This window comes from Carcharhinus amblyrhynchos, chromosome 13, assembly GCF_965287045.1.
Source record: "Carcharhinus amblyrhynchos chromosome 13, sCarAmb.v2.hapA, whole genome shotgun sequence".
Lineage (NCBI taxonomy): Eukaryota > Metazoa > Chordata > Chondrichthyes > Carcharhiniformes > Carcharhinidae > Carcharhinus > Carcharhinus amblyrhynchos.
The window spans coordinates 50,217,023-50,361,201 of record NC_137336.1 but is presented as its reverse complement, the minus strand read 5'-3'; the positions used below and the strand labels follow the sequence as shown (position 1 = coordinate 50,361,201).

Below are 144,179 nucleotides of genomic sequence, written 5' to 3'. Positions count from 1 at the left end.
TGTGTTTCCTCCGGGTGCTCCAGTTTCCTCCCACAGTCAAAAGATGTGCTGGTTAGGTGCTTTGGCCATGCTAAATTGCCTCAGGATCTGTAGGTTAGAGGGATTAGTGGGGTAAAAATGTGGGATTATGGGCATAAGGCCTAGGTGGGATTGATGTTGGGCTGAATGGCCTCCTTCTGCACTGTAGGGTTTCTATGAAACAGGTTGATATCAAGTTGTAAATCATTTCACTGTAAGCCAACAGCAGATGATAAGATTGGAAGAGATTCCCAGTTAACCAAAGTAATGGAAAGAAAATTGCAACCTCCACCATCATTATTCATAGCTCTGGAGTACAACGTGCACGTAAAAGTGTATATTGCTACAGTCACATGAACTTCTTGAGGGTCCAGTTTCTGGATGGCTGGTCTCATTCCAACTGGAATGGATTTAGGTCCTGCCTTGATGCCTTACAGTAAGAAGTCTCACAACACCAGGTTAAAGTCAAACAGGTTTATTTGGTAGTACAAATCCCAAGCTTTCAGAGCGCTGCCCCTTTATCAGGTGAGTGGGAGTTCTGTTCACAAACAGGGCATATAAAGACACAAACTCAATTTATAAAATAATGGTTGGAATGTGAGTCTTTACAGGTAATCAAGTCTGAAAGGTACAGACAATGTGGGTAGAGAGAGGGTTAAGCACAGGTTAACTCTCTCCACTCACATCATCTGTAACTTTAAGACTTGAATACCTGTAAAGACTCACATTCCAACCATTATTTTGTATTTTGAGTGTGTGTCTTTATATGCCCTGTTTATGAACCGAACTCCCACTCACCTGATGAAGGGGCAGTGCTCTGAAAGCTAGTGGCTTGTGCTACCAAATAAACCTGTTGGACTTTAAGCTGGTGTTGTGAGACTTCTTATTGTGTTTACCCCAGTCCAACGCCGGCATCTCCACATCATTGATGCCTTACCCCATAGTGGAGGTTGTGGCACTATGTGCCAGACCTGCCTTTATGCACAGAACGGAAGGAAAAGTTTTAATGAACAATGCTACCCATTCTTAAAATTAACTTCTAATTACCCATCTTTATTTAAATTTAGTCACTGTGTCAGGCCACATAGATCTCAGACTGACTTTTTACATATTCAGCAAATCACACAATGCAAGAAAGTTGGAAAACAGCTGAACAAAATCATTGAAGCTCACTCTGTTTACAAGTAGACAAACAAAATGCAAACAACTTGATTGTCTCCATATGCCTGGATGTTTAACACAGTCTTACAGATAATATTGTCACAATACCCTTTGAGACTAATAACTTTCAAAAAGAGATGAATTTTCCAGCAACTGACAAAAAGAACTGAAGGGCAAGATTTTATATTTTAAGACTCCTAATGTAACAAACTAAAATCCATCTGGCTTAAACAATACTAAATAGGCAACTACTGCATTGAACTAAAGAATAGATAATTTTGCATTAGCTAACAGAACTGAAATATGTCTTTTATTTAGTGCCCCATTATGGTCAGATATGTATTATTATGGGAACAGTTCCACAATTGACCCAACTCGCCAGTAGCTTCACTACTTCTTGCTACACCAAACCAAAACTTCCAGTGTCCTTTGAAAATCATTCCACTCCCCGTTCAAGGTTTCCAAATTCGATTCTCATCAGCAAGCCACACTTTGATGGCACTCCATTCCTTAAAATTACAACTGTCCTGACTGCTTTGTTCTCTTCTTTTTGAACAGAAACCAAACTCTCACAATCATCCTGCTTTTGCACAGCAGTAACTCCTTTACATAGTGTGAAAGATATAAAAACTGCCATGCCCATCTCAGTGGGTTTCTGTCTGAATTTCTCCGCATGGCAACTCAATCACATGGGCATGTCCTTTGGCTAAGATGTTTATCTAGAGTTCTCTGTTTGAGTTAAAGATACATGCCAAAAGTGTACCTTTACACGCTGTAAGGGTTCAGCAGTCATGACAATATGGAAATAGCGCTGTCTTTAAAAAGAGACAAAGGCATCGTCAACAGTCAAACCCTGTAAATTGAATCATCAATGCAGCCAGCAAGTGGTATGTCTGTTTGCACTTGTTATTTCTTTTACACTTGTTATTTCTCCCTTCCCTCCCCCCACTTCAAATCTTAGAATGACCTTGATTTGCACATACAAATCTATTCTCATGGCTTAACTAAATATGCTTTTTGCTGCTGATCAAATTGTGCTTTTCTTTGTACGCTTAATGTTTCCTTCATTCCATCCTTTCCTACAATGGATTCACAAATGTATTTTGTGTGTATATCATTCTAACTGGATTGTTCCATGGATAGCAGACATACACTGCAGATGGATCAAGATGGCAGCCTTCTATGCTGTAAATGACTGACCTCCTGTGCCAGAGGTGGCTCCCTGTAGAAACCCATCTGGGATGGGTCTCCATCAGCACAAAGACAAGGAGGTTAATTCTGGTGGCAAAACACAAATCCATTGCAATCTTCAAATGCAAACGTGATGAGTGTTTGAGAGGCAGGTTTGCCACCCAATTAGAGCAGCAGACATTGGAACATAAGAACATAAGAAATAGGAGCAGGAGTAGGCCATCTAGCCCCTCGAGCCTGCCCCGCCATTCAATAAGATCATGGCTGATCTGTCGTGGCTCAGTTCCACATTCCCGCCCTCTCCCCATAACCCTTAATCCCCTTGCCTATCAAAAACCCATCAACCCGCGTCTTAAAAATATTTAGCGAGGCAGCCTCCACCACTTCAACGGGCAGAGAATTCCAGAGATTCACCACCCTTTGAGTGAAGAAGTTCCTCCTCAACTCTGTTCTAAACCGCCCCCCCTTTATCTTGAGGCTGTGCCCTCTAGTCCTACTGTCCTTTCTGAGCGGGAAGAGCCTCTCCACGTCTATCCTATCCATCCCATTCATCATCTTATATGTCTCAATGAGATCTCCCCTCATTCTTCTAAACTCTATTGGAGGGTGGGGGGGTGCAGGGAAGTCAAGTTTGAGAGCAGGTTGATTTAAAGGGTGAAAGGCAGTAATCACTGAGGCTGCCATTGGTGAAAATTATGGTACTTGAGACAGAGGACTTGAAAGCCCCCATATTAGGCCCCTAACCATAACCCTAAGCACCACCATACCCTGGTTTTCTGATGAGTCCCTTCAGGCATTGCAAGAGGTGCCAACAACCCACAGGAGCATTCTGTTCCCTGCCAGCAATCACAGGAAGCAGAACAAGACAGCATCAAATGAATTTGCCAATGAGGTCAGCAGCAGAAGTGTTGTGCAAAGGACGTGGGCACAGTGCTGGAAACTTTTCAACAACTTCACCAGTTCTAGTATGTTGAGTAATGAGAAAAACACAGAAGATATGGCTCCCTTTCAGCAGTCTCCAGAGTGTCAAGGAGAGGAACATCTTTGACAATAATAGAGCCAATCACCATGGGGCAGGTTTCATGGAGGAAACTCTCTGACCCACTGACACGGGGCAGAACCTAACTGTTGCTGATCAGAACGCTGGAATGCAATGTGATGTTGTCAGACAGCGAAAGACTATAAATGGAAAGGTTAGCTCTGTGCTAATGGCATCATTCTTAACCTTGCAGACACAACAGGGGATGAATGCTGCTGAGATGGAAAGGGTGTGCTCGGAAAGACAGACGCAGCTCACAGTTCTCACTCATTTCAAGGGGCAGACACTGAAAATGTGCAGAGTGCCTCTATACAGGGATGGGGGGGCGGGGGGGAGGTGTGGTGCTGGGGGGTCTGGGGGCGGAGGAGAGTCCAGGGCTCCACCACAGACACCACAGATGTCTTTTCAATGTCTCCAGGTTGAGGAGATGCATGTAGATGTTCCCTTTATGACCAGCTGTCATTTCAGAAGCTGTCCAAGCCCAGTGTAAACTGCCTAGACATCTGGTGTGTTCACTAATCCTCTCATATCACCCTTAGGTTCAAATGTGGAAGTCCAACAGTTGCCTGATGGGCAACAAATCTCTGAGGACGCTGAGAAGGAAGACACCTAGGAAACTGCGTTGCCACATCTCACCAGCGTTCACCCCACCAATGGTGATGCTCACACACTGATAGGTCTGCAGGCATCAGATGCACATCAGCTCAGATTAGGGGTTCAGCAGGGTCAGATTCTGCTGTGGTGAATCTGCCCTGGGGGACAGCTTCAGGAATGCTGAAGGGTGGAGATGCTGAGCTTAATTTGTCACAAATTACTTCATCGAGAAGCGAAGTGAAATGCATGTCCACATGCTGCAGTTACCCAAGGTGTAGCAGAGAGGAGGAAGGGGAGTGGAATCATGTCATGGGGGAGTCCATTCACCGTATGTGCTGCATAATGACTCAATGCTTTGAGCGGGTGAATTCATCCATTAGTCAATCTCATGGAGAGGCAGGTGCAAAAAATTCTGAGTGGACGCAAGAATGGGACGCTGACATTCTGGAGACTCATGGCAGATTTAGCAGGATAGGCACATCAATGCACAAATGCCACAGCGAGGTAACCAAGAAGGTAGATGAGGGCAGTGCAGTTGATGTCTACATGAACTTCAGCTAGGCTTTTGACAAGGTACCGCATGATAGGTTATTGCATAAGATTAAATCTCATGGGCTCCAGAATGAGGTAGCTAAATCGATACAAAATTGGCTTGGTGACAGAAGCCAGAGGGTGGTTGTAGAGGCTTGTTTTTCAAACAGGAGACCTGTGACCAGCGATGTGCCTCAGGGATCGGTGCTACGTCCACTGTTATTTGTCATTTACATTAAATATTTGGATGAGGATATAGGAGGCATGGTTAGTAAGTTTGCAGATGACTCCAAGATTGGTGGCATAGTGGACTTAAAAAGGTTACCTCGGATTGCAATGGAATATTGATCAATTGGGCTAGTGGGCTGACAAATAGCAGATAGAATTTAATTTAGATAAATGCAAGGTGATGCATTTTGGTAGATTGAACCAGGGCAGAATTTACTCAGTTAATGGTATGGTGTTGGAGAGAGTTATAGAACAAAGAGATCGAAGGGTACATGTTCATAGCTCCTTGCAAGTGGAGTCACAGGTGGACAGAATGGTGAAAAAGTATGCTTGGTTTCATTGATCAGAACATTGAATACAGGAGTTGGGATGTCTTGTTAAATTTGTGTAAGACTGGTAAGGCCACACTTGGAATATTGTGTACAGTTCTGGTCACCCTATTATAGAAAGGATATTATTAAACTAGAAAGAGAGCAGAAGAGATTTACTAGGATGCTACTGGGACTTGATGGTTTGAGTTATAAGGAGAGGCTGGATCAACTGGAACTTTTCTCTCTGGTGCATAGAAGGCTGAAAGGTAATCTTATAGAGGTTTATAAAATAACGAAGGGCATAGATGAGCTAAATTGTCAATCTCTTTTCCTGAAAGTAGGGGAGTCTACAACTAGACGGTATAGGTTTAAAGTGAGAGGGGAGAGATACAAAAGGGTCCAGAGGAGCAACTTCTTTACACAGAGGGTGGTGAGTGTCGAGAACAAGCTGCCAGAGGTAATTGTAGAGGGGGGTAAAATTTTGTCTTTTAAAAAACATTTAGACAGTTCCATGGGTAAGATGGGTATAGAGGGATATGGGCCAAATACTAGCAATTGGGAGTAGGGTTTACAGGTTTAAAAAAAAAGGGCAGCACGGACAAGTTGGGCCAAAGGGCATGTTTCCAGGCTGTAAACCTCTATGATTCTATGACTCCAGGTATGGAGGCCCAGTTGTGATCAACTGGACTGAGGTGGTGAGAAGTGCTGCTGAGGGCGGCATAGTCTTTAGGTATCAAAGTCATCATCATCTGTCTCTGTGACCCCTCTGACAGGTGAGGCGTCCAAAGGACCAAGTCCTGTGACAGAGGTGGCTCCTTATCAGAGACCAGCAGCTCCACAGAATCCCAGTACCACAGGGGAGGTAGTGGCTGCTGCCTGAGCAGTTGGCGAAACACAACATCAGTCTTTAAAATGCGTAGGCTGCCTTAAAAGGCACTACTGCCACTAGATTGCCCATCCTGAACATCCCTAATTGTGGAGCTGCCAATATACTGGTGCTGTTAACCCCTGCAGCATTCAAAACCAACCGATTGCCTCTTTAGATTAACAGCATCAAGCTGACCCAGTGTGAAACACACCTGATGGCTAGTATCATAAGGACTTGCTCACTGTGTTCAGGACTGCAAAGAGGACAGGACTGGAGGACTGGAAGGACAGGAAGACCGCCCACAGTCCTTCCCCCTACCCAGGATGGAGATAGGTGGGTGACGGGGTCCTCATCTGTGCCCCTCCTCTAAATATTATAATTCAAGAATATTTATAGCAATGTGCATCTCCTCTCAATCTGCATGCATGCCTAGAAAAGCTCCTGTACCAAACAATGTTATATTTATATAGCAGATAACAAAGACCTCCTTCTGAAAGCAGAGGTGAAGTTGGAGCATTTCACATTGTGTCCGCTTGATGCTGTTAATCTGTAGAAAGAGGCAGTTGGCTGGGTTTTGACCCTGGAAGCTGCACTAGTCGCGACTTTAAAATTAAGGGCATCGGGGGGTGGGTAACTCAGCAGCAATGTAACAATCTGAAGGCAGCTTAAACTCTTAAAGACTGATAATTGTGCACCACCAACTGCCCAGTGGACAAGCAGTCTCAACATCATGGTACACAGTGTGGAAGAATTCATTTCCAACCGATGTTGAGTCATGAAAGCAACATAATCAACCACAAACTGTGCGATTCTCTCCACGTCCACTTGTGACAGGGCCCACTCTGGCCAGGTCCAATGGATTTTAACATCTCATCCAGTTTGCAAAGCATGAAAGAAAGCATGCACTGGGTTTTCCAAACCTCACATTATTTCTAACTTTGTGCGGTGGGAGTGCTGAGGCACAGCCCCTTGTAAGGTACAGTAGCACCGTGGGACATGGATGCACAGTAATCTTCCTTCTCAGGATGCCAGCCCTTCAGCCAGTATCCATGTTGGTGCCAGATTGTTTTGATCACTGAGGTGCTACATCAATTGGCTTCATCAATCAAGGGATTGAGTTTAGGAGTCGGGAGATAATGCTGCAGTTTTATAAGACCCTAGTCAGACCCCACTTGGAGTACTGTGCACAGTTCTGGTCGCCTCATTACAAGAAAGATGTGGAAGCTATTGAAAGGGTGCAGAGGAGATTTACAAGGATGTTGCCTGGACTGGGTGGCATGCCTTATGAGGATAGGTTGAGGGAGCTTGGTCTTTTCTCCCTGGAGAGACGAAGGATGAGAGGTGACCTGATAGAGGTTTATAAAATGTTGAGAGGTATAGATAGGGTGGATTCTTGGAGGCTATTTCCCAGGGCTGAAATGGTCGCTACGAGAGGACACAGGTTTAAGGTGCTGGGGAGTAGGTACAGAGGAGATGTCAGGAGTAAGTTTTTCACTCACAGCGTGGTGGGTGAATGGAATCAGCTGCCTTCGGTGGTGTTGGAGGCAAACTCGCTGGGGAGTTTTTAAGAGACTTCTGGATGAGTATATGGGATTTAATAGGATTAAGGGTTATAGGTAGACCTAGTAGGTAGGGATATGATCGGCGCAACATGTGGGCCGAAGGGCCTGTTTGTGCTGTAGTTTTCTATGTTCTATGTTCTACATTGTGCAGCCAGCCCTCCAAGGCCAGAACTTTTGAGATCATCAACTACAACCATTCCGAAAGCCCTGAATGGATGAGCAGTATCACTCCACAATTTTAGCAAAGACAGTAGTATCTCATAAGAGTACAGGCTTAGGTATAAAGCACTTAACATGGACAGTGAGAATTTGTAAAAGGGCGATTCTTAGCTTTGATCTGTTTTTTTCTTCCAAGTGAAAGATAAACAGTTTGGAAACAGTCTCAGTGTGTACAAAAATAAGACCAATATACTGCGGATACTGGAGATCTGAAATCAAAAACAGAAAATGCTAGAAAATCTCAGCAGAACTGGCAACATTTGAGGAGGGAAAAAGAGTTAATGTTTTGAGTCCAATATGACTCTTCTTCCAAACTGTTGTGCATGGTGTGTACTGTTTGTTTTGGTGGTTGGCCATGCCTAGTGTTCCAATAACAATACCCAGGCCGATAGTTGAAGGTGGGGGCATATGTGTGGTGGCTGGGAAATTGGGAAGTGGCTGGTTGATGGTTGGTGGCATGATCGATGTGGAGGCTGGGAAGGGTTGGTGAGGTATGATTGAACAAAAGAGTTCTTTGATGCTTTGCTGCCATACAGCTTTGGAAGCTGACAGGACTGATGGCATTTGCTCTTCTCAGCATCTTGCTGTTCTTTCAGCTCCTCCTGCTCCATTTTTTCCTCTCCAGGTGGCTCTAAGAGATGCCACTTTGCAGAATGAAGTTGTGGTGCATGTGGGGAAAGTGGCAGGTGTCTTGGATGGCTACAGGTTGCCCGAGTCAACATGATGACTGGCAAAGATTGCACCACCAAGTTCAGAAGCTTGGACTGGGAAAATGAGCAGCATTTAGTTGAACTTCTCCCCTTGCACTCCTGTATCTTGGATCAAGAATAGGAAAATCCACATCTGAACATAGAACATAGAACATAGAACATTACAGCGCAGAACAGGCCCTTCGGCCCACGATGTTGCGCCGACCAGTTAAAAAGCAATGACCCACTAACCTAAACCAATCCCTTTTCATCCATAAACCTATCCACGGATCTCTTAAACGCCCCCAAGCTAGGCGCATTTACAACTGCAGCAGGCAGGGCATTCCAATCCCTCACCACCCTCTGGGTAAAGAACCTACCCCTGACATCCGTCCTATAACTACCACCCCTTAATTTAAAGCCATGCCCCCTCGTGCTAGCTTTCTCCATCCGAGGAAAAAGGCTATCACTGTCCACCCTATCTAAACCTCTAATCATCTTATATGTTTCAATAAGGTCCCCTCGTAGCCGCCTTCTTTCTAACGAAAACAACCTCAAATCCCTCAGTCTCTCCTCATAGGACCTCCCCTCCATACCAGGCAACATCCTGGTAAACCTCCTCTGCACCCTCTCCAAAGCCTCCACATCCTTCCTATAATGTGGGGACCAGAACTGCACACAATACTCCAAGTGATCTGAAGTTAAATACTTTGTAAATCTGTCACATGGTAACCAGTGGATCTGCTGAGAATTGCTATATAATGGATAGAGCACAAGGATCCATCGGCAGTCTTTAAAGATAATGTTATCTGGTGCAAATTTTAAAGAGAAAGTCCTAAACTGAATAAAAAGTTCAGGACATCAGGAGCAAAGTGATTAACTCAGTGATGAAAGTATAAGCAAATTGTTTAAAGTGTTAAGTCAGCAGGACCCTGGGTCACAGGTGCATTCTTTTATCTGAAGTTTATGATTCAGTTGAAGATAAACTACATGTCGCAGCTGTGCAGAGAGACAGAGAAAAAGAAGAGCTTTCACTGGCTGTCTTACTCAAATTGGAGCCTGGTAATAAATCTCAGTTTCTGTGTCCTGAAATGGGCAATACGAAGTGGCCATCCAGTGACAGAAATGTTCCTTCAGCAAAATGCAGGAAATTGTACATCAGGTTGCAGTGCCCCTGAAGGGTTTTCAGAGATTCTTACCTAGTCCTCCACCCATGCCCTCCCACCCCCGCCTTCCCTCACTGTAAGTGCTGATAGATTATCCCCTTTGTAATATTGATGCCAAACTGTTTCAGTTGTGTATCAGTACAAAAGTGGCAGCATAAATCAGGAGATAATGTCCGGGATGGATTTGCACTCTGAAATGTAACACCTGAAGTAGGGTTAATGACCTGTTGGAGATCCCCGGGATCTTTACAAACTCAACATTCAGTATTTTTTTAACATTGGTAGAAAGTGGGTGCTGCAGCAATTTCTCTCAAACTTTCAAAAAGACTCGGAGAGCATTTGCCAGCCGGGCATCACCTTGTTCAACTACTTGCAGTAAATCAGAACTGCTGTGTGACTTCAGCCTTGCTCTTGTGGGTTTGCATTTTATATACATTTGCATCACCACTTTGGCCCGCATCCTCGTCAGACCTTGTACATATCACAGACAGCTACACGTTTAGTCTCAAATCTGCCCTCAACTCAGCCAGCACATCTTCTTGTTAGCTGCTGCAGAGTAAAAATAGCAAAGGGAACTGGTGATAAGGAACAATTGCTGTTGTTAAGAAGTGACGGACTGTGGTGAATAGAGGAGTTGTGCATTTATCTACATGAAAAAGGATAAAGATACTAAAAAAAACTACTGTCAGTAAGTTCTTGGTTTTTCTGTAAGATAAATACCAGGCTTTGATCACAATTTACAAACAATAGGTTTGAGTTACAAAATTGAAATTCTCATAGTGTCAGCTTAACTCAGTTGGTAGCATTCCCACCTCATTCAAAATATTGTGGATTCAAAGTCCTCACTCCAGTAAATAACCTAGGCATACACTTTCTCAACTTTCATTTATACAATGTTTTCATTATCAAAAAGCTTCCAAAAGTTGGTTCACATAAGGTGACCAGGCAACAATCAATACTGAATCAAAGCAAGCAATGTTAGAAGGGAAAACAAAAAGCAATGAGCTTTAAAGATAGTCCTAACTACATGCTTTCAGTTTTCAATCCACTATTCAAACTAACATACCTCCCCCACCAATTCCCTCAAACAACATAAACTTTACAACAAAAACAGGAAATGCTGGAAAATCTCAGCTGGTCTTTCAGCATCTGTGGGGAGAGAATAGAGCCAACGTTTCGAGTCTAGGTGCCCCTTGAAGGGTCTATTCTGTATTCTCTATTCTCTCTCTACAGATGCTGTCAGGCTTGCTGAGATTTTCCAGCATTTTCTGTTTTTGATTCAGATTCCAGCATCTGCAGTATTTTACTTTTATCAACATAAAATTTACTTTTTCCAATTTTCACCCATCAAAGTGCCATTCCCAGCTTTTGCCCTCTATCCAACTTAATGGCCCAACATCTCTTCCTTCATTTCCTTCCATTCCCTCTCCCTGCATCCCTCACCCAGTTGCTGGGCACCCTTGCTAATGATAGAGTCACACAGTCATAGAGTTTTACAGCATGGAAACAGGCCCTTTGACCCAACTTGTCCATGCCACCCTTACATTTTTTAAAACCCCTAAGCTAATCCCAATTAGGGCAGCACGGTAGCACAGTGGTTAGCACTGCTGCTTCACAGCTCCAGGGTCCTGGATTTGATTCCTGGCCCGGGTCACTGTCTGTGTGGAGTTTGCACATTCTCCTCGTGTCTGCTTGGGTTTCCTCCGGGTACTCCGGTTTCCTCGCAAAGATGTGCGGGTTAGGTTGATTGGCCATGCTAAGAAATTGCCCCTTAGTGTCTACGGATGTGTAGGTCAGAGGGATTAGTGGGTATAATATGTAAGAATATGGGGGTACGGTCTGGGTGGGATTGTGTTTGGTGCAGACTTGATGGGCCAAAGGGCCTCTTTCTGGCACTGTAGGGTTCTATGAATTGTCCACATTTGGCCCATATCCCTCTATTCCCATCATACCCATGTACCTATCTAAATGCTTTTTAAAAGATAAAATTGTACCCACCTCCACTACTATACACTCTGAAAGACTTGGGTACTATATGAATGCAAGTCTGTCTTTCCATTGGAACAATTCATCACATAAGAGTGGTAAAACAACCCAATTAACATGACAATCAACATTCTAATACTAGGGACAGTTAGGTTTCACAATGGAATTCAATACATGAGCTAAAAAGAAACCTCAGATTAACAGCAGACACACAATTCACAACCCAGAATCTCTAACATCTCATTTTTCAATTTGAGGAAAGAAGCAGGGCTGCCTTGTGCCTCACATTTAGCAAAATAATGTTAATTACATAATTTTTAAATCACAAATGATGTCAGAAAATATTGTCCTTAAAGCAAACTTACTGTTTGAGTGGCTTGCCACTGTTCATAGTTACGGTGTGATTTCACCATCATAGCAGAACTTGTGTGGTTCATATGGTGAACGTATAGAGTTTGCATGTCTGCCAATATTCACAAAATTCTTAAGTTGTTAATGGAAGTATGTCAACTGCTGCAACACGAAGCATCAAAATCTAAAAAAATAAATAAAGGCTTCACTTATTAGGAATATGTGAATTTCAGTGAAAGTTTACTGGCAGCTTGGGCCTTTTGACACAACAGGTAGCACTGAGCAACCTCCAGCTGCTTTCTCCTCCACATTTTCTAAGTGTTCCTGAGACAAGGCACTCATTTTCTTAGCCTCTTCCTTTCATCTTCACTTCAATGCGACATGTTGATGGAGTGGAGTGACAGGAGTCAAGTTTACATTGATCTTCAGGTGTCTCCTGTTTTACTGATCCAGTGGTCAGGGTTACGTTATGTATTGAGAGGTCAATGGTCACCATGGGAATAAAGCTGCAAGTGCACAAATCAAGGAGGAGGCGAGTTCAGAATCAACTCCTGCAAAAATCCCTTCAATTCATTTGCTGTGTGCAAAGTCTGCACATTATGAAACCTGCTCTGATTTTTTTTCGATATTGCTTTTAGTTTGGGAGAAGAGAAAAGGATTTTACATAAGAAATTTTAACCCACGTATATAAATTTCAATATATAAAGAAATGTGCCACCACCAGACCATTTGATATTCCAATTTGAATAATGCTTTTTTAAAAGCCTATTGATTATACTGTGCAACATTTGTATAGTAGTCTGTCCATAATGCCTCTGAAATCAAACCCAACTTGTTTGTAAGAAATGACAGTGGTCTGTTTTATTACCATTAGAATCAAAAAAAATTGAATAATATGATATCAAATAATAAGAGTCTAGCTTACAGTCAATCTCCTCTTTTCTCATTTTGCAAAACAGATTTTATTTATGAAGATTAAGGATCATCAATCATTATCAAATGATGAACTAGAATTCTAAAATAGTGACTGTGTGATAACAACAGAATACCTCTCTCTCACCAAGTCCCCTTAGAAGAAACACTTTTATTAAGGAGATTGTCAATATGTTTATCACAACGGCAATGGGGAGATAATTTGATTCCGGAACTTCTGTTTTCTGGTAACTTCAATAAAAATTTCAATTATAAAGGATGTATGACCTCGGTTTCTGGAATCCCTCAGGAAACCAACTATTTCCTGGATTCTAACAAAAGTGACTATAACTAGTCACCCATCTCTTCAGTGGTAACAGATGAACACAGATGAGCAGGTGCAGTTGCGTATACAGACTTTTCCCAGAGGCTAATGCGATGAAAGGAGGAACCACTTTTAAATTGATCAGCTTTGAAGGTTAAAACTATAGAAACATCTTTAAACAAAATGCTACTGCACTACCATAGAATCCCCACAGTGCAGAAGGCGGCTAGTCAGCCCATCGAGTCTTCCTCTACTTTCTGAAACAGGATAACTCCATACCTTTACCATTAATCCACCTAATCTACACATCCCTGGACACCAAGGGGTAATTTACTATGGCCAATCCACCTAATACACACGTCTTTTGACTATGGGAAGAAACCGGAGCATCCAGAGGAAACCCACACAGACATAGGGAGAACCTGCAAACTCCACACAGATAGTTACCCAAGGACAGAATTAAACCGAGTTCTCTGGCACTGTGAGAGAGCTGTGCTAACCACTATGCCTCTGTGCTGCCCCTGTATGGAGTATATCATGCTTATTTGTGAAAACAGTATTTATATCAACTGTTTTTCATCCAGCTTTGATGTCTCAGTTAAAGGAGACCTGATATGGCAAACCTTCTCTATTTGCTGCTGATATGACCCGATCCAGCATTTAAATTAATGTTTCCACGTCATTATTCAGCAGCGAGGGGAGGCTATTTTACAAGCTCTTTGAAAGAGCCAAGTAATTAGTCCAACTCCCCACACTTTCTCCAGAGCCCTGGCCTGTGTAGCTATCTTCAACCATATTGAATGATTTCCTTTTTCAAAATAATCAAAGTAACACATCTTCACACTTCACTTTTTAGAGTTTTACAGAAGGCGAGGATTAGAAGGGAAGGGTGGACACAGAAGGACATGCAGAAATTGGAGGATGGAAAAAAATCCAGATATGTCTTCTGAGGGAGATGACAGAGGGAGAGTGAATTAATTGAAAGGAGAGAGTTTGCCCCAGTTATAACGGAATATATTTAACTTTATCAATTTGTCCTTATCTATTTTCATTGTTGTTTTTAGGAAATTGCTTAACTACTAAATGCATCTGACTTTGAGGACCATTTAACATAATTAACAAATCTGATGAATGAGTTAATGAATTAAATTAAAGAACTGAAATGGTTACGGTTGTTAAAGCAGCCAAGTAAAATATTGCACTGATAAATTCACACTGCTGGATCACACAAGGGACACCATCAGTCAACAGCTTTACAAAAAGTAATGTGACCCTCAAACACCTGCTAATAGTGAAAAACTGCCAGGATTACAGAGCCAGGACAGTATGAAACTGTAATATTCAGACAATTATTCCTTTGCTTCAAGATGGGTGGGGACAAAATGAAAAAAAGCTTCCGTTACAAAGGGCCTTATTGGAAAATGGCAATTACTGAAAAAAAATGCTGCAAACTGCAGTAAAGCAAATTAATTGGTAAAAGCTCTATATTGTAAACATATAAAATATTCACTGGAATAACTAAAATAGATGTTGACATTTAATGGTTTGATACTAAGCTACATAACACAACCACTACAATCCAGTTGCATTTTCAAGGTAGTCTGACAGTATCCAATATGCATTCCTACTCCAGCTAGGATGAACTATACTTTTTAATAGGTTTTGCCATAACTCTGAACTTTTGTATGCTATATTCTATTTAAAAAGCTCAGGATCCCACAGGTTTTATTAACTGCCTTATTAACTAACCTGTTCTGTCACCTTCAATAATTCAAACATAAACACAATAAGGGCGCTCTGTTCTTGCAACCCCTTTAACATTGTACCATTTAAGTTGCAACATCACTAGAGTGGCATGGTGGTTAGCACTGCTACCTCATAATGCCATGGACACTGGTTCGAATCCCAGCTTGGGACTCTGTCTGTGTGGAGTTCACATGTTCTCTCGGCATCTGTGTGTTTTTCCTCTGAGTGCTCAGGTTTCCTCCCACAATCTGAAAGACGTGCTGATTAGGTGCAATGGCCATGCTAAGGTCTCCCTCAGTGTACCCGAACAGGTGCTGGAGTGTGGCAACTAGGGGATTTTCACAGTAACTTCACTGCAGTGTTAATGCAAGCCTATTTGTGACACTAATAAATAAACTTAAAAAACTCTTCATTCTTCCTACAAAAATGAATCCACCTCAATCTTTTCTGCATTGAATTTCATCTGCCATGAACCCATCTATTTAATTCGCCTGTCTCTGCCATCTTGCAGCGTATTGCTAACTTTCTCACAGCTTACTGTGCTTGCAAGTTTCGTGCTATCTGCAGATTTTCAAATTACGAAAGTCCAAGTCATTAACGTGTGTCAAAATCAGCAGTGGTCCCAATACCAAACCCTGGGAAATACTATTGAAAATGACCATTTATCACAACTCTCCATTTTCTATCCCTGAGCCCATGCTGATCCTGTCCATTTATCCCATGAACTTCAATGTTACTGACAAGTCAATTTATCAAGTGTCTTTTGCAAGTCTTTACGCACATCAGCTACCCCATCCTCAACCACCCTTGCTGTCTTCTTATCAAAAACTCAAACAAAATTTGCCCTCAACAAATGCATATTGGGTCCCCTTTTTAGTCCCTGCTTGTTCAAATTGTTTTTCTCCAGGGTTATTGTCTCAAAACCTTCCTCTGTTACTGACATTAAACTGACTGGCCTACAATTGCCAGATTTATTCTTCTTCCCTTTTTGAAAAGGGTGCAATGTTTGCATCCTCCAGTTCTCTGTAGAGGATTGAAAGCAATCTGTACCTTTGCTTACCTCGGCAAACTAGGATGCACACATCCAGATTGAGTGACTTATCCACTTTAAGTACTGCTAGGCTTCCTCTTCATCTATTTTTGTCTCATCCAATAACCCTACAACACCCTCCTTTACAATAACTCTTCTTTCATAGAATCCAATATAATGCAAAAGGAAGCCATTAGGCCCATTGAGTCTACACTGACTCTCCAAAAGAGCATCTTATCCTCCTCCCACTCTATCTCCGCAATCCTGTGTATTTACCATTGCTAATCTACCTAACATGCACATCTTTGGACTGTGGGAGGAAATTGGAGCACACAGAGGAAATCCACATCGACCACAGGGTGAACATGCAAACTCCACACAGAGAGTCACTCAAGGCCAGAACTGAACCCAGGTCTCTGGCGCTGTGAGGTAGCAATGCCTCTATTTCTTGGTAAACAGCATTGCAAATAACACATTTAGTATCTCAACCATGCCTTCTGCCTCCACCAGTAGATTTCCACTTGATCCCTAATTGGTCTCACCATTCAGCTAACAATTATTTTACTGTTAATATGCCTACCAAAGACCTTTGGGTTCCCTATGTTAGCTACTAATCTAATTTCACACTATTTACCTTCTTATTTCACTTTTCCTTTGTACTTTCTGTATTCAGTTTAGTTCTCTTCTAATGCGCCTTCTCCACCATCCAGTTAGATTGTACTGTCCTTTCTTGATTCCATTTTCCCAATTGAGAATCACCTCCAATGGCTTCTCTCTCCATTCCCTCAACATCCCCCAAGGATCTAATCTTGGTTCCTTCTATTTATCACCCACATGCTAATATCATCAGAAAACACATCAGGAACAACATCTACGCTGATCACACTCACCTCCATCTCCGTGTTCCTCCATTGTCTCTGACTTGTTGTATGATTGGACAAACAAAATTTCCTCTGATTAAATTTTGGGAAAACTGAAGCTATTCTCTGTACACCTTCACCACCCGCCCCCCCCCCCCCCCCCCACCCCGTCCATTACAAACTCTGACATGATGAAAAACTTTTTCATGCAGAGAGTGGTTAGGATCTGGAATACACTCCCTGAGAGTGTGGTGGAGGCAGGCAAAATTAAATCTTTTCAAAGCGAATTGACTAAGCATCTGAAGAGAAAAAGAAAGAGGACTGGGGGAATGGATGAGGGAGTGGGACTGGCTTAGTTGTTTTTGTAGAGCGCTGGCATGGATATGATGGGTCAAATGGTCACCTTGGTTGCTGTAATTTTATTTTCTAACTATACTTCAAAATACTTCATTAGTTGTGAAGTAGGGGATTTTCTGATGTCATAAAAGGGACTTTGGAGATGAAAATTATTTTATTTCTTCTAGCAACCGATTTGAGTAGTCACATTGGCTGATATGGGAGCATTTACCAGTCACCACCTTTAGTGGGTACATTAGTGCAGAAACTAGGGAGCAATTAAACTAATAAATATCCTGGTTATGTGAATAGTTCCGAACGTGTCACTTGTCCTTTGATAAAAATTCTGTAGTACTGCAGGTCAAGGAATTGTGTGATATTAATTCAATGCAATCCTTCATATAGCTGGCATTCAATCTTGGTTGTGCTATCAGTAGGAAATGTTAAAGTAGAGGGACATCCACAGAGAAACTTATTAATAAGACAATGAATGGATCAGTAAAGAACAAGAGAGCAGATTATTTGCTAGCATCTCAGTCAAGAAATAGTGTTTGGAGATCTCAAGGTAAGTAAATGAAAACATATTCTTTTGATAAATTAAATGCTCAGATTATAAAATCTCCCTTGGGGGCAGTACAGTAAGCCAACACTGGGGGCAATTCTCCCCCCAAAAAATTTAAAGTGTTGAATTTGTGTGAAAACTGGAGTAAATCACGCTGTTTTGATTTCAATAAGAATTCAGAAAAGAAACTCCCAGACTATGCTAAGCTGAGTGCGCTGGCGTAAATCCCACTGAAAAGCTGGTGGCAGGGTGTATCCCACAGTAGAGGCTGGCAGCATAGCGCTGAATGGGCCACTGTGCGTGCGCTGATCTGCCAGTACCAAGACCAGCGTCTGCGCAGTGGCCCCTATCTGTCGGCCTCCCGAATGCTGGCCAGCCCCATGACCCCCGCAACGCCAGCTCTCTCAAGCCCCCATAACCTAATTGCTGTCCCCCCCCTCCAAGCATGTCTGGGCCCAGCACTGACTCCCGCACCCCACTTCCTCCCCCCATCTCCAGCCTGCTCTGATCACTACACCTCCAGCCACCCTCCCCCCACCTCCCCCAGTGCAGCCCCGACCCCCATCCCGGCAGGCCGAACCATCCTCCTCCCTGGGGCATTCCCCATCCCATCATCCAACCCACTAGGGGGCCTCGTTTGCCCCCCCTCCCTCCTTCACTCCAGTGGGGTTGGGCCACCAGCTCCCTGCAAATGGGGAGCTACTGTAAACCCCACCGGAGCAAAATACTCCTCGTGGCAGGGGAGTGGTTAGCGGGCCTGGAGATTTCAGTCCCAGGCCCACTAATTGTATTTAAATTACATTTAAATCATTGTTTGCATACCTAATGCAGCTGCACACCTACTTCCAGCTCGGAGGTGATGGCTGGGAAACACGCGCAGGGCCAGGTGTCCAGCGTAGATCGCACTACTCCAGCCCTGCTGAAATCTCCCAACCCGCTGCACTAAAAAGTCAACACAGCGGGATGGGAGAATCGCACTCCGCGCCGCCCCCCGCCGCCGGCCTTCATGTCTTCATAAATTGAAGTGTATGGGTCCGCAGTGTAATATAAGAGAGGGCATGTTAAGGTCGTACATGAGTGGTTTCAAAATGTTTATATGCTCTTGAACCTTTAAACAACACCTTCTAATGCCATAACTTTGAACTAATTTGTGTGACTGACTGTCTCACATTACTGTTAGCAAAAAAGCAAAGATCAAATCCTGTACTTCTCAGAGCCCGACCCCAAATCATGTTCTGAAGGATTTATGAAGAAATGTTCTTTAGAAACATTGCAGAGAGTTTGGAGTATTGTGTCTATGGAGCTCCAGTATCCTTCATTTCTAAACTAAGTTTCAAAATGTGTATGTTTTCAGCAATTCAGTTGTGTTCATTTTGTCATGTGTAATACACAAACCATTTAATGCTGTGCGGGTCTCAACTGTAGCATTTTCTACTAACCCCAATATTAATCTCAAGTTTTATGTTGCACAACCACATTATTTATGATGCTGGATTTTTGTCATCAGGCCAGTTTACGGAGTTGAACGTTTACAATAGAACTCAACAGGATCACCTGCTGGTTGAATGTGATCACTGCTCTTCATTTCCTATTCTCAAAGGTTTTGCTGAACTCATTACGAATGAGTGGAATACAAGTGTTTCCCTAGTTTGATGTCACTCTCCTAACTGCTTCCTCTCCAGTCCTGGGTGGCATTGTTGTCAGTGGAGGCTTTGATGGGCTGAATGGCCTCTCCTGCACTGTGGAGATTCTATGTTTTTTTTCAGATATTCAGGGCGAAATTTTACCAGCACGTCCACACGAGGTTTGTACAATCCCACCCGACGCCAATGGAGAATATTGTTCTCCAAGCCTTATCCACCCTGGAATCGGGGCGGGAGCTCCAGTAAAATTCCCACCTTTATGTCGGACAGAGGAAATTTAAGCCCTGCGCCACCTAGTTCTTTTCAAAATCTTTCTTTAATGGAGATGATCAATGTTTGAAAGGAATTTGGGTGGCAACTCAACAAATAATTGATTTGATTTGATTTATTATTGTCACATGTATTAACATAAATGGAAAGTATTGTTTCTTGCGCACTATATAGACAAAGCATACAGTTTATAGAGAAACAAGAGAGTATAGAATGTAGTGGTACAGTCATATCAAGGGTGTAGAGAAAGATCAACTTAATGCAAGGTAGGTCCATACAAAAGTCTGACAGCAGCAGAAAGTAGTTGCTACAGGTCAAAGTTAAACAGCTAACACTTGGAGTTATCTTCTGCAATCTCACTCTGGGTCATTTCTCATATTTTATTTTAGCACTTTTCAAAACATACCTAATTCCCTTTGAATTATGTTTTACAGAAATACCAGACCACAATGTGCCATTATCGACACATAAAGGTTAAACTCCTTTTATGACCAAAAACATTAATAGCTGCCTATGTTTAAGTTTTCAATGTTCTAATAATTTTTTTTCATTCTTCCAGTTATAATCCTAATTATATAACTTTGATTTTATTTTTATTTTATTTGAGGAAATAATCTCAGAAATCACCTTCTCAAAAACTTATGGAACTTTGGAAACCTCAATATCATCTTAATACTATCAGTTTCAGAGCAAACACCCAAATCTTTCAAGCATTTTTCACTATTATAGTTTACCATCCCAAATGGACTTCTAATGAATCTTCTAATGAATCTTTATTTCATCCCTTCCTCATGGTTCCAATATCATCCCTATAATGGAATGTCTGGAAGTGCTTACAAAACTACAACTATACCGACCCAACATGTACAAAGTTCAACACAGTTCCCTTGCTTTTGTATTTAGTCTCCAGATAAAACTCAGATCAATGTTGTTTACTATCTGCACTTCTAGATGTCTTAACAGAATGGGGGAGTAAAGGGTATGTTTTCTTGCACTGAAAACAGGAAGCGAGTTTCCAAAAAGAGCTTGAAGCGTTGTTCAATGGAGAGAAGATCAGGCATGTTGAATAAAAATTACTTGCCAAGTCATTTGCAGGCTTGTTTCATACTGTGTTATAAACCAACTTCATCCCCTCAAGGTCTATCTCATAGATAACCATCCCACCTCATTTTGCATGGTTACCAATGGTTGGATAGGTTACACAATCCTTTCAATCAAATCCATTAATATGGATTGGAAATAACTGAGGCATCGATCCTTGTGGTGTTCCACTAATAACAGGCATCAGCCTGAAACTGATCCAATTATTCCTACTGTGTTTTCTGTCCTGTTGTGCATTGAAGATGTGATACACAGGACAGCCTTTGGTTAAAACTAAAGGGAGCTTTATGAATGGGAGATAAAGGGGGGCGGTTTAGAACGGAGTTGAGGAGGAACTTCTTCACTCAAAGGGTGGTGAATCTCTGGAATTCTCTGCCCGTTGAAGTGGTGGAGGCTGCCTCGCTAAATATTTTTAAGACGTGGGTTGATGGGTTTTTGATAAGAGAGGAGATTAAGGGTTATGGGGAGAGGGTGGGAAAGTGGAACTGAGCCACGACAGATCAGCCATGATCTTATTGAATGGCGGGGCAGGCTCGAAGGGCTAGATGGCCTACTCCTGCTCCTATTTCTTATGTTCTTATGTTCTTATGTGTGTAAATCTTTCATGTCTGCTTCATCTCTCTGTTTCCTGCACTAGGTCTATTACATAATTTCCGTGGAGATGTTAATATAGCAGCGCTCCAGTGAGCCAATAGAAACAAAAACATGTCCTTTAACTAATTTTCTATCCATGCAAAGACATTACCAAAGCCCCATGGTTGTGCATATAATCTTCTGTGTGACAACTTATTGAATACCTTTCGAAAATCTAAATACACTATCCTACACTGGTTTCCTTTTGTCTACTTGTATCTTCAAGCAAAATTGCCAAACATGATATCACTTTCATAAAGTCAATTTGATTCAGTCCAATCATATCATTCTCCAAGTGCCCCACTAATTATGGATTGAAGCATTTTCCTGATCAGGGATGTCAAGTTGTAGCTCTCTAATTCCTTCCTCCCTGCTCCTTGAACAGCAATGTTACACATGCTACCTTCTAGTTTGCAGGAACTATTCCAGAATCTAGGAAACTTTGGAAGATCGTAACCAATGCACCCTCTTTTTGAACTCAAGGATGTGGGGGATCAACAGCTTCTCCTTTAATTGAATATAAAAGTAGGGAGGTCTTGCTGCGGCTGTATACGGCACTGGTGAGGCCGCAGCTGGAGTACTGTGTGCAGTTTTGGTCGCCGCACTTACGCAAGGATATTTTGGCCTTGGAGGGAGTGCAGAGGAGGTTTACTAGGCTGATGCCGGAGTTGAGGGGGTTGAGCTATGAGGAGAGGCTGAATAAACTAGGCTTGTACTCGTTAGAGTTTAGAAGAATGAGGGGAGATCTCATTGAGACGTATAAGATGATGAATGGGATGGATAGGATAGAGGTGGAGAGACTCTTCCCGCTCAGAAAGGACAGTAGGACTAGGGGGCACAGCCTCAAGATAAAGGGGGTGCGGTTTAGAACGGAGTTGAGGAAGAACTTCTTCACTCAAAGGGTGGTGAATCTCTGGAATTCTCTGCCCGTTGAAGTGGTGGAGGCTGCCTCGCTAAATATTTTTAAGACGCGGGTTGATGGGTTTTTGATAAGCGAGGGGATTAAGGGTTATGGGGAGAGGGCGGGAATGTGGAACTGAGCCACGACGGATCAGCCATGATCTTATTGAATGGCGGGGCAGGCTCGAAGGGCTAGATGGCCTACTCCTGCTCCTATTTCTTATGTTCTTATGTTCTTATTTCACCTGTATTTATTTTTAAAAGATATTACTTTAAGTCTTTCCCACTATTTCCGGTGAATTTTGTGTGTTTTCTATTAGAACATAAAATCATAATAGGAGCACAAATAAGGCACTTGGTCTCTCGAACCAGCCTTGCCATTCAGTAAGATCATGGCTGAGCTATCTACATTCCTTTGTAGACTCCCCATCCTCCCCTCAGCACAGGATATCTTTCTATCATCAGCAAAGTTGACCACAATACACTCAGTTCCTTCATTCAAGTCATTAATATAGATTGCACTGTTAAGGTCCCAGCACAGACGCCTATGGTACCCGACTAGTTACATTTACCAACCCAGCTATCCCCACTTGCTGTTTTCTGTTCGTTAACCAATCTTCTATCCATGCTAATCCATGCTCTTGAGCTCTTATCTTCTGTAATAACCTTTGATCTGGCACCTTTTAAAAATCCTTTTGGAAATCCAAATACATTACAATAGACCAGAAGACCATAAGATATAGGAGCAGAATTAGGCCACTTGGTCCTTCGATCTGCTCCGCCATTCAATCATGGCTGATATTCTTTTCATCCCCATTCTCCTGCCTTTTCCCCATCACCCCGATCTCCTTATTAATCAAGAATCTATCTTTCTCTGTCCTAAAGACACTCACGACGTGGCCTCCAATGCCTTCTGCGCAAAAAATTCCACAGATTCACCACTCTCTGGCTGCAGAAATTCCTCCTCATCTTTGTTTTAAAGGATTGTCCCTTTAGCCTGAGGTTGTGCTCTCTGGTTCTAGTTTTCCTACTGGTGGAAACATCCTCCCCACATCCACTCTATCCAGGCCTCACAGTATCCTGAAAGTTTCAATAAGATCCCTCCCTCATCCTTCTAAATTCCAACGAGTACAGACCCAAAGCCCTCAACCATTCTTCATACGACTAGCTCCTCATTCCAGGGATCATTCTTGTGAACCTCCTCTGCATCCTTTTCAAGGCCAACAAATCCTTCCTTAGATACAGGGCCCAAAACTGCTCACAATACTCCAAATGGGGTCTGACTAGAGCCTCATTCAGCCACAGAAGTACATCCTTGCTCTTGTATTCTAGCCCTCTCAACATGAATGCTAACATTGCATTTGCCTTCCTAACTGCCGACTGAACCTGGATGTTAGCCTAACAGAATCTTGAACAAGGACTCCCAAGTCCCTTTGTGTTTGATTTTCTAAGTATTTCCCCAATTTGAAAATAGTCTTTGCCACCAGTCCTTATTCCAAAGTCACTTTTCCACACTGTATTCCATCTACCACTTCTTTGCCCACTCTCCTAACCTGTCCAAGTCCTTCTGCAGTCACCCTGCTTCCTCAATACTACCTGTCCCTCTACATGTCTTTGTATCATCTGCAAGCTTAGCAATAGTGCCTTCAGTTCCTCCTTCCAAATCATTACTGTATATTGTGAAAAGTTGTGGTCCCAGTACTGACCCCTGAAGCAAGTACTAGTTACCAGCTCCCACCCTGAAAAAAATCTCTTTATCCCCACTCTCTGCCTTCTGCCAGTCAGCCAATCCTCTATCCATGCCAGGAACTAACTCCATGGGCTCTTAACTTATTTAACAGTCTCCCAAGTAGCATCTTGTCAAAGGCCTTCTGGAAATCTAAATAAATCATGTCCACTGGTCCTCCTTTATCTAACTTCCTTGTTATCTCCTCAAAAAACTCTAACAGATTTGTCAGACATGACCTCCCCTTGATGAAGCCACGCTGACTCAGTCCTATTTTATCATGCACTTCCAAGTAGTCCGAGATCTCATCTTTAATAATGGACTCTAATATCTTGCCAATGACCGAAGTCAGGCTAACTGTCCTATAATTTCCAATCTGCTGCCTCCCTGCCTCCCTCCCTTCTTAAACAGTGATGTTACATTAGCTACTTTCCAGTCCTCTGGGGCCCTCCCTGTCCAGTAAGAAGTCTCACAACACCAGGTTAAAGTCCAACAGGTTTATTTGGTAGCACAAGCCAAATAAACCTGTTGCACTTTAACCTGTTGTGAGACTCCTTACTGTGCTTACCCCAGTCCAACGCCAGCATCTGCACATCTTGGAGATCCTCTCTGCCTCCAGTGATTCCTGAAAGATTACGACCAATGCGCCACAGTTTCCTCAGCTATCTCTTTTGGAATGCAAGGGCATAGTCCATCTGGTCCAGGTGATTTATCCACCTTCAGACCTTTCAGTTTCCCCAGAATCTTCTCTTTAGTGATGACCACTGCACTCTTCTGTGCCCCCTGATTCTTCTGGAGCTCTGGCATGCCACTGGTGTCTTCCACTGTAAAAATTGATGCAAAATAACTATTCAGTTCCTCTGCCATTTCTTTGTTTCCTATTATTACTTCTCCAGTCTCATTTTCCAGTGGTCCAACGTCTATCTCTTACCTTTTACATATTGAAAACAAGCTCTTCCTACCTTCCTTTATATTACTAGCTAGTTTATATTCATATTTCATCTTTTCTCCTCTTACTGCTTTTTTTGTTGTCCTCTGCTCACTTTTAAAGGCTTCCCAATCCTCTGGCCTCCCACTTTGTATTCTTTTTCTTTTATGCTGTCAGCAAAGGATGCTCATCCTCTCCTTAACACGTTTCCTTCTCCTTGGGATGAATTTCTGTTGTGCCTCCTGAATAACTCTCAAAAACTCCTACCATTGCTATTCCACTGTCCTCCCTGCTAGACTCCCTTTCCAATCAATTCCGGCCAGCTCCTCCCTCATGTCTTTGTAGTTACCTTTATTTAATTGTAATACCATTATATCTAATTCCAGCTTCTCCCTCTCAAACTGCAGGATAAATTCTATCATATTGTGGTCACTACTCCCTAAGGGTTCCTTCACCTTAAGTTTCCTAGTCAAGTCTGCTTCATTACACATCACCAAATCCAGAATTGCCTGTTCCCTCATAGGCTCTGTCACAAGCTGCTCCAAAAAAACCATTCCTTAAGACATTCCACAAATTCCTTTTCTTGGGATCTACTGCTACCTGATTTTCTCAGTCCACCTGCATACTAAAATCCCCCATCATTATTGTAATATTGCTATTGCCTTTTTTATATGCCTTTTCTATTTCATGATTCATTTTCTGCCCCACATCCTAACTACTGCAAGAGACCCTGAACGTAACTCCCATCAGGGCCTTGTTTTTTCCTTTGCGATTCCTCAATTCTACTCACAGAGATTCTATGCCTTCCAATCCTATATTGTTTCTTGCTATCAATTTAATTTCATTCCTTACTAACAATGCAACCCCACCCCCTTTGCCCATCTATCTGTCCTTTCAATAGAACACATACCATCTATGGGTTTCCCTCTATCCACTCTGCTTGTCATATCCTTAAAGAACATAGAACATAGAACATTACAGCGCAGAACAGGCCCTTCGGCCCACGATGTTGCGCCAACCAGTTAAAAAGCAATGACCCTCTAACCTAAACCAAACCCTTTCCATCCATAAACCTATCCACAAATCTCTTAAACGCCCCCAAACTAGGTGCATTTACAACTGCAGCAGACAGGGCATTCCAATCCCTCACCACCCTCTGGGTAAAGAACCTATCCCTGACATCCGTCCTATAACTACCACCCCTTAATTTAAAGCTATGCCCCCTCGTGCTAGCTTTCTCCATCCGAGGAAAAAGGCTATCACTGTCCACCCTACCTAAACCTCTAATCATCTTATATGTTTATATATCTTATATGTTTCAATAAGGTCCCCTCTTAGCCGCCTTCTTTCTAACAAAAACAACCTCAAGTCCCTCAGTCTCTCCTCATAGGACCTCCCCTCCATACCAGGCAACATCCTGGTAAACCTCCTCTGCACCCTCTCCAAAGCCTCCACATCCTTCCTATAATGTGGGGACCAGAACTGCACACAATACTCCAAGTGCGGACACACCAGAGTTTTGTACAGTTTCAACATGACACTGCAACTCCTAAATTCAATCCCCCTACCAATAAACGCCAAGACACCGTATGCCTTCCTAACAACCCTATCTACTTGATTCCCAACTTTCAGGGATCTATGTACACATACACCTAGATCCCTCTGTTCATCCACACTATTCAGAGTCCTACCGTTAGCCCTATACTCTACACATCTGTTATTCCTGCCAAAGTGAATTCCCTCACACCTTTCCGCATTAAACTCCATCCGCCACCTCTCGGCCCAGCTCTGCAACTTGTCCAAGTCTCCCTGTAAACTAAGACACCCTTCCTCACTATCTACCACACCTCCGACTTTGGTGTCATCAGCAAATTTACTAATCCACCCAACTATACCCTCATCCAGATCATTTATAAAAATTACAAACAGCAGTGGCCCCAAAACAGATCCCTGAGGCACACCACTCGTAACTGAACTCCATGACGAATACTTACCATCAACCACCACCCTCTGTCTCCTAACCGCCAGCCAATTCCTGATCCAATTACCTAAATCACCCTCAATCCCATACATCTGCATTTTCTGCAGAAGCCTTCCATGGTGAACCTTATCAAACGCCTTACTAAAGTCCATATATACCACGTCAACTGCCTTACCCCCATCCACCTCTTTGGTCACTTTCTCAAAAAACTCAATAAGGTTAGTAAGGCACGACCTACCCTCCACAAAACCATGCTATCTCCAATCAATTCATTACTCTCCAAATAACTATAAATCCTATCCCTAATAATTTTTTCTAAAACCTTACCCACAACAGAAGTAAGACTCACCAGTCTATAATTCCCGGGGAAGTCTCTGTTCCCCTTCTTGAACAATGGGACAACATTCGCTATCCTCCAATCTTCTGGCACTATACCTGTGACCAACGACGAGCTGAAGATCAGAGCCAGAGGCTCTGCAATCTCCTCCCTTGCCTCCCAGAGAATCCTAGGATAAATCCCATCCGGCCCAGGGGACTTATCTATTTTCAAACCCTCAAGAATATCTAGCACATCCTCCTTATCAACTGCAATACTGTCCAGTTTACAACCCTGTAACCCAGTGTTCTCCACAGCTACATTTATGTCCCCCTGCGTGAACAATGCTAGCAAATTTGAGAAGACCTACATAAAAGGCAGGATTTTCAGCATTTGCCAAGGTCAGGAACAAAGCCAAAACATAAGAACATAAGAAATAGGAGCAGGAGTAGGCCACCTAGCCCTTTGAGCCTGCCCCGCCATTCAATAAAATCATGGCTGATCTGAAGTGGCTCAGTTCCACTTTCCCGCTTTTTCCCCATAACCCTTAATTCCCTTGCCTACCAAAAACCTATCTACCCGTGTCTTAAATATTTTCAGCGAGGTAGCCTCCACCACTTCAACGGGCAGAGAATTCCAGAGATTCACCACCCTTTGAGTGAAGAAGTTCCTCCTCAACTCCGTTCTAAACTGCTCCCCCCCTTATCTTGAGGCTGTGCCCTCTAGTCCTGCTGTCCTTTCTGAGTGGGAAGAATCTCTCTACCTCTACCCTATCCATCCCCTTCATTATCTTATACGTCTCTATAAGATCCCCCCTCATCCTTCTAAACTCCAACGAGTACAAACCCAGTCTATTCAGCCTCTCTTCATAGTCCAATCCCCTCATCTCCGGTATCAGCCTAGTGAACCTCCTCTGCACTCCTTCCAAGGCCAAAATATCCTTGTGCAAGTGCGGCGACCAAAACTGCACACAGTACTCCAGCTGCGGCCTCACCAGTGCCCTGTACAGTTGCAGCAAGACCTCCCTGCTTTTATATTCTATCCCCCTCGTTATAAAGACCAGCATCCCATTCGCCTTCTTGATCACCTGCTGCACCTGCAGACTGGGTTTTTGCGACTCATGCACAAGGACCCCCAGGTCCCTCTGCACTGTAGCATGCTGCAGCTTTTCACCCTTTAAATAGTAATCCCTCCTACTATTATTCCTGCCGAAGTGGATAACCTCACGCTTGCTAACATTGTACTCCATCTGCCAGGTCCTCGCCCACTCATTCAGCCTATCTAGATCCCTCTGCAGACTTTCCACACCCTCCGCACAATTTGCTTTTCCACTCATCTTTGTGTCATCAGTAAATTTCGACACCCTACACTCAGCCCCCTCCTCCAGATTATCTACATAAATGGTGAATAGTTGAGGCCCCAGCACCGATCCCTGCAGCACTCCACTAGTCACCAACCGCCAATCAGAATAGCACCCATTGAAACCAACTCTCTGCCTCCTATTAGACAGCCAATCCTCTATCCACGCTAACACCTTACCCCCAACTCCATGCCCCCTAACCTTCTGAAGCAACCTTTTGTGCGGCACCTTATCAAACACCTTCTGAAAATCGAGAAACACCACATCCACCGGTTCCCCTCTGTCTATCGCACTAGTCACATCCTCATAGAATTCCAATAAATTTGTCAGACACGACTTCCCCTTAACGAATCTGTGCTGCATCTGCTCTATCAAACAATTCTTCTCAAGGTGCCTCGCTATTTCTTCTTTGATGATGGATTCAAGCATTTTTCCCACAACATATGTTAAACTAACCAGCCTATAATTACCTGCCTTTTGCCTGCTACCCTTTTTAAACAGTGGTGTAACATTAACTGTTTTCCAATCTTCTGGCACTTCCCCGGAATCCAGCGAGGTTTGGAAAATAATCACTAAGGTATCTATTATCACCTCTGTCATCAGAACCCTGGGATGCATTCCATCCGGTCCTGGCGACTGTTCCACCATCAGTTCCACTAGTCGATCAAGCACTACCTCTAGTGACAGTAATCGCATTCAGGCCCTCAACTCCTACCATCCTTCTATCTTTAATACCCGGCAAACTATTCGCGTCCTCCTCCGTGAAGTCCGAGGCAAAAAACTTATTTAAGGCCTCAGCCATTTCCTCATTCCCCACCACTAAATCCCCCCTCTCATCCTCTAAGGGTCCAACATTCACTCTAGCCAGCCTCTTCTTTATATATTTATAAAAACTCTTACAATCCTTTTTTATATTTAATGCTAGTTTAGCTTCATAGTCTATCCTTCCTTGCTTTATCATCTTAGTCAATCTTTATTGATTTTTAAACCTCTCCCAATCTTCGACTCGCCCACTACTTTTAGCCACTCTAAATGCATCAGCTTTTAATTTAATACTCTCCTTTATTTCCTTCGATAACCTTGGCTGATTATCCCTTCTCCTACATTCCTTCTTTACCATTGGAATATATTTCTGCTGAGCACTGAAAAAGATCTCCTTAAAGATCCTCCACTGTTCCTCTGCAGTCCTACCGACCAATCTGCGCCCCCAATCTACATTTGCCAATTCCTCTCTCATCCTATCGTACTCCCCTCTGTTCAAGCAGAGGACACAGGTCCGGGACCCTACTTTCTCATCCTCCATCTGCATCAAAAACTCAGCCATACAATGATCGCTCGTCCCAAGAGGATCCCTCACAAGAAGATCCCTAATTCTACCTGCCTCGTTACATAACACCAGATCTAAGATAGCTCGCTCCCTCGTCAGTTCCATCACACACTGTTCAAGGAAACTATCCCGGCAGCATTCCAAGAACGCTTCCTCAAGCCCACCATGTCCGACATGGGTCAACCAATCAATATGTAGATTGAAATCCCCCATAATTATCGCCATTCCATTTCTGCACGCATCATTTATTTGCTTGTTTATAGCCCGCCCCGCCTCCAAGTTATTATTTGGGGGCCTATAGACCACACCCACCAGCACCTTCCTCCCTTTACTGTTCCTTATCTCCACCCACAACGATTCCACGTTCTGCTCTTTGGAGCCTATATCTTCCCTTACTACCGCCCTGATATTATCCTTAATCAGCAGAGCTACCCCTCCCCCCTTTTCTTCCCATCTATCCTTCCTAAACACTTGATACCCCTGAACATTTAGCTCCCAGTCCCTGTCACCCTGCAACCACGTTTCCGTAAAGGCCACCAGATCATATCCATTTGTGCCGATCTGCGCCACCAGCTCATTCACTTTGTTCTGAATGCTTCGTGCATTCAGGTAAAGTGTCTTTATCTGGACCCTATTTGAAGGAACGCTACCAACCTTTCTCATGCCCCCTACTCCCTTTATTATTGGGACATCCTTATCCTTTTCCCGTACCTGTACCCTCTCTTTTACTTTAGACATTGTAATTTCTCCTACCCCTGCACCCTCCCCACCCCCCACAATTAGTTTAAAGCCCTATCTACAGTCCTAGTTATACGATTCGCCAGGACTCTGGTCCCAGCACGGTTCAGACCAAGACCATCCCATCTGAACAAATCCCACCTGCCCCAATACTGGTGCCAATGCCCCATAAATTCAAACCCATTCCTTCCACACCAATCCCTGAGCCACCCATTCATCTCTTTAATCCTATTTACCCTACGCCCAACTGCACACGGTTCAGGTAGTAATCCAGAGATAACCACCTTGTCGGTTCTGCTTTTTAAAAAATAAAGTCACCAGCTATTTTAGGGAAAGCAGTGCAGGGCTGTCCTGCCATATGCAACAAGTAACCAACTAGATTGATTAAGTGTCTCATTATGGGCATTGACTGGAGGCAGACTAGCATTTCCACAGGACTTCCAGTTTTCCAATGCCACAAAGGGCAATTCAAGTGACTGGAGGCAGAACTCCAGCAGCAGTCCAGGGGGTCAGTAGTCTGGGATGGCCTACATGTTCTAGGCTAGTCTAATCTTTTCCCATCTGTCTGGTTGGGGGTACAGCCAAAGGTAGAATGCCACCTCCCCCTCCCCCCCAAAAAACACCTGCCCAAAGATTCAAGCAACAACCACACCCCCACAACTTTTTCTGGTTTTACTTTAACCTCTTGATTAAAATTGGTGGGTGGGCACTCCTGTAATGAAATATCTCCCAAGGTACTTACCCACAACTGCAGCCTGCTGCTCCTCTGAAGTTGGAAGGCTTCTGATTGGGTCTCCAGTTGAGAACCTGTCTACCATCCTTATTGAGATAGGGAACCTAACACCATGCCAATTATGAGGGCACCTCCATGAAAATCCCAATTTAGTGATTCTCCCTCTATGGGCAAGTCTGGGACTTGGTAAATTCAGTCCTATCAGTTTAATATCCTTGCCATTTCCTTATTCTCCAACAGAATTTCTCTTGTTTCAGCCTCTATGGGACCCACAATTCATTACGTTCTTCCTTATTATATACTTATAGAAGCACTTTCAATGTTTTGATATTTATTAGTTTTTCAAGTTATATGAATGAGAAGTTTTGAGAATTTTTCTAATTGAGGCATGGCACTGAAGAATCCTGAGTAATTGGTGTTCAGCAGAAATAGCAGCAATGAGCTACAACATGCAGTGCAGGTTACCCAGTTATCAGTGTGTGCAGCAAATGTGGATTGAAAAAATGGGGAAAGGCCCTTGTGTGGTGAAGAGGGGGGTGAAATTCACTCAGGATCAAGAGTTTATATCCAGATTACATTTTGCTTCATGCATTAGTTGCTTTTGTTGGTTATTCTTGAAAGGAAGCCATTTGAAATCTATGTGGAAAGGGCAGGGGGAGTAGGACTAAATAGATAACTCTCAAAAAGTTGGTACAGGCATAAAGAGCCACATGGCTTTCTTCTGTGCTGTCATCATTTCTATAATTCGAAGAATGAGCATCATGGAAAATGATTTTCTCATTCACACAATAGAGGGCAGTCTTGAGGTTGGATTCAGGCCAATTGATAGAACACAGCAGAGTAAACTTTGCTGCTCTGGAAGTGATCAATGTCAGTTCTGGGAGTGCAAAGTGGAACAAGAGTTCCTATCATTCCGAGGCATCATTATCCCACATAAGCACACCAAACTCACTAAAATATGTTCATTAACATTAAGACTTTTAAAAAAATATAAACTTGGCTTCAGTGCAATAGCAACAATTTGGAGCATCTGAGGATGTTTAAAGTTGCATTAACTTCATGCTGAAACTAAACAGGTCGGCTATAACTTGGAAGCAATACAACAACTACATTGCAAATGAGCGCTTAATTGCATCAGCTTAAGAACAGGATCATTAATTAACAAGGCAACAGAAAAACTATAACCTCAAAGTGTTCTATTTAAAATATGACCTTTCTTTAGGAACATTATTCAATAATCTTAACTATGCAATGCTGTTGAAAATGCCAGTAGATAGTGTTATATATTTGCCTTCTTGTAATTGTTCAGGCTCAAAAATGGACTGCTGATAAGACTAATGCTGGTTATCATAGAGGAAATACAGGGGCACATGCCAATTTATCATCAATGATGGCATTTTTGTCAGATGTATTTCTGTTTCGTGGAGAGTGAACTCCTTGATTCAAATTATTTTTCCAGCAAACGAATTCCAGTGACTTAAACTTGAAAATATGCCAAATCCCACAACTCCTGCCTAAAAGATCAAAAATATTTCCATCTGCTACACCATCATTTACTGCGCTGTTCTTCTGAATTGTATGATCGTCTGTACTGCAAGGCCAAATAATTGGGAAGACAAAGTGGCTTTTGGACACCTAGATTAAGTTCATTTTCGAATGACCAACATGTTAGGCTGTTTGCTGTGTATATTAAATCAAAAATATTTTAAATCACATTTAATCTGATTTTAAATATCAACACTTTCTGAAGAGATTTATTCTCACGTACAGGCATCAGCATTCCATCACAAAGAATCACCACTGAAAGTTTACATTAGTTGTGGATCCATGTGAATCTAGATTTTTTTTGGCAAAATGACACAAACAGCAAGAGACTGACCACTGTACAATAGTTCTTTAAAATTGGGTTACCCTGAGGTATTTAGTGGATTAGCCTGATTATAAATCTGCATTTTTATGATCAACCCATTTTCAACTGGAATCATGCTGTATGAACAAAACTACATCATGTTACCGCTAATGTAAATTTAAAGATAATCTAGTAATTATACCACTAGGTCATTAATCCAGAAACTCAGCTAATGTTCTGGGGACCCGAGTTCGAATCCCGCCACAGCAGATGGTGGAATTCAAATTCAATAAAAAAAATCTGGAATTAAGAATCTACTGATGACCATGAAACCATTGTCGATTGTTGGAAAAACCCATCTAGTCTCCATGTGACCCCAGCGCCACAGAAATGTGGTTGAATTCCAACTGCCCTCCAAGGGCAACTAGGAATAGGCAACAAATGCTGGCTGGCCAGCGACATGCATGTCCCACAAATGAATAAAAGAAACTGCCAAAGATTTTACATTTGATGATATTCAAATACGCATGTGGAAACACAAACAATAAAAATCTTAAAAGTAGTGCAATTCTGAATGCAATTTGTACCCGGATCACTGATGCAACTCAGTGTAAATTCTTTAAAATTCAGTACCACACAGATTACATTGCACTTGTACAATTGTTATTATTTTTGGTCTGGCTTTGGCTACAGATAAACATGTTGGTGTCAGCGAGGAATGTCATAGTCTCATGACAAAACCTACATGTTGAAGTTAAGTCCTTCTGCTCACTAGACATTTACCAGTGGAGCTTATTTCTGTGACACTTCCAAACCACCTTGCTTTCTGGTTAACTTCACTGAAGTCTTGCTGTATTGAGATGGTTAAATTTCCCTTTCAATTGAAATCACACTTGAAGATATAAAGCAGACTGACACAGTGACAAACATGATGATCTAAAACTGTTGACAGCCATTAAACAAATGTTGCATTCAAAGCATATGGTCAGCAAAATAAATGGATTCTAAAACCAAGTTTTAGGGTATGAAAGACAATCTTCCCAACATCTGATTACAATGCTCCAAATTTGGCCTAACAATGAATAGCATTAATATCAATATTAAAATGATTAAGAATGAAAAGACTCTATACAATGGTGTACAACACTAACAGCAAAGGAATTATTGTACACGAATGATCTCTTGCCACTACTGAGCTGGCTATATTTTCATTAGTGATTTTACACCACAGGTTTTGATGTTGTAACAATTTTATTCACAAAATCCAAGTTATTTAAAAAAAATTCAAACTTAACATTGGCCAGAATTCTACCACTATTCATGCTGGCAGGATTTTCCCATCCCACTGTCATGAATGGAGACTTGGCTGGCTGCCAAATTCTCTGACTTCACTGCAGTGGGAGTGTGGCATGAATGGCAGTTAAGATTGCACCCCACATTTCCGCACTTGGGCATCATCCCAAATATAACAGGTAAACAAGGCTGAAGATAACTTTCCCTGGATCCTTGATTCCAATAATAAAACTCAATCAGATCAGTAACTATTTTGTTCATCTTTGTTATCTTGTTTTTGCTAAAAGTTGGTAGAAAACAAAACCAACTGGCCAATATTTATGTCAAAATGCCCCCTTTGTTTTTTGCATGTGACCAGCTAGAGGCACAGTAGATTTGAACTCAGTGCACATTTATAATTTCACCACTACAACTTAATAACTAATCTCAGCCATGTTTAGAAGGGCTGGGGAAAGGATTGCAGTTTCTGCAGTACCACTTCCAGTTTCAGTCTTTGCTCACTTCAATAACGAACTTAAGGTCAAATTTTACAAATGAACACCAACTATTGCAGCAGAGCCAGTTCAATCAGGTTCTCCTCCACAACAAAGCCACCAGGTACATTACAGAGCAAAATACTTTCATGGAGAAAGGAACAGTTGCTTAGCTGAATTAAAGTGCTGCTGGTATACAGCTATTAATGGGTCCATTTAAATTAAATTAGTCAACTAAGATATCATGGTAACAAGGAGAAAGAACTTATTGGTGCAGATATGTATCTCTACCAGAGGTACCTCTATCAGTGTTGCATCAATCTATAATTCTACATATCACAACTACTATTAGCAGGAAATAGATTGTGTTCACAAATCTTCGGTTAGCAAGGAGAAATTCAGATCAGTTAAAGGCCATAATCCTGAACCAGACTGTCTCATCCACTTAAACCACTGCCACATAATTTACTTTATTCAGGGTACATTGTTCCGTCAAACGAGGGGGAGAAGTTGGACTGTGCCACATCGCAAATCAATTCTCATGTTTCCGTTTGATTGATCTTAAAAGGCAAACAACTGAGTCCTATTGATGCCTTTAAAGATCCAACTTTAAATAAGAAAAAAAACAATTGAAATAAAAGGGCATAAATGTGGCATAAAATGCACAGAAGCTATTTCCTGAATAAGAGGTCAAAGCAAAGATAGTCAAACTGAATTCCCTTCACTAACAGAAGATTAGACAATAATAGATTACACTTTTTCTCAAAGCTTTATTTTGACAATTTGTAATATAAATGCTTTACTCTGATAATTTGTAGTTTATTCCCTAGGCAGGACTCTTCATATGTACAAGTTAAATAAAATTAATAATGTAGTCCACATATTAGTATTTAAATATTTTCTAATGGATCTATTTCATATTTGTACACATGCAAACTTTCTAATAATTGTAATAACAGGCACAGATACATGAAACATGAACAGGGATTGCAAAAACAGATTCATTGCTGTTCCACAATGCAGGTAAGTAATTGGTCCCATTTGAGCAAATTTGAAGATATTTGCTTGCACTGATAACAAAATTTTCGAAAATCCAATCAAATTCAGTTGGCTTGACAATACATAATATGGAACAGATATCATTAATAAAAATGTTGTATCTCATAAATTTTAGCTTTTCTAAGATAACTCTTAAGCAGATGTTCCCGCTTCTCGATAATAGCATACAGCTAAAGGGGGAAAAAAACACAAACAATATTAAGATGGAAACAGTGATGCTTAGCACTGGAGATCATTTAACTTCCCAATTGAATTCCAATTAGAACATAGGAACATGGACCCAGATCTCCATGTTTTTCCATTCCAATTCACATGCAAATATAACAGTTGAATTGGTTTTATGTCTTTGATAATTTGAAAGTATTCCCAATTTCAATTCTTACTTGATGTATGCCACTTATTCCAGCTTTATAAAAAAGGAAACAGGCGTTTCTTTAAAATATATACTACAGTTGCCAAAAATAGAGCCAATGCTAGAAAAATAAGTAGCTTGTCAGTCAACTCTCTGCGATTGTACTTTGTGATCAGTTTGCGCCCCAGCTGAATGGTGCCAGTCATGTTTTTAAATTCTTCATTTGTCTCCTGAACAGTCCTTGAAGATGTTGCTTTAAGTAAAAAGGAAAAATAAAGATTTACATTAGAACAGTACAATGCAAGTCAAACAGCAAGATTATTTATTTTAAAAATAGCATCAAAAACTGAGGCGAGTTGTAAAATACCAAAGCAAGTTCAAAGTGAAAACCATAGCCAGTAGAGTGGTGGGAACCTGAATTGATTATATCTTCCATTACATTTGATAACTAACCAAAGAACATTCACTTATCACTGAAGAACAGAAAATAATCACTAAAAAAACAATGATTGCACCAACTATATACATTGATAATATAGTTTTTGATTTGCCCTTGTCAGAAGGCCTCACTAGACTATAAGAGCCGAGAATGGTAGAATCTGTGTTTATAGCTTTCAATGCAAAACTGCAATTAACTAAAAAATTTCCAGTTTTATTAATGCAACTGTCTTGTTCAACAAAATAGCAGTTATTAATCAGGGAAGAACTGAGAGATAAAAATAATTGAAATATTACATCCTGGATCTTTACATTTGATAATACCATCCCAACAGTTACTACCTTATCACCTTCTATCTGATATCTCTATGTGGGACCTTGTGCACCAATGGACTGCCACATTTTCCTAAATGAGGACACTACAAACTAATTCAGTGGCTGTCAAGCACTTCAGGATGTTCCTATAAAGTGAAAGGTGCTATATAAATCCAAGTTTTTGCTTTCAATTTTTTTTGCATTAAGTACTTTCAGAAGTGGTGCGTCTTTTGCTGCAAAATATCAAGATAAACTGAGTAAGATGTGGGAATCAAACATCGAACCGTTGTCATCGTATGCAATCTTTTTGGAATATATCACATGGTACCATGGAGACACTGACTTCTGTGGTATCAAACAAGAGGTCAGGCCAAAAACTACCAGATAAATGTACTGTGCATAAAACAGATAGTAAAACAGTTTCGATACAAACAGCATATTTACAGTAATTGCAAAATTTTGCCAGTGCCTTCAGAACACCAAAAACAAGGTGCATATGCTGCACTAACCAACACGAAAGAGACCCTCAAGAGATGGATACTTATTTGTCACTTGCTATCTTTAACTGACTTGTACCCTTGCTGGCGTCATGTTTACTGAAGACAGTCAACATAGGCTCAACTATCATTAGCTCCAGGCTACAGATTTATCTATCAAGAAGACTGGGTGGCACAGTGGTTAGTATTGCTGCCTCACAGCGCCAAGATCCCAGGTTCGATTCCCGGCTTGGGACACTGTGGCGAGTTTGCACTCTCTCCCGTGTCTGCATCAATTTCCTCCGGGTGCTCCGGTTTTCTCCCACCGTCCAAGGGTGTGTGGGTTAGGTTGATTGGCTAAGCTAAATTGCCCCTTGGTGTGCTGGGATAAATGGGTTAGAGGGATTAGTGGGATAACTGTGTTAGGCTGTAGGGATAGGGCCTGTGGTCAGTGCAGACTCAATGGGCCAAATGGCCTACTTCTGCACTGTAGGGATTCCAGGACTGCAAGGAATCATGGATCTTGCAAAGAAAAGACTAATTTTCACCTCAGATAAAAAATAAAAGTAAGATTCATTTATTAGTCACAAGAAGGCTTACATTAACATTGCAATGAAGTTACCGTGAAAATCCCCTAGTCGCCACACTCCGGTGCCTGTTTGGGAACACTGAGGCAGAATTTACCATGGCCAAGCTGAAATCTTTGGACTGTGGGAGGAATCCAGAGCACCCAGAGGAAACACACGCAGATATAGGGGGAATATGCAAACTCCACACAGTGACCCAAGCCAGAAATCGAACACACGTCCTTGGTGCTGTGAGGCAGCAGTGCTAACCACTTGTACCACCCCAGATTAGCTAATTTCCAGCTAATTAATTAACCCAAGTATTTAGCTATACCAATCAACCTCAGTTGAAATAAATGGTTTGGCCTCTTTTTGAGAAATATTTTGCTGTCTTTCAATATTTAACTTGAATTTAACTTCAACCACAAGAGATGGCACTTGGGCAAAACAGGTCTAAGGTTCTGAATTGGTATCTGCACACTTAGTTATCTTTAGTCCCACAGAAACAAAGTACAGACACATAGCAACAAATCTTTAGTCCCACAGAAACAAAGTACAGACACAGACACAAATGTTATTGTCTACTATACATCGGTATAGTAGACAGTAACGTATATTCTCTACATCTTGAACGAAGTGTACTTAAATTTTAACCCTGCATGTACTTGGACAAGCAAAAATGAAATAAATAATCAGACAGCAATTGTTCGTGTCATAGAATAATTCAAAATGGAGGAGAGATATATATGCATGACTTCAACCTTACCTAGTGTCTGCACCGACTCTTCACTCTGCTGCACCTGTTGTGACATCATCCGACTGATACTCATCAAACTCTCTGTAATGCTGCTTGCAGTCTGTACCAAGCCTTCCTTTGTCATCTTTCTGAAACCCAAGAGAACTTATTCCATTTCAGCAGCAGTATTTTTTTTCTGTCGGTCTTGCTTCATTGTTTGTTCTCATTTCAATGAGAAACGCAATAGCATCCTGGACAGTTTGATCACAGTTTCTAACAGGAATATATAAACTGTGATAGAAAATACAGCAACACTCACAAGACACCCTGTTACAGAGCTTGTTTTAGAGAACATCCAAACGTATGCACAGAATGTAAAAGTAATGACAATGTATTTATTTTTGTTCAAAATGCACTAGGAGTTTTTCTTCAGCTATCACTTTTCAGCACTGTTTTGAGTTTCAGGCAGAACAACAACTGCAAAGGAGGAGGGAGGGTCTACTTCAAGATCTTTTCCCCCCAGTATTCATTGACAGCTATCAATATATAATTTTTGATGTTATTCCTATGCCTTTTGAGTGTATGGTGTCGAAATTTGCTGATGACACCAAGATTGGTGGAACGGCAAATTGCGCGGAGGGTGTGGAGAGTCTGCAGAAGGATCTAGATAGGCTGGGCGAATGGGCCAGGAACTGGCAAATGGAATTTAATGTTGGCAAGTGCGAGGTGGTCCACTTTGGTAGGAATAATGGTAGGAAGGACTATTACTTATATGGCGAAAAATTGCAGCAGGCGACGGTGCAGAGGGACCTCGGGGTCCTTGTGCATGAGTCGCAAAAACCCAGCCTGCAGGTGCAGCAGGTGGTCAGGAAGGCTAATGGGATGCTGCCCTTCATAGCGAGGGGGATTGAATATAAAAGTAGGGAGGTCTTGCTGCGGCTGTATAGGGCATTGGTGAGGCTGCAGCTGGAGTACTGTGTGCAGTTTTGGTCGCCGCACTTACGCAAGGATATTTTGGCCTTGGAGGGAGTGCAGAGGAGGTTTACTAGGCTGATACTGGAGTTGAGTGGGTTGAGCTATGAGGAGAGGCTGAATAAACTAGGCTTGTACTCGTTAGAGTTTAGAAGAATGAGGGGAGATCTCATTGAGACATATAAGATGATGAATGGGATGGATAGGGTAGAGGTGGAGAGACTCTTCCCGCTCAGAAAGGACAGTAGGACTAGGGGGCACAGCCTCAAGATAAAGGGGGGCGGTTTAGAACGGAGTTGAGGAAGAACTTCTTCACTCAAAGGGTGGTGAATCTCTGGAATTCTCTGCCCGTTGAAGTGGTGGAGGCTGCCTCGCTAAATATTTTTAAGACGCGGGTTGACGGGTTTTTGATAAGCGAGGGGATTAAGGGTTATGGGGAGAGGGCGGGAATGTGGAACTGAGCCATGACAGATCAGCCATGATCTTATTGAATGGCGGGGCAGGCTCGAAGGGCTAGATGGCCTACTCCTGCTCCTATTTCTTATGTTCTTTTTGTTTGAAAGGTACTAGGCTGATACCGGAGTTGAGGGGGTTGAACTATGAGGAGAGGCTGAATAAACCAGGCTTGTACTCATTAGAATTTAGAAGAATGAGGGGAGATCTCATTGAGACATATAAGATGATGAATGGGATGGATAGGATAGAGGTGGAGAGGCTCTTCCCACTCAGAAAGGACAGTAGGACTAGAGGGCACAGCCTCAAGATAAAGGAGGGGCGGTTTAGAACGGAGTTGAGGAGGAACTTCTTCACTCAAAGGGTGGTGAATCTCTGGAATTCTCTGCCCGTTGAAGTGGTGGAGGCTACCTCGCTAAATATTTTTAAGATGCGGGTTGATAGGTTTTTGATAGGCAAGGGGATTAAGGGTTATGGGGAGAGGGCGGGAATGTGGAACTGAGACGCGACAGATCAGCCATGATCCTATTGAATGGCGGGGCAGGCTCGAGGGGCTAGATGGTCTACTCCTGCTCCTATTTCTTATGTTCTTATGAAAAGCTAACAAAGCAGTTGTACGTTCATTTTTCATAAAGACTGAACATGATTATATTCAAAAAGACTTACTGAAAGATATTCCTGCTTCATTGCAGTTATATACACGCATAAATATAGTTCAGATCATAAGGTTCAGATCATACAATTTTACTCTAACTATATCACAATTGAATTTCTGGGGTGGTGGGGGATAAAGAGAAATGAGCACACAATGGCACAGTTAAGTAAGACATCAAGAATTAAAATTTGTAGAACAAAACATGAAGGCTCCTATACTGCTGGTGTCAAAGACGGGTCATGTTAAAAGTTCAATTATTTAGGACTTTCTGTTCTGGAAATTTAACTGCTCTAAATCCTTCTCCAAAACCACACAGAATATATAATAGGTGCCTTCAATTCATGCAGTGTGAGTTATACCAGGGAAGAGAGATGCCACAAATCACATTTGTATTCATCCATCTAATCATTCGAACAGTGCTGCAGAGAGGGATTTCTGGATAACTTATGTACTCTGAGGAAATAATTGTGACATTCTAGAGGTTTAGTTAAGTTTTATACAAAATCCTACCCCCGAATTATCATCTGTCAAGATATCCCAAAACACAGATTAATAATTTCTTTCACAAACAAATACAATGCACTCTGAAAATGAATAATAATACTGCAAAACTATATATATGTGTTTAAAAAATATAATTAAGGTACCGTTGTCGAATTGAAGAATCTCCACTTTGTAGCAATTCATCTTTTTCATAATTGTCGATGGCAAGCTTGCAGGCCAGGTTTGCTTTTCGCCAAGCTGTTTGGTTGCTTTAAAGAAGCATGGAATAACATGAGCAAGCTAAAAAATAATTAACCAATCTTTTCATGAATCATCTGCACCTTCCTCCCAAAGCAATGTTTCTAGCTTGTTTATGACTTGCCATACAAGCTGGCTGCAAGTTGTAAACAGAATATATCGTCTACAGAGTGTAAACACTGGGAACTTGGTGAAAGTGGGTAATCTTTTGCAGAGAGGGAAGGCGGTGCTGTTTTTTGCCTTCAGTGCCTGAAGCCGTTTTTGAAAGCTTGGGGCAATAAGTATTTTAATTTTTTTGTCCAGTGTTATAGTACAAGGTACTGTGCAGAAAGGAACGAAAACTTGTAACAAGCAAAAATGTAGATACACATGATTGAAGTAACCTGATTGTGTGCATATTGTGGGGCAACCTTGTGTATATATAAAGAAAATACAGACAAGTGGTGTCACCAAGTAGACTGACATTAAACAACCAAACTATCATCAGTTCTGCGTATGTGAACCGGATCAATTCAATTCCTTGGAAAGTAAGCCCATAAAAGTCATTTTTTTAAAAATATATTTTTTATAACTGTTTTGCACAGAAACAGATATACACAAAACAATTTGGAATTTAAATTTTGTTATATTTGCCACAGAGACCAATAACTTGAGATTTGAACATTCAGTTACCAACTGAAAGAATGACATGACATAATTTCACATTAAAGTTTTTACTGTAACAAATGACTAAAAATACAATTGATTAGACACTATATTCTTTTCGTAGGCAACCTGTACTATATTGCACTCTGCATAGAGTTACAGTCCTTATAGCAAGCAGTTACTCTCAGCTCTCTTCAAAGCTACTCTCAACTTCCAGTGCATTCCTGGGTCGCCAAGTAGTAACTTTAAGTGACGCCTGAAGCATTTTCCTCAGTTTTCAACAAGTATTTCAAATCCACCACCAGTAATAAAGCTTGTTCTGATGATTCTTCTTCCCCTGGCGTTGCCAAAACAAGTCTGGAATCCTTAAAAGGTTGTGGCGCTTTGACTAGAAAACACCTCCCTTCCACATCAACCTGTGGGAGCTTGCAAAAGCAAGCAGCCTTGCTCTCAGCTGACCACATAGGACTGGTCTGTAGGGAAGCCTGTAACTTGATCTGAAAAATGGTTTCTGCTGCCTTTTTCCCCAGGACAACGTGAAACACATTAGGTGAAAATGCTAATGAGCTACTCCTGAAAGATTAATTTAAATCAACAGATTACAATCCAACTGTTTACAACCTATACTTTCTTCACCTTTCTCGGATTTTGGGAGACTCTGAGTCTACCCATTGTAAAGTCAGACTACAGCCGTTGTCTCCAAGCCTTAATACCATGCACTTCTTTCCACTAAAAGAATCAAAGACTGCCTCTGATCTCTGACAAGCATACAAACTGATTTACTGTCAGGCATACTTCAAAACAGGTCACATGACCTCCTTCATTTATTCTAAATGTAAAGATGCTGTCCCATAATGAGGAATAAAGAAACATTTAAAAGGAATTTTGAGGAAATTTTTAAAATCTGACAATGGGTTAGATAAGCCATAAACACTTCCATCCCTTGGAAATAGAGTAAGAAAAGTGCAATTTCCAGCTGGTGATGCTGAATCATGAGATCTTGTGTAGGTTCTGGATATCAATAGGTGCCCCAATGATAGCGGGTACGAAAAACTTATGCATCTTCCTCACCACACCTTAAACCTTGTTGACTGGAAGCAAATCTTGGCAAAAGGAGAGCAAACTTCATGAGCTCAATGGCCTCCTCCTAAAGTTTATCATCTGTTTTTACCTAGTTACTGTCGCTTGTTGTTGCTTACTTGCTTAAATCTATTTGTGACACACTTCGTTATTAGTATACATAAATATTTAAAAATTAGTATGGAAGTATTATTCAAAAACAAGTAGGAAAGTATGGGATAAGAAACTCACAAGATGCAAACGATAGTATTGAATAATATAACAGCAAGGTGCAAAAGAACTGGCTAAAGGAAGGCAGAGGAGCATAGCAACTCAGAAGATATCCAACTTTACACTGATCATCATCTGCTTTGGACCTGAAGAGATGTCCATCTTAACCTGCTGATTTTTTGAAGCAATTTATTTCAGAATTTAATAACAAAAATGATTCATTGTGGAACCAATCCAGCATTCTTTCTGCGCTACAACTTTGTAAAAATTGTTAATGAGCATTTCATAAATTGTACAGCAATTGATGGGTTCTACTAAAGTTTCATGTATAGAATTATATGCAAGATTTTTTGATCATTCTAAACAATAGCTTCTCGATTTTCTTTATAAGATATCATCCACAGACGAGCAGAAATCAACCCAGTCTTTGCTGCTCATCCACTCCTCCATCAAAAGCAGTATGCAGAGCCATTTCACAACTGGCAATATCAATGCTTTATATGTGACAGAATTAATGTCAATTACAATAGGTACAACCATTCTTTTTGTTGATATGATTCAGAATTAAATTATCAGCACATGGGGCTCAATTTCACTTAACATTCATCTAGTTTAAGTCAGCATTTCTCATTTTGTTTCTCAAATAGTAATTAAAGACAGGAAAGAACTGACAAAAATCAAAGTATAAATTCATAGTTCACCGAGCACAATTAGACCATTTTCAAATCACTGGGCTTTTAATCCTTACTATGGACCTTTTCAACTTCCAAATACCTTTAATGACAAAACAGCACCAAGCACTTTGAAATCAAACTATGTCCAGAATTAAAAACTTAATTACAAACATTTTAAGAATTAATTTAATACAGAAAGTACACAAGAATCAGATGGGGATGCAGTTTTCATACAGATCTTGCTACAGAGAAAATTTGCCAGAACTTGTTGCTTGTGATTCAAGTCATATATTAATATTTTAACCTGTTTTCAACAGAAGCAACATCCTAAAGGCAATTAATACTTAAAAAGAATGCACAATAGGGCAAAAAAATGCACTGAAAGCTATGACATTCTAACAAGCTGGAGCATGAAGACACTGCAGCAAGGCTTGCACAAAATAAGCTGTGACTGTGACAGAGTGGAAGGAGCATAGACATATTAGCTGCACATTCACTGAGTGGAGAAATTTAAAAAAAGTGAATTTTATTAACATCCCCAAATTTGGATACTGTAATCTAATGCAAACCTTTAGCTATCATTTGTCAAATTTCACTTTTTAAAATCTTGTATTACAAATATTTTGATACCACAGCAGCATGCTGATATAAAACATACATTGTATTAAAGTTATAGAATTATTACAAAAATAACTCCATTTGATAAGAGTAGCATTTGATGCAAATTGAGGACATAATTACATAGCAATTGGATGACTGAAATAGACAAGGATGATGGCTCTGTCATCATTTTGACCTCTCAAACCTTATTCTAAAGGATGAACAGAACATATGCAAGCAGAGTAAATATGCATAATCCAAAACAAGTCAAGATTGAAACTAAAATTATCAGACTTACACCCTAACGATCATTTACCTTAGCATCTGCTTACGATGATTTTCCACTTCGGCCAGCAGTGTTTGTTTATCAGATTCCTTGTCTTGTTCTTTTGCCATCTGTTCTAGATTCTTCAGGAAAATCAGAAAAGTATGTTTTTTCAAAAGCCAGAAAATCCAGCTCTGGATATTGCCACAGAGTGAATTACTTTCCTTTACAACGTTTTCCTTTGTCTTCTCAGTATCTCACCTACTTTGCACACTAAATGAATGGGGAAGTCCAAACAAATACCGAGGCTAAGAGAATATGAACCGCATCATATTTTGTTACCTTTTGTATGGTAGTAGTTTACTTAGTGGAGTGGTGAAGAGTCAGTTGCTCTTAAAGAGCAGCTGACAGCATTTCCTTAAACAAAGGATGCAGTCTCAACACAGCGTCCTATTCATTTTCTCTTTTTGGTCTCCCGAAAATGTCTCTCAAGGCTTCGCTTTAAAACATTAAATAGCAGAATGAGTATATTTTAAATCTCCATTTCATCGCCGTGTCTTCATTGTTTCCTCTCAGTGAAACAACTCTATTAAAAACAGGACCAATCACTCATGAAAACAGAGATGATCAACTTCAGGAGGAAGCCATTGAGCCCATCAAACCTGTTCCCTTTTTGCCAAGATTTGGGCCCAGTCAGCAAAGCTTCTAATGTGAATTATTAGGCAGTGATGAACTAATGTGAACTAGACACTTTGCAATTTCCTTCATTTATCAGATGGGGTTCAAAGAACCTTCCCTCAGGAGATGTAATAGAATGGGCAGTGTCTATAATAGAATGAGCTGCAGCTGGTCATGTGGAAAACATGTTGAAGGGACTTTTGCTGCTTTTTGCATCTATATTTGCAAATTGCTAGGTTATCAAAAATGGGAAATTACCCCCTTACAAGTAATAGTGCTATTGCATTATGATAAGCAAAGCTAAAGAGGCTGAAAGAAAATGAGGTAGTCCCTAAAAGAATGCAGGAAATGAATATCCTCACGTCAAACAAGGAGTTTGAGCTGCACACTCAGTTTAAGTTCAGATCCAACAAACCATAACACTATGGACTCCCTACCTTGTCAATCTCATTGCCGTGTTTTACTGATCATGAAAGAAAATAGTGTGTGCTTCAAAAGAAGCGATGCCTTACATAGTAATAAACTGTGTTTTTCTTCAAAGAGGTTGAAGATGTGCATGTGTAGAACATAAAGTTCCAGTTCAGAACAAAAGGGAGTGTCACTGTTGCGCTCCAAGGTCCTCTTACTGCACAAATACATACAGAGTGGGTGCTAATTTTCATAAATGGTAAGCACTCAGGCTACTTAAGAGTGACTGACACCATGGAGTAAGTATATCTAAGGCAGAACTAAATTTGCAACATTACCTCTCCACACCTTTAAATACCTCCTCAAAGTCTCTCCCTTCAACCTCCTCCTCAAAATATGACATTGAGCGTAATTGTTCAGTCTGATCGTGTATCTAGTTTAATGTTAATATATTCATATGCTTTGTTAAACACTATTTTAAGTCAAAAAAAGTCTGCTACCTGTACTCACCTGTATTCGAAGACGGAGCTGCTGAAACATTTCTTTCACTTTAGCATTTAGTTCAGTGAGTAAACTCAAAGGTCCGGGACTGTCTCTGATATCCTGCAATGAAATCAACAGGTGCTCAGAATCCAGTTATTCAAACTCAAGACTGGGTTTAACATTACATAGATGAGGGATTCTTAGCCAATGAACATAAGAACATAAGAAATAGGAGCAGGAGTAGGCCATCTAGCCCTTCAAGCCTGCCCCGCCATTCAATAAGATCATGGCTGATCTGTCGTGGCTCAGTTCCACATTCCTGCCCTCTCCCCATAACCCTTAATCCCCTCGCTTATCAAAAACCCATCAACCCGCGTCTTAAAAATATTTAGCGAGGCAGCCTCCACCACTTCAACGGGCAGAGAATTCCAGAGATTCACCACCCTTTGAGTGAAGAAGTTCCTCCTCAACTCCGTTCTAAACCGCCCCCCCCTTTATCTTGAGGCTGTGCCCCCTAGTCCTACTGTCCTTTCTGAGCGGGAAGAGTCTCTCCACCTCTATCCCATCCATCCCATTCATCATCTTATACGTCTCAATGAGATCTCCCCTCATTCTTCTAAACTCTAACGAGTACAAGCCTAGTTTATTCAGCCTCTCCTCATAGCTCAACCCCCTCAACTCCGGAATCAGCCTAGTAAACCTCCTCTGCACTCCCTCCAAGGCCAAAATGGTGGATTAAAATCGCATTTTGCAATTATCTAATGACAGTGAAATATACAAAGTTGAAAATACATGCAAAATAGCACAAAATGCTGGAAATTCAGAGTGGTTGGAGAATGATATTTAACATTTCAAGTGTGATAGAAATCAAAACACTTTAATGAATGGATAATTTTATCACCCATCCTTGTGGTAAAGCTTTAAAGGCAGGTTACAATTTAATAAGAGAATACAAAGAACTTTTAACTCTTTGTAGTTCATTTTCCATTAAAGCTTGGATTATTCTTTAATTAGCAGCATTGAAAATTAGTGGAATGAATTTAAATAGCAAAGTATAACAACTCATCATAGAGTCCTCTGTTACTTTAAAACTAGCAGAAATACAAAATGAAACATGTTTCACCACTGGTTTTCAAAATTAGTTAGATGTCTATTGTAATGTGTCCCAATAACTTATGTCAGGCAAGAGATTGGGCAGTGTAGGACTGTGATATCATCTAGTCGTGAGAGTGTTCACCTGATAGGTAGGACTATTTTTTGCTTCTACTTTTATCTTTTACGACAAACAGGAACATTGAAGCAGATGTGAGCTAATCAGAACCTCCAATATGTTCAATTAGATCATGGCCAATCTCTACTCCAACTCCTTATCCGTCTTTGATTCATATTACTTACCTAATAAAAAGCAATTTACACCTAAAATCTTGAAAAAATACATGAGGTGGAGATGCTGACATTGTATTGGGGTGGGCACAGTAAGAAGTCTCACAACATCAGGTTAAAGTCCAACAGGTTTATTTGGAATCACAAGCTTTTGGAGCTCTGATTCACCTGATGAAGGAGCAGCACTCTGAAAGCTTGTGATTCCAAATAAACCTGTTGGACTTCAACCTGGTTTTGAGAGACTTCTTATTGAAAAATACAGTTGACTGAACAGCTGCAGCCATGTGGAAGACAGTACTACAGATTTTCCTCCAGGATCCCCTCTTTGAGATTGAGGCCAACATTTCAATCAGTTGGTCTATTAGTTTTTACCAATATGTGTACATGCACACCCAACCCACTTTGTTCCTCTGCAGATCCTAGTCTATTATGGACATATTTCTGAACTTTTCCTCCTTTTTGCAGAAACAGGTGAAAAATTAAGTTACAAATTTAGGACTGATTTCTATAACTATTTTCCATCAAATCCATCATAGATGTAAGTGTGGTTAAAGTGGCAGTTCTGGTCTTCTTTCCTAAGGTTACATTCATTAAACTTTTGTGTGTTGTGTTTGTTCAACTGAGTCTTTTTAGATAGTGATTTTGATCAGCAGCAAGAAAGCTGTTAAGTCAGACAGAGGCACAATTATACAGCTCTGCATCTACATTGAAAGCTGTACCTGTTTCTCAAGCAGTTTACTCAATTAGGATACCCTGTTCCTGTCCAAAAGAAATGGGGTGAGGTAGATTGAGTAAAGTGCAAATTCAGCTCACTTGTGATGGAACTAAAAGGCACACCACATTCAAAGAATTCCACTCAACTGCTTTAAAAAAAATTCTTCCCAACAAAACTATCTAAAGACCATCTGCAACTGTTACATAGTCAATGTAGATTCAGTCTATTTCCACATACAACCAACTCTTAAATGCCTCAGCCCATCACCATATACATATGGACGAAGGCAGCTGTTTAGTCAATCTTAATTCTGTCATCCAGAACAGCCCTAAACCGTACTTTTACGACAGTATCTAATTTTTTCCTAAATTATTGCAGGATTTTCATATTACTCTGCTTGGAGGTCTATTATAAATGCTGGTCACTTTCTACCTTTGGTTTAGACAAAAGATTTTCCAATGTTTAAATAATTGTTAAAATAAACCTATAAAAAGACAAAGTAACACAAATTCTGGGATAAACCAGAAGTATGAAAAGCACTGTCTTAATAAAAATGCTTTGGATGGAGAAAAGCTAACATGATATTGTAAATGATATAAAATGATGCAACCCACATCAGTGTAATATTTACACAGGGCGACCAGTTGTCCCATATAAGAACATAATATAAGAACATAAGAAATAGGAGCAGGAGTAGGCCATCTAGCCCTTCAAGCCTGCCCCGCCATTCAATAAGATCATGGCTGATCTGTCGTGGCTCAGTTCCACATTCCCACCCTCTCCCCATAACCCTTAATCCCCTCTCTCATCAAAAACCCATCAACCCGCTTCTTAAAAATATTTAGCGAGGTAGCCTCCACCACTTCAACGGGCAGAGAATTCCAGAGATTCACCATCCTTTGAGTGAAGAAGTTCTTCCTCAACTCCGTTCTAAACCGCCCCCCCTTTATCTTGAGGCTGTGCCCCCTAGTCCTACTGTCCTTTCTGAGAGGGAAGAGTCTCTCCACCTCTATCCTATCCATCCCATTCATCATCTTATACGTCTCAATGAGATCTCCCCTCATTCTTCTAAACTCTGAGTACAAGCCTAGTTTATTCAGCCTCTCCTCATAGCTCAACCCCCTCAACTCCGGCATCAGCCTAGTAAACCTCCTCTGCACTCCCTCCAAGGCCAAAATATCCTTGCTTAAGTACGGCGCCTAAAATTGCACACAGTACTCCAGCTGCGGCCTCACCAATGCCCTATACAGCCGCAGCAAGACCTCCCTACTTTTATATTCAATCCCCCTCGCTATGAAAGCCAGCATTCCATTAGCCTTCCTGACCACCTGCTGCACCTGCAAGCTGGGTTTTTGCAACTCATGCACAAGGACCCCGAGGTCCCTCTGCACCGTCGCCTGCTGCAGTTTTTCGCCACGTAAGTAATAATCCTTCCTACCATTATTCCTTAAGGAATAATATCTTATATCTTAAGGGCAAAATACTGTAGGTGCTGGAATCTGAAACAAAAAACACTGGTGAAACCCAGCAGGGCTGACAATATCTGTACTGAAAGAACAGAGCCAATGTTTTGAGTTTGGGTGACCCTTCATCAGAGCTGATAAAGCCAACGTTTCGAGTCTGGATGACCCTTCATCAGAGGGTCATCCAGACTCAAAACGTTGGCTCTATTCTCCCACTCCACAAATGCTGTTAGACCTGCTGAGTTTCTCCAACATTTTCTGTTTGCGTCCATGCTCCTTAAGGGATGCCTTTTGTCCTGTAATCCTTCTGCTGGAGACTGATTCAGAAAACATCCAAGGTGAGGTTAAATGGTGCAAGCGGGACTGCGAATGAGTTGGTCAACAGAGAGATGGTAATCAAGATAAACAAGATAAATTGTAACTTCTGGTTGATTCTAATTCTCCTCTCCTTCAGCCCCAATCAAACTGTCTGTTCCTCATTTTACTAGTTAGCCTGTATTCAGAGAACGCAGTTATTCTGCCCAGAATGATTAAGAAGCTCGAATAATTACCCTCAACTTAGTTGGTTGAAATGTGGATATGCCCGCACAACCAAATATGTATTCTTCACAGTTATTACACCAACCCCATCTCTAATTCGGTAGTTTCGAAGCTATAAACTGCGTGTGTGTATATACAAAAACAAACTGCCTCTACATACACAAGTTCTGTGCCGCTTCTGTCCAGATTGTTCTAATCTAATAACTTTTATTGGGTAGTGGGGCAAGGAGTGAAGTGTCCACGGTCTCACCTGTACCAGCGCTTTGATTTCCAGGTCATATTTGATGATCTCCTGAGCGCAGATCCTGACATGTACATCCTGAACCACCGCCATCTTTCCCCAGTCACTACGGCGGCCGCGAGCCGACAGGGCGGCGCCGGGGCAACAAAAGCGCTTTATTCCAAAACACACCAGCAACCAAGAGACTGCACTGAGTGCAGCACTGCATTCATTCAAATGCTGCATTTCTTTTCCCCCTTTCTGTAATTTTGATCCCATTGCCATCAGCTTTGTCATTTTTTTTGTATGAAACACAAAATAGCCCCATTTCAAACTTGGAATGCATTACATTGAGCTGCAAGGTGGCTTGGTGTTTAGGACGACTGCCTCACAGCTGCAGGGACCCAGGTTCAACTCTGGCCTTGGGTGACTATGTGGAATTTGCATGTTCTCCTCGTCTTTACGTGGGTTTCCTCCCACAGTCCAAACATGTGCGCGTTAGGTGGATTGACCATGTGAAATTGAGCCTTAGTGTCCCAAATGTGTTAATTAAATTGATTAACCATATGAAATGGTGGAGGAGGGGGCCTGGGTAAGATACCTTCTCTGAGTTGGTGCAGACTTGATGGGCTCTTCTGTACCATAGGGATTCTCCTACATCTTTATAAAATTAATTTCCTTGTTCTTGTAATTGTCCAGCAGACCAATGGTTCTCAGACTTGCCAAGGATCCATGTAATAACATGCTTCTGGAGTACAGCTCATTTATGTGGGTCAGAGTCAAACTTCTACATAACTGCACTTTCTGTAATGGTCATTTTGAAATGTTTGCAAAGTTCCCCTTATTATATTGAAGCACCAGATGCAGGATGAATATTATTAATTGTGGTGGCCATTTTGACTTTTTAAAGCCATTTCATAAATAAAGTATATTTTTTTCAAAGGAAAATGTGAGAGTTCTGGGCTGGAGCTTAAGTCTCATCTTATCTTCACATGGACTCCTACAACTGCATGCTGCTGTGCAAGACACTGATTTTCAGATAAAAGCCCCAAGTAGAATGATGTGGCAAAAGTTGCAACGTGTCGCTCTCATGAAGATCTTGATAGTGTATAATATCTAATACTCGAGTTGACCACAAAGATTCACTCCATACCACGAGGGTAACCTGCTCTTGAGGCTGAAAGTAAAATGGCATTTTGGGTAATTAGCTGGCATGGCAGATTAAAGGATATTGGTCATGCAGATGAATCTGACTTGTGTTTTCACAGAATCTTTAAAGTACAGAAGCAGGCCATTCGGCCAATTGAGTCTACATGACCACCTGTGATGTAATAATAGTCTGTTAGGTTGGTGCACTAGGAGACTCTCAAAGCTATCAAAATAGTTTTGGACCACTCTTCAGCCAGTCTCCCTGCGTACTGCAAGAGTACTGCTTTACTACAGCAAGTGGATCAAATTTGTAATTTAGATAAGTAGGATTTTTATAAGTCTTTGTAGGACCACTTTCCACAGTTTCATCTGTTTTCCCCAGGAAAACAAGAAAAGTTAGCTTTTAGAAAGTGGAGTTAATAGTGACATTAACAAATATCACCAAAGAGAGAAGTACTGAGGAAGGCATACCCTATAAGTAATATATGCTTTCTTAAAAGCATCATTAAAACACTCTCTACAAGCAGTGTTTTCATTATTATATATTATTGGTTAGATGGAGGCACTGTTATGATTAATATGCTGTTTGAAAAGGGGGCCTTTTAATCAAAAAAATTGAGAACTACTATAGTAGACTTGCAATGTTTTCCCTAATTATGTGATATTCTACACATGGATTTCACTTTAGAAAGCTTCTATTTTTATGATATACATCTCAACTGCAACCCAAGTTTATTTTTTTTTCATCCATTTGTGGGACATGGGTGTCACTGACTGGGCCAGCATTTTTTGCACATTGCTGATTGCCTATAAACAGACTGGCTTTTAAACACAAAAAGTTATACTGAATGCTTCTTTTTCTAGTTGACTATATTTAGATTCAGCAGAGCATGCAAAGCAAAACCTATTGGTCATTATTCCAAAAGGCATAATAATACGTGAAGCAACTGTCTCTACTCCATAAGGTGATGTGTCACAAGCAAGCAATAATGGTACTTTTGGATTAAAATGAGCCAATATTTCAGACTTATGCAAAGCATCTTTAGCATGCCTGCATGTTTTCCCACATTCCATTGTTCAGTCCTTCTTTTGTACATAGTTATGTAATGGCTTCAATAATGTAGCTAAGTTTGGAAGAAATTTTTCGTAGTAATTTACTAATCCTAGAAAAGACCTCAATTACTGGATATGGCACTTCTAATATAGCATCCATTTTCTGAGGTGCTTTATTTGGGCCTTTACTATCAATAATGTGACCCAAATACTGGACTGACATTGGCAAAAAAACATTTCTCTTTCTAGACATGCAGAACATGAGCTTGAAGATGTTTAAATGTTGCTTCTAAATTATTCAAATACTCTTGTTCACCAGTTTCTGTAATCCAAATATCATCCAGATAACATTCCATAAAGACCACATAAAATCTGATCATGGCTTTGTGAGTGGGAAATCATGAAATTCATGTTTCACAAATTTGATTGAGTTCTTTTGAAGGTGTAACCAAGAAGGTAGATGAGGATAGTGCATTGACATTGTCTACATGGACTTTAGCAAGGCCTTTGACAAGGTACCGCATGGCAGGTTGTTGCGTAAAGTTAAATCTCATGAGACTTGAGTAAGGTAGTCAATTGGATACAAAATTGGCTTGATGACAGAAGACAGAGGGTGGTCATTTTTCAAACTGGACCAGCAGTGTGCCTCAGCATTTGGTGCTGGATCTACTGTATTTGTTATTGATATTAATGATTTGGATGGGAATTTAGGAGGCATGGTTAGTAAATTTGCAGATGACACCAAGATCAGTGGCACAGTAGACAGTAAAGAAGGTTATCTAGGATTGCAAAGGAATCTTGATCAGTTGGGCTAGTGGGCCAATGAACGGAAGATAGAGTTTAATTTAGGTAAATATGGGGTGATGCATTTTGGTAGATCAAGTCAGGGTAGAATCTACTTAGTTAGTGGTAGGGTGTTGGGGAGAGTTATAGAAGAAAGAGATCCAGGAGTACAGGTTCATAGCTCCTTGCAAGTGGAATCACAGGTGAACAGGGTGACGAAGAAGGCATTCGGCATTCTTGGTTTCGTTGGTCAGAACACTGAATACAGATGTTGGGACACCATGTAGTTGTACAAGATGTTGGGAAGGCCACACAGTTCTGGTCACCCTATTATAGAAAGATTATTATTAAATTAGAAAGAGTGCAAAAAAGATTTACAGGGATGATATTGGGATTTGATGATTTGAGTAATAAGGAGAGGCTGGTTAGACTGGGACTTTTCTCCCTGGAGCATAGGCGACTTAGGGGAGATCTTATAGAGGTCTATAAAATAATGAGGGGCATAGATAAGGTAAATAGTCAACATCTTTTCCCAAAAGTAGAGGAGTCTGAAACTAGAGGGTACAGGTTTAAGGTGAGAGAGGAGATACAAAAGGGACCAGGAGGGCAACTTTTCACAGAAGGTGATGAGTGTCTGGAATGAGCTGCCAGAGGCAGTAGTAGAGGTGAGTACAATTTTGTCTTCTTAAAAGCATTTAGACAGTTACGTGGGTGAGATGGATATAAAGAGATATGGGCCAAACACGAGCAATTGGAACTAGCTTAATGGTAAAAACTGGGTTGTATGGAGAAGTTGGGCCAAAGGGACTGTTTCCATGCAGTAAACTTCTATGATCCATCGATCTTATTCCAAATAGATGTTATTCCAAAAGGCAATTTTTTTAACATGAATAGTCTAATGAGTAATGATATTTAAGCAACAGTTGAGATTCAGAGACTACATTCAAATGTAAATATGCTTGTGAAAGATCTTGCTGAATTTTTGCCCACCTGAAAACCTGGCAAATAGATCTTCAATTAAAAGGAAGCTATCTGCTGGCACAGTGGTTTGCTCTGCTGCCTCAAACTGCCAGGGACCCAGGTTTGATTCCTGGCTTGTGTGACTGTAAGTGGAGTTTGCACATTTCCCAGTGTCTGTGTGAGTTTCCTCTGGGTGCTCTGGTTTCTTCCAACAGTCCAACAATTGCAGGTTAGGTAGATTGGCCATATTAAATTGCTGCTCAATGACCCAAGATGGGCAAGTTAGCGGGAATTAGTGGGTAAATATGTGGATAGTGCTGGGCAAAATGCTGTCAGAGAAGCAGGGCAGATTCAATGGGCCAAATGGCTTCCATTTGAACTGTAAGGATTCTATGTTGACAGCACACAACACTGGGGTTTATGGCTACTTTATAATCACCACAAAAATGAACTGAGCCATCTGGTTTCATGATAGCCCAGTCATTCATTGTAACTGGCTCAAACACACTAGTGTTTTGTAAATCGTACTAATTCTTCTTCGACCTTGGGATGCATTGAATATGATACTGCTCGTGCTTTTGAGACATTTGGGTTGACTATTAGGCTTTATCTTGAGTTTCACTTGAACTCCATTGAGCCAAGCATCTCTTCAACTATACTCTTGTAGTTATCCAGAAGATGCTGCAGGTCTGTTTTGGCATTGACCAATCTGTTGCCAGCACTCCAATTAAGCTTCATCTTCTCCAACTATGATCTCCCAAATTGAGCTGGAAAAGTAGCATGGACTACATGGAGAAGCAACTCTATTCTATATGTTGACCATGATGTAACCTTTTAATGACATGATCTCTTCCGTGTACATCCTCAAAATCACATCAGCTGGTTTTAAAGGAAGTTATATCAACTTTTGTTGATGTGCAGTCTCAGGAACTAAAGATACAGCAACATCAGTATCAACCTCCATCCTAATAGTTGTCCACTTAACTTCGGAATCACTCAGTAAGTGATTCACCGTGTATGTAAGATACTCAGTTGGAATTCTTCATCATATTTCTGGACATTCTCTTCTTCATGGTCATAATTCCTTTCTTCCATATTGTAAATTATTTTTGTAGAACACAATTTGTTTTTCTTGAAGGTACCCAGTTTCTTTTTCTGAATGTTCTTCTCAGGAGAAGCTGGTCTAGCCCAACAAACTTTTGCAACGTGACTATTTTGTATTGACTATTCTTGCTCCAACATTCATTTGCTGAATGGCCCATTTGTGATGTGCTTATTGCTGTTTTGGCATCTTATGGGCAGTTCCCAAGTTTTGGCTTTTCATCCCTGCACCAAATTGTGAAGCCACTTTAGCAGCCAGTTCCATCAACACCACAATTTCTATTGCTGTCTTTAAAGTCAAAACATGTTCAATTAGCAATCTTCTTTGGATGACCTCATTTTGGAAACTACAAACTAAACGATCTTGAAGAGCATCTTCTAATGACTCACCAAACTCAGTGTTGTGCTGGAGTTCGTAAGATTGCCACAAACTGAGCAATCTTTCACTTTCCACTTGATTCCTTCAGTGGAACATGAACTGTTCTGTGATGATCATTGACTTGAGAGTAATGTTCGTCAAGAATTATTATCAATACACTAAGTTTTGGTTCCTGACTTTGCTAGGTGAACCAAGCTCCAGAACAGATTGAAGGTTTTACTTCCTATTACACTATATATAAAGTGATACGAGCTTCTCGTTTGCAATTTTATTCACTTGTACAAATTTTTGAAAACATTCTAAAAAGGAACTCCATCTTTCATTTTCATTGAAAGGCGCCACAGATCCTAATTGACCCACCATTTCTCTTGCAGAGAATAGAAACTCAAGACTGCTCAGTTTTTTTTAAACTATCTCCCAAGTATTCCCCTTTTGTTTTTACCTTGGAGACTGTTGACTTGATGGATTTTTTTTTCAAATGAGCCCAACCATACAGCAAACCATCTTTTCAAATGTGTCAGATATTGCCAGGAATTTCACCCGTCTGATTGGAAAAACTGACTCCTTTAAAACGACACAGTGAACTTATTTTTCTTACTTGGTCTTCCTTCTGACACTTAATTCTGTTGTTGATTTTTCCCAACCTTTTAATATGCTAAGTGTGAGGACCCTCATTTTGGCTTTTTCTTGCATTTAAGTGTTTTTCTCGATAAAATCTATAACTGCGAGTCAGGATTTTGTTTCAAACAAAAAAAGGCTGTGGCTTGTGCACATAAATTCAAACTAACGACTACAGATTTATTCTAGGAGCTCTTCCCTGTGAACATACAAACTGAAAGTAAAACATGATCAAATCATGTGACTGGCTCTGAAAACAACCATGTGCTATTTAAAAACATAACAATTTCACTTAAGAAACAATATTGCCATGGGTCTAGAGGCCAGACCAGGTAAAGACGGCAGGTTTCCTTCCCTGAAGGGCATTAGTGAAGCAGCTGGGTTTTTAACAACAAATTGACAATGGTTTCAAAGTCACAATTAGGCATCCAGATTTTTTTTATTGCATTCAAATTTCACCATCTGCCATGGTATTTGAACCCCAGGTTCCCAAAGCATTATCCTGGATCTCTGGATTACTAATTGCAATACTAATGCACCACCACCTGCCTAATGCTTAACGCATTTGGTTGTTTTCCAGTTGCTTTCTTATTTTGGCAAGGATGAATATGCACATCTGGTAGCCAAGACCATCAAGGAAAACTCTTGAAACAACTAGTGTCCTAATTATTTGCTCAATCTAATAAACAGAACTGCACTTGGTAATTTTCAATGTAGAATTCAATTATAGTACAGTAAAAATGAAGTTTTTAAGCTGGTGCTCTCTTTTTAACAAAGTTTCTGCTCATTCTATTATTTGTTTTAATTTTTATAAGTCTGTTTGACATCACCAAACTGGAAGTTCTGTCACTAAAGGCACAGTTTATTCTTAACTGCTTCATATACAGTGCCCACTGAGTTCAAAGATTATAGTCAATCAATAACCCATTTGCAAAGAAAATAGTTGAGGTAACCTAATACACACAATACTTCAGATTGATTCTTATTCAGTTACTCTGGCATTTTTATAACTTGTGAAAAGTATAGTATTTATAAGTATTCAGAAATCTTTATAATTTAGAATCAAATAACAACATAGAGCTGATGTGTGGTCCTACAGCAGCTGTTTGTTCCAGATTGGGCTTGTTTATAGGGCCAGTGCATTCTTCTGCAGGAACAGTTTACTTACATGGATTTGCAGAACTCCAAGTCCAAAGGGTGAACTTCTTTAAACCTAACCTGCTGCTGAAGTGAGAAATGACTGTTTGTAACAGAATGGGTCCATTTAATGAACACTGCTATGCTGACAATTTTCAACACTTCTATATATGCCTAAGTAGAAACTGGCTAAAGCTTCAAGATAGCCAGAACCATAGCATTTGTAACCAAATTATAGAAACATGCAGGACAAGTAAGGTTACGATAGTTGGGGATTTAAATTACCCTAAGGTAGACAGGGAAAAGGGTGGAGTGTGGGGCATGGAAGGGGAGAAATTCCTGCAGTGGGTGAAGGAAAACTTTCTGGAACAGTACAGTTCCAGTCCTACCAGGAAGGGAAATGAGGCAGGTTAGGTGGAGAATGTCAGAGTGGGAGAACAGTTGGGAAATAGCGATCATAATACAAGGTTCAATATTAAGCTGGAAAAGGATTAAAAATCAGTCACAGATTAAGTTCCCAGACTGAAAAGGGCAGAGTTTAGGGATCTAAAAGTTGAACTGGAGCGGGTTAATTGGAAATGCATTTTGGGGGATAAAACAATAGAGAGGGAGACTTTCAAAGGAGAGATGAATAGGGTGCAAGTTAGGTACATATCTATAAGAAATAAATAAATAAGGGTACCCTGGGGAACTAAGAATATTGATGAGAAAATAAGTAAGAAAAATCAGGTATATGATGAATGCCAGAATAATGATAGTCTGAGTAATCAGGAAGGTATCTCAAATGTAGGAGAGGGACTAAGGAAGGCCAAGAGAAGCATGAGGAAAGAATGGCAGGCTGTTAAAACAAATAGTAAAATGTTCTTCAAACATATTAATGGTAAAAGATTAGTGAAGGATAGAATGGGGTCCATAAGGGACAAGCAGGATAAACTGCTCACTGAAACAGTACTAAATTAGTACTTTTATCAAATTTGAAGATGGTGACAATGGCGCAATTGAAACTGAGCAGTATAGTGATGAAGAAGAAGTGCTAAAAAGGCTGGCAGCACTCCAGGTAGACATGTCACCAGGCTCGGATGGGATGCATCTTAGATTGCTGAGAGGGGTAAGGGAGCAAATTGCAGAACCATTGACAGAAATTTTCCAGGCCTCTCTGAACGCAGGAATAGGACCGGGGGACTGGATGTTTGCAAACATGACACCGTTGGTTAATAAAAGAGCAAAGGATAACCCTAGAGATCTGTCAGCTTGACACCAATAGTGGAAAAACTGATGGAGGCTGTAATATGGGATAAGATAAATATACATGTGAGAAAAGTAAGTTAATATGAGACAGTCAACACGGCTTTATCAAGGGCAGGTCATATCTGACAAATTTAATTGAGTTCTTTGACAAGGTGACACAGGCAATGGATAAGGGTAGTGCTTTGTCCCAGGCTTCACTTCATTGGTGAGGCCCTTCCAAGAAGCCTGTGATCCAGCAGTACAAAGCCACCTCAGGAACGGTGCTTTTCACACTTTTCCCTCTTGTTCTCCCCAGATTCAAACGCGTCTCCCTTGACTAGGTCTCTGGTACCTTGTAGTCAACCCTTTGTCTTCCCTGACTAGGCCTTTGATACCCTGTAGTCAACCCCTAGTCTCCCCTGTTTAGGCCCTAGTAGCCTGCAATCAAATGCCTGGTCTCCCTTGACTAGATCACCAATACCCTGGAGTCAATCCCAATGTCTCCCCCCATTAGGCCCTTGGTATGCTTTCAGGGTTGCCATGGTCTCCCTCAAGTCCAAGGCTGATGATGGCAGTAGCCCCTCCCATCACCAGCCTGGATCCCTGCAACCCCTCCCGCACCATGTCAAAGCCTGGTCACCCCGACTCAAAGACTGGTTACCTCCAGTCAGAGAGACAGTAACTGAGTCAGCCCCTGCAATTCGCAGAGCCGTTCTCTGAATGGTGCACTCACCCCAAGCTCCCCTTGAGGGGTGCTTGCTTTTTGTAGCCAGCTGTGATTCATGTTGTTCTGAAATCGCACTGCCATGGATGGATTTTTTTTGAAGGGGGTACAATTCCAGTGTATGGGCCTGATAATGAGATGTAAATGTACATAATGACATTCTCAGTGTTGATTGATGGGGAACTTAGCTTGCCACTGACAGGGGAGGGGCAAGCCAACGGAAACCACGCCTTCAACCATCTTGCAATATTTTTCACTCATTGCCAACCCATGCAATGCTAATGGGAGCAGAAAATCCCAGCCCTGGTTTTCTCTATTGCAATAAGTCCTGCTTCACTCACTGTTACACCATTGTTCAGATATCTATCCTGCTCGTTTTTGATCGAGTTAGATGTCCTCTTTCACTCTGCAATTAGACCTGTGACTGGTGCCCCTTTTCACACATCACTGTAATGTATATTCCCTAATTAACTAGCACTCATTGCAGACAAGGTGCCAACTCCACTAGCTTCTGTTAATTTATTGTACTTCACCTAAAGGAAACACCTGTCTGTTTCCAACATTTGTTACATTTAACTGTTTCTTCTTATAATCCAAGGTCATGAGACTTGATCAAATTGGTCACTCCAAAAGTGAGCAGTCTTCAGTCATAACTCATTTGTTTGCAGCTGCCAATGATTGGGATAAGATACAACTGAAGCTAAAGTGAACTATTACCATGGATGCCTTTTGCTGAAGGATTAAGGCAATGTCAACTCATACTTATACTTGCTAAAATGTCAATTCTCTTTCCCTGCTAATTTGTATTTCATTGTTTTTAACATTTAAGTAGATTGTGTTGTTGTGCAATTTATGTTGTTACAGCATTAGCCTTTTAATCAGGTCATTATTGCAAATGAGTATTGGTTTTCAATCAACTTACCTAGCTAAATAAGGGTTAAATAAAAATAAACTTGCCATTGTAATGCGTGGCACTACACCAACTCCTTGTTCACATTTGAGCCTCCCAGTTGCTATTCAATAACGAGTTCTGACGAGCAGACATGGAGTTCTTTATTTCTTTGATCCAACTCCACAATTTTCCACCAAGCCCCAGTGTCACTTGTAGCCCCTTTATGTATCAGTGATTTCTACTAAATAATTGACATCAAATTAGGACTTAATTGGAGGTTGTGTTAACCCATTCCTAACAGTTCACTGGGATTTAGGACAATTTGCCAGTAGTAGCACCGGACATATTTTAAAAACCATGTTCCAAACTGGTGAAGCAACAGGGGACTAGACTACACGTACGCTAATCAATGAAAAACAGCATGCTTTAGAAAGAACTAAGCGATCTTACAACCAATGGATAAAGCACTGCAGTCCTGTCACATTCAGTCCAAATTAAACAATGAAGAGGAAGAAGCTATATGAATACCACATCCTCAGTGCTAGCAGAGTATGGCATGAAAATGCAAAAGACAAGGCTAAAACATTTACAAGCATTTTCCACCCTCGCATTGATGATCCTTCTCAACTGTCTCCTGAGATCTCTAGCATCACAGATGAAAGTCTTCCATCAATTCAATTCATTAAATCATGGAGTGGTCTGCTAGGAGCTCTCAGCAACAGATTTCATTACAACCTTGGTCCAAACATGGACAAAAGAGCTAAATTCCAAAGGTGAAGTGACAGTGACTTCCCATGACATCAAGGCAACATCTGATCAAATATATCAAGGAGCTATAGCAGCTTCCAAGATAATGAAGCACACCAGGGATAAGCAAGACTTTGATCACAAAACCTTTAACCCTACCCTAGCTCCAACCTCCCAGCCAATTAAAAACCCATATAACAACATTGTGCATAGAATTGGTGATAATCATTTTTCTAATAATCTCTTGTGCAAAATCTTATCAAATGCCTTTTGGAAGTCCTTATGGACAACATGCATAAAATTTCGTCTATTTGCCACACTAGAGGCCTTTTAAAGAAATTCAATGAGATTAGTTAGCCATGATCTACTATTTACAAATCCATCCTGTCTGGTTAACTGCTGTCCAACGCGTCCCTTCCGTAAACTGCAGGAAGGAATCTCAGCATCTGGTTCCCATTCAGATGTACTGAAAACCATGAAGTTCCTACACTATTGTCAGCAATATGGAGTAAACTTGCCACAAATAGATCTTATCCACAACAGACCAAGTATCTTTTAACAATGTGATAGACTTAATAACTTCAAAACAGCCTCTCTGGCATGAAAACTATCTTTTGCAAATGTCATTCATTCACATTTTAATTGTTGCTGGAGATATTAAAAAATGACATTTATTCTTACTTTTCTATTTTCTCTCTCTTATTCCAATATTTATTTTCTTATTTGCCTTCTTTACCCAATTTGGCATTGAACTGTGAAAATAGTGAATTCATTGTTGTACTTTGCATTGCACATATGATTCTTCAACCTTATTTGTTAAGGGGACAGTAACTTGTTCTGTTCATACAACTCCCAGATAGCTTGTAGAGGCTGTTACATCATTCAGATGTCTCACTCAGAGTAACTTGCCACGCAATACCCCATCATTCAAAATCCCAACCAACATTCTTCCACCTCTGATCCTCTGTTGGAACTATTCCCAAATGATAGACTGGACTTAAATACTAGCCATGACAAAAACAAATAATTGATATAAATTGCATAAATTTAAAGGTAATGCTGAGTTCAAATTCTAAACATTTCAAATGAATTTTTACTAAAACTTACTTCATTCCAATAAACTAATACATGGAGCAGTATACACACACCCACAAAAACCCAGCCTACAGGTGCAGCAGGTGGTCAGGAAGGCAAATGGGATGCTGGCCTTCATAGCGAGGGGGATTGAATATAAAAGTAGGGAGGTCTTGCTGCAACTGTACAGGGCACTGGTGAGGCCGCAGCTCGAGTACTGTGTGCAGTTTTGGTCGCCGCACTTGCGCAAGGATATTTTGGCCTTGGAGCGAGTGCAGAGGAGGTTCACTAGGCTGAGACCGGAGTTGAGGGGGTTGAGCTATGAGGAGACGCTGAGTAGGCTGGGCTTGTACTCGTTAGTTTAGAAGCATGAGGGGGGATCTTATTGAGACGTATATGATGATGAAAGGGATGGATAGGGCAGAGGTGGAGAGGTTCTTCCTGCTCACAAAGGACAGCAGGACTAGAGGGCACAGCCTCAAGATAAGCCGGGGGGGGGGGGGGGGGGGGGGACAGTTTAGAACAGAGTTGAGGAGGAACTTCTTCACTCAAAGGGTGGTGAATCTCCGGAATTCTCTGCCCGTTGAAGTGGTGGAGGCTACCTCGCTAAATATATTTAAGACGCGGGTAGATAGGTTTTTGGTAGGCAAGGGGATTAAGTGTTATGGGGAGAAAGCAGGAAAGTGGAACTGAGCCACTCCAGATCAGCCATGAAGTTGTCCATAAAGGCAGGCTCAAAGGGCTAGATGGCCTACTCCTGCTCCTATTTCTTATGTTCTTATATTATGTTCACACCCCCATTTAAAGAAAACCCATATACAGCCCAAAATTAATCTACCAAACCAAACATGCTTCCCATTTTCATGACAATTTTTAAGCTTTAGTTCTCACCTTAAAGGATTCATGAAATAGCTTGAAGATACTCAGAATATTGTTCAATTGGATGAGACATTGCCTTGAAATTGCAACATCACCCTGGTTCCACGTTGAGCAACAGGAAAGACAAATTGTAATTTTCAATAAATGCATGATCAAATGTACCAGCATATTTTTAAAATAAAAGTGACACCTTATAAAAATGCCAAAAATGTTTTTAAAAAAAATGAACCTTTGTTTTATTGTTGGAAGCTAATAAATGCTTATTCTGTCAACTAAATAAGTCATGAAATCTGTAATTTGAGCAAAACAACGTTCAGTTACTTTGATTTTACTACAATAACATTCAAACAAGTTCCTTTCTGGGATTTAGTTGCTTTATTATAATCTCTGCAAAACAATTTGAAATTCAGACTGTGATTACAAGAAGCTGTAGTATCAACACCTGGCTGATACATTGCAATAAGAAAACTGTTAAAGGGGCACAATCACTAAAACACAACACAACCTCGTTCATAAAAATCTGTTCCACCATTTTCTGTACAGTCAGTAAATGCATATGAATTAAAACCCCTTCACCAGCATAAACCTACATAGAGGTTTAAACAAAATGCCTCCAGGTTATCATTGGCAAACATACACAGTATCATTGGTAACTAGTTGCCGACTTAAAAAAAAGTCTCCCTTTTTTAAGCCTCCCATTTCTTAGTCAAAAATGAGTAAGAAACCCACATGTATGAGTCTGCCTGTATCATTCTTGAGCAAAATATTCAAAGCTCAGAATGATTTGTCCTCCAATTTTCCTCTTGTGGACATATCCCTGACTTCTGGCTGATTTAAATCCATGTTCTACAACTTCATGGCACAGTACATCTGTATAAACATGAGTACAAAATCAATTGCAATACAAGGCTCTGCCCATGTATCTGCATCAATCCCATTCATATTGTACAAACTATAAACACACTAACATATTAAAGAATTTTGCTTTGTTACACTTAAGTTTCTATGTGACTTTTAACTGTATCCATGAATAATCATTTGAAAGTGGTAATCACCAAGACTATTCACAATAGTTATTGACAATTTGGAGTGATGGTCCTTTCGCCAGAGGTAATCTACATTTACTGTGATATCTTTGTTAATATTCAATCAAACAATCAGCAGCAGTGAATTCCACATTGCTCAAAAGGTACTACAGCATACATTGTAATGGTAATGGAGTTAAATGTACAAAAGCTGGAAAGTCTCTTTTGTGCTGTTGACAGTCTAATCAACTGGAAGGAAGTTAATGTGGAATGAAAAAGAGGGACATGCTTAGACTGTTCCTCTTAAAGTGAAAAAAAATGTGAAAGAAGTACAAGTATTGTATTTATCAAAGTGATTAACAGGCACATTTATTAACCGAGAGATTGGACATTGATATGACATTACTTTTAGCCAATATCTTTTTGTGGGGAGAGTAGACATTGGTACTCCACTAAAGCACATAAAACAAGCTCGCCTTGAAATAAAATATTTTGTACTGCAAGTTTAGTAATATGTATAACACTTAGAGCAATACTGAGAAATTGTCGTTTCAAATTAATCCAGACGAAATGTGCTCCCTTCTGCTAAAGTATCATGAATACGAGAAATGTGCTTTTATTTCAATGTGATGTAAAATTGTTGCTTGGTGAAATGACTGCTATCGCTTCCTTGAACAAATGCTGGTGCCAAACAGACCTATTTAAAGCAAAAATAGGATATGATCTCCTACTTAGAAAAATACTTGTGTACATGTTATACTGTACATGTCATTATTAAAATTGATGAAAAGTCAAAGTACAACGCAGGCAAACACAAAAAAGAGTTTTCACTGTTGGAACACAACTGGAGTAAACAGATGAACATATCCAAATATTAAATTGAAATTATTTTCTTTAAAAGGCAATAACCACTTTACAAATAATTTTTCACCAAGTCTTGCTTTCTTCAGTATGCAGAGAAGAGCAATTAAGATTTACTTAATACATACATTTATTTTTAAACTAACTGGGTCCCATATATGACAGAATACACAAAATTAAGATCCAGGATCATTTGGTACATATACAACATTACACGTGACAACTTTTTATTAACTCATTCTCTGGATATTAACGATGATGCGATTTACAACATCCGTTACCCAGTCTCTCAAAGACAGCACATGGTTGTGTTGCAGACATGGAGAGGGTAAAAGTATGAATTAAATCAAATGGTATGACTGTAGCAAATTAGCCAACAGTTTGATTTAATTTTCTAAAGGTTGATTGAAATACCAATTCAAAGAAAGCAGACAGAAGTTCAAAATGTCTTGTAAAGTGAGCAGATATTTCATGTAATTTGAGGATGGAAGAAGACTGCATAGATGGTCAGGATTTCAAACTAATAGTAGTGCCAGTGCTAGTGCCACTAGCAAATATATATTGTGTGTCAAACACAATTTTTCTTAAAGTACATAAGTATATCTATTTTGGAAACAACAGAACTGTCAACTTTAAGCGTGTGTTCATGCTGTATTTATGATAGAGCTTTAATTTTAAGGTACACAGAAAGCAACCTTTAAATATTTGTAGCACTTAAAACCATGTGCTAATCCTTATAACTGACAAAAATGCACTGCAAATTTAGAGAGATTTTCTGAAAGTGCCAATTAATAAAAGTGATTTGGGGAGAAGTTCAGCATTACATTTTTTTTTGATATGTGTATTAACAAAGATCCTTTCAGAAATACAATTAGAATTAGAACTGAACATGCTTGAAGAATGGTACAATCAATTACTCAGACACTTGTGAAAATGTAAAGTTTGTCATTTATTATAGATTTGTTTTAATATAAACCACACTCATACTAATGTTTTGCCATTTCCTATGGATGTTTATAGACTTGTCAAATTTACATTGGACAGAAAAGGTGCTAAAATCTGAATACGTTGGCCAATATTAGGAATGTTATTCTTCACAACAAAATGTACCATTTAATTGTGAAATATTGGAAAGCATCATGAATTAATAAATCTTGGGTGCGATCACAATTAAATATATAATACTGCATGAAGAATATACCTGTAGAGTATTAGTAATTTGGATTAATTATATTTAACAAGAAAGCACCATTCATAAAGCTGAGTGATACTGGCAAATATTGTAAAGTTTCAAACATATTCTCTGTTATAGGGCACCTCACCGATCATCAGTAGTTTCCAACAAAATTGGATTCCCAACATTGTTCTGCAAATGTTTCATCTAAAATGGTATAGGGCATCAATTTCCATTAAGGATCTTTTTTGTTAAGGCATAAACATTCCTGGCACTTCTTGAACTTACCATATATTTTTTTCTGGATTTGTACTTTGAATGGATCAGTTTCATTTAGAATACACAGCTTTTTTACTACAGATTTTAAAAAATCTGATTGAGTCTTTTTTCCAGTATACAAAACTAAACTTATAGGAGTAAGTCATCTTTTTGATTTATCCAAATTGGTGGTTTGGGATAAAGTAGCAAAGTCTAGATAAGACTCGAGTTGTAAAATTTGTTGCAATCATGCCAGAAAAATATTACTATTGAAAAAAGGTCTGAAAATAGGACTAGATATATTCAAACTTATAAAACATAGCTTTTCAGTGCTACAAAGTATTTTCTGACAGAAGACAGTTTTACAGATCTGTTGTTCCAGAACTTATGACAAAGATTAATCAATCATTCCAAGCAAGAACACTTAACATGCTCGCTTTGTCAAAATTCCGAATAGAACATTATCCACTTCTCTTTTTATAAGGTTATTTTATATATTAGCATACATTAAAATATTTAATGAAAAAGGAAGCAAGATATTACTGGCATCAAATTACAACCATTTTAGACTATTTAATGCCACAGAGTCCCCTGGTAAAATGTAAAGCTGCACAGCTTGCTCTCATCTTGTTACTCAAGAGTAACTATACATTTTACTAACAGGTACATATCAAGTATCACTGTAGCATTCTTACAGGTCAGGAGTAGCAGCAATTGGCAGGAATACAAACGCAATGGTGACAAAGTGCAATTCTAATATCCATAAAATAAAAAGTGTTATCAATTAAAGAGTTCTTTCTTTTATTTACAGAGAAACAAAATCAAACTGCACTTCTACAGGTTGCCAGTAGTAAATAGGATGGACGTTAACACTAGACTTTTGAAATCCAACAATACCACTCAGCTATCAGCAATTCACTATTAATGAAGTCATTAATATGTGATGCATTTCCAAATCTATAACCTAACCAAAGTGAAATAATCTTTCAATCCAGTTACTACTAATGAATATACAAAATAAAAGCTAAAACCTATGTTGATCTATTTATAATGTCCTAATTGAAAAGCTACACCAATTGAGCAAATAAGATCAACAGAATTCAGATGACATTTACCTTTTACAACATCTATTTTGGTTACCTAATTGAGAATACAAAAATATATAGCTTTAGAAGTACTTTTTTACATCCTATCAAGTAACATTTAGAAATCTGACATGCACATTACTACATTAAATGCAAAAGGTGGCAACTTAGGAATTTTAGTATTGATAGGCAATATACATTTATACAATTGTACAAATAGTTAAAATTAAATTTTGGTTATTTGCCTTCATTTAAGAGTGTACCACATACATGCTTTTTTTCTTTTTTAATGTAACAACTGCAAGCCACTATATTACACCAAAATGTTAACACAAAACTACATATAAATTACATTCTTTTGCTATGCATCTACATCTGCAGAAGACAAGAGTCCATAAACTCTCAATATCTAATTTTCTAGAAGCTTAACAATAGAGTCATAGGATCAAAATCTATAAAGTGTACTTGCATCCTCTTTCTGTGGATACTTGGGCCCACACAACATATTTCACAGTTCTAGTAAAACCCTAACCCCCAACCCTGATTACATTCAATTTTGTATCAGTGTAAGCTGTGCAAAACCTTACTTCACTGGCATTATGCCATATAGTTGCAATTGTCTTTGGTACAAAATAATGTGCAAATATTCTGAAAAGTACCGAAACCCATGTTTCAATAACCATCTTTATACAATACAGACTCTGTGGCATATATCTACATTGTTGAAATATTCCTATGTACATTCATAATGGTTTAAACAGCCAAAGAGTGAAAATAAACAAATAATTTTTTGAATCCATAAAATTTACCCACTGTACATCCATCACACCTTACAACTTTACTTTCATTTTAAATACAAGGCACAAAGAATTTTACTCCTTTCTCAAACTCAAACTTGCGCAATGTCTGGAAAAGGCCATGTAATTTGCTATATGAACTATTTAACGCATACAAGAATATATAGTATATACAAAAGGGATATATAGTAATGGTATTAATGGAAAAAAGTCAGCAACAGCTGTTAACGTTAAGAAGAACTATAAACTTAATTTCTTTGATTTCTTGAGCCAACCACTGCATCCTAGTTTCTATGGAAACTTAACATAAGTTCCTACCAACATTTTAGAACACATCAATCCCTAGGTCATTTTATAGGTAAGTCAAATTTACCACATACCTGAGCGCACACAACCATACTTATCTCAGTGAGCTTTCCTTTTATAGAACTCTAATATTTCAGCATGAGTTTTTGCTCTCTTTTTAAAGCAGGTCTAACACAACTAACAAACTGCCACTTGCTATATTGAATCAAATATTTATCACAGAAATGGCAAACATGTAACTATAGGCTGAAGCTGTTTCTGACAGAAGGTGGCACATTACACTTTTGATGTAGGTACTCGAAGACCTTCAAGACCACCTGTTGGGTCTCCTTCTCCTGTTTTTTCCAATACTTGATTGACAAAGTCAGATGTTTGTCCAGCTACTGTTGTCCCTATCAAAGAAAAAAATCAGTTACCAATTAAAAATCATAGAGTTTATAATTTCAAGTATTACCTCAATTACTTTTACTACTACACATGAACTTAGGTCCACTAGAGAATGAGACTAGGGAAACAATAATGGGGAACCTGGATCAGGCAGAGAAGTGAAATAAATGCTTTGTATCAGTCTTCATGGTAGAAGATACTAACAGCATTCCAAAAATTCTAAATAATCACGGGGCAAAAGAAGTGAAGGGGTTAAAATCATTTGAGTGCAGCAGGCTCCCCTGAGAAACTGCTGTGAAATAGCTACAGCCGATGGTTGCACAAACAAGATGAACAATGGACAGTGTAGATGGGAACTTTTAAAAAACCACAAGGAGGTAACATACCAAATCCAGGGATGACAGAGCTGGCCAACGATCAAGCTGGCCAGCAATCGTGAAGCCGGCAGTGCGGGGCAGCTGTGCATGCACCGATCTCAGCACTGACAGATAGGACACTGTGTATGTGCCAGCTCAACGCTATGCTACCGGCCTCCCAGGCTAGGAATAGGTCCTGTCCTCTGATTTTTAATTATATACACAATAATGTACTCTGTGCACTGCAGAGTGTGGGGGATTCTTTTCTGAACTCCCACTGAAAATAACAGCATGAATCACTCCAGGTTTCATGCAAATTCAACACTTAGAATTTTTTGGGGCATCAAAGGTAACAAGCCAACTCAAGTCAAGATCACAGATGTGTGTGTTTAGATAGTATAATTACGTAGACGTGCTTTGTTGGTAATTGGGTATCGTAATTAGTTCAGCATATAGAGGCTGTAACAGGTTAATTATTCACCTGACAAAAATTAAGTAACTAGAACTACTAGCTGTAATTGGATAGCAATGATTTCAGAATATATGCTTGCGATTGGTATATGTAAACTACTTAAGATAATCAAAAATATAATTACTTATACAATGTATCGTTCAGAGAGTCTGTAGTCCACCCTGCGGAGGCAGACTTCTCTGCGCATGCTTGAATAAAGGCCAAGTTAAAAGAAAACTCTAAATTTTGCCTGGTTTCTTGAGCGGAGCAAAGTATGTGGTAGCTGGATAGCTGTGAAATTCCTTAACGTGGAAGAAATAAATACAATAGCTGTCGCTAGAGAAAAAGTATGAGAGAAGCTAATGGAACAAAAGGCTGATGAGACCCCTAGATCTGGTGGGTTGCATCCTGTGATATTAAAGGAAGTAGCTATGGAGATAGTGGATGCACTGCTAAGTAATCTTCCAAGAATTCTTAAATACTGGAAAAGTCCCAGAGGACTGGAAAACTGCCAATGGAACATTTTTATTGAAAAATGGAGGGGACAGAAAACAGATGAACTATAGGCCAGTTAGCTTAACACCCATCAATAGGAAAATATTAAGAGTCCATTATAAAGGATGTAATAGCAGACTCTTTAGAAACACATTATATAATAGAACAGTTAGTATGGCTTCATGAGGGCAAATCATGTCTGACAAATTATGCCTGACAAATTTAGTAGAATTCTTTGAGATAGTTAACAAGCAGGATAGATAACGAGGAACCAGCAGCCATCCATATAATCCCTACACTACAGAAGGAGGCCATTTGGCCCATGACGTCTGCAGCAACCACAATCCTACCCAGGCTCTATTCCCGTAATCCCACGCATTTATCCTGCTACTGCTCCTGACACTAGGGTTAATTTAGCATGGCCAATCAACCTAACCCACCTTTTTTTGGGCTATGGGAGGAAATCGGAGCATCCGGAGGAAACCCACGCAGACTCAGGGAGAATGTGCAAACTCCACACAGACAGTGACCCAAGGCCGGAACTGAACCTGGGTCCCTGGTGCTATGAAGCAGTACAGTGCCACCCTATTAGATGTAATATATTTTCAAAAAATGTTCAATAAGATACTGCACAAAAGGTTATTTAGTGAGTGTTGGGCGTAATATAGTTGTATGAGTAAAGAATTGGCTAACTAATAGAAGACAGAGTTGGATAAAATGGGCACTTTCAGGATGGCAATCTGTAACTAGTGGAGTGCCAAAGAGAGCCATGTTGAGGTCATAATTATTTGCAATATATTAATAACTTATATGAAAGTGAATGTACTGTTGCCAAGTTTGCAGATGACACAAAAAAAATAGTTGGGAAGATAAATGGTAGTGAAGACAGAGTCTACAGCTGGATGTAGTAAGGTTAAGTGAGTGGGAAAAACGCTTGGGAGATGGAACATAATGTAGGAAAGTGTGGAGTTATGCTTTTTGGTAGGAAGAATAAAGGAGCTAATTATTTTTTAAATGGAGAAAGGCTGCAGAAAGCTGCAGCACAGAGCAATTTGTGGGTCCTCGTGCATAAATCATAAAAAGCTAGCTGGCAAGTTCAGTAGGTAATAGGGAAGGCATCTTCGCCTTTAATTAAGACAAAAATAGACAAGTCTTGCTAAAACAATACAAGGCATTAATTAGACTACACCTGGAATACTGTGAATAGTTTTGGTTCCTTTATCTAAGGAAAGATATACTGGCATTGGAGATAGTCCAGAACAAGTTCACTAGGTTCATCTCAGATATGGGGGAAAGGTTGAGCCCATTGGGTCTGTACTCACTGGAGTTTATAAGAAGAATAAGATGCCACTTTATTGAGGCATATAGAGTTCTCAGGGGTTTGAAGGTTAGATGCTGAGAGGCTGTTTCCCATTGTAGGGAGTCTAGGACCCGAGGACAATCTCAGAGTAAGGGATCATCCATTTAAAACAAGAGATGAGGAGGAATCTCTTCTTTGAGGGAAGTGAATCTGAGGAATTCTTTACCACAGACGGCTGTGGAGGCTGGATCATTAAGCATGTTCAAGGCTGAGATAGACAGATTTTTAATCAGTAAGGGAATCAAGGATTTGGGGATAAAAGAAGAAAGTGAAGTTGAGCATCATCATATCAGATCATTCATGATCTTGTTAAATGGTAGCAGGCTGAAAGGCCTACATTTGCTCCCACGTCCATGGTCTTGTGTGATTTTCCCTTTCTAAATAATGCTTATGTACTTTAAGCCTTTAGAACACCACATAAATATTGTTAAGATACACCTAATTTACTGCTGTTTCTATTTAGATTAATACCTTAGAAATCCAATCAATGAATTTGAAACAAATTTGATGAATCGCTCTGGTAGAGTAAGTTAATGATTGTGGTAAGTTACATTGAAGAATTTGAGGGTCATCAAGTAAATAAATATAATTTCTTACCAAGTGTTTCATTTAAGAGATTTTCAAGTTTTTCTAACATGCTGTTGCTTCCTTTTTCCCCCTGACTCTGTACTCGATTTACTATTTCCTGTTTTATTGAATTAATCACATAAAGCAGATGATCTGCAAAGAAATATTATGAATATTAGAAAGTTCAAACATAGATAAAAATGAATACAATAAACCTTAAACATTTGCTGTTCTGGGCCACTCATTAATAGAATATAAAATGTATAGATCTTTTGGTTAAAAATCTTCAGGAAAACAAAACCAAGAGAAATATACAGAAACATAAAATATGCCTTGTAGATTGACACAATTCAGTAATGTCTATTCCATGATGGAGCCTCCACCTAAAACTGGTTGAAACCACTTCTAACAAAATTTTCAATGATGAAAATCAAAAACAAATGCATTCAATTTTCATTACCAATACCTTTATCCAGCTTATAGAGTTAACCTTTCAGTCAGAAATTGATTCTAGCTGTAACAGTTTGGGCATTACTAAAGAAATGGTAAGGGTAATGAGATCTTATCACCTTATTTGCTTATCAAGGACAGACATTGGAACGTGTATTTATGAATCATTACAACAGCTTTTTTGACATTATAATCCAAACTTACTAACTGTGAGGATCATCTTATAGGAAGGGCAGTAGTAGTTTTATGGGAAACACAAAAGGATCTATCATATTAATAATTATTGCACTAAATCCTATGTTTGCAGAATAAAGCTAGATAACTCAAATTATCCCTGGGTGAGAACAAAGTAAGAAGTCTCACAACTCCAGGTTAAAGTCCAACAGGTTTATTTGGTAGCAAAAGCCAGTGACTGAGTTTACTCCAGTCCGATGCCGGCATCTCCACATCACGAGAACAAAGTTGCAGACGTGAACTGACTTACAATCTTGCACTGAACATGTATGTCCCAGAAATATTTACTTTGGGAGGATAGAACTCGTCAAAAGAAACCATGCTGAGATAAAACGCAGCTTTAGCAAATAGTTCAAACAAAATTTAAGATAGATTCCAAACTAGGTGTAGTCTGCATTATTATTGTATTTTGTTTTCCTTCAGCAGTCTATCTATCCATTTCTCGCAGCATTTGCAATGAGAGAAGTCCATATGACTCTTCTTCAGGAAGCCCTGAAATCATAAGGACTCAAAACATTAACTTTGTTTCTTTCTCCACAGATGCTGCCAGGCTTGCTGATTTTATGCAGCATTTTCTGTTTTTATTTCATATTCCCAGCATCTGCATTATATTGTCTTAATTTGCTTTCATTTTTAAATGGAACCAGATTAAATTCTGCATTATCTTCACTGGATACACAATGCAGAGCCAGTGACTAAACTAACCACTTGTTGGAGCTTCAGCAGAGGGTATCATTTGAAACGACTGAATTTAAACACTGTAGTAGCTCCATCAGCAAACTCAACACTGAGCAATGAGAATGAGCTCCCAGACAACAACTGCAAATCCATTTCTCTCCAGTGGAGGAGCAGACATTCTTGGCTACTCTGTCAGTAAGAATATTGTGATTTGAAATGTGTCATTCTAAAAGTCTCAGAAGCTCTAAATATATGCTGTATTATTACTACACACTCGTGAATCTTTGATGACCTTGCAGAAAGTCAGTTGGGGGTAATAGTACGCCTTCCCTTGTTTATTTTATCAGGTTGCAAGATTACAGAGCAATACAGTTAATATTACAACGTACACCCAGTCCACTGAAATTAATTTGGTATGATATAAAGTTGGATTATGTTAATCTATTACAGATTTATTCAGAGAAAAGTATGCATGATGGAATAGAACTTCTTAAAATAAAAAGGAAGAAGAATTATGGTTCATTTAGCTATTGTAAATGCAAAAGTAGTGTAGATACTAGAAATTTGAAATATAAACTGAAAATGCTAGAAAAACTCAGCAGGTCTGGCAGAACAGAGACACATGCCGGATCATCGACTTGGATGACATCATCACACGTGAGAATACCATCCACCAGGTACACAGTACACACTCTTGCAACTCGGCCAACGTTGTCTACCTAATACGTTGCAAGAAAGGATGTCCCGAAGCATGGTACATTGGGGAGACCATGCAGATGCTACGACAACGGATAAATGAACACCGCTCGACAATCACCAAGCAAGACTGTTCCCTTCCTGTTGGCAAACACTTCAGTGGTCACAGGCATTCGGCCTCTGACCTTCGGGTAAGCATTCTCCAAGGCGGCCTTCACGACACACAACAGCGCAGAGTCACTGAGCAGAGACTGATAGCCAAGTTCCGCACACAAGGACGGTCTCAACTGGGATCTTGGGTTCATGTCGCACTATCTGTAACCCCCATGACTTGCCTGGGTTTGCAAAACCTCTTACTGTACTGTCTGGAGACAACACACATCTCTTTAACCTGCGCTCAGTGCTGCCTCCACTCACATGGTTAGCCACTTTAAGACTTGAACAGCAGGTAAGGTGTAAAGATTTGCATTCTAATCAGTAATCTGTAAACTGTGCTTTATATGCTCTGTCTGAGGCCAGAACTCTTCATTCACCTGATGTAGAGGGAAACCTCGAAAGCTTGCGAGTTTACTATCAAATAAATCGGTTGGACTTAAACCTGATGTCGTCAGACTTCTTACTGTGTTTACCCCAGTCCGACGCCGGCATCTCCACATCAGAACAGAGAGAAACAGTGTTAACATTTTAGGTTGGTGATCCTTGCCCATCATAGGCTATCCCATTCTGTTCTTCCTTCAGCCCCTGACTTAAGCCTGATTTAAGAACTGATCTCTAAATGCTCTCATTCTGGCAAACATCAGAGGCCTGAACCGTTAGTTGTGTTTCTCTCTCTCACTACAGATGCTGCTAGTTTGTATTTTCAGCATTTATTTTCTGTTTTATTGCAAGTACAAATAACTTAAACAAAACATACAAAACTATTATCTTACCATATTCAGTATTGAGACCCCATAGTTTTACTTTATTAGCTTCATATTGAGCCTTTTTCTTTAAGCGGCAAGCCCTGCAGATAAAAATACGTAATTAGGAGAAGCTTAGATCACAAATGGTTATTGTTGAATCTTAAGTTTGTTACTTGGGAACTTCAGGTGAATGTTGTCAGTAACAAGAAATGAAACAAGTTTCCATTTTGAGCATTTTCAATATCAGCTTTGAGTACTCCCAATTCAGGTGTAATCAGCTAATCAAAGACAGAATTCTAACTACCAGAAACACATACAGCCAGTAACATTTTACACATAAACTGTTGTAAAAGTAAAATCAGTCAAATGCTTCTTCTTGCTCCTGTACAAGGCCTGCCTTGTTGGAATGTGAACATGAGAAGCTTACACTATACTAACATTAATCTGTTATTTGATTCTTCTCCTTGTAACGTAATAGGTAATTAGTCCACTATTTCTGTTTTCATAGGTAACCCTGAATCAAACAGATTAGTAAGATTCATTACATGAAGCTGCTAAATAACAAATATAATTTCAGGGAGAACTGAATAACATATTTAAATCTCAATTCAATGTACACAAATCTAGAGATCTAGAAAAATGAAGAATTTGCTTGCTGAACTGCTTAAGACTATGAATAGCAATACCATAGAAATCAGAAACCTGCCAGGTTTGATTCCTAGTCTAAGCTAAGTTAACTGCTCTCATCCACAGTGGGCCTCTAGAGCCAACATGGATCTGATGGGTAGTGGATTTCCAACAAAAAGCATTTTTATTAATAGTAACCAAAGTAGGAAACAAAAGAATATCTATGGAGATGGGTTATGTATAGGCTTACAGAAGGCAGTCAATAAAGTTCCACATAAAAGACCATAAACCAAAATGAAAGCACATGGGCATGAAGGCAAATTATTGACCTGGTTAGGAAATTGGTTAGGTGATAATAGACAGACAATAGGAATAACAGCGACGTATTCGAATTAGAAGGAATAATTGTTGAGCCATCAACTATTCCCCAAATTTGGTGTTGACTTAGACAATGCAATAGATAGGATGTCCCAGGTCACTAAGATTGGTGCCAAAGTAAGTTATGTAGGTGGAAGCATTACATTACAAGTAACATGGATAAACTAAATGACAGTAAGAAGTCTCACAACATCAGGTTAAAGTCCAACAGGTTTATTCGTACTTGTGCTACCAAATAAACCTACTGGACTTTAACCTGGTGTTTTGCGACTTTTTACTGTGCTTAATCCAGTCCAACGTCGGCATTTCCATATCTAGGCTAAATGAGTCAGGGCAACTACGGTAGATGAATTTCAATAGAAGTGAGATTAGCAATTTTGGACCAAAAAAAGAGGAGAGATTCAGCTTGTTTTTAAAATTGTGAAAGTGATTTCGGGGTGCGTATATATCGTTCACCAAAATGTAGTATATTGAGCTGTTTAGTGATTTGGATACAGTAAAACAGAGGATGATAAACAGGGACAGAGTATTTGACAGTAAAAGTGCACCACTGAATACAGTCAAATCAGAAAATATAAAAAGTTAAAATTGATAGCACATACTTAATGCATGAAGCACTCTCAACAAGACAGCCAAATCAATGGCACAATAAGAATCACAGAAACCCTACAGTGCAGAAAGAGGTCATTTGGCCCATTGAGTCTGTGCCGACCACAATCCCACCCAACCCCTATCCCCATACCCCTACATATTTATCTGCTAATCACTCTAACCTACACATTTCAGGATACTAAAGAGCAATTTTAGCATGGCCAATCAAACTAACTCGCACATCTTTGGACTGTGGGAGGAAACCCACACAGACAAGGAGAGGATGTGCGAACTCCACACAGACAGTGGCCCAAGTCAGGAATCGAACCCAAGTCCCTGGAGCTGCGAAGCAGCAATGCTAACCATTGTGATATTGTACCATGCCATGCCTTATTAGAGATAAACGGATAAGATCTAATAGATTTGCTGAATCATAGTTGCATGGTGACCAAGGTTAGGAACTAAATTTCCCATAGCACTTGATGCATCAAAAAAAGAAGAAAATGGAAAAGGGGCAGTAATGATGGCAAAGAATGATATAATGGTAATATTGAGGAAGGAACTTGCTAAGCAAATAATTAGAAAATCATAATCTAATGAAGCAGAGTCTCGAAAAGGAAATTACGTCTAACTAATTTATTTGAGTTTTTCGGGGAAGTCTTAATCAGAATGGACAGAGGGAAACACTAATGTTTTGTATTTCAACTTCCAGAAAACGTTTGACAAGGTACCTCACAAAAGGTTAAGTCAAAAGATAAGAGCCCATGGTGTTGGAGGTGATATATTGGTATGAACAGAGAATTGGATAATGGGCAGGAAACAGTGAATGGGAATAATAGATTCTTTTTCAGGTTGGCAACCTGTAACCAGTGGGGCTTCTCAGGGATCAGCACTGGGACCGTAACTGTTTATTATATATACTAATGACTTGGAGGGAGAAAGTGAATGCACTGTCGCAAATTTGCAGACGATACAGAAATAGGTCAAAAGGTGAATTGTGAGAGGGATGCAAACAGTTTATAAAGAAATATTGATTGGTCACACAAGTGGGCAAAAAATTGCCAAATGGAGTATAGTGTAGGAAAATGTGAAGTGACTCATTTTGGAAGGGAGAACAAAAGAACAAGCTATTATTTTTAAGTGGAAAAAAACTGCAGAAGTCTGCAACACAAAGGGATTTGGGGGTATTTCTGAACGAAATGCAAAGCTAGCACAAGTGAATTAGGTAATCAGGAAGGCTAACAGAATGCAGGGCTCTTACGTCAAAGGGATTTGAGTATAAAGTAGAAAAGTATTGCTGCAACTGCAAACTACATCTGGAGACCACATCTGGAGTACTGTGAGCAGATTTGGACCCCTTGTTTAGGGAAAGATATTCTTTCGTGGAAACAATTTTGAGAAGATTCACTAGGATGACCCCTGGTGTAGAAGAATTATCTTACAACAAATATTAAGCAAGTTGGGACTCACTGGAATTTAGAAGATCAGAAGATTTGGGTGGCACAGTGGTTAACACTATTGCTTTACAGTGCCAGGGTCCCGGGTTCAATTCCAGCCTCGGGTCACCCTGTGTGTGGAGTTTGCACATTCTCCCTGTGTCTGTGTTCCTCTGGGTACTCCAGTTTCTTCCCGCAGTCCAAAGATGTGCAGGTGAGGCTGATTGGCCATGTTAAATTGACCCTAGTATCAGGGGATTAGCAGGGTAAATATGTGGGGTTAGAGGAATCGGGCCTGGGTGAGTTGGCGCAGACTTGACAGACTGAATGGCTTCTTCCTGCACTGTAGGGATTCCATGATCTCATTGAAACAAATAGGATTCTTAATGGGCTTCATCAAGTAAATGTTGAGAGAATGTTTCCTCTCATGGGGGTGTCCAGGACCAGAGGCTGTATCATTAGAATAAAAGGGCGCCAATTCAAGACCAAGAGGAGGAGGAATTTCTTCTCTTACAGGCTTGTGAATCTTTGGAACTCCTTGCCACAGATGGTTGTGGGAGCATGGTCCTTGTGCATATTTAAGGTTGAGATAAGACAGATTTTTGATCAGTAAGAGATTCAAGGGTTACAAGGAAAGGGCAGGAAAAGTGGAAATGCGGATCAGCTATAAACTACTGAATGATGAAACGGGCTTGAGGGACCGAATAATTTCTTATGGTTTTACAATTTTGCGAAGGTAGATTTTGAAAATAGATTAAAAGCTATGACTATTGAAAAGTAATGATAAACATTTAAATAATTCATACTTTTAACAAATATACATTGCCTTGGGAAATACAGATTTCACAAGAAAAAGTGATTAACTCTGGATAATTAAACAGGTTATAGATAATATTAAAAAGCAAGGTATAGTGGTAAGATAAGGGTTTGAGAGAGATTTAGGAACCAGCATAGGATGTTCAAAAAATGAGCACAAAACAGAATGACAGAACACAGAACATTACAGCGCAGTACAGGCCCTCGATGTTACGCCAACCTGTGAAACCAATCTAAAGCCCATCTAACCTACACTGTTCCAATATCATCCATATGTTTATCTAACGACCATTTAAATGCCCTTAATGTTGGCGAGTCCATTACTGTTGCAGGCAGGGCATTCCACGCCCTTACTACTCTCGAGAAAAAAAACTTTCTAAATGGTAAGAATATATTGTTCAGATGGATTTAAGAATTCTTTTGCACAAAACACAAACTTAGCATGTAGGTACAGCGAACAGTAGGAAGAGAAGCGGGGGTTGGAGTACAAAATTAAGGAAATCCTGCTGAATTGTAGCATGTGGTTTTGATTTCTGTACCCAAGCAAAGACATATTTGCCTTAGAACATGGTGTAACAAAGGTTCAGAATGATGTTTTGTGGGGTGAGAAGATTGCTTCTTGAGAACTGATTGAACAGAATGATCCTACACTCTCCAGAGTTTAGAAGAATGGGCTCGATAGAATGCACAAGTTGAGAGTATTTTCCTAAGCTGGCGTTTAGGACTAGGAGGAATATCCTTAAGATTAAAGGGATTGACTACTTAGTAGTGATATTGGAAGGGTTGTGAATCTTTGAATATTCAGTCTTTTTTTGGAAAGGGAATCAAGAGATATGGGAAATGGGAGGTAAATGAGTTGAGGTCAAAGATCAGCCCAGACCCTTCTGAATCAGGACAAGTTCAAGAGGCTATATGGCCTATTTCTGCTTTTATTGCATACCTTGCACATCTTATTAGTTAGGAAATAAAAACAAAAAAGGCTAATGGCATATTAACCTTTATAACTAGAGGACTAGAACATAAAATGGCGGAAGTTTTGCTGCAGCTGTACAAAGTCCTAGTGAAATCATCGAGGACAGTTCTCAGCATCACACTTTGGAAAGGATATATTGGTTTTAGAACACAAAGATTCACCAGAAAGACACGAAGGTGCCAAGGGTTTAAATTATGAGGAACGATTCTATAAATTAGACGTGGATTCCCTGGAACGTGGAAAATTAATGGATGATTTGATTGAGATGCTTTAGGATTTTGAAAGAAATAAGTAGAAACTTTTCCACTGGTAGACATAACTTTGAAATCAGAGTCAGGCCATTCAGAAGTCAACAAAACTTCATGCAAAGCGTGGTATAAAATGGAAATTAAGCGATGAAAAAGCTGTTAATAGCAGTAGAGGTTAACTATTGTAAATCTCAAAATCAATAGATCTTCACTTGTCAAGGATATTAAGAGATACAGAGCCTGAGTAGATGATGATACAAATCAGCCGTGTTTTCACCGAATGGCAGGACAGGTTTGAGCAGCTAATTGGCCTACTGTTGTGCTCATGATCCTTGTAATTTACCTAAATTGTCAACCATGGTTCAGTTGGTAATAGACTTATCTCTGAGCCTCAAGGTTCCAGATTCAAATCTGACACAAGGCATGAACTCAAAAATTGACATTGCGGTGTAATACTGAGGGAGTGTTATACTTGTGCAGGTGTTGTCTTTTGGATGGGACATTAAACCAAAGCCGCATCCTTCTGCTTGGGTGGATGTAAAAGATCTCATGGCACTATTTTAAAAGAGGAGCAAGGGCATAACCCCTGTGCTGAATTTTTATCCTTCAATCCTTATTGCATCACTGTTTGATGTTATGAAGTGCCGTGAGATATCCAGTAATGAAAAGCACTACATAAATATTAATCTTTCCATTTTGCATTTGTTTTCTAAATAGGGAGAGCGAAGTCACCATGGTTCCTACTGCTATTTCCTATCTAGCAAATAGATAGTTTTAAAATACGCCTATATGTAATCATGGATGAGAACAGGATTAGTCACAGCTGAGATATTCCTTCCTTCACTTATTGGATAGCTTATTCAAACTCTCTGCTTAGGATCACAGAAAAAACACCCACAAACCCCAGTACTCCAGGGAGCAAATCAATGTCTTCAGAGACAGAAAATGAGGAGAAAATTAGAAGGAAAATAAAATTTGACCTACACTTTAGTTTTAGATGCATACTTTACAGATGCAGACAGCACAGAACCAAATGTGACTACAAATAAAAAATTCTTGGATTATAAAGTCATAATTTTGAAATATTGGTTGAACTTTTATCTCCACACAGGTTTCAATAAAATCAGCCTCAGACTGATTGTTCAGCCAACCAACTGCAGCTTATTTAAACATGTTAGTGGTAAGAACTTTTATCAATGAAAGTCAAATATCGCATGCGAACTTACATTATGAAACATAGTTTAAGAAATACTAAATCATTAAAATGGAATCTCCTTGGTATAAAGATCATTACTCACCTTTAGAATAATGTAGTCATCATTTTCTGAAAAGGTACACTCCACATCCCAAGGGTAGGTAGCCTATTCAACTGGGGGGAAAAAAAAATAAAAAAAAAATTACAGGGCTGTGCCTCCGCTACTACTGCGTGAAGTTCACCAACACTCCTGGCAGAGAACAGAGTTAGGAACAAAGTCCTTTGACAGCAGCTTTAAATCTACAGCAGCCATAGGCTCAAAAAGGGGCTGGGTTGGGGTTGTGGGGTTGCATCAGGTTATACAGCATGAAGATCCCATGCTTGGACTAAGCAATTAGTTGGGATCTTAATGTGGGGAGAAAATTCAAGGAATGACTTTCTGAAGAGTTTCCTTCCACTATGGAAAGGCAGGTAGAGATAGCTTAAGTTGAAATTTCCACCAGCTGAAGTCCTTCATGTAGCAATTCTAGGACATAAATGAACATCCAGGCTATCACTAGAAGGGTCCAAATCTAAAGATTAGAGGTAAATAATTAATAGCCTAGACAGACTGCAAGTATATTACAGCAAAATTGTGTCGTTGACAATTTAAGTTTCTTGAAGAAGAGTCATCAAAAATAAGTTTTAGCCCATTTATTATCGGCAAAGAAAACCTAAAGTGGATTTATATGATGGTCATCGCAGCTTAGGCTGATATACAATTATGTGAAAGACAAAATGGTGAGCCAACGATGGCTCTGAAATGTCATAGTACAGCGGCATTCTTATGGCTCTTCAGCAACATTTTGCGCAGGATGGGGGTGAGGTGCAGGAGGGTGTGGAGGTGTTGATGAGATGGCGAAGAAAGAAACAAACTTGGAGGCTTTCTTGGCCAAGTTTGATTGTCATCTATAGGACATTATGAAAGATCAAACCTGAATTTAACTGTAATAGTGATTTCTTTTAAAACTCCAAGCTTGAGTTAAGTTATTTATGCTTTTACGCTGCATCGTGTAGTAACAGCGCATTTATCAACATCATGTTTGATGCTATGCAGCTGTAATAAGTTGGCGGCTTGTGATTTCAATCTTCATCACGTACAAAACAAGGCACTTAGTTAAGTTGCTTTCTTCGGAGAGCTGTCAAGGTAGGCCTAGTTACGTACATTGTAAAGTAAAATGGTTGTATAACTGCTAGGTGTTAATCCATTTGACTCTTGATAAACTGCTCAGTCTGTCCAACATTCTATCCAAATGCAGTAACAAGAATTAAAGTTAGATTGTGCTCCAAGAGAGAAGATGGTGAGGCTTCAAAGATGCCCTCTCCCCCATTACAAAATTACTTCTGTTTTATTTCAGATGCTCAGCAATCACCGGTTTAAAAAAAAATCTCCAATTATAAAGCTTTAACAGGGTTATGGACAATCATAATGGTCTACAAAGGATGTGTGAGTTTAATCCCAAAGACATCAGATTATCCATAGTCAACTGATTAGGGATACATTTCAGATGATTCTCCGCTCCATAACACAAAATTTACTTTGCTATTGAATAAGAAAAAGGTCCAAGTAGAAGACAAGCCAGAGTGCTAGAGATCGAGAACAGTCTGATGCCATCAGCGTTATTTTACAAATCAGGAAAAAGCAGCACAGAAGGAACACTGATCGTAATTTCTCTACCTGAGAAAAAGAAAAACAATACAGGGCCATGTTATTGGCAAAAAAAGATTCCAAAGTAGGAAAGTCTTCATCCTCTAAAGGAATGTCTCAATTCAATTCCAGATTTTGTTTCTGATGAATGCTGAAAAACATCTGGCAAAGACTGAAGGTGTAGATTATCTTGAACCTTACAAATCCAACAGAAGCTGAATATTTGAAAGTAGAAGTAGTTTCTGTAGCAATCCATGCTGCCTTGTGGAAGAATGCATCGCAGAGGTTGCATGTCAGCATACTTTTTGCATGATGGCGAGTGTAATAACGCAAATATTTTTTGAAGCTGGCTTAAGACATCACAAAAAGGTTTTGGTCCTTGTGGAAAATCAGTGATAAAAGTAAAAGAATTTACTGTAACTTAATAGCCTATGCAGGTTTCGTTTTAGCCCTAAATGCTTTAAAGCATTTTGTCAATTGCTGAGAGCATGAGTTGCGTCATATGCTTTCCACTTTGGCATCCAATTTAACATCATCATTACTGCTCTTTGAAAGAGCACAACAAACCTCTTGGTTTTCAGAAACTGTTACTAGCAAGCCAGCCCCAGGGCAGACTGGATCAAGTCAGGAGATGTGACACAGAGCCAAAGTGTTAGCATCATTGGATGCGAGAAGCAATGAAAGAGACTGTGACTTCATTCTTCTTGTTAAGGTTGTGGACTCTCTGTTTGAGTGACATATTTTACAGCTCACTGAGAACTGAAGCCTTCAAAATATTTATTTTTGTTCAATTGCCTATACAGGTTTGCCTTTGGACCAAAAGCCAGAGAGTGGCTTTAATAACTTACCTTCTGTGCACAGATGTATTGAATTATTCCTGTTTTGTTTACAGAAAATTTTCAGTTGCTTAACAGTGCCAAATTTGGAATGTCCATGAATATTCTTGAGTGCACATCAGCATAAGACAACTCCTTCAGCATTACATTAGACCAACACACAGGTAAAATAAATTCCAAACTAATAGTAAAGATAATGTCTCCCATATCCAGCTTTCTGTGGTGACATGGGATATCAGATGCACTGCCTTAAGGGAACTGTCAGCTCTTACAATACATTGTGTTTTCTCCACTGTGACTTAAAACTGTACAGCCTCTTTCAGTGACTAGATGAACCTCATGGATAGTACAAGTATATTATATATTAATACATCCTACAATCCTGGTCTGGAACTGGCACAGTGAGGAAATTCAGTTTGAGTAGTAATGGGAAAATGATCTAGGAGTAGCATTCTTCAGAGAAACTTCCATGTCTGAAAAGAAATCCTCTTATGTGCCATTTGTTTCCTCTCAAAGATATGTTACATGCGAAGATATCTGATGTAGTCAAATTGAATGACAGAACTTCCTTGATACCCAAGTGTATTTTGAATGAAAGACGATGCTGTAAACTCTTTGGTTTACCCTACTATAGAAATGTAAGAGCTCACACATTGTGTGGTCGAGACAGTACTGGGTGCTGCTTAGTGATGGAGAAGATCTTTCTGTAGCTGATGTAGAATTTTAAATTCAGCTAAACAAGATATTTTACTTTTGAAAGAAAATTTAGTATAGGTAAGAAATCTGGGTTATCAGCAGTAAAAACAAACTGTTGATTAAGAAGACTCCTTAGCGATGCAACAAACATAATGCAACGGGTGTCAATGGTGGGAGGAAAATAACTGAAGATGGATGCCTGGAGGTGCCCCTGTATTTTGTAAACATCACAATTACATTAAAAGCTAAAGGGACAAATGTCCCTCTTATTTTCCCAGTTGGATAGGCCACCTATGTGTAACGTATGTGGAGTAATCAATGAAGATAATACAAAAAAAAGTGAATTTCATATTTCAATTGTGTTAGAAAAACTGTTTTTATTAACATGTCCAAAACAAATCCTTTTTCAAATATCCAACTTTCAAAGAGAAAGGTGGGTTAAATTTGCATGTGAGTAGAATATGGTGTGCTGTATTTAAATCGCAGCATTTCACCATTTTTTTTGTACAAAAACCAGTATTGGGTAGATATGGAATAGGTTATTAGAGCTCTGCCCACCCTTATAGAGGATGGATAGAAATTAATTTTTGGAGGGGATGCAGATAGATATCCATTTTTAAAGATTGAAACATCTCTGATAATAACAAATATTAAAAAAAATTGGTTTCATTTATACAGGACAATCACTGAATTCTCCTCATTACCTGGATGCTAATTTGTTCTTTTCTTTTCTGGATCTTGGTCTGGCAGTTAATGGCAATTCACTTACAGGTGTCAGATCACTAATCACTTTGTTTAGTTTTCTAAGTTCATTTCCAATTTGTAGTAGTTTTCTTGGATTTGGTGTCAAGTCTTCAACATCTGTTCTACGAGACTTCTTCACTAAATATTTTCCTATTTTGAGAAGAATACATACAATTAGTTTATTTGAATTATTATTGTCACATGTATAAGTGAAAAGTACTGTTTCTTGTGCAATTATACAGACAAAGTATACCATTCATAGAGAGAGTGCAGAATGTAGTGTTACAGTCATGGATAGGGCGTAGATTAAAAGAATTAGAATGAAGTTTTAGAAGCACAGAACAAGAGTAAAACATAGAATTAGAAGGTATACTGGGGCAGCTTGCAAGAAGTCACATTGCTCCAGTGCCAACTTAGGGGAAAAAACACATTCACTATAATTTTATGAAACAAATAACATCTTGTGGAAATAATGAGCAATTGGAGGCATGAAGGAACAGTTGGACCCAAGACTTGCAAAGCTCTCCATCACTAGGACTCCTTGCTTCATTTCTGGGACTACAAACATTTGAACAAGGAGCAGGAGTAGGCCACTGATTCCTTCCAAGCCTGCTCCATCATTTAATATGACAAGGCTAATCTGACAGTAACCTCAAATATCCTGCCTATCCCTATAACCTATCAACCTCTTGCTTACCAAGAATGTATCCACCATTGCCATAGAAGACATTTAAAGACTGCTTCCATCACATTTTGAGGAAGTTCCAAAGATTCGTAATCTTTGAGTGAAAGAATTTCACCTCATCTGTTTTAAATAGGTGACCTCTTATTTTTAAACAGTAACTTCCTAGTTCCAGATTCTCCCACAAAAACAACGTCCTCCCCACATTCAGCATGTCAAGATCCCTGAAGATCTTATATGTTTCAATCATGTCACCTCTTACTCTTCTAACCTCCAACGGATGTAACCTAGCTTGTCCAACCTTTCCCCATTCCAGGTATGTTCCAAGGACTACTGTATAGTAACAACAGGATAGTAGAGGGCAAATGAAATTAAACATTTTTGTCCCATCAACAATTCCTATATTCTTTAATCAAATAGTACAACACATTCAATTAATTAAAGCCCCCCATAATAACCTAACGTTTTCAAGCAGCTACTTAAAAAAATTCTTGGATGATCAAAAAAAGTGTCTCAAGAAGCAACTTCGAAGTAAGACAATTTTTAATACATTTAAACTGTAGCAGTCTGGTGCGGCTCTCATCACACCTTAGTCAGCCTACCTATTCTTCTGGTATCTGCTTCTCCTTTGAACACCTCACTCAGTTCGCATGTCTTTTAAAATATTTGTTTTTTACCACCCACCCAAGAACCATGCCAATTTTCTCACCAAGATAAACTGCAAAGCTTTCTTTCCTCAGCTTTCACATTAAGTGACCTCTCATCCCCAGGAATTTCAACATCCACCTTAATATTCTGAGATTAGTAACCTCCTGTAGCTCCTTAATCTCTCCCATCAGATAAATTCCCCTAACCATATTTTTGATTTGATTTATTGTCACGTGTTGGTATACAGCGAAAAGTACTGTCTCTTGAGCAATGTACAGGCGAAGCATACCATTCCTTGAGAAGGAAAGAATTGCAGAAATGTAGTGTTACAGTCATAGATAGAGTGTAGAGAAAAATCAACTTAATGGGAGGTACAGTCATAGAGGTTTATAGCATGGAAACAGACCCTTTGGCCCAACTTGTCCATGCTGCCCTTTTTTTGTTAAAACCCTAAACTAATCCCAATTGCCCACATTTGGGATATCCCTCTATACCCATCGTACCCATGTAGCTATCTAAATGCTTTGTAGAAGATAAAATTGCACCCGCTTCTGCTACTACCTCTGACAGCCTGTTCCAGACATTCACCACCCTCTGAAAAAACCTCTGGACACTTTTGTATCTCTCCCCCTCTCACCTTAAACCTATGCTCTCCAGTTTTAGACTCCCCTACCTTTGGGAAAAGATATTGAGTATCTACCTTGTCTATGCCCCTCATTATTTTATAAGATCTATAAGATCACCCCTCAGTCTCCTACTCTCCAGAGAAAAAAGTCCCAGTCTATCCAGCCTTTCCTTAGAACTCAATCCATCAAGTCCCAGTAGCATCCTGGTAAATCTTTTCTGCACTCTTTCTAGTTTAATAATATCCTTTCTACAATAGGATGATCAGAATTGCACACAGTATTCCAAGAGTGGCCTAACCAATGTCTTGTACAACTTCAACAAGACGTCCCAACTCCTGAATTCAATGTTCTGACTGATGAAACCAAGCATGCTAAATGCCTTCTTCACCACTCTGACCACCTGTGATTCCACTTTCAAGGAGCTACGTACACGTACCCCTAGATCCCTTCGTTCAGTAATTCTCTCCAATGTCCTACCATTAACTGAGTAATTCCTGCCGTGGTTCAATCTAGCAAAATGCATCATCTCGCATTTGTCTAAATTAAACTCCACCTGCCATTCATCAGCCCATTGGTATAATTGGTCAAGATCCCTTTGCAATTGGAGATAGTTTTCTTCACTGTCCACCATGCCACCAGTCTTAGTGTCACCTACAAATTTACTAACCGTTCAGGTTAGGTCCATTCAAAAGTCTGGTGGCAGCGACAAAGAAGCGGTTCTTGAGTAGGTTGATGCGTCCTCAGGTTTTTTGTGCCTTTTGCCCCAACGGAAGAAGGTGGAAGAGAATATGTCCAGAGTGCCTGGGGTCCTTAATTATGCTGGCTGCTTTTCCAAGGCAGCAGGAAATGTAGACAGTATCAATGGGTTTGAGTGATGGATTGGGATTTGTTCACAACCCTTTGTAGTTTCTTGCAATCTTGGATACAGCAGGAGCCATACCAAGCTGTGATACAACCAGAAAGAATGCTTTCTATACTGCATCTGTAAAAGTTGACCTACCAAATTTCCTTAGTTCTTCTGAGAAAAAGCAGAAGTGTTGAGATGGGTTTTCTTAACTATAGTGTTGGCATGTGGGGTACCGGTACAGGTTGTTGGCGAGCTGGACACCTAAAAGAACTGAAGTTCATGACCATTTCTACTTCATCCCCATTGATGCAGACAGCAGCATGTCCTTCACTATGCTTCCTGGAGTCGATGACCATCTCCTTTGTTTTGTTGAGGGACAGATTGTCATTGCACCAGTTCACCAGATTCTCTGTCTCCTTCCTGTACTCCACCTCATCATGTTTGAGTTCCAACCCACTTCGGAAGTCATCAAAAAAACTTGAAAATCAAGTTGTAAGGGAATGTGGCCACTCAGTTATAGGTGTACAAGGAATAAAGTGCGGGCCTGAGGACACGGCCTTTCAGGGCACTGGTGTTGAGGATGATCATGGGGGCGTTGTTGCATATCCTTACTGACTGCAGCCTGTGGGTTAGGATCCAGTCGTAGGAGGGAAGAGCCGAACCCTAGGCCACGGAGCTTGGAGCTCAGCTTTGTTGAAATAATGATGTTGAAGGCTGAACCATCGTTGATAAATAGGAGTCTTATATATGTGTTTTTGTTATCTAGTTGTTCCAGAGTTGAGTGCAGGGCCAGTGAGATGGCGTCTGTTGTGGCAGTAGGTGAACTGTAGTGGATCCAGGCAGTCTGGGAGGCCAGAATTCGTTAACCTTTCGAAGCCTCTTATAACGGTAGATGCCAAAGCCATCGGGCAATTGTTAGTAAGGCATGCTGCTTGGCTTTTCTTTGGTACCAGGATGAAAGTCATCTTCTTGAAGCCAAAGATAGGGATCTCAGATTGTTGTAAAGAGGTTGAAGATTACCAGTCTAATGACTGAGCAGTCCCGTAGGAGATCATTCGATTCCTCAAACATTGCATGACTTGCTTTGATGGATTCTTCCACTTCAGTTTTTGCTTGGAAGCTGGGGGCAGGATCATAGCCTTGTGGTCTGATTTGCCAAAGCGTGGATGGGTGATAGAGCAGTGGCCTAGGATGTTTGGGCCTCTGGTGGAACAGGAGATGTTCCACCAGAGGCCCTATCTTGGTAGGACGCTGTTGAGTTTGGCTTGATTGGATTCTCTGGCCACGTTGAACAAGGCTTGTGGATGTTTCATCTCAAGGCTAATTGTAATGGTGTATATTTATTGCTAATCCTTTGACCTTGCCATCAAAATCGCCTTGAAATATGTCAATTGCAGATTAGGAAATCTATGGTCATTTCCTTTTATCATTCTCCACTCTCATCCCCCTTTCCACCACAAACACTACTTCCTCCTGTGTCCTGTTGGAAAAGATTTTGAACTGCACTTTCAAAATCCCATTAGCCTTTGGTCCACCATTCAACGCAACATTCCTGCAGCTAACCTTTTGCTGATTCCCCCCTTCACATCCATCTTTAATGCCCGGGTACCTATTAAAACCATCATTTATTCTTTTACCTTGACCATTCTCTCTGACAGGTACAGATCCAGCTGGACCAAAAAAAAGCACCATCAGGCCTTGCTTGTCTGCTAAAACCACTCACTATTTCAGGGTCACCTGGAATGCAAAGATAGCCCTTGGTTTTCTGTACTGCAGACTATTTTCATAAATCTCACCCTAATCTCCTCCACACTCAAAGCAAAAATGCACTTATTTGTCACCAACATTGTTTCAATCTGTTTGCACGCCTCTGCCATGTCAATTTCTTCTCCAAACCACTGTATCAAACTTTCTTTCAAAGCTCCCCATGCCATAAGCCTGAAATCGTCCCTAGTTTCTCTCCAAGCTCACCTTGTTCACGGAACCCACATTCTGTTCTCCCGATCCTATTTCCATCTACCTGCTGACCAATGTTCCCTCTAATTTTCTAACACACTGTGATCATTCTGTGTTCTAATATGCAGTCTGCTAAAACGGCTTCATTGCCCCAATGTGCTAAAGGGCCCATTTCTTATGTATGGCTTATTGTCTCCTATATAGCAAGTCCCGGAATGCTGTGAAGCTGTGCACTATGAAGCTTAGGGGGAACCAACTGTCAGACAAAGGTACAAAAGAAAAGTGGAGCATGTTCAAGGAACAAATACTGCGTGTCCTTAATAGGTATGCCCCTGTCAGGCAGAGAGGAAATGGCCGAGTGAGGGAACCATGGTTCACAAAGGAGGGTGAACGTCTTGTCAAGAGGAAAAATGTATGGAAAGGTGAGAAAACAAGGTTCAATTGGGTCACTTGAGGGTTAGCAAAGAATGAGTTAAAAAAAGGGCTTAAGAGAGCTAGGAGGGGGCATCAGAAGTCCTTGGTGGGTCAGATCAAGGAAAACCCCAAGGCTTTTTACTCTTATGTGAGAAATAAAACAATGACCATAAGAACACAAGAAATAGGAGTAGGCCATCTAGCCCTTCGAGCCTGCCCCGCCATTTAACAAGATCATGGCTGATCTGAAGTAGATCAGTTCCAGGAGTGGACCAGGGTGAGGTTAGGGCCAGTCAAGGACAGTAGTGGGAACTTGTGCATGGAGTCAGAAAAGATAGGTGAAGCATTGAATGAATACTTTTCTTCAGCGTTCAATAAGACGAGGTGCCATGTTTTCGACGATGAGAGTGTGGTACAGGCTGACAGGATGGAGGAGGTAGATGTTCTGAGGAAAGATGTATTAGCAGTTTTGAAAAACCTGAGGGTCAATAAGTCCCCTGGGCCAGACGGGATACATCCTAGGATACTTTGGGAGGCAAGGGATGAGGTTGCAGAGCCTTTAGCTTTCATCTTTGGCTGCTCACTGGCCACGGGGATTGTGCGAGAGGTCTGGAGAGTGGTGAATATTGTTCCTCTCTTCAAGAAAGGAAATAGGAATGACCCTGGTAATTATAAGCCAGTTAGTCTTACTTTGGTGGTCGGAAAGTTAATGGAAAAGGTCCTGAGAAAAGGATTTATGACCATTTAGAAAGATGTAGCCTAATCCAGGATAGTCAGCATGGATTGGGGGGGGGGGGGGGGGAAGAGGAGAGAGAGAGGTGGTGGTGGTGGTCTTGCCTCACACGTTTGATTGAATTCTTTGAGGTGGTACCTAAGTGTGTGGATGAAGGTAGAGCAGTTGATGTCGTATACATGGATTTTAGTAAGGCATTTGGTAAGGTTCCCCACGGTAGACTCATGAAGAAAGTAAGGAGGTATGGGACAGAAGGAAATTTGGCTGATTGGATAAGTAACTGGCTATCTCATAGAAGACAGAGGATGGTGGTGGAGGGAAAATTTTCAGACCGGAGGCCAGTTACCAGCAGTGTACCACAGGGATCAGTGCTGGGTCCTCTGCTGTTTGTGATTTTTATCAATGACTTGGAAGAGGGGGCTGAAGGGTGGGTTAGTAAATTTGCTGATGACACCAAGATTGGTGGAATAGTGGATGAGGTGGAGGGCTCTTGTAGGCTGCAAAGAGGCATCGATAGGATGCAGAGCTGGGCTGAAAGGTGGCAGATGGAGTTTAACTCTGATAAGTACGAGGTGATTCATTTTGGAAGGACAAACTTGAATGAGGATTACAGGGTCAATGGCAGGGTTCTGAGGAATGTGAAGGAACAGAGAAATCTTGGGATTCATATCCACAGATCTCTGAAGGTTGCTACTCAAATGGATAGAGTGGTGAAGAAGGCTTATAGCGTGTTAGCATTTATTAACGGGGGTTTGCGTGTAAGAACCATGGGGTTATGCTGCAATTATACAGGACCTTGGTGAGACCACATTTGGAATATTGTGTGCAGTTCTGGTCACCTCACTATAAGAAGGATGTGGAAGCATTGGAGAGAGTGCAGAGGAGTTTTATCTGGATGCTGCCTGGTTTGGACAGTTGGTCTTATGAGGAAAGGTTGAGGGAGCTGGAGCTTTTGTCTTTAGAGCAGAGGAGGATGAGAGGCAACTTAACAGAAGTTTAGAAGATGATGAGGATAGATAGAGTGGATGTTCAGAGACTATTTCCTCAGGTGGATGTAGCTGTTACTAGGGGGCATAACTATAAGGTTCATGGTGGGAGATATAGGAGGGATGTCCAAGGTAGATTCTTTACTCAGAGTGGTTGGGGTATGGAATGCACTGCCTGCTGTGATAGTGGAGTTGGACACTTTTGGAATTTTCAAGCGGTTACTGGATAGGCACATGGAGCACACCAGAATGATAGGGAGTGGAATAGCTTGATCTTGGGTCAGGACATAGCTCAGCACAACAGTGAGGGCCAAAGGGCCTGTACTGTACTGTTCTATCATAAAGATTTCACTTCTATCACATGATGCCAGCCTCAGTTCATCTGCTACTGAAATTTTCATCCATCCGCTTATCTCTAGATTTGAATATGAACACACTCGTGACCGGCCTCTCATTTTCTACCTCAGTCAACTTGAGGTCACCCAAAATTCTGCTGCCCCTGTTACTGCTGACAAATAGCAGGAAGACATATATAAATATTTTTAAGTTGTCAGGGCAGCTTCATATTCATGCTCAGTTAGGCAATGTCACTGTTATCAATTCAGAAGAACCTCAATAAGAGCTCTGAGAGATAATTTAGATGGCAATGTAACAAAAATATAACTCCAAATTTTTAATTTCAAATTTTAATATCCTATTGGATCTGAAGAGATTGCATAATATTTGAAGTTTACTTATTAGTGTCACAAGTTGGCTCACATTAACTCAGTAATTAAGTCACTGTGAAAATCCCCTAGTTGCAACACTCAGGTGCCTATTTCAGTACACTGAGGGAGAACTTTTTTTTAAGCATGGCCAAGGTGCCAAACCAGCATGTATTTCGGACCGTGGGAGGAAACTGGAGCATGCACACAGAGGAAACCCACACAGACATGAGGAGAACATGCAGATTTCACACAGACAGTAAACCAAGCTGGGGATCGAATCTGGGTCCCTGGTGTTGTGAGGCAGCAGTGCTAACCACTGTGCCTATTTTTGAAAAGTGCTGGTAAATCAATTCTGAAATGATAACTGTCCCACTTAATCCCTTTCCTATATTTTACTTTAGGAATAAATAATCAAGGGCATGATTATTTTGACACAGTGGCATAGTGGTTAGCATTGCTGCTTCACAGCTCCAGGGACCTAGGTTCGATTCCTGGCTCGGGTCAACGTCTGTGTGGAGTTTGCATATAAGAACATAAGAAATAGGAGCAGCAGTAGGCCATCTAGCCCTTCGAGCCTGCCCCGCCATTCAATAAGATCATGGCTGATCTGTCGTGGCTCAGTTCCACATTCCCGCCCTCTCCCCATAACCCTTAATCCCCTCTCTTATCAAAAACCCATCAACCCGTGTCTTAAAAATATTTAGCGAGGTAGCCTCCACCACTTCAATGGGCAGAGAATTCCAGAGATTCACCACCCTTTGAGTGAAGAAATTCTTCCTCAACTCCGTTCTAAACCGCCCCCCCCTTTATCTTGAGGCTGTGCCCCCTAGTCCTACTGTCCTTTCTGAGCAGGAAGAGTCTCTCCACCTCTGTCCTATCCATCCCATTCATCATCTTATATGTCTCAATGAGATCTCCCCTCATTCTTCTAAACTCTAACGAGAACAAGCCTAGTTTATTCAGCCTCTCCTCATAGCTCAACCCCGGCATCAGCCTAGTAAACCTCCTCTGCACTCCCTCCAAGGCCAAAATATCCTTGCGTAAGTATGGCGCCCAAAACTGCTCTGCGTGGGTTTCCTCCGGGTGCTCCGGTTTCCTCCCAGAGTCCAAAGATGTGCAGGTTTGGTTGATTGGCCATGCTAAAATTGCCCCTTAGTGTACTGAGATGCATAGGTTAGAGGGATTAGTGGGTAAAATATGTACGGGTATACAGATTGGGCCTGGGTGGGATTGTGGTTGGTACAGACTCCATGGGCTGAAGGGCCTCTTATTGCACTGTAGGGTTCTATGATTCAATGATTCTTCTATGAAACAATGTAACCACATTACATCTTTCATCACACATATTGACAAGAGTTATAGTTAGCATTTGTGTCCAGCAACCAGGATTAATTAATACACGATGCTACCTTTGACTCTCTGATATAGCAGATAAAGATGTAGGTTTTGCATCAGAGGCTGATTCTGCTCTTGAAAACAGCCATTAAACTACTAACAAGAATTAGAGAATTCTGAAGTGCAGAAGGCTAGTTCCAATAAATTAGGACTGAACAGTTTTTCTTTCCATTACTCCTTAAAAATGATGACCTCCAGTGAGTTGCAATTTCATTGGTACCATCAACTTTTGGTTATTTCACTCATGTGGTCATTCTTTGAGAGTTTAGACTCTAAACGTTAGGTGGCTTTTTGATCATGAAGGGTATCACAGTGAAACACAAGTAGCAATTCTAGGGCCACAAATAGCCTCCTACTACAATTCTGCAATCCATTAAAGATTGAAGAATTCTAGTTACAATAAATGTGTAATAAGCATGCTCTATCCAGTGAGATTCACAACAAAGCTTTTATAAAGAGAGATCTTGTCACTTTTCCATTTTGTAAAGATGCCCAGCACTAACGTCAAAAATACTTTTACTTCAGCTCTGTTTCAGAATTTATCAAACCTTGGGATACATAGAAGGAAGTTGTAGGTAAGGACATCAGATTTCCTTCCCAAAAGGACATTATTGAACCAGATTGGTTTTTCCAACAGTCGACAACGGTTTTATGGTCTTCAGTAGATTCTTAATTCCAGATTTTTAAAAATTGAATTCAAATTCCATCATCTGCCACGGCGGGATTCAAACCCAGATCCCCAGAACATTAGCTGAGTTCTAGATTAATAATCTAGTGATACTACTACTAGGCTATCACCTCCTTGTTAGCAAATTGCTTCAGTGGTTATTGTTGTAACAAATTCAAGTGACAACTCTGTTTTCTTTTATAACATCTTGCTTCACTACGCTGACTGCGAATCAGTCTTCCATTTAGTTTAACTGACACAGAAATAACACACCTTGATTCCAAGGCTCTAACTATTTCTAGAAAATACCCCAAGACAAAAGAGCACTGCAATCCTGGAATGACCACCTCTAGCCCTCTTCAATTACAGACCTCAAGAATGCTCTGTCGTAAAGGGGAAACAACTTATTTTCTTACATACAATATTACAATCTTGACCCATGCCATGCTTAGGTACATAATACATAGTCAGCATGTTCAACTGAGGGTGCGTTTTTAGGTGTTTCCCCAGTTTCTAATGTTTTCCAGCCTTGGTCTACAAATTTTTCTTATTATTCTGCAAGTGCACAGGCCCAAACCTTTACTGTCTACTCTAATGTGGTATTTTAGCAAATAGTTTCTAATTAGGGAATTAGTTTATTTCTTGACCTGGTGTTTCCATTTACCACTTTTGTATTTCCAAACTGTTTATCCATATTTAAAAGCAATATGACTTTCCACAGTTTTTCTCCCAGTAAAAAACATTGGGAGAGTTGGATTTTTAAATAAGTTTGAAATATTCTAATATGCTGCTTATCTTTTGACCCAGCTTGGTTCAAGTCATCTTGAAAAGGAAACTTCATTTAATATCCAGGAGAGACTAAGACTTTAGAACCTAGCCAGTTTGAGATCCCTGCATTAAGTGATGGTACACTACTAGATAGCAATGTCACCTTATATTCTAATCAGATGGATAGGGGTTGTATTCCAGTACCAGGTGGCAAAACACACTACTGCCGTGAAATCTGAGGTATAAACTAGACAATATACAGGTTAAGGATAATTAAGCAACCACATGATATCATGTGCAATTACTTCAGTTGGTACACTAAAGGAAGAATGTTTCAAGGACAATCTAGTGGTATCCTCCCATTCCCAAGGCTCTCTCCTATAGGGTTCTTGACTATGTGTTTTTAAAGGTTGTGCTCAACGTATCTCCAGGATTCATTCACATGAAAGAGTGCAAGTAGCAAAATCCCAAGATAGATATTCCCTTGACTGTATTATTGGCTTTCATGGTAAGGGCAATGAAAAAAAATGAGTAGCCATTGCACTTTTTGGACCTACATAGAGAAGGACATTGTAAACACTCTGAAGGATCACATTTTAGGGTATTTCTTTTGAAAACATCCAAAAGGATGTACCAAATTTGGATCTTGCTGTTGCTCTCCATCAGAAAAAGCATATTTTTCAGCACTTCAACAAAACAAAGTGATAATGATGGAAGAGTAGACAACATGGTATCACAGAATCCCTATAGCGCAGAAAGAGCACATCTGGCCCATCGAGTCTGCACTGACTCTCTGAAAGGGCATCCCATCCAGGCCCTTCCTTCTATCCTATCCCTGTAAGACAACGCATTTGCTGTGGCTAATCCACCTAATCTATATATCCTTGGACTGTGGAAGAAAACCGGAGCACCTGGAGGAAACTCCATACAGACAAGGGGAGAACATGCAAATTTCATAGTAATCCAAGGCCAGAATTGAATCTAAATCCCTGGTGTTTTGAGGTAGCAGTGCTAACCACCGTGCACCATAATGGAAGCAATCCAGATCCCTGGAGTCTGATGCAGCAGTGCTAACCACTGTGCACCATAAAAGGAAGAAGCAAGAGATGGGAAACTTTTGGAAGCTTTCTAAGGTAATTCATCAAAAGTCCCACATTAACCAAAATGAAAAGCTCAAAGCTTTTTCATTATAGAAATAGATAATAGTACAGGTGATGGAAGAAATTAATCCAGAAAGGATCATAATTTATACATATATATAAAATCTTTAAATAGGTAAAATTCTACAGCAACTGCAAGATTGTTAAAATGCTAAATTATTAAAGAGAAATCAGTGTTCCTTTCTTTCTCTGCGTGAACTAAAGAAAACTGCAATATGGCAAGAAAGGGGATATAACATCCAGATGCATCATTAACTGACACTTAATCGATTCGTCTGAGATTGCAGTTCAAATTTGGGTTTCAAACGTTCAGAAAGCAAAACATGAATTAACTTCAGCTTACCATGATGTAAACCATTTTTTTGATACATATTACTGGGCAAAGTTTCTCTATCCCATTCAGAAGGCTTTAACATTCGATCTTGCTTGGGTGGTGGAATCAGCTGTTCACTGTACTCCCAGAAGTATCTCCTTTTGCTCCTTTTTCTGGAAATACCTGTTACTGCATCTTTCACATCATCTACTGTGTCATTTTCAAATCCTGTTTACAAGAAAACAAATGCAATATTGACAACATTCTGAAACTAGCACAATAAGAAAATAGCATCAACGCACTGCAGACAAGGAACACCGATAAGAGCAGTTCCTTTTTGAAATAGCTGTTCTCTTCATATTATAGAATCATAAAATCTTACAGTGCAAAAAGAGGCCATTTGGCCCACTGAGTCTGCACCAACCACAATCCCACCCAGGTCCCATCCCCATATCCCTATATTGATAAACTTAAATTTCTGACTCAATAGCTATTTTCCTTTACTTTCCCCATTATTCCTTCCTTTAGCTGTTCTCCACCAACTCTTCTGTCATTTAAATTTTTCCTGCCTTCCATTCTGTACGAATCTTCCTTTTTGTTTTGTCACTTGTTGAAAACCAATTTCTCTAATTTTTTTCCATGTTTGAAATGTCATCAACCTGAAGCATTAACTCTGTTTTTCCTCTCCAAAATGCTGCCTGACCCACTGAGTATTTCCAGCATATTTTGATTTTGTTTTAGATTACCAGCATATGCAATATTTTGCCTTGTTTGCTGGATTCCTTTCTTTATGAATAGAGGAATAGAATACAAGGAAGTTATGATGGCTAGTCCTCAGGAGTACTGTGTTCACTCCTGAGCACAGAATTTGAGGAAGGTTGAAGTCTTTGAGAGGGTGCAGAATAAATTTGATAGAATGATACCATGGATAAGGGCGTGGTCAGAGTGAGGAGTGAAGAAGCTGTAGCTATTCTCCTTCCAGTAGAGAAGTTTAAGGTGAAGTGCAATACAGACTTCCGAAACTATAAATGCTTTTAAAAGAAAAAGAAACTGGTTCCCACAATGACTGTGACTGTAAAATTGGAATTTAAGATGACTGGTTAGAAAAAAGGAAATTTTATGAGAAAAAAAACACAAGTGTGTGATTTTGTTATATATTTAAATATGATTACTTTCAGAACCAGTCTCACCATCGAATTCAACCACTTCAGATGATTAGCTCTACCGCACCTCAACCCCTTTGTTTTCATTCTATTTATTTTGTTTTACTGTTCGCTACCTTTTATTTTATTGTCTTTCTTCACTTCTATTCCCCCCAATTCTTTCCCCTATTTTATCCCCCTTTTCCAAATTTTACCTCTGTCCCATCCATTACCTGCACCTCCTTGCCCCCAACCCCTCGGCCGCATCTTCATCTGTCACAGCTTACCTTCTCATTTTAACTTCTCTGCCGTTTGGCCATTCACACCCTTTATTCTCTCTATGGACTGTCATTAGCAGTCTTTTCCCCTGGTTTCTGCGACTATGACTCATACTTCCTCACCCTGCAGTATAAATATCTCCTTTTTTCTAAGCCTTTTAGCTTTGACAAAGGGTCATCTGGACTCGAAACATCAGCTCTTTTCTCTCCTTATGGATGCTGCCAGATCTGCTGAGATTTTCCAGTATTTTCTATTTTGGTTAGTCATAAAGGTCTTTCTCATTGTATAAGATCACCATTTGGAATACCATCCACACCTGGCTTATTCCAAAGGTCAATCTATCAGATTTTAAGTGGCCTCTCCGGTGTATAATGTTAGCTGGATGTTTAGAAGCAACATATTCAAGCACAAGGTCTGCATTTCAAGAAAGGTATGTTTTCCAAACATCAGTCGAGTATTTGGGTCATGTTATGGAGTAAAGGAGTATATAAAGTACCTAAAAAGATAGATGCCATTTTAGAAGCGTCACATCTGATAAACATGATGCAACTGAGGTCCTTTCTAGGATTATGAGAAATTTATTCTAAACTTAGCTCCATTATTGATGCCATTACAAAATTTACTTGTGTGAAACAATAATGGGACTGGACAATAAAATGGGACTGGACAATAAAATGTGACAAAGCATACAAGGATACCAAGGATGCTTTGCAAAAGTCTGAATATTGGTTCATTTTAATCTGAAGATACCATTACTGCTTTCTTGTGACACTTCACCTCATGAGGTTGGGACAGTTGTTTGACATTTTCCCTTTGGGAGAAGATTAACCAAGAGCTTTTGCTTCATGGAGTCTGACTAGTGCAGAGTTTAACGATTGTCAGCTTAAAAGAAAGCATTGAATATATTTTTTGTCATAAAATTTATTATTTATGTGGTCATCATTTCACATTATTGACTGATCATCAACCCTTAATTGTTATGTTTGGGCCATATAAAAGGTATACTTTTGTTAGCTGCTCTCTGATTGCAAAGATGGTCACTGATCTTATCTACACACTCCTAAGATGTAAAGTTTGAGAATGTCATGCTAATGCATTATTATGCTTACCTTTACCTATAACTATTGAGCAGATGCCACCAATTCATTTTGCTAATATTCTTTATTTTTTCCTGATGGATCATTTGGCTGTGACAGCTTCTCAAGTTCAGAGATATACCAGAAATGATACTGGGATGGGAAAGGTGATAGATGTGGTATTGAAAGGTATGATAGCTGAATGCATCGTCCACATCTGATTTGATACCGTATGCGTTAAGAAAGCTTGAGCTGACTGTCCAAGTTTGGTATTTACTACGGGGAATATGAGTGGTCATTCCTCCTAGTCTGCATGAAAAAAAGAGTTCTTGAAAAACACACGAATAGCATCTTAGTCTAGTCTGGATGAAGGAATTTGCACAGTTATTTTTGGTGGCCAGGTCTGGATGTTCAGATTGATGAAAGTGGGACAGTGTCAACCCTGTGTGCAAATAAGAAATACACCAACTTTTTTCCCTTTACACCCATAGGAGTGGCCTAAAATGCAATGGCAACAATTGCATGCAAATTTTGTTGGGCCATTTGAGGGTGATATATTCTTAGTCATAACTGGTTCACACGCAAAGTGGCCAAAAGTTATCATGAGATCTACTACGTTTGAACAAACCGTGGAAAAACTTGACAACATTCAAGTAAATTCTGGTGAGACCAGAACACATTGGTTCACAGTTTACTTGACAGGAGTTTGAGAATTCTCTCAAAATAAATGGTATTCAACCTATAAAATCCACACCTTATCATCTGTCAACCAATGGGTTAGCTGAGTGTTTCAAAGAGCAAGGTTCTTTAACATGTTGTGTGAATAGTTATTTGGCATCCTATAGAAACACTACTCATATGGCTACCCACAGTTCACCTGCATTAATAGAAAGTTGAGAATTATTTTGCACTGAGTGTTACCTGGCTGTGTGAGAGTGCTTTTGGGTTAGGTGAAACAGGCAGCAGAGGCCACAAGGGAGAGTGCTGATTGGTAAGTAAGTACTACTCTTGATTCTCTGAAACTGAGTGAGTTTGGACTAAAAAAAACTAAATCACAGGAGGGCTATGATTTAAGACATAAGACATAGGAGCTCCACCATTCAAATTATGGCTGATTTTTTTCATCCCCATTCTCCTGCCTTTTCCCCATTACCCCGATCCCCTTATTAATCAAGAACCTATTTAAGACAGAGATGACCTAGAAGACACACAATGACCTAGCCTCCACAGCCTTCTGCGGCAAAGGGTTCCACAGATTCACCACTCTGGCTGAAGAAATTCTTCCTCATCTCTGTTTTAAAGGATCGCCGTTTTAGCCTGAGGTTGTGCCTCTGGTTCTTGGAAACATCCACATCCAATCTATCCAGGCCTCGCAGTATCCTGAAAGTTTCAATAAGATCCTTCCTCATCCTTCTAAACTCCAACGAGTACAGACCTAGAGTCCTCAACTGTTCCTCATACGACAAGCTCTTCATTTCAGGGATCATTCTTGTGAACCATCTCTGGATCCTTTCCAAGGTGAGCACATCCTTCCTTAAATATGGGGCCCGAAATTGCTCACAATATTCCAAATGGGATGTGACCAGAGCCTTATCCAGCCTGAGAAATACATCCCTGCTCTTGCACTCCAGCCCTCTTGACATGAATGCTAACATTACATTTGTCTTCCTATCTGCCAGCTGAACCTGCACGTTAACCTTAAGAGAATCTTGAACAATGACTTCCAAGTCCCTTTGTGTTTCTAATTTCTTAAGTATTTTCCCATTTAGAAAATAGTCTATGCCTCCATTTCTCCTCCTAATTGGCTATAGGGAGCTGTGCTAAATTTGAAAATCCATTCGAATTACTGGTTAGAAATTGCGTGGAGACTGAGGTAGTAAGGAGATTATATAATGAAAAAAAGTTTAAAAAGGAGAGTCAGGTGATGTGTTTTCATTGGATGACATGGGAGGTGATCAACTCCATTGTGGTTCCCAGTGGCCAAGTCTGCAAGAGAGTGGAGAAGCTGGATTCTGAGCTTCGGATGCTGAAACACATCAGGGAGGGGATGAGATAGCTGGACATGCGTTCCAGGAGTCAGCCACCCCATTTAGATTAAATACCTTGAATTCAGCCAGTGATCAGAGACAGGAGGGTGTGGCTGCAAGAGAGGGAAGTAGAGGGACACAGGAGGTAGGATTGCAGGAGCCTCAGTCCCTGAACTTGTCCAACAGGTTCGAGATTCTTGCTCCCTGTGTGGAGGGGAATGGGTACTGCAGGGAGGATGAGCAAACTGACCATGGCACCGCGGTACAGGGAGCCATTCAAGTTGGGAGGAGAAAAAAGAAATGTAGTTGTAATTGGGGATATTATAGTTAGGGGCAGTGACACCGTTCTCTGTGATCAGGATCGAGAATCCAGAAGGTTGTGTTGCCTGCCTGGTCCTCGGGTTCAGGATCTCTCATCTGGGCTGCAGAAGAAATGGGAGGGCAACGATCCAGTTATCATGGTCCATATAGGTACCAATTACACAAATAGAACAGGAACGAGTTACGTACAGGCCTCTGAGCAGTAGTTGGGATACGGGGCAGAAAATAAATCAGAAGATAAAAAAGGCATACAAAAAAGGCAATACTACAATAACCATGGGGGGCTCCAATGTGCAGATGGACTGAGAAAATCAGGTAGGCAGTGGATCCCAAGGAAAGGAATTTGTGGAATGTCTAAGAAATGGCTTTTTGGAGCAGCTTGTAACAGAGCCTACGAAGGAACACGCAATTTTGGATTTGGTGGTGTGTAATGAGACAGACTTGATTAGGGAACCTAAGGAGAAGGAATCCTTAGAGAGCAATGACCACAATATGATAGACTGCAGGATAAATTCTGAGAGGGAGAATCAGATGTAACGGTATTACAATTAAATTAAGGTAACAACAAAGACATGAGGGAGGAGCTGACCAGAGTTGATTGGAAAGGGAGCCTAGCAGGGAAGACAGTGGAACAGCAATGGCAGGAGATTTTGGGGGTTATTCAGGAAGCACAACAGTAATTCATCCCAAGGAAGAGGAAGAGCCATCCAGGGCTGACGAGGAAAGTCAAAGGCAGCATAAGAGCAAAAGAAAAAGCATATAAAGTAGTGAGGATTAGTGAGAAGCTTTTAAAAGTGAGCAGAGGACAATTAAAAAAAAAAGCAATAAGGGGAGAGAAGATGAAATATCAGTGTAAGCTAGCTAGTAATATATAAGAAGATAGGAAGAGGTTTTTTTTCAATATATAAAAGATGAGAGAGAGGCAAAAATAAACATTGGACCATTGGAAAATGAGGCTCGAGAAGTAATAATAGGAAACAAAGAAATGGCAGAAGAACTGAATAGTTACTTTGCATCAGTCTTCATGTAGAAGACACCAGTGGGATGCCAAAGTTCCAGGAGAATTGGGGACACAGATAAGTGCACTAGCCATCACTAAGGAGAAGGTAAACTGAAAGCTTTGAAGGTGGGTAAATCAACTGGACCAGATACATTACACCCAGGGTTCTAAAAAGAGATAGCTGAGGAAATTGTAGACGCACTGGTGGTGATCCTTCAGGAATCACTGGAGGCAGGAAGACTGGAAAGTACATAATGTAACACCATTGTTTAAAAAGGGAGGGAGGCAGCAGACAGGAAATTATAGGCTGGTTAGCCTGACTTCAGTCATTAGCAAGATTTTAGAGTCCATTATTAAAGATGAGCTCACAAGGTACTCGGAAGTGCATGATAATATAGGACTGAGTCAGCACAGCTTTGTCAAGGGGAGGTCATGTCTGACAAATCTATTAGAGTTCTTTGAGGAGTTTATAAGGAAGTTTAGATAAACGAGAACCAATGAACATGATTTATTTAGATTTCCAGAAGGCCTTTGACAAGGTGCTGCATGGGAGACTGTTAAATAAGAGCCCATAATTTTAAGGATAAGATCCTGGCATGGATAGAGGATTGGGTGATTGGCAGAAGGCAGAGAGTGGGGATAAAGGGGTCTTTTTCAAGATGGCAGCTGGGGATTAGTGGTGTGTCTCAGGGGCCGGTGCTGAGACCAGAATTTTTCACAATATATATTAACGATTTGGAGTAAGGAACTGAAGGCACTGTTGCTAAGTTTGCAGATGATACAAAGATATGTAGGAGGGCCAGGTAGTATTGAGGAAACGGGAGGGGGGCTGCAGAAAGACTTGGGTTAGGAGAGTGGGCAAAGAAGTGGCAGATGGAATACAATGTGGAAAAGTATGATGTTGTGCACTTTGGAAGGAAGAATGGAGGCATAGACTATTTCCCAAATATGGAAATACTGAGGAAATCAGAAACACAAAGGGACGTGGGAGTCCTTGTTCAAGATTCTCTTAAGGTTAACATGCAGGTTCAGTCAGCAGTTAGGAAGGCAAATGCAATGTTATCATTCATGTCGAGCAGGCTAGAATACAAGAGTACTTCTGGGCTGAATAAAGCTCTAGTCATACCCCATGTGGAGTATTGTGAGCAGTTCTGGGCCCCGTATCTAAAGGAACGATGTGCTGGCCTTGGAAAGGATCCAGAGAAGGTTCATAAGATTGATCCCTGAAATGAAAAGCTTGTTATATGAGGAATAGTTGAGGGCTCTGGGTCTGTACTTGTTGGAGCTTAGAAGGATGGAGGGAGGGGGGAAAAGGAGAAATCTTACTGAAACTTACAGGACACTGCAAGGTCTGAATAGAGCGGATGTGGAGAGGATGTTTCCACTCGTAGGAAAAACTAAAACGAGAAGGCACAACCTCAGGCTAAAGATCCTTTAAAACAAAGACGAGGAGGAATTTGTTCAACCAGATAACTGGTGAATCTGTGGAACTCTTTGCCACAGAGGGCTGTGGAGGCCAGGTCATTAAGTGTCATTAAGACAGAGATAGATAGGCTCTTGATTAATAAGAGGATTAAGAGTAATGGGGAAAAGGCAAGAGAATGGGGATGAGAAAAATATCAGCCATGATTGAATGGTGAAACAGACTTGATAGGAGCAGAATTGGGCCAATCGGCCTATGACTTATGGTTTTATGTTTGATTTGTTATTACCTCCAGCAACTTCAGAAATAGTAGAGCCACGTGAACATCAAGTTACTAGATAAGACTTGAGGGCATAACTACGCTCATTTAAACAAGGAGATCATGTGCTCAGCATGTAATTATGCCATAAGTGAGAAATGTGTACCAGGCATAGTTAGAACAAAAACAGCTCCGATTTCTTACACGGTTCAAAAAAGAAAATGAACTAGTTTGTCTATGCTGACTAATCGTTGTCATCTCAAAGTGATTTCTCAGAATCATCTCCAGAAGTACCAACTTCTTCAGTCCCTACTGTGAAAGGTTTTGTTGAATCTGAGTTGCTTGATGATTATCTATATGCGACCATAACACGAAAATGATGCAGATTTAGTTCTGAGAGAAGATATGTCTACTTAGCTCCTAATCATTCTTCTAGGGACAAAGATTGCCAATTTCGAGAACGTTGTGTACAATTATGAAATAGTAGTCCTGCTGATTGACTTTCTTATTGTCTAATGATACATAGTGAAGACTCTAGAGTATTATCAATTTTATGTATAATATTGCAGTAATTTGTTGTCATAACCACAGAAGCAAAGAGGGAAAGATATTATATATTTAAATGGTTGCATGATTGCTTTAAGAACCTGTCACATTATTTGATGTGATGTCATTCAGGTGTTGTGCAGGCTGCTGTTTTAGTTTAAGTTTGTACTCTGTACAGGCCACAGCTCTTAGAATAAATTTGTTGTTAGTCATAATTTATATGTGCAAACCATATGCTTTTCTTTTTGTTTAAAATACACAATATCTAACATAGTTAGGACATTACTGAGAAGGTGCGGGAAACAGATTCAATAGTTTGCGTAAAAGGGAACTAGAAATATACTTGGAGAAAATATTAACAGGGCTATGGGGAAAGAGCAAGATATGCCAAGTGTCTTTCTTATGTGCTGCAAACTTTATATGATTCTATGATGTAAGAAAATATAATCAATCTCTTTATTTGTGCTCATTCTGTATTTCCTTTGCATTTAAAAGATCTGTATCGATTATTTCTTAAACATAGCCAGTATCTTCTGATCAATTCTGTGCTACTGTGCCATATAACAAATTCCCTATTTTAGTTACTTGCTCCAAGCGTAGCCTTTCTTATATAAAACCATGTGTTACCAATTGGTCCTGTTACTTTAAAAAATATAAATATGAATCTGATTGCACTGCTTTCCATTACCTTTGTATTGAAGTGAAATGATTTAAATAACCTCCTACTGTATATTGCAAATTGAAAGAAACTATATAACTCAGGATGCCAAGAGGCAAATTATAAAAGAATACTCTATAATTTGACAACAACATGAACGCAAAACTATAAAGCTTTTATAAGTACATGCATTCTGATGCTAGATCAAGCAAAATGGGATACAAATATCAAGATTGACCAACTGAACCAGATGGAGATCATTTGTGCTATAAATTCGATGCATGTTAGTTAGTGAAAGTTTAAATATTATTTAAGTTTTAACACAATAAATCTCAAGTACCGGGTTCAGAGAAGGTGTCACTGACATCATCATCCTTGTCTTCCTCCTCCTCATCATCATCATCGTCATCTTCCTCATTATCACTGTACTCATGCTCACTACCAAATCCTTCATCATGGTCCTCATCGTCCTCATCATCTTCATCATCTTCAGCTTCCTGCTCAATACTGGGAGACTGTTCATTCAAACCATCAGAAACAAATAAAGAATAATTGTGTTCTTCCTTTTTCTGAGTGTGGTCGGGGACAGGCGGTGATAAAATTTCAACTGTTTCGACTTGAGAATTTGGATCATTTGCTTCTTTGAATACTGTGGGCGTTTTATTGGAGTAAATACTTTCTGCATTGTTCTTGTCTAGTTTCCTAACTGCAGGTCCAGTATCACTGCAACAGGAATCAGCTGGTAAATCACTGTGCACCTGGGTAGCACCCAAAGTTGATTTACCAAGTGGTGCTGGATTGATCCACAATTTAGCTTTTTTAACAAAGTCTTTGTTATCCACAAGAACAGACCCAATTTTGGTGTTAAGGGGTTGAAGTTTATTGCAGATGTCCACAGTTGCACTTGAAGAAACAGACTTAGCTACCTTTTGGGTAGTCTCAGGTAAGCACGCATCTATACAGGGACTTCTGGCAGATGACACTGGTGGTGCTGCCCTGTTTCCTGAAAACTTTTTACCAGCCAGAGAAGTCAATGAATTTTGATTTAAACTCTTTAGTAGATCGGGATGATATAATGAATCCAAAACAGGCTGGGAATCTTCACAGTTTAGCTGGGCCAATGTTGGGGTCCTGCTGATGACCTCTTCGTTTTGATAAGGACTGGAAAAGTCATCTAGCCCAAGGAAATCCACTTCCTTGGTTCCCCAAATGTCATAGCTAGTTAATTTGGTGTATTTAGTCAAGTCTTCCCAGCATGTGTCCCACTGCTCCCAGTTTGAATTAAAGGAAGGATCCGAGTCTAGTAATTCATTTAAAGGCTCTAAAATTTCAATGTCTTTACAATCTCCCAAAATAAGAGGATCATCTCTCGAGCTGTGAGTATAAGTCATCTCTCTATCCTGAAAAAAATGAAAACATTCTATTAAAAACATATTAGTTAGACTGGGGGAAAACAAAAAAAAAGTTTAAAACAAATTTTTCCCTCCTGCCCAGATAACAGAAATAAGTTTTATTATTTAATCAGGATATTATTCAACCACAATTGGAAGATCTGGTAGATTCAACTCCGCACAGCACTCTTATGTGGCTGTTTGTTCACAACTAGATTTTTGGCCCCAGTGAATAAAGAAGCCTCATCTTATAGACTGAATTAAAAAGTAGTTACAGATTTGATTCAGTCTGTTTTAAGTTCCCTGATTTCAGTTAGACCACTAAAGGGTCATGACTTTTTGTACCGGTGCCCCACAATCAGATATGCAAATCAAAAGTTACCAAAGTTCCCACTCTCTGTTGCTCAAAGACCCTTACTATAAGATGCTGGTGCGTGGTCTCAAATTGACAGAATCAGCCCTTAACAGAGATCTTGCTGTCAGGGTTAACTGCTTTGTCTAAAGCTAAGTATGAAGAATGGCCAACTGGGCAAGATATTAAGAGTGTGGCTTAAATTGATGGAAATTTTAACCAATTAATAGCTAGTGCCTTCAAGACAAATGGCAAAGATAATTACAAAAAGTAAAATTAACATGCACTAAGTGAATCATCCAGAGAAAGTGAATTGTTGAGTTACTTGTATATTACAAATCTTACCAGTTCGTACATGAAATCAGGATCGGAATTATTCCCCAACAAATCTGTACTGGTTAAAGTCTGGTCTGGAAATGGGCGGTTACAAAAGGCATCCCCAAATGGAGGATCCATTCCGCTAACATTGGGCTATAAAATAAATAGATACCTAAAGCATTAGCAGAATAGTTTATTAAAAATACTTTTATTTGTACAGGTTTATTTACAGCAATCAAGCAGTTGTGCTACTAGCTGTCATGAATTATGAAACTGTGTTGTTCCTCATTCTTGTTCCCCTGGTAATTAAAATTCCTATTCTGATTTTTAAAATAACCTCCCATATTAAAAACATCATTTTGCACCACTCCAAATTCTTAATCATAACAATTATTAATTTTGTAATGTTTGGAACTTAAAGTATGTTACAGAATCAAATCGATTTATGTTTCACTGGAAACTGCCAGATTAAAATTTACCTGCGAGCATTTACAGCTTTCTTAAAAAAGTGAAAAATCTTGAAATTAAAAGCAGGTACCGGGATCAGCATTCAGCCAGCCTACAAATATCAGCACAGAAATCTGGTCTGGAAAGTTGCACAGAGATTTTTTCTTCTGAGTTATCAAGTAAAGCATGTCTTGATTTATTAATTCATTTCATAGTAAAGTTAAATCCACAGCACACAGTTGCCTTAAAATGAGATAGTTGGGAAGAAGGCAGGAAAGGAAATAAATAAAAGTGGTGGAAAGATGTAGAATATGTTGCAGTGTTACATCACTCATCATGTTGTGCGCTGTAGTGAGGGAGAACAGATATCATTTCACTCTTCCACAGCAACTCTCGATGTTGCATGTTGCTTTTTCTGGCAATAGAGGTATTTAGTTTGCTTTGTGCAAATATGAATCCTCTTGCAACTAACCGTCCAGGAGAATTTGAGGAAACGCAAAGGAATGTGGAATGAGTCCCACTTCCGCATGGTCCATGCTGGGATCAATGACAAAGGGAAAAAGGAAGGAGTTTCTACAAAAAAAAATTGAAAAAAAAGGGCTTCATGTATGACATTTTCAGGATTGCTAACCGAGCCACATGTTAAATGGTTATAAGTATAGGCAAAATCTTGATGGTAAATGTGTAGCTAGAAGAGTGGTGTCTCTCAAGGCCAACGGCACACCTACTTGAGCATTAAAGAGAGTATTGGGACCTGGTGATAATGATGCCACTCAGAAGGTAACAGAAATAGAAGTTAAGAATACAGGTCAAAGTAAGGAATAAGGGTAACAAACGACCAGGGAATAAATACAGTTTAGAAAATAAAACTATAAAAGGACTTCTAAAAATAAAAACAGAGGAGAAGGAAATCCTGTGCAGCAACATGCACAGCATCTAAAAGAACACGGTGGTGTGGTGGTGGTGGTCTGCAGGCAATGATCTATAATCGAGAACCAGATGTAGTAGGCATAACTAAAACATGACTAAAGAATAGAACTACCAATCAAATATTGGAGGTTTACACATAACCAAAAGGACAGGGAAGATAGATGGGTGGGGGGAGTAATGAAAGATCACATAAAACTGTAACAGAAAAAAATACGTAACAAGATTAGAAATAGAATGCATGTGGATTAAAATTAAAAAATTAACAGGGATTGATCACACTAATAGGAGCATATACATCTTCATATTATAAAAGGGATATATGGGCACTGGTAGGTGCAATCAATTTTTACTTGAATGAAAGCAGGACTGAAAGATCATACCTAGTAGGAACAACTAAACAGGCTTATGCTCCTTTTTCCACAAAAAGACCTGATCAATGCCATCAAGATTATGAAAGGACTTAATGGAAAAATATTTTGTATATCTACCTTATTATGAAGAGACCAGAACTACAGGCTATGGTAAGTCACTAATAAATCTAATAAGGAATTGGGAAGAAATTTCTTTATCCAGCGTGTGTGAGAATGTGGAACTATCACAAGGAGTAGTTCAGATAAATAGCACTGATGCATATAAACACGTGGGGGAGAAAAGAATAGAGGAATGTATTAATGGGATTAGATGCAGTAAAGAAAGGAGGAAGCTCACGTGGAGCATAAACAATGGTATGGATTAGCTGGACTGAATGGGATGTTCCTTGGTTGTTAATACTAATCAATACTACATAAATTATATAATTTTATATATTATGTTGTAATTTTATAAATATAATTTTAAAATACAATTTGCTGGAAAACAAACTCATGTAACAGACTTCAAGCCATCAAATGTACTTCAAACCATAAAACAAGTGATAATAATTGTGTTGAGAACTGCAACATTCTAATTATTTAATCCTCTGGATTATAAACCACACTTCAAATTCCGTTGAATGATGTTAATATTCCTGCAATAATTATCACCCTATATCAATAGTCCATATTACATTCTTGCTAATGTTATATTCAAATTCTAAAGTAGGGAGCAAATTCATAACCATTCTAATTTAGTATGAACAGTTAAAATTTTAGTCTACAGATGCAAATCATAATTCATTTAATTTTATTGTAAACTCAAATAGTTTGAGTGCAAGCAAATAGTGCAGCGTTACATAAATGCTTCAAAGTCAGGATCTGTACGGTAAAAGGTTGCAAACCTACCTGCGGCATTGCCAAGCCCGCATCTGCCTTATCCAAGAGAATTTTTTTCTGCTGTTTTAGTTGCGTCGTTTCCAGTTTTACTAAATGATTGAAATGATGAACGAATGTGTCAATAAATAAGGTCAACTGTCAGAAGACAAAAGTCACTGCACTGAAGTTTTTTTCTAGTCAGATGTTCCTTTTAATTCGCAAGCCTAACAGGAAATAAAGGCGTACATACAATTAGAACACAGTCCAACATTCTGCGCTTTTCTTTTATACATATATATTCCTCCCTAAGACTACTTCTTGTTGAGATATAGTTCCTCAAGGCATCAGCCATTTTCAAAAACTCACAAACAGACTTCCATGAAAATTTAAATATCATTGTACTAAAATGGATTGTAATTCCAATGCATGATCTTAAGGTCAAATTGCAAAAATGACAGAACACTAGCGTGCCAACTGTTTGCAATATTTATCAGTAACAAAGATTTGGATATTGTCGCATGTAGCTGAACTCCAAGCAATTAAACTTTCTGGTGGCCATTAAAACAAAGTGTTTTCCCTTTCCTCAATCTGAAGATCAAATATATTTCAAATAGCCCCACCCTAACTGATGTGGTGCAATGGAAAGGGACATGAATATTTAGTCCATAAATAATTATCTGGCATATCAAGAATCCTCAGCATTCATCATGAAAGGATTCTAAAAATCATCAGTAAAACTCACGACCATCTGGATAATACATGTAAGAAAAAGTTAAACATCATAAGCTTCTGATACAACCGAATCCTAAAGCATTTTTGAGCGGAAATTGTGGACAAGAATAATGTCTGCCTGAATGCCTCAAATTGTATGATGCACAGTTCTAAGCCTGACATTATGCAGATAATCATCTTAATTGCTAGTAAATTTTGTTCCAAAACCAGATATTGCCAGCAAAAAAGACAATCCTGCTATTAACTCAGTTGATAGCATAGTGCCTTGATGTCAGAGGCCTGTGGGTTCAAGTCCCTTTCCAAATTTTAAAGCATGATCTAGATCAGGCTTGTCCAAGGCCCTATTGTGACCCCTGGAGCCGATCTTGAAAAATTGGTCAAACAGGTAAGTCACTAAGGAAGATTGTTCAAAGGATCTAATCATAGGCTGTTTCTCTTGCATAGTTGCTGCAGATAGGCTCAGTATTGTTGCAAGAGTGTGATCATGAGCGGTGGAGTGTTTGGACCCGAAGAACCAGTGTGCAAGGCCACTCTGAAAAGACACTGGCCATGTGAGTGAGGAGGGAAAAAAGGAAAAAGAGTGCTGAGAGGGGGACAAGAAGAGCGTGAGTCAGAATGTGCAACTGCATGCGAGCATGAAAGATTTTGTCAAAGTTAACCAAAAGGTAATTACATCGGCATGAAGACCGACTTGGCTGTAGTGGACAGTGCAGGAAAGCTGAAAGGTAGGATGGCTGATGAGCAGTGACAGTTGTTTAAGGAGATTATCAATTTCTCCCAACTAAAAAATATTCTAAATAGGAAGAAACATTGTAAGACAGGAAAAAACATTCATGTCTAAGCAAGTTAAAGACAACATAAAGACAAAAATTAAGGCACACCATATTGCAAAGGCCAGAGGCAGGCAGAAAGACTGTCAGATCAACAAAGGGTTACCAAAAAAAAGCAAAGGTAAATTATGAAAAAGAGGACTAGCACAAAATATAAAAATGGATAGCAAAAGCTTCTATAAAACTGTAGAAAAGAGAATAGCTAAAGCGAATGCCGGTCCTTTGGAAGATGAAACCAGGGATTAATTATGGGGAACACAAAAATGGCAGAGATGCTAAATCAATATTTTGCCTGAGTTTTCATCGTGGAAGACACTAACATCATCCCGATGGTAACAGAGGTAATAGAAAGGGAGGAATTTAGAACAATTATCATCATTAGGGAAACAGTACTCAACAAACTACTGGAATTGAAGGCAGACAAGTCTCCAAAGCCTGATGGCATACATCCTACGGTAAAGGATATGGCAGTTGAGAGAGTGGATCCATTGGTTAGAATATTCCAAAATTCCCTGTACGCAGGAAAGGTTCCAATGGATTGGACAGAACGCCGTAATTCAAAAAGAGAGGGAGGCAGAAAGAAGGAAACTATAGACCAATTAAGTTTAACATTTGTTGGGAAGTTGTTAGAATCCATTATTAAGAAAGTAATAGCAGGACATTTGGAAAGTCAAAAGTGCAATCCATCAGTCAGCATGGTTTTACGAAGGGTAAATCATATTTAACTAATTGCATTCTTTAAAGATGAAACAAACCAAGTGGATAATGGGAATTTTGTAGTTGTAGATTATCTGGACTTCAGAAAGACATTTGATGAGGTGCCACAGAGGTTAATACACAAGATTACAAGGGGTCCGGGGTAAGTTATTATTTTGGACAAAAGATTAGCTAACTGACAGATAAATGTTTTTTTCTGTTGACAAGACGCAACTAATGGGGTGTCATAGGGTTTGGTCCACGGGCCCCAACTATTTAGTCTACATAGATGACCTGAACATAGGAACAGAAGGTACTATAGCCAAATTTGCAGATGACACTAAAATAGGTGGAATAGTAAGTTGCAATGATGAAATAAGAAATCTACAAACGAATATGGATAGGTTTTTGGAGTTGGACAAAGAGAGGACATATCCCCTTTTCTCCTTACTCTGCCACTTTTCATTTGGTTCACATCCAACCCTTGTTGCTCCTTGTGATGCCTTGTCCTTATGTTGCAGCTCGTTGTCTTCTTATCCCCTGGAGTTTTTCCATTTTTATTCATGTTAGTCTTTTTTTTGCGCGGAGTGGTGGACTGGATATTTGTGTGGTGGGGGGAAAAGAAAGGAAAAGGGGGGTTTCTTTTGTTCATGGGATGAGGGTGGAAGGAGAAACTTGAGCAAGTAAAGAGGGGGCAGGTTTGTGTACTGCATTGGGTATAATCACAAAATATTCTGTAAATTCCTAGAGCAGTAGTGGTTAGTAACTGAGACGCTCAGGCTCTTTCAGGAGTGGGGAGGGTTATCCATGTTTGAGAGAATGCCAAGTATTGTGAGGGTGATGAGTGAGCACTTCTCTTTGGGTTTCCCTCAGGGATATGGTGAGGTGAGTGGACCAAGGTATGGCAGACGGAGTTTAACACGGATAAAAGCGAGGTTATCCATTTTGGTCAGAAGGATAAAAGGCAACTTGTGTTCTAAATGGAGTGAAACTTTGTGGTGCTTAGGTGCAGAGGGATCTGGGTGTTCTTGTGCATGAGTTACAGAAAATTGGTATGCAGAACCATCAAGTTATAAAGAAAGCAAATGGAATTTCGGTATTTATAGATCAAGGAAGAGAATATAAAAGGAAGGAAATGTTGCAAACATAGAAGGCATTGGGGAGACCACAGTCGGATTACTGTGTACAGTTCAGGTCTACTCCGCATTCTTAGTACACGATGATCAAGTTTTCCACTATTGTAGATATAGTCCTTTAAGTATGACATACATCATCTGCATGTTACATTGGGTCTTGTGGATGGAAAGATGCAGCATCTTTCAAAGAACACGTTGGCCAACATTGTTTCGTTAAAATCACCTTCAAAATACTGACAGTCGAAGGATCTGTTGAATTTGTCTGAGACTTTATATCCAGGTAACCAAAGCAAGTACAGTTCAAATAAAAGATAATTTTATTAACGTATTAGTCACAAGTAGGCTTACATTCACATTGCAATGAAGTTACTGTGAAAATCCCCAGTCACCACATTTCAGCGCCTGTTTGGGTACACAGAGGGAGAATTTAACATGGCCAATTCACCTCACCTACACATCTTTGGATTGTGGGAGGAAACCCACACAGACACAGAGAACGTCCACACACTGACCCAAGCCGGGAATCAAACACGGGTCCCTGGCACTGTGAGGCAGCAGTGCTAACCACTGTGCCACCGTGCTGCCCTGGCTTTGAAGTGATCTGGGACATCCTGAGAGGCATCTTCTTTCCAAGTGTTCATGAACGTGGGCATCACTGGATATTCCAGCAGTGGTTACCCACAGTGAATAGCCTTTGAAAAAGTAAGCGAAGGTACTCCTAGAGGCAGTTTAGAAATGGAATTCCAGGATTTTGATACAGTTAAAGGTGAAAGAATAGCGATTGACTGATACATTAGGATACCATGAGACTTGAGAGTGGAAATTGTATGTTGTGGTTTCTCTGTGCACCTGCTGCCCTTGTCCCTCAAGGTGATAGAGATTTTAGGATTGGAAGATTCTGTCAAAACAAGGTCTCTTTCAATTTTTAAAAGTAAAAAAAGTTTATTTATTAGTCACAAGTATGCTTACATTAACACTTCAATGAAGTTGCTGTGAAAATCCTAGTCACCATACTCCGTGCCTGTTCAAGTACACAGAGAATTTAGAATGGTCAATTCACCTAACCAACAAGTCTTTCAGATTGTGGGAGGAAATTGCAGCACCCCGACAAAACCCATGCAGATGTGGGGAGAACATAGAAGCTCCACACCAACCGTGACCCAAGCCAGGAATTGAACCCAGGTCCCTGGCACTATGAAGTAGCAGTGTTAACAACTTCCCAACCGTGCCACCCCAACTATCAAACTACCCAACTGTTTGGCCGTTAGAGAGTTTCTGCAAAGACACTGGGATGAAATTTTAGCAGAACAAATGCAAACAGAATAAAAAGCAGGGTACTGAACTACCACAAATTTTAAATCAGGTACCTGAGACATGTGTAGATAGTGGAATGCACTTTGTGCAGAGCACTGGTTAGAAGCCCATAAAGGAGGAAAAAGGTGCGGTCTAACATGAATAAAAATGGAAAAACTCCAAGAACAAGACATCAAGCTACAACATATGGGCAAGGCATCTCAAGGGGCAACAAGAGCTGAACAAAAAGTGGCAGAGCAAGAAGAAAAGGGGACGTCCTCTCTCAGTCCGATTCCAAAAACCTATATCCATTTATAAATTTCTTATTTCCTCACTGCAACTTATTATTCCACCTATTTTAGTGTCATCTGCAAATTTGGCTATAGTACCTTCTCATCCCTACATCCAAGTAATTTACTTTGATTAAATAGTCAAAAAATGTGTGTGGCAAACAGCTAAAAAAAAATCAAGAATAGATTCAGTGCAACATGATTATTAGTAAGCTTGGGCCAGAGAGCCATGAGCTGGCCGGCAACAAGGCATAAAAATCATCACAATTTACATCAATGACTGCAAACAATTATGAAGTGGAGAAGTCTTGAGGCAAGTTGCAAATTTTGGCCAGTTAGGAAGGTTTTGAGGTTTACGCAGGTTCAGCAATGGGAACAGGAAGCACCACAGTGCCATCTACTGGCAGAAAGTCTACAACTACATTATTATAGGGAACACTTTTATACAAGAATCATAAGTACTGGGAGGAGTAGGCAATTTAGCCCCTTTAGTCTGCTCCGCCATTTAATACAATCGTGACTGATCTCATCTCCGCCCCAACTTCACTTCTCTGCCCTTTCACCATAGGCTTTCAAACCGTTAATAATTTAAAAACTGTCCACTTCCTTAAACTTACTTGAAGTACCAGCATCCATCACACTGAGGTAGTGAATTCCACAGACTTACGACCCTTGGGGAGAAGTAATTTTTCTTCATTTCTGTTTTATATCTGCTACCCGATATACTAAAGCTATGACCTCTTGTTCTAGATTGCTCTACAAGAGGAAACGTCAGCTCCAAGTCTACTTTGTAATCCGCCTTATTATCTTGTACATCTCAGTTAGATTTCCTCTTATTCTTCTAAACTCCAGGGAGTCTAGGCCTAAACTGCCCCATCTCTTAAGACGAACCCCTCATTTCTGAAATCAATCCAGTGAACCTCCTCCGAACCACCTCCAAAGCAACGATATCCTTTCTCAAAAAAGGAGATCAAAACAATATGCAATATTCTTCATGCAGGCTCATTAATGCTTTGTACAGTAGCAACACTTCACTACAAATGCCAAGATTCCATTTACCTTCCTTATTACCTGATGTACCTATAGCTTTTTGCAACTTGTGCATGAAGACACCCATAAGCAGACCAAAATTTCTCTCCATTTAGATAATAAACTGCCTTTGTATTTTTCTTACAAAAATGGATAACGTAAGAACATAAGAAATAGGAGCAGGAGTAGGCCATCTAGCCCTTCGAGCCTGCCCCGCCATTCAATAAGATCATGGCTGATCTGTCGTGGCTCAGTTCCACATTCCCGCCCTCTCCCCATAACCCTTAATCCCCTCTCTTATCAAAAACCCATCAACCCGCATCTTAAAAATATTTAGCGAGGTAGCCTCCACCACTTCAACGGGCAGAGAATTCCAGAGATTCACCACCCTTTGAGTGGAGAAATTCTTCCTCAACTCCGTTCTAAACCGCCCCCCCCTCTATCTTGAGGCTGTGCCCCCTAGTCCTACTATCCTTTCTGAGCGGGAAGAGTCTCTCCACCTCTATCCTATCCATCCCATTCATCATCTTATATGTCTCAATGAGATCTCCCCTCATTTTTCTAAACTCTAACGAGTACAAGCCTAATTTATTCAGCCTCTCCTCATAGCTCAACCCCCTCAACTCCGGCATCAGCCTAGTAAACCTCCTCTGCACTCCCTCCAAGGCCAAAATATCCTTGCGTAAGTAAGGCGCCCAAAACTGCACACAGTACTCCAGCTGCGGCCTCACCAATGCGCTATACAGCCGCAGCAAGACCTCCCTACTTTTATATTCAATCCCCCTCGCTATGAAGGCCAACATCCCATTCGCCTTCCTGACCACCTGCAAGCTGGGTTTTTGCGACTCATGCACAAGGACCCCAAGGTCCCTCTGCACCGTCGCCTACTGCAGTTTTTCGCCACTTAAGTAATAATCCTTCCTACCATTATTCCTACCAAAGTGGACCACCTCACACTTGCCAACAATAAATTCCATTTGCCATTTCCTGGCCCATTCGCCAAGCCTATCCTCACACTTAACTCTGATGAAAGGTCATCCAGTCTCAAATGGCTCCACTCTTGCTCAAAAGATGCTGTCAGATTCGCTGAAGTTTTTCAGCATTATCCTTTCTGTAACCTCACACTTAGCCACGTTGAATTCCATCTACCAAATTTTGCCCTATTCACTTAAATTTCTTATTTCATTATTACAATTTACTATCTCATTTATTTGTCAGCTGCAATTTGGTTACCTACCTCCTTTCCCTGAGGACTGAACCCAGTAGCACTCCGCTAGTTACATCTTGCCAACCCAAAAAAAAATCCATTTATCCTGACTCTGCTGCGTGTTGGTTAGCCAATCCTCTACCCAAGAAAATAGATTATCCCTAATCCCATATAAACTTACCTTGTGTGTTAACCCTTTGTATGGCATCTTATCAAGTGCCTTCTGGAAGTCCAGATATGCAACATTTACAGGATCCCTAATATCCACATTGCTTGTTATACCTTCAAAGAACTCAAGCAAGTTCGTCAAATATGATTTACCCTTCATTAAACCCATGCTGACTCTGATGGATTGCACTTTGACTTTCCAAATGTCCTATTATTTCTTCCTTGGATTCTAACGATTTCCTGATGACAAATGTTAAACCAAATGGTCTATAGTTTACTACGTTTTGCCTCCCTTTATATTAGCATATTCCCAATCTATTGGAACATTCCAAAATTCCCTGAGTGTGGCAATATTATAATCAATATTACAATAATTTCCACTGCCACTTCCATCAAGACCCCAGGATATAGGCCTTCAGGTCCTGAGAACTTGCCTGCCTTCAATTCCTATAGTTTGCTCAGTCCTTTTTTTCCTGGGTAATGATGATAATTCTAAGTTCCTTCCTTTCTATAACCTCTGCAATTTCTATTGGGATGGTGTCCTCATCCATGAAAAATGAGACAAAATATTGATTTAGTGTCTCAGCCACTTTTGTGTTCTCCACTATTAAGTCCCCAGGCTCATTTCAAAAGGGACCAACCTTCACTTTATATTTTGTGCCTACTCTTCTTTCATAATTTATTTTTGCTCTCATTACTCTTTTAGTGACCCTTTGTTGGCCTTTAAAAACTTCCCAATCTTCCAGTGTGACACTAGCCTTTGCAATACAGTATGCCTTCAATTTTATCTTTTATGTTCTCCTTAATTTCCTTGCTTAGCCATGGAAGTCTTCCCACCCCCGCTTTCCAACATTCTGCCTCCTTGGAATATATTTTAGTTAAGAGGACTTGAATATCTCTTGAAAAAAATTCCAGTCTTAAACGTATACATAAAGTTTTTCCTTAATGCAGACATAAAAAGCATTATATCTAATTGCTTTCCAGGAAGAAAGATTTTTGGTCAGCAAGTGCTCCCCTGGGCAAGACTTTTAGTGTATCAACACATTGCTTTTGTCTATGCAACAATGACAATGCTTTATGAGGATATTCTAAGCATGTCACTACATTTGAAAGCTGTGATAAAAGGTACAATGCTATATTAATAAAACATTAACCTGCAATTTTAAGAGGGCATTGATCTTTACCATGATTTCAATGTGCCAACTGCAGATTTAAAAATCATCAATGAGAAGCAATTTTCCAGTAGTGGTATTTGTGGCCATTTCCACCGAAGACGTTCTGTATGCTGACAGACAATGTAAACTGTCAGGTTAGATTTAGGAACAACAGAAAAACGCATAGCACTAGAGGTCCTGGTGGAGAAGTGATGTCCTGCAACAGATGTGGTAGGAGACAGGCCAGTCAAGGCTGGGCCTCACACTGGGATGTGCCAGGCACTTTTGGGCAGCAGCCACACTGGGTAGGACACTGCAGGTGCCACCTGACCTGGAGGGTGGGGAGAGGGCAAGGCTGTACATTTATTCCATTGTACAGAAGTCAGTGGAGGACTTTGCAAGGCCAGTCTTCAGAAGATGGCCAGTAAGCTTGACCTCTGAATTTAAAAAAAAATTCTGAGGAATTGGAACAAAGAGAGACGTTCAAATGGAGAAGTGTCAGAAAAGCCATAAAGGATTATGGGTATGCTCTTCAAACATGACTGTTCTCATAGATTTGTCACCATCCACTATCTACTCCATGATAACACGCAAGAACAATTCACAACAAGGTTGTGTCATTACACTAACCCCCTTCTCCATTTTCTTTACTGCAATAGTCCACCTCACCTCCAGAAAACTACTCCAAGCATGGTGATAATCTACAGAACAGACAAAGCCTTCAATCCAGCTTCAGTGTTTCAGTAGGCAGATGACGTTTGTATGCACATTCAATCAGAAACTGAACTCCAGGTAATGGCTGACTCCTCCTCTGCAACAGGAGGAAATGGAACTTTCACTGAGCACCTGGAAACTAAAGCCCTTTTCCAACTAGCTCTACATGAGAGCATCTTCCCGGTTGATTAAGGTTAACTGTGAGATCCTGCAAAATGCGGATCATTTTTCATATCCTGGGAGCTTACATAGAACATAGAACAGTGCAGCACAGTGCAGGCCCTTTAGCCCCCGCTGTTGTGCCGAGCTATGTCCGAACCCAAGATCAAGCTATCCCACTCCCTACCACTCTAGTCTGCTCCACATGCCTACCCAATAACCACATCAAAGTTCCTAAAGTGTCCAACTCCACTATCACAGCAGGCAGTGCATTCCACACCCCAAGCACACTCTGAGTAAAGAGCCTACCTCGGACATCCCTCCTATATCGCCCACCATGAACCTTATAGTTATGCCCCCTAGTAACAGCTACATCCATCTGAGGAAATAGTCTCTGCACGTCCACTCTATCTATCCCCCTCATCATCTTATAGACTTCTATTAGGTTGCCTCTCATCCTCCTCTGCTCTAAAGACAAAAGCCCCAGCTCTCTCAGCCTTTCCTCTTAAGACCTACCTTTCAAACCAGGCAGCATCCTGGTAAATCTCCTCTGAACTCTCTCCAATGCTTCCACATCCTTCTTATAGTGAGGTGACCAGAACAGCACACAATATTCCAAATGTGGCCTCAGCAGGGTCCTGTGTAGTTGCAGCATAACCCCACGGCTCTTAACTCAAACCCCCTGTTAATAAATGCTAACATGCTATAAGCCTTCTTCGTGGCTCTATCCACTTGAGTGGCAACCTTCAGAGATCTGTGGATATGAACCCCAAGATCTCCCTGTTCCTCCATATTCCTCAGAACCTTGCAATCCGCATTCAAATTTGTCCTACCAAAATGAATCACCTTGCACTTATCAGGGTTAAACTCCATCTGCCACTTTTCCATCCAGCTCTACATCCTATCAATGTCTCTTTGCAGCCTACAACAGCCCTCCACCTCATCGACATCAATCTTGGTGTCATCAGCAAATTTACTAACCCACCCTTTAGCCTCCTCTTCCAAGTCATTGATAAAAATCATAAATAGCAGAGGACCCAGCACTGATCCTTATGGTACACTGCTGGTAACTGGCCTCCAGTCTGAAAATTTTCCCTCCATCACCACCCTCTGTCTTCTGTGGAGGTAGCCAGTTACTTATCCAATTGGCCAAATTTCCTTCTATCCCACACCTCCTTACTTTCTTCATGAGCATACCATGGGGAACCTTATCAAACACCTTACTAAAATCCATGTATACGACATCAACTGCTCTAACTTCATTACACACTTAGTTACCTCCTCAAAGGATTCAATCAAATTTGTGAGGCAGGGCTTACCCCTCACGAAATCGTGCTATCCTGGATTAAGCTGCATCTTTCCAAATGGTCATAAATCCTATCTCTCAGAACCCTTTCCATTAACTCACCGACCACCGAAGTAAGACTAACTGGCCTATAATTACTGGAGTCATCCCTATTTCCTTTCTTGAAGAGAGGAACATTTGCCATGCAGAAATAGGTGACAAAATTCTTTATTGCCTCCAATGTGTCAGCTCAGCCTCTGGCCGACTGAGGAGAAGAGTTTTTGAGAATCAGCATCTCAAACCCACACTAAGGTCATGGTTTGTCATATCCTATATCCATCAGAGACTTCAATAATCTACATACAGCATACATCCCATTTTATAAGTACTGATAATGGTATACATCACCATTTGCAAGTTTTATTCCAAACCATTTCTCTACTGTCACTGGGTCAAAATCCTGGAACTCCCTACCCAACAGCACCTTCTCAAGGACAGTTAGGAATGGGCAAAAGCTGCCTAGCAAGTGACACTCCTATGAAAAGATTTTGTAAAAACAATAATTTGTTACATATTTCCAGCATCTACACAGTTTCACTTTTGTATGAGTCTCAAACTTGAATTCTCATAATCTAGGGCTATGATTCTTGCTTTGGAGTTTTCAATGAATTAGTATGACAGGGGTCCCGGGTTCAATATCTGGATGAGCTGTCTTTTACAGCTATGAGGAAAGATTGGATTGGTTGGGATTCTTCTCCTGGAAGAGGAGGCTAAGGGGAAATGGCATGGTGGCTCACAGTGCTGGGAACCTGAGTTCAATTCCAACCTTGGGTGACTGTGTGGAACGTTTTCCCCGTACCAGCATGGGTTTCCTCCGGACGCTCCAGTTTTAATCCACAGTCCAAAGATGTGCAGGTTTGATGCTAAACTGCACTTTGTGTCCAAAGATGTGTAGATTAGGTGGATTAGCCATGGTAAATGCACTGAGTTACCTTCAGGGCTCTGACCAAATACTGGGAAGTGGGAACAAGCTTCATAGCTCGTTCCTTTGGCCATAATGGACAGGATGAAGCAAATTCCCTCTTTTTAAGCTTTATACCTATGATTCTAAATTGTCTTCTGTTCTGAAAGATGGTCCTCCTTTCCAGAAGGTTTCACAATTACTTCTGTTTTTTTCCTGCATATTTGAATGCTTTACATGTAGTGACTAGGGCTTTCATCAAGACTGAGGTCTTGACAGAAAACTTGCAGAATTCTAACTCACTAAGACAGACAGAAATTAATTCAGGAAACAGGCAGGCTATAAAAGAAGAGGGTCATCGGGAATGGAGAGGCCCTGGTAGAATATTAGGTTCTAATGGCCAGCCAGTACTTAGCAGACACAGAAATCAAACTGTCAAGGTTCTTGTCATAGAATTAATAAATCTAAAATAATTCTAAAATCTGACTCAGATCAGCTGTTAGATACTTCCCTGTGTTTCTGAAACCAATGAAGGAAGCTGCAAATGCAGAAGAAAAATGACTAAAACTAAATAAATGCACTTATGGCCTAAATGATGCTTCCAGCTGTGGTATTTTTCAGTGAGATCTTTTTGCTGAAAACAGATTCTGCTTTATGTTGCGTATATCCTGCAACGTTTTAGTGGTATCATAAAGGAAAACCTTCCAGCATCTTTGTGATGCTTGATGAAAATTTCTTACAGGGCTGTGGAGCCCAGCTTGTGGGACAAATACATTAGTTTAGATATTAAGACGAGGAAGACTGGAATAGCTTTAAATCAACAAATGGTGAGTGTTTCTCCCATCTCAGTTGATCATTAACTGTCACCACAGAAAAATGATGTAATATCAAAAGAAAATACAACTGCAAAGTACATTAGAACCGGTTGGGCACTCAGAACAGCCCAGGTTCTAATTTCTAATGTAAGTGGACTTGAGGATTATCACATCAGTCATGAGCTCACTGAATGATGGAGTAAATGGACTTATGCTCCAATGTCTTATGGTAATGGAATGGAATTAAGTATTTCATTGAATGTGATGAATGGTTTAAATGTCAATTTAAAAAAATCTGGTGAAATTAACTGACCCAAAGAATATGAAAGTCATCTGTGGTGATGCTTCACATGTTAATCTTCCTGACGAATATCCTGGTGCAGCTGGTTTTATAATATTTCTTGTAGCGAAAATGGGAAATGTTGTTATATTTTAGCTTGAGAAGCTAAGAAAATAACAAGCGTTGTCAAAAGCACTTCAGCTGCTGAAAACACTGGCTCGAGTGGAGGGATAAGGTATGGATTTTTTTTGTCAAACATATTTAAGTATGATTTTGTGCAAGAAGTCTGATGAATGTAGCACATCCAGTGAATTATCATTCATTGTGGTCTTGGTTATGCTGCAGTTTGAGTCTTCCACCCGCTGGGTCACAGAAACGTGATGACCTCCTTTGTAAAGTCAACCAACAGAAAGCTACAGGCCGGACTGGATCTGGACAAGCACTCAGATCCTATGCGGACCAGCTGGGGGAAGTATTTGCAGACATCTTTAACTTCTCTTTACATCAATCTATGGTCCCCATTTGCTTCAAGAAAATTACCATCATCCCTGTACCAAAGAAAAGCCAAGCAGCGTGCCTTAAAAACTATCACCCAGTGTCTTTGACATTATCATTATGAAGTGCTTCAAAAAGGTTAATGTTGGCACAATTCCAGCCTCCCAGATTGCTTGGATCCACTACCGTTCACCCACTGCTGCAACAGGTCCACAGCAGACATCTCCCTGACCCTACACCCAACCCTGGAACACCTGGATACTAATGACACCCATGGCAGACACCTATTTATTGATTACAGCTCGGCCTTCAACACCATAATTCCTACAAAACTCAGCTCCAAACTCCATGGTCTGGGGCTCGGTTCATCCTCTGTGAATGGATTCTAGACAACCAAGCCCACAAACCACAATCAGTAAGGATAGGCAACAACACCTCCTCCACAAACATCCTCAATGCCAGTCCCCCATAAGGCTGTCTCTTTAGCCACATGGCTATACTCCTTACATACCTATGACTGCGTGCCCAAATTCCCTTCCAACTCAAATTCCAAGTTTGCTGATGACACCACTGTAGTGCATCAGATCCCAAACGATGATGAGATGGAATATAGGAAAGGGATAGTGAATCTGGTGAACTGGTACAACTACAATAATCTCTTCCTCAAATGTCAGCAAAATGGAGGAGATAGACTTCAGGAAACGTAGTGGAGGACATGCTCCTGTCTACATCAGTGGGGATGAGGTGGAAATGGTCGAGAGTTTCAAGACTCTAAGTGCTCAGATCCTCAACAACCTGTCCTGGTCCCTCCATACGGATGCTATAATTAAGAAAGCCCACCAACTTCCTCAGGAAGCTAAGGAAATTTGGCACATCCACTACATCTCTCACCAACATTTACAGATGCACTGCAGGAAGTCTTCTTTCTGGTTGTATCACAAATTGGTATGGCTCTGCCCAAGACTGCAAGAAACTACAAAGGGTCTAGCTATAACTGTAACACTACATTTTGCACCCTCTCCTTTCCTTCTTTATGCGCAGTGTGCTTTGTCTGTATAGTAAGAAACAATACTTTTCATTGTATACTAATAGATGTGACAATGATAAATCAAAGTAGAACCTCTTGCACATGCAATGGCAGAGAAGGCTTCGCTGAAGATCCTGGGGAAGATGGGGTCTCCCATAGATTGTCCTCCTGAAGTTGCTGGTGCTACACTGACTGGCCTAATTTCCTCCAGGCCAGGAGGACCCCTAGCAAGATTCACATGATCAAGCACTCCCCTTTTCATGTTAACTCTTATAAAGGTCTGGAATACTACAGTAGCACAGCACTCATTCTCTTTCAATCCTCAGATAATTTCTGGAAAAATTACTGGAGCATTAATAAAATCTTGACCATGTTCTCGAAAGTCTCAAATGTTTTTAGCAAATACAGTGTAATCAGTTGATCTCCATCAGCAAAGGAACAGTGAAAGATGACCATGCTTTAATCAGCGCTCAAAATCCTAAGCAATGGCTTTTTTCACTAAATCAGGTGACTGCTTTGAAAGCTCTCAATTGCAATCAGAGGCAGTGAAATGGCTTGTAGCCTTTTAGAGAGCATTAGCTGTCAAATTAATTACCAATCTACCTTAGCAATCCTTGGGGTGGCTGTTCCAAGTGTGTGCTTCACCTATTAATTTACCAGGATGCTATCTTGTTTTAAATGTGGGTAAAACTTGCATTACAACTCAAGATCCCATCTTGATTTGCTTGGAGATCTTCGTGCCTGAAGTACACAAGAATGAACACCCCCTATATCTGAAACTCATGAGATAGGTTGTATTGATCTGCACCTGACAGAAGACTGAAGCACATAGTCAATAACCTCAGAATATCATTCCAAAATTTTAGACAGTCATGAAGTCTACAGAAGTCATTTCAAACTCTTATTCATACCAGCTTTGGATTCAGTATCCAAATCAGCAACTTTTAAATTTCTGAAAGATTAACTTCCCTTTAAATAAAAATCTCATCTGCCCTAATATAAACACAAACCATGAAAAATGGTGAAAGCAGAAACCCTAAATTTAGGAAATCAGTTAACAAAACCATGTGATGTGATGGGATGGTATAATGGCAAATTCTTGCAGTAACTATGGCCAGTCTACTTACGAAAACTTATTAACTGAATTACTGGCAATCCTAAGTCTCACATTAAGCTATTGAGTTCATCCTGTTACCTACAGCAATGGTTCCTAACACAGCCAGCACACTTAAAAAGAGACAAATAATTCCATGGCACACACTTTTTTTTCAGCTGAATCAATTGCTCATAAACGTCACATTTACTATAGTTACAGCTTTACTAGAGAGGTTTCTAATAGTGCATTCAACAAGTTAAATAAGGATCAAATGTTTCAAATCCACCACAGAACACATCATCTACGACAGTAAGCACAGTCACTTTTTCAAAATCTGCTCACTATTTATTGCCCTAGATCTGTTCCACATGCACCACTTTGTTCAGGCACCTGAATTTTGCCTTTTCTCATTATGAATTTCATATCTGTAATAATATTTTTACAGTATTTTTCTTAAATACTTGAACTGATAAACAATTGAAATTCAATGGATCAGAACAAAACGAAGTAACGTTACCTCTCCAAACCAGTTTCAATTGTGCAATCCATCCCTGGTTCTGCATATGCCTCCTTTTCATAGTCACAGTCTTCCACATTTTTAGAGGGGAAATAGCATTTGAAGCTATTGAAGCGCTGCTCCTCTTGCAGCGTTTCAAGATGTTTGAATGTGAGATTATGCACCTTGACAGCTGCGCCTACTGCTGATGATGTTGGTAGAAACATCTCAGGTGAATCCACTGCCAGCATTTCTTGCAAAATGCCCAATTTTGACCTAAAACTTTGAAATATATCTTTGGCCAGGATTGTTATCCTTCCCCTGCGTTTTAGTATTCAGCTCATGCAGATGGCTGAAAATGTCTGCAAGATGTGCAAGCTTAGTCCACCAGTATTTATCAAATCTTTATAAGGCAGTTGATGCAATCTCGAAAACTCAGTCAATTCTCTCTGGAGCTCATGAACATGGGAGAGAACCTTCCCCTACGATAACTATCACACCTCGGTGTGCAATAGTAAACTTTAGATACTTGGCCCCCATCTCTGTACACAAAACAGTGAACAGACATGAATTTAATGGTTGTGATTTTATGGAATTCATGATTTTCACAGCTTGCTCTAATACAGCTGCTAACTCTGATTAACAATTTACTGTTGCAGTTTAAAGCAGTATTGTCTTCGTGATAGACCCAAATATATAATCCTCATTTACCATATATTGCACTTAGTTCAGTATTTTGACACAGATTTCTTCTTCCTTTGTCTTTTGATTCATTGTGGTCAAATTGTACAGGAAGTTGTCACCATGTGATATCAATTTATATTTATGTAGTACTTTTAACCTAATGAACTATCCTAAGGCACTTCACTGGAATATGAGATAAAGTACGGCACAAAACCACAAAAGGAGATATTAAACAAGATAAAAACTTGGTCAAAGAAATAGGAGTGTCTTAATGGAGAAACATGAGGGAGAGAGGCACAGAATTGTCGGCAGGGAATTCCCAACCTTGGTGCCAAGGAAACTAAACTCATATCTGTCAACAGTGGAACAATTATAATTATGAATGCACAAGAAACTAGGAAGTGTTCATATCCCAGAGGTTGAGGGTGCTGGAGAAGATTCTACGAATAGGGATAGCAAGTCATGAATGAATTTGAAAACAAGGATGACAATTTTAACATTCAAGCACTGCTTGACCAGGAGCCGATGAGGTTGGTGAGCACAGGGTTATAGTGTCTTGCAGCATGTTCCATTAATCTGACAGCAAAAACTTGGATGATATCAAGTTTAAGAGCGTAGCATATGGGCAAACAGAATAGTCAAGTCTACATGTAACTGCGGCATCAATGAGTTTCAGCTGATGAGATGAGACAGGGCAAAGTTTGGCAATGTTATAGAAGTGGAAACAGACAGTTTTAGTAGGCATGAATATGAGGCTGGAAGCTCATCTCAGGGTAAAACGTAAAGCTAAAGCTGCAAATAGACCGACTTAATTTCAACCAGGCAGAGGTTTGGCGTTGTTAAGAAGAATTGGAACGAGGACGATAAACAATTACTCCAGTCTTCCTAATACAAAATAACCAACTGATCATTTAAAATTATGCACAAATCTGGATATGAATTTGTATCCAACACAGTGTTCTAAATTGGTGAAAACACAAATAAAGGGAAAAGGCCGCACACTGTTCCCAAACTATTTCCTACGTCACTCTCTGCTGGGAAGGTTGTCCCTTCATCATTCTGTCCCACAAAAATAGAGGAAACAAGTGTACAGGAATCAGCGCAATGATGGCAGAAATTCAAATTAACCTTAAAAGAAGAAATTCCACAGCGTGTCTCTTCTCCTCCTCTCTGAATGGATCCAATTTTCATTTTTAGTCTTCACCCACACCTAGTGGCCTCAAAAAAACCTGTTCAGTTAAAGATTCTTCCTCTTAAACATCCTACCCTTCAGGAATGAAAGTGCAGTGAGCTTCCATTGCACCAGAAGCCCAGGATCTTTCTGCAATGAGCGCAGACCCAAGAATGGAGACCCTGCCAGACCTGCTTCAGACAGGTGAAGGTAAATTCAGACCATGTGTTAGCAAAATCCATGTTGTGGGGTTTGGGAGAAATACCAAACATGAGATTGTACCTGTCTTCACTAAACACAACCCGCAACACCCCCACCCCACCCCAGTCAATGTTGTTGTAAGTTTTAAGTTGTGGACGAAATTATTCTACTCTAGTTAGAGGGCACAGAAGCATCATTACCTCATCATTGATTTGAACCTAAAACTGTTTGCCCAACATAATTTAATATCACACGATGAAGCAAATTCATCAATAGATAATACTAGCTTTTTAAACAGAGAAAGAAAATATTATCCAATAAAAGCAAAATGCTGGAAATCTGAAATAAAAACAGAACATGTTGGATAAACTCAGCAAGTCCATTTGTGGAGACGAAACATTGTTAATGTTTCAAGTTCATACGACTCTTCTCCAGAATTTGTTCTGCACAGTTCTGTAGAAGGATCACATGGACTCAAAACGTTAACTGTGTGTCTCTCTACACAAATGTTATCCAATGGTGTTCTTGAATGTAACACAGATTAAGGCTTAAAAAAATTAGGCTTTTCAGCAGTGCTAATACAAATATCTGGAATTAAGAGTCTATCGATGACCGTGAAATCACAGAACCAGGGTTGATTCCCTGACAATGGAGTGCAGGAGTAGCACCAGGCATACCTAAAAATGAGGTGTCAACCTGGTGAAGCTACAAAACAGGACTACTTACATGTCAAACAGCAAAAGCAGCAAGTGATGGATGGAGCTAAGCAATCCCACAACCAATGGATCAGATCTAAGCTTGCAGTCCTTCCACATCCAGTCGTGAATGATGGCGGACTATTAAGCAACTCACTGGAGGAGGAGGCTCCATAAATATCCCCATCCTAAATGATGGAGCAGCCTACCACATCAGTGCAAAAGGTAAGGCTGAAGTATTCGCAACAGTCTTCAGCCAGAAGTGCTGAGTGGATGATCCACCTAAGCCTCCTCCAGGTGGTCCTCAGCATTTCAGATGCCAGCCTCCAGCCAATTCGATTCACTCCATGTGATATTAAGAAGTGGTTGGAGGCACTGGGTACTGCAAAGGTAATGGGCCCTGATAACATTCCGGCAATAGTACGGAAGACTTGTTCTCCAGAACTTGCCGCTCCCCTAGCAAGGTCTTCCAGTACAGTTACAACACTGGCATCTACCCAACAATGTGGAAAATTGCCCAGGTATGCCCTGTGCACAAAAAGCAGGACAAATTCAATCCGGCCAATTACCAAACTACTCTTGATCATCAGTTAAGTGATGGAAAGGGTCGTCAATAATGCTATCAAACAGCACCTACTCAGCAATAACATGCTCAGTGACACCCAGTTTGGGTTTCGCCAGGGGCACTCAGCTCCTGACCTCATTGTAGCCTTGGTTCAAACACAGACAAAAGAGCTGAATTCCAGAGGTGAGGAGAGAGCAACAGCCCTTGACATCAAGGTCGCATCTGATTAAGTGGGGTATCAAGGAGCCTTAGCAAAACTGGAATCAATGGGTATCAGGCAGCAAACTCTCTGCTGGTTGGAGTCATACCTGATATGTAGGAAGATGGTTGTGGTTGTGGAGAATTAGTCATCTCAGCTCCAAGACATCTTTGCAGGAGTCCCTCAGGGTGGTACCCTAGGTCTAACAATCTTCAGCTTCTTCCCTCCGCCATAAGGTCAAAAGTGAGTATGTTCACTTCAGCCAACGAATGCATAATGTTCAGCACCATTCGCGACGACTCAGTTGCTGAAGCAGTCCACGTTCAAATGCAACAAGATCTGGACAATATCCAGGCCTGCGTTGACAAGTGGCAAGTAACACTCACCCCACACAAATGCCAGGCAATAACCATCACTAATAAAAGACACTCTAACCACTGCCCCTTGACATTTAATGGTGTAACCATCACTGAATTCCCCACTGTTAACATCCATGGGGTTACTGTTGACCAGAAACTCAACTGGACTCAGTGCATAAACACAGTGGTTACAAGAGCAGGTCAGAAGCTTGGAATGCTGCAGTGAGTAACTCACCCCCTGACGCCACCATCTACCAAGGCACAAGTCAGGGGTGTGATGGAATACTCCCCTCATGCCTGGATGGGTGCAGCTCCAGCAATACTCAAGAAGCTTGACACCATCCAGGTGTCAGCCTGGTTGATGGCACTACATCTACAAACATTCAATCCCTCCACCACTGATGTTCAGAAGCAGCAGTGTGTACTATCCACAAGATGCACTGCAGCAATTCATCAAAGATCCTTAGACAGCATCTTCCAAATCCATGAACGCTTCCATCTGGAAGGACAAGGGCAGCAGATAAATGGGAACACCACCACTTACAAGTTCCCCTCCAAGCCACTCACCATCCTGACTTGGAAATACATCGCTGTTCCTTTGCAGTCACTGGGCCAAATCCTGGAATTCCCTCCCCAACAATATTGTGGGTCAACCCACAGAACATGGACTACAGCAGCATCTTCCACGGGCAACTAGTAATGGGCAATAAATGCTGGCCAGCCAATGTCTATGCCTCATGAATTAATAAAAAAAACACATCTGAGGAAAAAAATTGTTAAATTAAAGTTTATTTATTAGTCACAGGCAAGGCTTACATTAACAGTGCAATGAAGTCACTTTGAAATTCCTCTAGTGCCCCAACCCAGCACCTGTTCAGGTAATGCACCTAACCAGCATGCCTTTCAGAATGTGGGAGGAAATTCACATAGACACAGGGAGAACATGCAAACTCCACACAGATAGTGACCCCAGCCAGGAATCAAACCCGGGTCCCTGGCGCTGTGAAGCAACTGTGCTGCACATTGAATAAACTATTCTAATATTTTATATTAACACATTGCTGTTGGCTATGGCCACCATACTCAAGTTAGCAAAATGTGGCATTGAAGTTGCTGCGAATTCATTAAAAAAATGACAAAATATTTATATATGAACTCAAATTGTGAGATTATGATAAATACTTCACCAGCACACTGGGAAAATAACAGTCAAAAATAAAGGCTACTCAATAGATCTCAAATTTTTGACCAGAATGAGCTTTGTCACATTTAATTCTTGTTGTATTATGTTGACCCCTAATATGCTAGCTGATCACCCAGTGCAGGTCAAGTGCTAAGTATCACAAGCTTTAAGAAGCAAGATTTGATTTTTACTCCTTGCTGGGTTGGCCGATAATGGCCAAGACAGCGACAGTTGTGCTAGTCTTTGAGTCTTCAAATAATCCGATCTTTGGATGTGGGAGCAGAAAATAAATTACACAAGTCCACTGGCACAGAAGATTTTCAAGAAATGTATATTTGCACATACAGTAATTCAAAACTGCATCCTACATCAAACTGTTAAGATCTAGGCTGAGACAGAATGTCCATAGAAACAAGAGAGGCAGTGTCCCCTTAATGAAGCACATTAGTGTCATTTTACTCATCAATGCCATACTAAGGTAGCATTCTGATACATTAATACAACTTAACAATTTAAATCTTTAATTTAAATGTTTCCCTTCCCAAAATGGCTTTATAAGAATTGAACATTTTAAACAGCAATTGGAAAGTTTTAGTGCAAATATTTTGAAATATCAAATCTTTTCATCAAAATGGACTCAAAAAACTTCCACAATATTCAAATTTTTAACTGTGTGACTTCAATATTTATGCAGAAAACAGGAGGCAGGCTCCAATAAATAAGTGCTTCTCAGAAAAAGGGGCGTGGTCCAAATAAAAGCCTTCAGCAAGCCTTTAATTGCTTTCTTAAGAAAATGATGATTAATCTCAATAAGTGTCGATTCACAATTATTAAATACGGTTAGCAGAATGACAATATTAATATAGCCACCAAGTACATATCATGTCCAATTACCAGGCAATCTTAAGCTAGATAATACCTGACCAACTTGTAAACACACACCACGTGTAAATATAAATTAGACATTCCTAGCCATGGTAGCTAATGACCAGCACAAAAAAGGCGCCGCTCTACTTGGCTACACTTTTAAATGACAGATTAAGCAGGTTTCCAACACTAAACGCCTTTAAACATCAGCTGCAGAGACAAACAAAAAAAATGCTGCCATGTGTTTACATAAAGGTTGGTGGGCGGGTTTCGCCGATCCATCCGATACCACGAAATAAAAACGCAGTACAAGATATCGCTCCTTCTTTCTCTGACTAAACTCCCGGAGTCTGATCAGCTCTGCTACCAGCGAGGGTCCTCCGGCCTCCCGGTGATGTCCCAGGCCTCACTCACACCCCAGCTTGTTTTGAAGGGCTGGTTTCTAACATGGCGACCAACACAAACAAACCCGCCGTGGGCGGGGCTCACCTCCCCTCCCCCCCCCCCCGGCCGGTCCCGCCCCGCAGCCGCGCCCATTGGCTCGCCCGCCAGTGTTCTGGAAGGACTCGTCCCGGGAGCCGCTCCTGATTGGCTGACGGGGGTGTCAATCACATGACATTTCTGACGGACGGCTCCAGTTCCTCTCCCGCATCCTCCATCTCTCTCTCTCGGGTTAACTACTTTTCAAGCTCCGCGGTTAAGGAAGAACAATTTACCTGCCGCCGCTGGCCGCTTCGACAAACGACTTCTCCGGATCTCAGTTTAATCGCACGCACCCACCTGCAGAGGCGGTGTTGTCAGGCGGATGTCTTCCCGCTCCGGGGGGAGGGGGGTGCTGATCAGTCAGACGTGCGTTTGTTTTGTTGATATCTTCCTGACGGGTTCCTGGAAAGCGCGTGACTGCGCTGACGGAGGGAGGGGGAGGGGAGTCACAAACCAGCCAATGGCGGCGCCTCCTGCCCCTCAGCCAATCAAGGGGCGACCTCGGGACCTTTCTGACCCCGCCCGCCCAGAGCCCAGATCCAACAGCAAAAAAAACAAAGCGCTCCAAGGTTTATCTCCGTCTGGGCGTGGGAGGGTTAACACGCTTTAATGATACGACCTCTTGTATGCATGTTAATTACTTCAAACACATATTGAACGTGCATCAGTCTTTTTGGATCCTCAGCTCCATGTTTCAGTCGTGCAGTCAAAGTTTATTATTTACATTTACAGTGAAGTTATTGTGAAAATTCTCTGGTCGCCACACTCCGGTACCAGCCCGGGTACACTGAGGGAGAGATTAGCATATCCGGTAACAGTTGACAGGATTGTTGGATTTCTACAGTGCAGGAGGCTATTTTTTGATTTATTAGTGCTGCCAGATGAACACTCTACTCCATCATTGAGATCTGACCCACTACACAAATTCTCAACCAGGATCTTGGGTTCATGTCACACTATCAATAACACTCATGACTTGCCTGGGCTTGTAAAATCTCACTTACTGTCTTGTCTGGAGACAATACACATTTAACCCAATGCTCTCTCCACTCACACTGTCAGCATCTTTAAGACTTGAATAGCAAGTTAGCTGTAAAAACTCACATTCTAATCAGTATTCTCTAAACAGTGTGTGCTGTTATATGCTCTGTGAGAGACCAGAACTCTCCACTCACCTGATGAAGGGGCAAAACCTGTTGGACTTTAAGCTGGTGTTGTGAGACTTCTTACTGTGTTTACCCCAGTCCAACACCAGCTTCTCCACATCTTGTCTCCATGTTCCAGGATTGAAGATAGGGCTAGGGAGATGGCATCTACTTTGGACCTGTTGGTGTAGTAGTAGTAGGCAACTGTAGCAGATGCAGGCAACCTGGGAGGCTGGAATTATTGTATGTCACCAGGCCACTGAGGCAACTGCTCAGTTACAGCAGGAGATGCCAGAGGACAGTGGAAATTTTAAGGATATCCTCAAAGCATCCATTAAGAACTCAAACATTCCTGGAAAAGGCTCACATGAAGACTTTTAAAAACTACACTAGGAATGTGTCCTGCCAACATTTTACAGCCCGCAGACCAGCTTGGGAGTCACACAGTTCCAGATATGAGATTGTAGAGTCAATATTTGGATTTTTGCTGAGTGATAAGTTGTGTAAATCTTCCAGAAAAGTTATTTGCCTGGGCAGATAGTGCCTCATTCAGGACTGATGCCAGTAATGGGGATATTTGGTCACCCTAGGCTGGATGCATTAGAAGGTCTTATGCAACATTGGTCACAGTGAATCAAGGAATGTGAATAAAATAAAAAATACTGCAGATTCTAAGTCAAGAATACAGATACTGGAAAACACAGTATAGTTGATGTTTCAATCATTTAGGTCTTCAGCAGAACTAAAATGTGTTAGATATTAAAGTGTTACTTTAATAACAAAAGACAGATGGCCTGTGTGGGAGAGAAAGTGGGTGGCTTGCATTGAGGCAAACGCAAGTGTTTGTGTGTGTGTTTTGGGGGGGGGGGGGGGGGGTGCAGGGCAGGATTTAAAATTGCCCAACGCAAGCTGGAAGAGCAGCATCTCATCTTACAATAAAGGTACATCACTACCCTCAGGATTCAACACTGATTTCAACAACTCAGGCTATGACCTTTCTCCTCCATTTTAAACTCTCCACTCCACATTTCCTCTTCCACACCAAGCCATTTGTCTTTTGTTCTTAAAGTTGCTACATTTTGTTGCAATCTCTCAACTCCAGCACAAATGTTATATTGAGCACAATATATGATCAGGGTCATTGGTTTCTCAAGTGACTCAAGAAGAAATACTTTGCTGATTAAAAAATGTACTCAGTTGTTTTTTGTTTTTATTCCAATTCAATCAAATCAATCCAATTCAGAGTCTCAACAAGTTGAGACATTCCTGATCCAGCTGACAAGACAGGGCTCTCACTTCCTGTCTTGGACTTGATCTACATGATCCAAGCTGATTGGAGTAGGCATAGCTCCTCCTCCTCCAAAGCTTGATCTCATTTGCATCTTAGCCAAAAGGCCAAGATGCCACTTTTAAAGATTGCGTCAAATGAAGCTGAAGTGTAACCTAATGACTTCAACTAACCGCAGCATGTCGATACTACACTTGATCTTAGCCAATGTATTTACATAAGATGTGTTGAAGTATATACAAACATGCAATTAGGAGTAGGTCATTCATGTAGATGACAGCTCATCTGACTGTAACACCCCAGATAATCTTGCGACCTCTTGTTAATCAAGAATCTACCTAGCTTTGCCTGAAAAATATTCAAAAGTTGTTTCCACTGTCTTGAGGGAGAATTCCAAAGACCCAAGGCCCTCAAAGAAAATCTCAACTCTGCTTTAATTGAGCAACCCCTTATTTTTACACAATGACTGCTAGTTCTAGGTTCTTTGAAAAGAAGAAACACCCTCTCCATATCCACCTTGTCAAGACGCTCAGGATCTTAAGGTTTCAATCAAGTTGCCAATTACTTTCCTAAACTCTGGTGGATATAAACCTAATCTCTCAACTTTTCCTCTAAAAGAAACACACCCATTCCTGGTATTAGTCTAGTAAATCTTCTCTGCACTGTTTCTAATTAAAATAAGGAGACTATACTGTAGACAATACTCTAGATGTGGTCCATCAATGCCCTGTGTAATTAATTCCCCTCACATAACATTCTATTAGCTTTGCTAATTATTTGCTATATCTGCATCTTTTGTGATTCATGCACTACAATACCTAGATCCCTCAAAATCTCAGACTTCTGCAATCTCTCAGCATTCAGATGAGTTTTTGATTCTTCCTGCAAAAATGCACAATTTCACATTTGCCCTCAATGTCCATTTATAGACTCCTTATATCCTATTCCCAATTTACTTTCCTACCAATGTCATCAGTAATTTTAGTAACCGAACCTTAGTTCCTTCATCCAAGTCATTTATATAAATTGTAAAACGTTGAGGCTCCAGTACTAATCGTTGTAGAATACCTCTCGTCACATCTTACCAACCAGAAAAAGATCCACGTATCAACTCTTTCCTGTTAGCTAATTAATCTTTAAGCCATGCCAATGTTACTCCCTATATCATTAAGTTTTATTTTCCACAATGATCTCTGATGTGCAATCTTATCAAATGCCTTCTGAAAATCCAAGTATAATACCAGTTCCCTTTATCCCCAGAACGTGACTCCTTCAAAAGAACTCCAATAAATTGGGTAAACATGATTTTCCTTGCATGTTGACTCTGCCTGATTTGCCTTGGATTTTTCTGAAGTATCCCACTGTAACACCTTTAATACCAACTTCTAACATTTTCCATGTGAAAGATGCTAGACTAAATAGCCTATTGTTTCTTGCTTTCTTGCTCCCTCCTTTTTTGAATAAAGATAATGAATTTTCTACTTTCTGATCTAATGGAACCTTCCAAAATCTAGGGGATTTTGGAAAATAATAACCAATGCATCAACTATCTCACTAGCCATTTCTTGGGTAAAGTCCATTTGGACCCAGGGATTTGTTGGCCAACAGTCACAACATTTGCTCAATACCACTTCCCTGGTGATTATAATTTTCTTGAGTTCCTCCCTCCCATTTCCTGATTTACAACTACTTCTGGGGTGTTCCTTGTGCTCTCTATAGTGAAAAACAGTGCAAAATATCTGTAATTCATCCACAATCTCCCTACTTTCATTATCAATTCCCCAGATGCACTTTCTATAGGATAACATTCACTAACTTTTCCTTTAAAATATCTGTATAAACTTTTACTATGTCTGCCTTCTTTTATACTCTAATTTTTTCCTCAGTCTTTTTGCATCCTTTGCTTTTTTTTTTATATTCCTTCCAATCTTTTGACCTACTACTTGTCTTTGTGTAACAGTCTTTAACTTTTATTTAACCATAGATGCTGAGCCCTCCCCTTGGAATTTCTCATTGGAATATATTTAGTTTGTTTGTACATGATGAAATATCCCTTTATGTATCTGCCACTGAATCTCTATTGACCACCCTTGGACACATTTGTCAGTTCACTTTAGCTAGCTCCACTTTCATGTTCTCATAATTGCCCTTAAGTTTAAAATATTAGTTTTCAACACATTCTTCTCACCTTCCAACTGAATATAAAAAATTTAACTAAATTATGATCACTGCTACCTAGGGGTGCCTTTACTATAGTTTATCAATGAATCCTATCTCATTGCACAATACCAGGTCTAGTAATATACCCTCTAATGGATCCAGAATATGCTGTTCTAAAAAAACCAAACATACAACGTACTCATCTATGCTACCTTGCCAATCTGATTTTTCCAATCTATATATAAAGTCCCCTGAGGTACCACTGTACCTTTGAGAAGCTCCCATTATTTCTTCTTTTATACTCTGTCCTACAAATGTAGTTACAATTAGAAGGCCTGTACACCACTCTCACAAATTGGCTTCTTGCCTTTGTAATTTCTCATCTCAATTCAATACGCTCCTGCATCCTGAATTTAGGTCATTCCTCACTAATGTAATATTATTAATTAACAGGGCCATTCCTCCACCTTTTCCTAACTTCGTGTCCTTCCTAAACATCACGCATCCTTCAATATTCAGGTCCCAATCTATGTTAGCCATTACAAAGACATGGCTATTAGATATCGGATCATACTTATTAATTTTTATGTGCATTCAGTTCATTGGTTTCATTTCAAATGCTACATGTCTTTAGAAACAGCACCTCTAGTTTTGTCCTTTTATTATTTCTGTAACATCTATTCTTATCTGCTGATTTAGTCTTAGATTTGTACTCTGTCCCTTCCTGTCATGTCTATCACTTCTCATATTAGTACCTTTCTTTCTTGTCAGTACTCTGTTTTACCACATCTTCCCAAATTTGATCCCTTGCTGCCACAATTCAGTTTAAAGCTCTCTCTACTTCCCTAGTTATGTGGCCCCAGAATGGTTCAGATATAGACTATCCCAATGGTACAGATCCCACTTTCCCCATTACTGGTGCCAGTGCTCCATGAACCAGAACCCACTTATTCCACAGCAGTCTTTGAGCCACATATTTATTTCTATAATCTTATTTGTCCAATGCCAATTCACATGTAGCTCAGGTAATAATTCAGAAATTACCTTTGAGACTCAGCTTCTTAATTTGATACCAAGCTCCTCATCCTGATGCAGACCCTCCTTTGTCCTGCTTATGCCATTGGTACCTACATAGATCCTGACCACTGGATCCTAACCCTCCCACTGCAAGTTTTTTCCCTGAGCAGATGCTTGCCTGGGTTCAGGACAACACAACCATCTGGCCTCCCACTCCTTGCTATAGGGACCACTATCAACTTCGCTATTATATTTCTTGGATATGATTAGTTAAGTTAATATGAAGATCTTACACAAAATTGCATATTTTCCTTTGAAGAGCAATTAATTAGTATTTTCATTCAAGCAAACTCAAGGAAATAATTTCTAAATAATAGAGGCAAACATACAATTCTTTATCAGCTCGATATCCTTTCTACAGTTACATATACTTAGAATATGCAAGCTAGGAGGGATAAACCAGTCTTCATGCCATTTGATAAGATCCTGGCTGATCCAATTGTGGCCTCAAATCCTTTATCCTGCCCCCCCCCCCCCACCCCCCCAACCCCATAACCCTCGAATTCCTTGCTGATCCAAAATCTAACTAGGCCCTGAATATATTCAATAAGAGTCTTCACTGTTCTCTGGGGAAGAGAATTCCACAGACTAAGTGATCTTCAAAAACTTCTGCTTACCTTGTTTAATTTGTTTTTATTTAAAAGATCAGTTGAGTCCATTATCCGGTGCCTGCTCCAAACGAAAACAGTGTTACATGCAGAAACAATTTATCTTTTTCACTGGATTGTTTGGAATTCAGAAAAAACACCTACTGGAAAGATATGTAGTTAGTACTGTGCACATTTTTATTGTAAATCTCATTTTGATAATACAAAAATTAAGACTTTTTCAAGATCAGTCTTGATGATTAAATGGTTTAATCTCTCTTTTGAGAAGTTTTCTTGATGAGGTCTTTTCCATGCAAAAGTTTTTCGTTGGCAATTACCTTATTTTGATTTGAACATTTTCTCTTCAGATCTATTTGCTACCATTTGATTTGATTTATTGTCACATGTATTAGTACACAGTGAAAAGTATTCTTTCTTGCATGCTATACAAACCAATTTACTTTGTAGGAAATCAGCAACATGCAGCAGCAAGGGGAGTCAATTCTCCTTATTTGGTGCCACATCTAAGGGTTGATATGGAAATAATGCTGCCTTTTTTGCTGAAATTAACAGCAACCAAATTTCCTGGATTTGCTCATTTCCATCACTGGACATAGATGGAGTTGCAATCCAGACTACAACTACAGGAAGTAAAACTTTAAAAGAAGGGGATAATTAATGGCCAGTGGTGAGACAAAGAAAAGGAACTGTTTTACATAAACCTGAACTACTTGCAAACCAGAGCAACAATAGGTAGAATTGAAGGAAGACGACATGAGCCAGAAGCTAACATATGATTGGCAGCAAGAGTCTAACAATTTATGTAAAGCAATAAATTCCAAGTGACACATCTATTAGGAACACGAAATATTATGTCAGTAGCAGGCATTACAGGTTACTAAAAGAAAAATGACTTTTTTCCCCCCAAATGGTTAGTTTCTCATTGAGAGTTTTCTAGCTAGTTTCTTCACTGTTAGCTTGTACATAGAGTCAGAGGTTTACAACATGGAAACAGGCCCTTTGACCCACTTGTCCATGCACCCCTTTTAAACCCCAAAGCTCGTCCCAATTGCCCACATCCCTCTATACCCATCTTACCCATGTAACTGTAAATACTTGAGACAAAATTTTCCCCGCCTCCACCACTACCTCTGGCAGCTTGTTCCAGGCACTCATCACCCTGTGTGAAAAAATTGCCCCTCTGGACACTTTTGCATCTCTCCCCTCTCACCTTAAACCTATGCCCCCTAGTTTTAGACACCCCTACCTTTAGGAAAAAGTATTGACTAACTGATCTATGCCCCTCATTATTTTATAGATCTCCATAAGATCACCCCTCAGCCTTCTATGCTCCAGAGAAAAAAATCCCAGTCTATCCACCCTCGTCTTATAACTCAAACCATCAAGTTCCAGTAGCATCCTAGGAAATCTTTTTGGCACTCTATTTTAATAATATCCTTTCTATAATAGGTGACCAGAACTGTACACAGTATTCCAAGGGTGGCCTTACCAAGGTCTTGTACAACTTCAAGACATCCCAACTCCTGAATTCAATATTTTGACCAATGAAACCAAGCATGCTGAATGACTTCTTCACCAGTCTGTCCACCTGTGACTCCATTATGAACCTGTACCCCCTAGATCACTTTGCTCTGTAACTCTCCCCCAACACCCTACCATTAACTGAATAAGTCCTACCCCGTTTCAGTCTACCAAAATGCATCACCTTGGTATTAAATTAAACTCCATCTGTCATTCGTCAGCCCACTGGCGCAATTGGTCAAGATCCCATTGCAATTAGAGATTACTTTCTTCACTGTCCACTATGCCAATCTTGGTGTCATCTGCAAACTTACTATTAACAGGTGTTACCTTTTCAGGTCTAATTTGCTGCTTTTTACTTTGTCACACCGTGTAACTTAAATTTATGCAAAAATTGTTGTTCCATGTTTGCTGCTAAAAACGTAATGTTGCATACAGTAAGTGCATGACACATATTTGCACACTCCAATTCATTTGTAATCTCAACAAAGCTGACTCCTCTAACTTCTGTAAATCCCTTCGCATTCTTTTCACATATTTGCTTGCTCTAAGGAGCTACTTCTCTTTCAACTCCAACTTCAATAATTTTGGAAACATAGGAGCAGGTGCCAGCCATTTGGCCCCTTGAATTTGCTCCATCATTCAATAAGATAATGGCAGATCTGATTGTTGCCTTAACTCATTTCCTGTCTGAAATCCATGACTAGAACCTTGACTTCCTTGTAGATCAAGAATCTATTTAACTCTGCTTTGAAATATTCAATGACATATTCCACTGTTCTCTTGGGTACAACTCCAAAGATTAACCACCCTAAGTCTCCCCCCTCCCCGCCAACCACCACATGAAATTGGAGACACCTTGTTTTGAAACTGCACTCCTTAGAATTTCCCAATGGGAAAACTTCCTCTAGCATCTACTCTTGCAAGCCCTCTCAGAATCTTTGTTTCAGTATCAAAACTCCAATTAGTATAAGCCCAACCTTCCATAATTAGAAAAGCTCTTCATCCCAGGTGAACCTTCTTTATACTCGCACCAATGCAAGTATATCCCATCTTCAAAATCATAATGCTCTAGGGTGTAGTCTCCTCAATGCTTTGTATAATTGTAATATGACTTCCCTACTTTTACGTTCCACCCCCTTCCAATAAAGGCAGTAGCCAATTTGCCTTCCTAATTACTTCCTGTCCATGCATGGTAATGTTTTGAGATTCATGTACAAAGACAGTCAGATTGCTCTGTACCACAGCATTCTTGCTATTTAAATATTCTGCTTTTCTAATTTTCATGTCAAAGTGGACGATCTTGTATTTTCCCACAGTTGCCAATTCACCTATCTATATCCCTTTGCAGATCCCGTGTGTCCTCAACTTGCTTTCCTATTTTTACAGTTAGCAAATTTGACGACAAAACACCCAGTCTCTTCATCCAAGTCAATATAGATGATATGTAGGGGAGGTCCTGGCACTAATCTGCAGCATCCCCATTAGCCAGTTTGCCAACTTGAAAATGACACTTATCCTGATTGACTAACTGGCAGAAAACACTATCCATGCTAATGTATTGCACCCAACACCATGAGCTTTTTTTTGTGGTACCTTGTTGAATGCCTTTTGCAAATCCAAATACTCTACTCCTATTTGTTCCCCTTTATGCATTTGCTACATCAACTATCAAACACGATTTCCCTTTCAAAAAAACCATGTTGATTTTGCTTGATAGCATTATAATTTGAAACGCCCTGCTACTAGTCCCTCAATTCTAGCATTTTCCAAAAGTCAGGTTTTGGCCTGTGGTTTCCAGTTTTTTGTCTTCCTCTCGAATAAATATGCTATATTGGTGGTTTTTCAGCATGAAAACTTTCCAGAACTCTAGGAAATTTTGAAGACTACAACCAACACATCCACCATCTCTGCAGCCAGTTCTTTTAAGACGCAAGGTGTATGTCATCAGGCCCACGGGACTTGTCAGCTTAGGACTGGTAAGCTCACCACTGCTAATTACTCCCTCCCTTTTGACCCTTGCTTTTTACCATTCAAACCTTTGTGTCTGTGAAGACAGATACAAATACTTGTTCATTTATTTCCATTTCCTTATTTCCCATTAATTGCTCAGTTTCATCCTTCAAAGAACTAACGTTCACACTAGCTACTCTTTTGTCAAAGCTTTTACTCTTTATATATTTCTTGACAGTTGAGTCTAATTCTAATTTCTCCCTCTATATTTTTAGTCAACCTTTGCAGGTTTCTAAAATTTTGATGATCTCATGGTCTACTAGTTTTCACAGCATTGTGTGCCTTTTCTACGAATTTGATATCATCTTCAACTTCCTTAGTTAGCCACAGATGGTGCACCCTTATCTTACCTATTACATCCAACATCTGTTTTACTGTTTAAAGTCCAATGTCATTCCCTGCTTTAAACCCTATTCTCTCTTCATTAAAGTTTTCCCATCCTTTTAATCTCAGTTCTGATCCATTTTCCTTTATTTTCAGAAATTTGCTTCTGTTCAGCCAATCGTCGGAAGATGATCCTCCTGACCATTAAAGTGACAATGCAGATGCATTTAAATAATTTTCAGTTATGAAAAGGTATTGCTGCAGTTCTCAAATTATCACCTTAAATGCTATAACTTAAAACATTCAGCGACTTTAGTCATGTTATTCAAACATTTTTTAAACAGTAATTTTCACCTTT

The 144,179-nt window shown here is 40.1% G+C and overlaps 2 protein-coding genes across 6 annotated transcripts; both read right to left on the bottom strand.

Annotated features, from left to right (window-relative positions):
- Positions 1–33,144: 33,144 nt before the first annotated feature.
- LOC145351901 (vesicle transport protein SEC20-like) lies at positions 33,145–51,220 on the bottom strand. Its single transcript, XM_080201676.1, has 6 exons — positions 51,114–51,220; positions 46,790–46,882; positions 45,245–45,336; positions 41,626–41,730; positions 38,929–39,047; positions 33,145–36,620 (listed from the first exon to the last, which is right to left on the bottom strand). The coding sequence occupies exons 1-6, from the start codon at positions 51,195–51,197 to the stop codon at positions 36,424–36,426; spliced, it is 690 nt and encodes a 229-aa protein (XP_080057802.1). The 5' UTR covers positions 51,198–51,220; the 3' UTR covers positions 33,145–36,423.
- Positions 51,221–64,143: 12,923 nt separating this feature from the next.
- crebrf (creb3 regulatory factor) lies at positions 64,144–134,078 on the bottom strand. Of its 5 annotated transcripts, none has more exons than XM_080201672.1 (9): positions 133,919–134,078; positions 111,446–111,639; positions 108,837–108,962; positions 107,089–108,148; positions 98,048–98,245; positions 86,076–86,265; positions 75,916–75,989; positions 72,959–73,081; positions 64,144–69,704 (listed from the first exon to the last, which is right to left on the bottom strand). In XM_080201672.1, exons 2-9 carry the CDS (start codon positions 111,452–111,454, stop codon positions 69,589–69,591), a joined length of 1,896 nt encoding a protein of 631 aa, XP_080057798.1. In that variant the 5' UTR covers positions 111,455–111,639; positions 133,919–134,078; the 3' UTR covers positions 64,144–69,588. The 5 variants fall into 5 exon arrangements, 4 of the variants coding, with proteins under 4 accessions (XP_080057798.1, XP_080057800.1, XP_080057799.1 ...); XM_080201674.1 differs by having other exon boundaries at positions 133,983–134,078; XM_080201673.1 differs by lacking the exon at positions 133,919–134,078 and adding an exon at positions 133,452–133,648.
- Between the last annotated feature and the right edge of the window lie 10,101 nt (positions 134,079–144,179).

Excerpts from the sequence above, each read along its gene's own strand:
- LOC145351901 (XM_080201676.1), bottom strand. The coding sequence starts at position 51,197 with ATGGCGGTGGTTCAGGATGTACATGTCAGGATCTGCGCTCAGGAGATC. Across the intron at positions 46,883-51,113 it reads AAATCAAAGCGCTGGTACAG|GATATCAGAGACAGTCCCGG; the intron begins GTGAGACCGTGG and ends ATTTCATTGCAG. Across the intron at positions 39,048-41,625 it reads GATTCTTCAATTCGACAACG|AAAGATGACAAAGGAAGGCT; the intron begins GTACCTTAATTA and ends CTTGGGTTTCAG.
- crebrf (XM_080201672.1), bottom strand. Across the intron at positions 86,266-98,047 it reads AAAAAATGGTTTACATCATG|GAAAATATTTAGTGAAGAAG; the intron begins GTAAGCTGAAGT and ends TTCTCAAAATAG. Across the intron at positions 75,990-86,075 it reads AAGAACAAATTAGCATCCAG|GGCTTGCCGCTTAAAGAAAA; the intron begins GTAATGAGGAGA and ends TTTTATCTGCAG.